The sequence below is a fragment of the Ictalurus furcatus genome, chromosome 2 (assembly GCF_023375685.1).
Source record: "Ictalurus furcatus strain D&B chromosome 2, Billie_1.0, whole genome shotgun sequence".
In the NCBI taxonomy this organism is placed as follows: Eukaryota; Metazoa; Chordata; class Actinopteri; order Siluriformes; family Ictaluridae; genus Ictalurus; species Ictalurus furcatus.
In genome coordinates this window covers 18,964,463-19,108,641 of record NC_071256.1, presented here as the reverse complement: position 1 = coordinate 19,108,641, position 144,179 = coordinate 18,964,463, and the positions used below count along the sequence as shown (strand labels likewise).

Sequence of the window (144,179 nt, the reverse complement as noted above, 5' to 3'; positions counted from 1 at the left end):
AGTATGAAGTAAATCAGCGAAATTTTGTAAACAGGGCTGGAATATTTTGTTCGGTTTGGTAAGTGCAGCATTTCTTACGACAGAATCGGTCCTTCTTGTTGGTATTTGTCATGAGACCAGGGTTCAGAGCCGCGTGTTTTGTTAAACGAATCGCTCATCTTACAGACAGAGACAGAAGGAAATGTTTGTGTGAAATTGCTTTGATCATATTCGAGCCTGCGCTGTGATATTAGAGATTTGATTTCGGATCTGGCTTTGAGTCAAGCTGCAGCGGTTCGGGATGTGCTTGGCATTCGTGAAAAAAGCGAGTAATATTTCTGAGCACGGGTGTTGTTAGGAGGATAAAAATGGATTATTAATGATAGTGTATTCCCGCCCAGAGCAGCTTGGTGCATTATTTTTTTGGCACAGGGTCTGGATTGTTTGGCATTGCTGTTGCTGTTGCCATTGCTACAGCTTTCTTTGTATCATCTCTCTTGTTGCTCAATTCTTTATTTAAAGCTGGGTATTTATTTAGTCCTATTTATGGATTTATGTGAAGATGTCTTGCTGCATGCATTGATTATTTTTAACAACGTTTCATGTCTTGTGGCAGGTTAACAATTACAGCTTATGCTACTACGCTTCATGCTTGTTTTATCCTGATTTTAGCTGAGCAGCTCTAGATTGGGCCGACGGTGACATCTCGACCGGACGAGCTTGCTTCGGTACACCCACTTTCAGATTAATTAACGTGACATTATGGATTTGGTGGATTTGGATTTCCTCTACTGGAATGTTTATTGGACCGCAGAAACACTGTAGGAACTTTAGTAATACTTTATTACAAGAACCTTGTCAAGAACCCTTTTTTTTTATCTATTTGGCACAGCTATGTTAGGAATCTTTTCAGGAACTCATCAGGAACTTTTCCAGATACCTTTAGGCACATTTCCACTGCAAGAATCTTTTCAGGAACCCCAAAGTCTTTTCAGGAACGTTTCTCAGACCCAGGAATGATTGAGGAATTATTCTGGCCTGTTCCCACAGCATAAACCTTCTCAACAAGCTTTTTTCAGTTACTTAGAGAACGTTACGTATGTTTCAACTACAGGAACCTTCGCAGGGTCCCAGACACTTTATCAGAAACTTTTTCAAGAGGCCTGTTTCCGGTGCACAGACCTTTTCAGGAACCTTATCAAGACCTCAAGGCCTGTTTTAACAGCACAATTGTTTAAGTATGTTTTTACAGTTACTGAGGAACATTAGGCATGTTTCCACCATAGGTACCTTCACAGGGTCCCAGGCACTTTTTCAGGAACTTAAGAACTAATTTCAGAAATGTGAGGCCTGTTTTCAATGCACAGACCTTTTCAGGAACCTTTTTAAGACCTTGAGGCCTGTTTCCACAGATTTGGAAAGGATGGACTGTTGACCAGGGAAGTATGCTTCGTTACACATGTCTTCAAAAGGATTAACGTGAAAATTTGGTTTTGAGTACGCAACGTACACGTGTGGATGGATTCCTGAGAGCTTGTAGTGATCCTGCACTCTATTAGATGCTAACATCCTCCCTGTCCTTGTCCTGATTTTTTAGCAAACCACATGACTGTGGAAGAAAATAACTCAGATCGAGACCATTTCTGTCAGACGCTCTCAGACCTGAGTGCGATTGCTGTGTTCTAACCTGCCTGAAGAACTGCACCAAGGTGCAGAACTCACCAGGGTTCCGTTCAAACACACTAAACGCTGTACGTATATGTGAAAGCACTTAGTGTAATATTAAAAAGAGACTGAATATCCTTCTCACAGAGCTTCGAAATACATCTGGACATGCATAAGGAAAATGGAGGCACATCTCATTAGCAGAAAGGAGTAAAAATAAACAGATATGACGGTCGGTTCAATCAGCCTTACACAGCAATGCAGTGGCATGGAAGAGAAGGACCCCAAAGGCCTGATGGAGGGCAAGGATGTTTACAAGTTTGGATGGATTTGCATCTAGAAAATAGTATGCTTATGAACAGAACAAGAACCCTTGGATTTCCAAGACAAATTGGAGATATGGAAAGCGAAGCGTGCCATACTTAGAATAAAAATATCCATATATTCTTGTCCTTGAAGGCTCAGCAGTCTGATAGCGAAAAAACTTCCCAAAATACTCACAGCCTGTTGGTCCACGGGGAGCTCTCAAGGAGATCTCTCTCGTTGTCAGTTCTCTCCTTTAGAGGACACGATTTCCTGAAACTTGCACACTTTATCACTTGAATTTCAGAGGGTCCGTCTGTCATCTGCCAGGCAAGATGATGTACCTGCAGCATGAGAGCTGGTAGAACAGCCTGGAAAGATTTTTAGAATATTTATGAGGGGAACAAAATCACTAATTGAAACATTGTCGTTCTGTTTTCGGTCCGGTTTGTCCTAAACATTTCCTAAACATTTTGTCTAAATACGCTTTGTGCTGAGAGTTATCTCTTAAACATACAAACAAATACCACTTTTTTCCATCAATATAAACAGCAGACAAGCCAATTGATGTATAGAATGATTGACAGTTGCATGCAAACTTTTTTTTAAACTCTAATACTAACTGACTCCCTGTAAGCCCCGCCCCCTTCCTTCTCTCACATTATGAATATCATGTCTGAATTTTTCTGCTTGAAAGATGTACTCATGTGGCTTGCGTCCTTGTTTTCAATGGTTTAAGCTCATTAATGTGAAATAATAAAGTTGATCAATGTTTGTGTTCAACTCACTTTAGCGAACATTAGATAAGTTCAGTTGTGCTAATAAATTTACATACACCTTGCAGTATCTGCAAAATGTTAATCATTGAAATAAGAGGGATCATAAAAATTGCATTTAGGTTTTTTATTTAGTTCTGCCCTGAATAAGCTATTTCACATAATAGATGTTTCCATATAGTCCACAAGACACAATAATAACTGAATTTACACAAATGAACCAGTTCAAAAGTTTACATACGCTTGATTCTTAATACTGTGTGTCGTTACTTGGATGATCAACGACTGTGTTTATGTTTTTTGAAAGTTGTTCATGAGTCCCTTGTTTGTCATGAGCAGTTAAACTGCCCACTGCTCTTCAGAAAAATCCTCCAGGTCCTGCACATTCTTTACTTTTCCAGCATCTTCTGCATATTTGACTCCTTTCCAGAAGTGACTATATGATGTTCAGATCAGTCTTTTCACACTGAGGACAACTGAGGGACTCGTACACAACTATTACAAAAGGTTCACACGTTCACTCATGCTCAAGAATGCACAAGGATGATCAGTGTAAATTGTTATTATTTTGTCTTCTGGGAAACATGTAAATATCTTATGTAGCTTCTGAAGGGCAGTACTAAATAAAATATATATGATCTTTAAACAAAATATCAATTTACACCAATCATCCTGTTCAAAAGTTTACACCCCCTGGCTCTTAATGTATCGTGTTACCTTCTTGAGCATCAGTGAATGTTGAAGAATAGCAGTTTCTTGTGTTTAAGTGCTCAGGACAAACAAGGGACTCATGAAGAACTATCACAAAACAGTTACTGACATCTAATTATTGACCTTATTCTGAATAAGACAATATCGTGATTAATGTATTTACATGAGTCGCTTTTGGACTATTCCTTTCATGTTTAGGTTTTGCATGTTATAGAACATAGATCGATTAACAGCACACGTCATTACGTCACCATGCCATGCCGCCCAACGTTCCCTCCAGAGTTTCACGTATCGACATACAGTTCGTCTTCGTTATGGTACCGTATACAGTTTTGGGTGTTTTTATTTTTAATTTTACAAAAGCTTCAAGTGCAGTTAATTATTTGTAATGCTATACATGCAAATAGACGACTGCTTGAAGCTGTGGGCTGGGTCCAAAATCACGTACTTACCTACTATATAGTAGCCGAAACACGTGTATTTCACCTACTATATACATGTATCTCGCCTACTATACAGTAGGTACATACGCGGTTTCGGCCTGCTCTCTTGTCGTGTTTGTATGGGTCCTGTCTCAAAATGCGGTGAAAACACTCACACAATGTTAATAGTGTGATTAAGGTGTGTACATGTCTGTAATACACGTCGATAATGCGATTAAAACACGAGTACTCCACATGTCTTAATTCGATTTGTGTTTACTTCGAGTATGACTTTGATTGGATCAAGGTAATCAATAATTGCTGTTTACATGGTAGTTTCTTAATCAGATTATCGTCTTAATCGGGTTAATATTGGATTATTGTTGTCCATGTAAACGTACTGATTGACTATGTTTACATGGACAGCAGTAATCTAATTATTGACTTTATTCTGTCATATTCTTCGAGTATGACTTTAGCTGGATTAAGGTAATCAATAATCGCTCTTTACATGGTAGTTTCTTGATCAGGTTAATATCGGATTATTGCTGTCCATGTAAACGTACTGAATGATCATCCACGTAACAACACACAGTATTAAGGATGAAGCATATGTAAACTTTTGAACTGGTTCATTTGTGTAAATTCAGTTATTATTGTGTCTTGTGGACTATATGTAAACATCTGTTATGTGAAACAATTTATTCAGGGCAGAACTACATAAAAAACGAAATGCAATTTTAACGATCAGTTAATTATATTTACTAAAGATGCCACTTAAAAGTGGCAGTTGTTTGAAAAGAGATACGCGATGCTGCTCATCTCCAGCCACTCGATCTGATCATACTAAAATCCACACGACAGGTGATATGAAAACGTTGTTGTGTAATGCAAATGAATTCAGAAGTCACAAGGAAGCTTAAAATGACTTTTGACTTCAAAGAATTGACCCTGCTGACTTGCTCACAGGTACCACGGCAGGTAAGAGAAAACGAGAACAAAAACACAGATACGACGTGAATCTCGGAAAACCGACAGCACGTTTGATTCCCGCTCGGTTACTGTACGCCAGTGAGACGGAGGAAGAGCTGTTTTTAGAAGCTCGCCCGCTCACGAGGGTTCACCCTCCCCCCAAATTGGTGATGCAATATTCAGAGGTAGGCGAGAGAAGATGAATGAGCCATGTCACGGGACAGATGTGCGCAGGCAGACGGGGAGAAAAGGGAGGGCTGGGGGGAAAAAAATAATTCATCTGAATCAACCGGCGAGAAGAAGCGCTGAAGTCCCGCGACGTAGCGTATACACAGCTGTCTGAGACAGCGGCGTGGCAGGAGTATCGTTCCCACTAATGAGAATCTGACGAGAGCAAATCTCATGCTTAGAAAAGGCTAGAGCTCAGCAAGAACGGCTTCCATTTACAGAATTGTGTTATTTTGTGTCGGTGTGGCAAGTTTTTAACCTCATTTTTTCCAAAGCAGTGAAAAAGACAACAATACATTTAGCTGCACAGTACACCTATAAATGGACAAAAAAAAAAAAAAAAACCCAACCCCAAAACAATAGCTAAGCTAGCCAGCTACCTATGATATCAAAATAGGTGAGTAGTTCGCTTTGCTAATGTTGCCTCTTAAGTAGTTGTTTAATAATAATAATAATAATAATAATAATAATAATAATCCATTAATTAAGTGATCAAAAGTAATCTAGTAGAGGTCACAGGATAAAATGTAAGATAAAAAAAAAAACAAGTACAAAAATAAGAGTAATGATACAAAAAGTGCACAAATATAGAACAAAATGAAATCTACACAGTATTATTTATATAAAAGTATTCAAAAGAAGTATATCAAATGTATGAAGAATTTTAAAATAATGAAAAAAAAATAATAAATTTATCTAAAATGAAATATAAATACCATAACAGAGGAAGTTCAACTTTCATTAAATGTCAAATTAAAAAGATGTGTGTGTTCCTGAACAGCTTTGGGAGTGTGTAATGCTAGCTAATAAAATGAAATCTATACTTGCGTATAATTAAGCGTAGAAATGAAACCTTTGTGAATTGCACGTGGATATAAAGGGGAAACGATAGAGGGCCTGAAACAGAATCCTGTCGAACACTGATTTTCAGTTTTTAGGTTTCAAAGTCGTAAAATTTGGCACTAATCCATGGAATTGTAGCAGAAAATCGGATGAAAATAAAGTTTCGCATTTGACTTAAATGAGTAAACGCTAATAATGAATTTATTGATATAGTTATGAAGCAAGTATATGAATATTTGGACGTTTATTTATGGAAAGGTTTTTGCTTGTTAGCTTGGAGCTACAGTGCAAAGATGTTTACAAGTCAAACATGTCTCATCTGATCCACTGCATTTGGGATATTTTTTTTTTAACTATTCACATATTGGGTTGCAACCTGAGACGTGCATGCGCGTGGATAGCTATGTGATATAGTGCAGTAATTACTGATTCATAACTCTACCCCCTCCCTCTCTCTCTCTCTCTCTCTCTCTCTCTCTCTCTCTCTCTCTCTCTCTGAAATCAAGCCTAGGTTTATTTTTAACGTCGTTCATTTTAGAAATCTGGATCTAAAACACAGCAAAGAGTCACAGCAATGAGGATTCTGGATTTTGATTGGTCGGAAGGTGTTGATTACAGTAATTTTAGATAACAGCAGCTCGGACAGAAGTGCAGCTGTTATATTAATAGAAAGTTTATATTAATGCGCTCGTTTGTTATTAATATGTTGTCGTTTCTGTAGTAACAGCTCATTCACAGGGACTTTGTTGTTTGATGTAATGAAATGTTTATTTTATAGTGCACCTATTAAGGTATTTACATATTTAGATATTACCTTTCATGTAGTGTGTTATAGAGCTGTTTATAAATGTAAAAACGTCTACAAAGTTTAAAAAAATCAAAAGTACACGAGTGCACTCCTAAAAGAAGGAAGCGATTCTGAACAGCTGAAGCGAGTCGTTAGTAATTCCAGACTTATTTCCTGTACAAACCTACGTAGGTTTATAACAAAAAGCCCCACCTCTGGTCTTCATCAGCTGCTCGTGAACAGACGGAGCTGAAACTGGTTATGGTAGTGTGTGTTTCCTTTTTGAAACACGCTGACAGTGATAGATCAATCACAACAGACTGGGACATCTGACAAATCAGAGCAGTGTATGCTCTCTGAAAGGCGGAGTTTAGAGTGAATCCTTTAGAGCGGATCATTTAACGAATCGTTTTTGACACTGGGGAGAAAAAAGGTAATGCTGTAATTTAAATTATGAGCACATTAAAGTGTTTTTTGATCTTGGATGCATGTAAGTCTATTGTATGAGACCTCTAAAACAAAATTAGGCACGTTTCAAAACCATAATAGGCGCATTTTTAACATGTAGGGAAGGAGTCTCCAGTGTCAGTGCTTTGTATCTTTAAGACAGAAGAGTTTATGCTTTGCATTTTCTCTGTAAGCTTTTCTATGACAAGCGGTGTTTTATTTGTCTTATCAAATTTTCTAACTTGGATGTTGAACAACATTAAATGTAACTATAAATGGATAAAAAGCAGGACGTGGATTAATTAATTAAAAAAAAAGTCATTGTTGGAAAATCGCTATGGTGTAAGAGGAATAAAACACCAATGTGCCAGTGATTACGAATATTCATTTACATACCGGTGCACCAAACTGTGACATGTGGGCGGTGCTAGAGACAGTGCAGACCTCTGATTGGTCAATCTGACCCATACAGGGCGTGTGCAGTGTCCAGGTAAGAAGCGAGATCTCCAGGCACTCGATCTGATCATGTGATGCACTGAGTTTGATGGAGGATGTAAAAGGATTAGAACGCTCGTACAAATCCGCTTCCTCTCATATCGATTTGTTTCCAGCATGTTTTTCTCGGCTCGGGAAGTGCTGACGTAGAGATGTGTTCCTTTTTTTTTCACGGATTCACTGGCTTTATTACCAACCTGCAAGCAGAGTCTGTAAATAAATCAGCTTATGTACGCCCACTCGCCATCAGTCAGGAGTTATCAGCATCGACGCACTGCAAAGGAAGGCTGTTCTCCGAAGAGCTGCGTCATACATGTCGGAATGATAGACTGGCTGAGGATAGGGATTATGTGTAGAAACACTGGGATCTACATCTCCTCATCTTAGTGTAATGTAAGGAATAAAACACTGCGTGTTGTGCTGTAACAGAAAATAATCAATGACAGGGTGGTGTGATGAAGCTGAGTTTCACCCTGAGGTTAATTGTTTTCCGATAACAGCAGTGTTTTATTCCTCTTATATCACAGCAGTTTCACAACATTTAGCATTTTTATTTATTAAAGAATGACATGTCTTACTTTTTTTCCATTGATAGTTACATTTGATGTTGTGGAACATTCTCTCATGACAAGATGAAACGGATACACACAGGACTGGGTTTTGCTGTCTCTTTCGCTTTCTCTCTCTCTCTCTCCACACCTGTCTCACTCTCTCCATCTCTCCCTCTCTCTTTCTACCTGTCATTCTCTCTCTCTCACTTCCTCTCTCTCTCTCTCCATCATGACCCCACACCTGTCTCTCTCCCTCTCTCTTTCTACCTGTCATTCTCTCTCTCTCACTTCCTCTCTCTCTATCTCTCTCTCTCGTGTGCACATGGAATGAGTGAGTGGGCGGAGTTGGAGCGGTAGTGAGTGAGTGTGTGCGGAGCGTGGCCGAGGCCGCTGCTCCAAAGTTCGCTTGTTCATTTTTCTATCTATCTTTTCTTCAGGTATACGATTTCCTTTTAGGTCTTTGGTCTTTGTTTTCTGAGGGAGTCTTAATTTACTGTTGTTTATTGTGTGTGTGTGTGTGTGTGTGTGTGTGTGTGTGCCCGCGTGGCCTGGGCGGCTGTTTCCGTGGTTGGGAGCATGGCTGCCTCAGGTACAGGGAAGTATGATTCCCTCACGCGGTGGCATGCTATTAAAGTAGCCACTACCGCCAGCGTTGAGGAGGTTAGTCTGGCCGTGGGGGAGAGTGCTGGATACGACAACATTCTGTCTGCGGCCCGTATGAATAGTACCGTCGTGTTGTTTCTGAAAACGGTGGAGTTGGCAAACGAAATGGTGGACAATGGAGTTGTGATTGATGGTGTGTTCCACTTAGTGCTTCCTTTATCAACCCCGTCTAAAAAAGTCATCCTGTCTAATGTTCCTCCTTTTATTAAGGATGAGGTACTGTCACAAACTTTATCCCGCTATGGAAAATTGGTCTCTCAGATCAAGAAGATAGCGATTACAAGTAAATCCCCTCGTGTAAAACATATCATGTCTTTCAGACGGTTTGTGTACATGATTCTGAAGGATAATAATGATCTGGATCTGACACTCAATGTAAAGGTGGAAGATTTTAATTATGTTATTTACGCTACTACTACTACAATGAAGTGTTTTGGGTGCGGTTTATCTGGTCATCTGGTGCGGGCCTGTCCGGAAAAACGTTTGGATCCCGAAAATGGTAATAATGCTAACGAGGCCGCTGGTAACGAGGTTACTGCTGGAGAGGGCGTTTGGGTGGATGGGGCCCACACACCGGGAGAGGGAGCAGCAGCACCTTCTCAGGTGGAGACACCTGAAGCTGACCCCTCTCACCAGGGTGTCGGTGCTAAACCAGGTGAAGAAGAGAAGGCTGAGAGTGAGCCTGATTTATGTGATAAGGATACACAAGACAGTACGGCGTCACTAGATAGTGTTGATCCGTCCATTGCTGATGAAGTTAGGGATGAAAGCTCTCATATGGATACGGAAGAGAATGTGTTCAAGGTGCCCCAGAGAAAGAGACGGAGAAACCGTCCTCATGCACAGGCTAAGAGGAAAGATGTTGCAGAGGAGTTGAATTCTGTGGACGTAGAGAGCGAGAGCGAAGCATCTGACATGTAGTGTAAATCTAAGTGGCTTTTCGAGCCATGAATATAGCGTGGACGACATCAAGGCTTTTCTGAAAAAGACTAAACATGCTAGGAATGTGAGGATAGACGAGTTTTTAACGGATGTGGAACAGTTCATTAAAAAAACAAGGGGGTTTATTTGAGAAGGGGGTTTCACTGACCAGGAGGGATACCGTCTAAAGAAAATCCTTACAAAAGTCAATGTAATGTTAGACTATAATGATAGTGATAGTCAATCCTAGACATTATGTACGTAAATCTATTCTTTTTCCTCATATTTATGAGTGAGTTTCGAATTGCTTCGTTGAATTTAAATGGGGCAAGGGAAAGAAATAAAAGATTTTTGTTATTTGAAACGGTAAGGCAAAAGAAAATTGATGTAATCTTTGCTCAGGAAACCCACACAGACGCCAGTAATGCTGCTGACTGGGCCAGGGAGTTTAAAGGGTTATCCTTTTTAAGTCATAAGACATCTACCAGTGGGGGAGTAGCTATTTTATTTTCCCATAATTTTATTCCCTGTTCTTATCAAGTTGATGAAATTATAAAGGGTCAACTGTTAAAGGTTAGAGCACAATATGAGAATAGGTGGGTTGTTTTTGTTTGTGTTTATGCCCCGACCGCAGCCATCGAAAGAATGTTATTTTTACGAACCTTAGATAATGTCCTGAAGAATTGTGACTCTGATGATTTTTTAATTCTAGGGGAGGATTTTAATTGTACAGAGCTGGGTATAGACAGGAATCATGTAGAGCCCCATATGCCATCACATAGAAGGCTAGTCGAGTTAATGAATTCCTGTGACCTTGTGGACATTTGGAGAAAATTTCACCACATGCAAAAGCAGTATACCTGGGTGCACTCCTATAATAATATGCTCTCTATGGCCAGACTGGATAAATTTTATGGTTTTAAACACCAGTTAAGTGCTTTTAGAAGTTGTGTAATTATACCAGTAGGATTTACGGACCATTGTATGGTTCTCTCTACTGTGTATTTAAGTAAACTCAAACGTAAGAGTGCGTATTGGCATTTTAACACCAGTTTATTGCAAGACGTTCATTTTAGGGATGTGTTTAAATATTTTTGGAGTGATTTTAGAACCACAAAGGTTTCTTTTAAATCGGTGCAACAGTGGTGGGATTTTGCCAAAACGCAAATTAAAAAACTGTGTCAACAGTATACCTCCAATGTCACGAGAGACACAACTCTACGCATGAAATCCTTGGAGGATGAAATAATGGCGCTTCAAGAGTTAATGAAAAACACAGGACGGCAGGTATGCATAGAAAATTTAAGAACAAAAAAGAATTTATTGACTAAATTGCTAGACGTTACTGCACAAGGAGCTCTGGTCAGGTCACAGTTTCACACTGTAGAGTGTATGGATGCACCGTCAAAATTCTTTTTTAATTTGGAAAAAAAGAATGGTCAAAATAAGATGATACGTGGCCTGTTTTCTGATGATGGGACACATTTATTGGACCATAGAGAAATTCGAAAGAGAGCAGTCGGTTTCTACAAGGAACTGTACAAGTGTGAAATCTCCAACGAACAGGCCCATGATAACGTCCTTTTGAAGGATCTCCCTCAGGTGTCAAAGGAAACACATGCAAACCTCGGAGGGGCATTGACCCTAGAGGAACTGCTACGAGCCCTCCAGGGTATGGAGAGTGGCAAGGCACCAGGAATCGATCGTCTACCGGCTGACTTTTATAAGTCTTTTTTGCCTGAATTGGGTGTTGACCTACTGGTCGTACTGGGTGACAGTTTAGTCACGGGGCGGCTGCCACTCAGTTGTCGCAGAGCAGTATTGACTCTGTTGCCCAAAAAAGGAGATCTACACAACATAAAATCATGGAGACCTGTCTCAGTTCTCTGTGTGGAATATCAACTGCTCTCTAAGGTATTGGCAAACCGACTTAGTATAGTCATGGAAGAGGTGATCCATCTGGACTAGACCTACTGTGTGCCGGGTAGATTTATTCATGATAACATTTCGTTCATTAGGGACGTCGTAGAAGTCGGAAGGATTTTTAATTTGGAATGTGGTTTGGTTTTAATTGACCAGGAAAAGGCTTTCGACAGGGTTGAGCATACCTACTTATGGAACGTTTTGACCTTTTTTTGGTTTTAATTCGGATTTTATCGATAAAATAAGAGTTCTGTACTGTGACAGTGAAAGCATACTGAAGATTAATGGTGACTTGTGTGCTCCTTTTAAAGTTCATAGGGGAATAAGACAAGGATGCCCACTATCAGGCATGTTGTATTCCCTTGCGATTGAACCTCTTTTAGCAAAACTGAGAACAGAACTGCAAGGTATAACAATTCCAAACTGTGAGGGTGTTTTTAAACTATTAGCATATGCTGATGATGTGGCGATACTTGTTGGCAGCCAGAGGGATGTTGATACGATGTTGAAGATCACTGACGATTTTAGAATTGTTTCTTCTGCCAAGGTAAACTGGGAGAAAAGTGTGGCGTTTTTAATCGGGAGATGGTTAGGCGGCGTCCCAAGCCTCCCAGACCGCTTATTATGGTGTAGAGATGGTTTTAAGTATTTGGGGGTGTTTTTAGGAGACGAAGGGTTTATGGGGAAAAACTTCGAAGGGACTGTTGAGAAGGTAAAGGGTCGTTTGGAGAAGTGGAATATTTTAGTTAAAAAAGTGTCCTTTAGGGGGCGTGTGCTTATAATTAACAACCTGGTAGCATCATCCCTCTGGCATAGGCTTGCGTGCATCGATCCCCCAATACATATTTTATCTAAAATCCAGTCAATTTTGGTAATTTTTTTTTGGGACAATCTACACTGGGTTCCACAGAGTGTTCTGTTTCTCCCCAAGGAGGAAGGGGGACATGGACTGGTACACCTGCAGAGCAGGAATGCAGCCTTTCGGTTACAGTTTGTGCAAAGGCTGCTACATGGAACTGTAAATGCAAACTGGAAGGCTGTAGCATGTGCCATTTTACGGACACTTGAAGGGCTGGATTTAAATAAACCTCTTTTCTGGATGGACCCGAAAAAGATGGACATCAGGAAACTTCCTGTTTTTTACCGTAATGTTTTTAAAGTGTGGGGACTTTTAACAGTGCAGAGAGTACAATGCTCAAGTTCTCTCTACTGGCTGCTGCAGGAGACAATCATAAATGGTTCCATTTTAGATGTATCTCAGAGAAAGCCGTTTCCTGCACTTATGGAGGGGTTCCGCAGGACTAGAGTCATCACTCTGGGTGACCTACTGACCTTAGCAGGTACGGAGTTTGGGAATGCGGTGGCAGTTGCTGGACACATAAAGATGAGGTCAGTCCGTGTAGTCACGCAGTTCCTTGTGGAATGGAGGTCTCTGTTGACTGAAGAGGTCTTGAAAATGCTGGAGGAATATTCCAGAGGGCTAAGTGGTCCCAATAACCAAGATCCTTTTCCGGATTTTAGAGTCTCGGCAAATGTACGAAAGTGCTCAGGTGTTTTTTTAAATCTGAAAAACTAAGTTTTGTGGGTCCCAAGTTACCATCTGGGAAAGAACTGTACAAAATTTGTGTACTATCTCTAAATAAAAAGTTTCTGGACAAAAGAGTCGACACACCTTGGCGTTCTGTTCTACAAATAAAGGAACATGTAAAGCCACAATGGAGAGCCTTGTACAAGTCACCATTAACAAAAAAGTGTGGGGATTTACAATGGAGGATTTTACACGGTGCAGTGGCTGTTAATTCTTTTATTTGTGTTTTAAACCCTGATGTGAGTTATGAATGTCCTTTCTGTGCCGTGAGAGAATCTGTTTTTCACATGTTTATGCACGGTCTAAGATTGAAGCCTCTTTTTACTGTTTTACAGAGACTGTTTGGCCATTTTAATGAGAGTTTTACAATCGAAACTTTTATTTTTGGTTTTAAATACTCTCAAAAAAAAAAAAAGGTTTAAGTGTCAGTTGATAAATTTTATCATAGGGCAGGCAAAGATGGCCATATATGTCAGCAGGAGAAACAAAATTGAATCAAATTCAGGGGACAGTATTTTATTGGTTTTTGTGATTCTGTTAAAATCTAGGATACTAATCGATTTTAAGTTTTACCAAGAGATGAAAGACCTTGTATCATTTTAAAATATATGGTGTCTGGAAGGGGCATTATGAGTGGCTGCAGAAGAAAAAGTGAGATTTCATCAATTTTTAGAAGACTGTGTACATACTGGTTGAAACTTGTTTGATCTTTACTCCCTGTGGGTTTTAAAGGCAACTGGAAGGAGAATTTTTTTAATTATCTATCTATCTATCTATCTATCTATCTCTATATATATATATATATATATATATATATATAAATTTATTTTCCTTTTTTTCTTTTAGGGTCATTTGCAATGACTCTGGGGGACCGAAATAGCTCGATGTAGTGTTTAAAAGCTTGTAAATAAAAGGCTTTTGAAATTCAATTCTCTCCATCACGCCCCCCACACCTGTCTCTCTCTCTCTCCATCTCTCCCTCTCTCTTTCTACCTGTCATTCTCGCTCTCTCACTTTCTTTCTCTCTCCCTTCATCACGCCCCCAAACCCGTTTCTCTCACTCTCTCCGTCTCTCCCTCTCTCTTTCTATCTATCATTATCTTTCTCACACTTTCTCTCTCTCTCTCTGATTCTGTCTCTCTCTATCTCTCCCTCTATCACGCCCCCTACACGCGTCTCTCTCTCTCTCTCTCTCTCTCTCTCTCTCTCTCTCGCGCGCGCTCACACACACACACACACACAGACACACACACACACACCTCTGTCAGGACTGTTGAAAGGCAACAAGTCTCCTGTGGGCGAGTCACACTGACTGAGAGAGAGAGAAGAGAGAGAGAGTCTCTGTGTGCGTGTGTGTGTGTGTGTGTGTGTGTCAGTGTGATGGTGTGTTAGGTGACGTCAGTGCTACACTCTACTTTTGCACAGTTTAGTGAAGTGTGTGTGTGATTGTGTGTTAGGTGACATGAGCGTTACACTCCACTCTACTTCTGCACAGTTTAGTGCCGTGTGTGTGTGTGTGTGTGTGTGTGTGTGTGTGTGTGCGTGGACTTATTACTCAGCGTGCTTTACTGCAGTTACAGAAACACAGAGGTGAATTAATAGTGACCTTTCACTGAGGTTTCAAATCCAGATTAGATAAAGATCCCTCATTTTCTGACGAGGTGCAGTGGAGTGTGTGTGTGTGTGTGTGTGTGTGTGTGTGTGTGTGTGTGTGTATAAGACAGATTGCTCCTGGCTGTGTGCAGGGCCGTCGCTAGAGGGGTGAAAGGTGGTGATAATTATAGGGGCCCCCACTGGCCAGGGTGCCCCACTAAATCCTAATTCCAGGACCCCTGTAAGTGGTGCCGCGCGCCTCTGCTGATACCGTCCCATCATTTCTCAGTACTGTCCCGGTGCGCACTGACCGAACGATCTCGCGCTCAAAGTCCCCGTCTTTTTGTTCTTTTATGTAAATAGAGTTGGTTTGTATAACACTCAGGAAAAATAGATTTACGTGTCACTAGGATTTGAGACCTGCAGCTGCTGATGTGATGTGTTTTAACATAACAATACTGTCAAGAAAACGCGGCTACAACTCACTTCTCTTGGATGGAGACATTTACTCGCTTTATTTAATAATTTATTATGCAGTAGCAGACAATAAGTCATTTGACTGCATTCTTTTCCATTTCTGAATGTTTACTTCAGCTGTTAGACACCAGACTGCCTGGAAATACTTTTTATATTGTTGTTACTTTTTTTAAAAAAATGTGTTTTATTTTTTTTTTTTGCTATTATTTTATGAATTTGTCCTGAATAATTGCTTAAGGAATTTAAAACGAAGAAGTTATTAATGGCTTAATGTCATATTTTTTGTGGTAATATTTAGATTTAAAACTTTGTTTTATTATTTTGGTAGTAATCTCTAAGGTTACATGAGATATATCAAATGATATTATACCATATATGATATGGGTGGAGGGAGGTGGGGCCCACATCACTATTTTTTCAGGGCCCAGAACTCCAGTGTGTTCTAGTATATATCAATGTGTATAGAGTAGATTCACCGTTTTCTCACAGTTGTGTGTGTGTGTGTGTGTGTGTGTGTGAAAGAGAGACAGAAAGAGAGAGAGACACACACACACACAACTGTGAGAAAACGGTGAATCTACTCTATACACATTGATATATACTAGAACACACTGGAGTTCTGGGCCCTGAAAAAATAGTGATGTGGGCCCCACACACAACAAACAAACATAGAAAGTAAAAGGGAGACACACAAAAAGAGAGACAGAAAGAAAGAGAAAGATACACGCAGAAAGAAAAATAGAGAGACAGAGAGGCAGAAAGTGAGAGACACACACAGACATAAAAAGAGACAAATATAGACAGAAAGAGAGATGGACACATAGAAAGAAAAATAGAGAGACACAGAGGCAGAAAGAGAGAGAGAGAGTTCACAGTGTAATACTGCAGGATAAATCTCAGGTTGTTTCGTCTAGAAATATTGGCCTCATTTTTCTTTGATTTGCAAAACAGGAGGTCTTTCAGTTGTTATTCTCTCTCTCTCTCTCTCTCTCTCTCTCTCTCTCTCTCTCTCTCTCTCTCTTTCTCTGTGCCTCTTTCTCTCTCTGTGTGTATGTGTCTGTGTGTGTGTCTGTCTCTCTCTCTCTGTGTCTCTTTCTCTCTGTGTGTGTTTGTGTGTGTGCATGCGTGTGTGTGTGTGTGTGTGTGTGTGTGTGTCTCTCTCTCTCTCTCTCTCTCTCTCTCTCTCTTCCAACACATCTCAGAGTCATATCTTATATGTGGAGGATAAAGCCAGAAGCAACAGAAAGAGAAAGACACACACACGCACACACACACACACACACACACACACGGGTTAACGCCAGGTTGAATTAGCGCACGGCCGACACACTCTGCGCTGGAGAGCAGCGCATCATTAATCCAACATGTCAGAGATCACAGTCAATGAGGCTTCCTGTACACACACACACACAAACACACACACACACACACACACACACACACACACATACACACATACACACACTTGTAAGCTATTTGAGTTCCTGCCCTCTATTAACTTGTTTTCACACTGGAGAGTGGGATCGTATTAAGTTCAGAAGATTTCAAATTAAAAGACTAAACAGTTAAAAATTAGTCCACATCTGCCAAGTTTTTCTTTAGTTTTGTTTTAAAGTTAATAATTCTATTTTATTCACTCTTAAATAATATCTAATCCAATTCCACAAACAAAGGGAAATATGTGTCAAATAAATTTGACATCAAAGTCACCAAACAGGATGTGAGGGCATATTTTGGTAACACTTTTAAACATCATCACCAAACTTGGTGCATATTTTTAGCAACATGACGTGATGTTAACAAATACGCTTCGAGGAAATTTGCATATGGCTTGACATATTGCCATCAAATTTACTATCTCTCATTGGGAACAAGTGCTGATTGTCTTCCGGTCTTACTCTGGTCATTAAGCGGTGGGGTCACAAAGTACTTGGCCCCATATACACGCTGAACTGGAAAAGTCTCGTACAATTATTTTATTTCCTGCTGTCATATTTCTGTATTTTATATTGCTCTCGAATGACATTTATTATCATTTCTTTTCATTAAGACATAAATGTCAGGGGTGAGATATTGTAGTTACAGCGTGCAGTCACACGGTAGAGCCGGGCTTCATAACATGAATCTCAGGAATGGATATCAAGCCTTAGTTGAAGGCGTAAATAGTGAGGAACTGCAGTCAAACACGCACGCACATCTGATTTAATCTTTAATGAAATGTTATTTGGTGTGCATAGCTTATGAAAGATAGTGACAGACTGTTTGTAGTGAACATGAGAATTTGTAATACTTTGGATCCGGACAGACTCTGACTCTCCAAGCTAACTTTACTCGCTTTCCGAAATGAAAGAAACCCTGAAAGTGGACGATAAGTAGGTCGCCAACTTCTGCGGCTCTTCCTGAGTTCTTTTCCTGCTAAAAGAGAGAGAGAGAGAGAGAGAGATTTATTAAATGGTAATAGAGCCATGATTTATTTATAACATGCTGATCATTTAGTTCCTTAAGCACTAAACTGAGTCTTTAACAGTTTTCATGAAGCCTGAAGCCCAACTGCCGTGTACGTGTGTGTGTGTGCGTGTGTGTATCCGTCTGTACTATATAAGGCTTAAAGCAGAAGCAGGACACGGAGATCTGACCCATTTCGTGTTTCTCCTCCTTCAGGTGTGAACGAGACAGATGGCACGCGCAGTAGCTCTTAACATGATTAAACCTGGTTATATATTTCATATATTTAAATAAATCAACAATTGTCAACATCTTACGTCTAACAGTGAATCAGTTTCTTTAAGTAATGTGTTGCTGGTTACATGGTTACATGACTAACTCGGAGTTATGGAGATGCTTTCGAGGGTTTTCTGTGCTGGTTGTCCAGAAAAGGAAAAAAAAGAACCCAAACATCTTTCGACCGTAATTCCTTCATTTCTGCATTCCTGCATTGAATTTCTCCATTGAATTCCTTCAAGTTATGGCCGTGTGCTAAACAACCCCACCATCTTGTCCGGAACCGCTCTGTAACCAAGAGTACATAAGTCGTAATATTACGAGAAAATATTATCATTTGATGGACACTCCCTCTCCCTTTGAATATCACACAGATGTAACCCTCGTTAGGCTTGACGATGAGCCTGCGATTTCTCCTGCAACAAAAGAAAAAAAGCTTCACCAAATCCTTCACCAGGTCCCTCATTTTAATACATGAACATTATATCTACAATTCTGTCATAGTATTATGACTTTATTCTCAATATATGACAAGCATATTCTTAAGATATTATGACTTTTTTTATATGATGACATTTGTTCTGAAAATATTGTCTTCTTCTCAAATATTGCAACTTTTTTCCCCTGAAATATTAAGGCTATATTTGGAAAATATTGCATCTTTCTTAATATTATGACTTTATTTCTTGATATATTCTGACTGTTTTGTTATAATATGACCCTTTAATTGAAATTATAACAATCTTTTTTCGTAATAGTGTGACCTTTTTGTCAAAATATTACGACTTTACAGTGGTGCTTGAAAGTTTGTGAATTTAAAATTTTCTATATTTCTGCATAAATATGACCTAAAACATCGTCAGATTTTCACACACGTCCTAAAAGTAAATAAAGAGAACCCAAATGAACAAATGAGACAAAAATATTATACTTAGTCTTTTATTTATTGAGGGAAATGATCCAATATTACATATCTGTGAGGGGCAAAAGTATGTGAACCTCTAGGATTATCAGTTAATTTGAAGGTGAAATTAGAGTCAGGTGTTTTCAATTAATGGGATGATAATCAGGTGTGAGTGAGCACCCTGTTTTATTTAAAGAACACTGATCTATCAAAGTCTGATCTTCACAACATGTTTGTGGAAGTGTGTCATGGCAAGGAGATTTCTGAGGACCTCAGAAAAAGAGTTGTTGATGCTCATCAGGCTGGAAAAGGTTACAAAACCATCTCTAAAGAGTTTGAACTTGACCAATCCACAGTCAGACAGATTGTGTACAAATGGAGGAAAGTTAAGACCATTGTTACCCTTCTCAGCAGTGATCAAAAAACAAAGATCACTCCAAGAGCAAGATGTGTAATAGTCCACGAGGTCACAAAGGAACCCAGGGTAACTTCTAAGCAACTAATGGGCTCTCTCACATTGGCTAAAGTTAATATTCATGAGTCCACCATCAGGAGAACACTGAACAACAATGGGGTGCATGGCAGGGCTGCAAGGAGTAAACCACTCCTCTCCAAAAAGAACATTGCTGGCCGTCTGCAGTTTGCTAAAATCATGTGGACAAGCCAGAAGAATATTGGAAAACTGTTTTGTGGACAGCTGAGTGATGTGTGTGTGTGTGTGTGTGTGTGTGTGTGTGTGTGTGTGTGTGTGTGTGTGTAACTGATGTTGTCAGGTTCGTTCCCTCAGATCCACTCCGTCTCTCACTCAGTGGACTCCCAGGAGCGCTGTTCGTCTGCTCGGCTATGACGAGCCAGAATTACTCTGCTGGCAGCCAATCAAATTTAAACCAAAGAGCTGATCAGGGATCGGGTCAGGCGCTAAGATCGTAACTCATCTCACTACTACGACTCGGTTTCTTCTCCGTTAAAGCGTCACTATGGCGCGGAGATGCTCTGTGTGTCAGGGGGATTTTTTTGTGTAGAAAAATAGTAATATAGCATAAATGATGTGTGACACATTGATTTTTCATCCTGTAACTGTTGCAGTATTAATTATGAGGTTTCTCGGAGAAGTGGAAGTGATTTGATTAAATTTCATGGTGTGGAGCTGCAGGGTAACACACACACACACACACACACACACGCTTCTTCTCTTCTTCTTTTCTACCTGGACTGCAGTTAAATGTAACATGTAAGAAATTAAATTTTATTTTTTTATTTTTTTCTGGATTAAATCATTGTAGAGAAAAAGGAGCTCTTGGATATTTTTTGTTTGTTTGTTTGTTTGTTTGTTTTGTCCACTCATCTCTTCAGCAATGACGGCTGAAGTCCGAACTGACAGCACTAACAGGGGTGTGACCGTACAGTTCAATGTGGAATGACAGCAGCGCTAATGAGATTAGCGATCTGATGATGTAAACACAAAGGAGTGGAGGTTAGAAGCATCCTCAGGCAGAGCTGGAACTTTAAAGAACATGCACGCATAGGAGATGAAAAGATAAAGAGACGGCGGGGAGAAGATAACAAGGATGGAGGGAGAGAGAGAGATAGAGAACAACAGATGGTGAGGGAGGTAAGGAGGGTGAGACAGGAAGAAGCTGGAGAAAGAGATGAAAGAGAAAGGGATGGAGAGAGAACTAGGGTTACAGAGAAGAAAGAGAGAGAAAATGAGAAAGAGATAGAAGGAAAAGGGTAAATGATTCAGGAGAAGAGAAGAGTGAGAAGACAATGGGGCAAGAGGAAATGGTGGTGAGAGGTGGAAAGATGGTATGGAGAGATGGAAAACGAGGGATGATTAGAGAATGATTCATAGATAAAGAAAGGGATCAACAGAAATAATTGAGAAAGCAACAGATAGAAAGAGAAGAGAGATGGAGAGAGACGATAGCGAGAACAAGGGATGGTGAGGTAGGGAGGGATGCATGGATGGGAGAGTGCAAGGAAGTGTGAGTAGAAGAAAAGAGAGAGCAAGGGATAGATAGAGAAAGGGATCATTAGAGAGAAGAAGTGATGAGAGGACTGTAGCTCAAGGGATGGTGAAACAGGAAGGGATAGAGGGCAAAGGATGGAGTGAGAGTGATGAGAGAGAGAGCAGGAGATGGCTAGAGAGAAGAAGGAATAGAAACAGAGCATTGGCCAGAAAGGGAAGAAAGTGAAAGAGGAAGAGGGTGTTGAGGGAGGGAGGAAGTGATGGAGAGAATAGTTAGATAATGAAAGTGATGGTTTGAAGAAGTGATGGAGAGAACAAATAAAGGAAAGAATAATTTAAGAAAGGAAGGAGCAGAGGAAATGGATGGTGGGAGAAAGAGAGGGATGAGAGAGAGGAAAAGGTGGAGACAAGGATGGAACAAAAGAACAAGGGATGGCCAGAGAGGGATAGAAAGAACAACTGATACTGAGAAAGAGATGAATAGACAAAGAAGAGAGAAACAGTTAGGGATGCTGAGAGAGAAAGGGAGGGAGAGAGTGAGCAGAAACTGGAATGGGGTTATAGGAAAGGATGAAAAGAGAGAGCAAGAGGAGAGAGATATTAGAGAGGGAGAGATAAATTGTGGGATGGTAAGTGGAGGAATAAAGGGGGGATAAATAAAGAAATGGGTGGTTATAGAGAAGAAGTGATGGAGAGGACAAAAGAATAAAGGGATGCGAGAGAGAGGAAAGGATGAATAGAGCAGGGGATGCTTACAGAGAGGGAGGGATGGAAAGAAAAGAGAGACAGAGAGGAAGTGAAATGATGTGATGGAAGGGATGGAGAAGAAACGTTACAATAAATGAGAGAACAATAGAGGGAAAGATGGAGAGTGAGAAAGGGAGGAATGTGAGAGAGGGACAGATAGAAATAAGAAGGGATGGTGACAGAAGGAGGGATAAAGAAGAAATTATGTTATAGATGGAGAGAGAGAGAGAGAGAGAGAGAGGAGCAAAATAGCGAGGGATAGAGAGAATGAGATGAATGGATGCTGACAGATCACCACATTTCATCAGTTTTTAATCTGAAATGATGGACACTAAACTGAAATGATTGGACGCTAAACTGAAATGGTTGGATGCTAAACTGAAATGGTTGGACGTTACACTGAAATGGTTGGACACTAAACTGAAATGATTGGACGTTACACTGAAATGATTGGACGCTAAACTGAAATGGTTGGACGCTAAACTGAAATGGTTGGACGTTACACTGAAATGGTTGGACGCTAGATTGAAATGGTTGGACACTAAATTGAAATGATTGGACGTTACACTGAAATGATTGGACGCTAAACTGAAATGGTTGGGCGCTAAACTGAAATGGTTGGGCGCTAAACTGAAATGATTGGACGTTACACTGAATTGATTAGACGCTAAACTGAAATGATTGGACGTTACACTGAAATGATTGGACGGTAAACTGAAGGAAGCAGGTGACCCTGGAGAAGGTATGGGGCTAGTACAGGTATCTTGTTTTGCTAATCCAGCTTTGGTTATCTTTAGAAGAATATATACAACAACAAAAAACAATGCTGGACAGGCCACGCCCCAAAGTGACAACAGTATCAGTCGCTACACGGCCACAAGATGAACTGCTTGCTAGTGTGAATGTCAGATTGGACACATTGGACTTCATTTACTCATTTATTAGAGTTGTCTCGGTTATTTGGTTCCTAAAACAACAGTAAAAGGTTTATCTCAGCTGATAAAAGTGGTGAAGGCTTCCGTCAGTCTTGCTCAGTGTGACAGATTACTGAGTCAATGCTTCGGTGTCTCTACTGAGAGAGTGTACAGTCAGGTTACTTCATTATGTCCCATTTCTGTATCCATCAGCTCATTAAATATTGACAGAAATCTGTCCTCGAGGGCTCATAAAGGTCGCTCGCATCCGTGTTGTGACATGCTGACTGACAGAACTATTTGTCACGGGTTTATCCGGCATGATCTCTGTCCTTGCTGAGGTTTCATGCTGGAGCAGAGTCTAATGGATTTGGTGGACACACACACACACACACACACACACACACACACGTTATGATAGGTCAGGGGTGGAGAACGTTAGTGCACCATCAGTAGGACTAATGATTGAGTAGATAGTTTAAGTGTTCTTGGGTTAATTGATTGACATCGAGCTTTAAGGTACTCGAGGATTTAACACAGAGGAGATATTTGATTAATGTGCCTAGCAAGGCCTGCAGTAAAATAAACTTTATTTGTTGAACGTACAGTGAGGGAAAAAAGTATTTGATCCCCTGCTGATTTTGTACGTTTGCCCACTGACAAAGAAATGATCATTCTATAATTTTAATGGTAGATTTATTTGAACAGTGAGAGACAGAATAACAACGAAAATATCCAGAAAAACGCATGTCAAAAATGTTATAAATTGATTTGCATTTTAATGAGGGAAATATGTATTTGACCCCTCTGCAAAACATGACTTAGTACTTGGTGGCAAAACCCTTGCTGGCAATCACAGAGGTCAGACGTTTCTTGTAGTTGGCCACCAGGTTTGCACACATCACAGGAGGGATTTTGTCCCACTCCTCTTTGCAGATCTTCTCCAAGTCATTAAGGTTTCGAGGCTGACGTTTGGCAACTCGAACCTTCAGCTCCCTCCACAGATTTTGTATGGGATTAAGGTCTGGAGACTGGCTAGGCCACTCCAGGACCTTAATGTGCTTCTTCTTGAGCCACTCCTTTGTTGCCCTGGCCGTGTGTTTTGGGTCATTGTCATGCTGGAATACCCATCCACGACCCATTTTCAATGCCCTGGCTGAGGGAAGGAGGTTCTCACCCGATTTGACGGTACATGGCCCCGTCCATCGTCCCTTTGATGCGATGAAGTTGTCCTGTCCCCTTAGCAGAAAAACACCCCCAAAGCATAATGTTTCCACCTCCATGTTTGACGGTGGGGATGGTGTTCTTGGGGTCATAGGCAGCATTCCTCCTCCTCCAAACACGGCGAGTTGAGTTGATGCCAAAGAGCTCCATTTTGGTCTCATCTGACCACAACACTTTCACCCAGTTGTCCTCTGAATCATTCAGATGTTCATTGGCAAACTTCAGACGGGCATGTATATGTCCTTTCTTGAGCAGGGGGACCCTGCGGGAGCTGCAGGATTTCAGTCCTTCACGGCGTAGTGTGTTACCAATTGTTTTCTTGATGACTATGGTCCCAGCTGCCTTGAGATCATTGACAAGATCCTCCCGTGTAGTTCTGGGCTGATTCCTCACTGTTCTCATGATCATTGCAACTCCACGAGGTGAGATCTTGCATGGAGCCCAAGGCCGAGGGAGATTGACAGTTCTTTTGTGTTTCTTCCATTTGCGAATAATCGCACCGACTGTTGTCACCTTCTCACCAAGCTGCTTGGCAATGGTCTTGTAGCCCATTCCAGACTTGTGTAGGTCTACAATCTTGTCCCTGACATCCTTGGAGAGCTCTTTGGTCTTGGCCATGGTGGAGAGTTTGGAATCTGATTGATTGCTTCTGTGGACAGGTGTCTTTTATACAGGTAACAAGCAGAGATTAGGAGCACTCCCTTTAAGCGTGTGCTTCTAATCTCAGCTCATTACCTGTATAAAAGACACCTGGGAGCCAGAAATCAATTTATAACATTTTTGACATGCGTTTTTCTGGATTTTCTTTTTGTTATTCTGTCTCTCACTGTTCAAATAAATCTACCATTAAAATTATAGACTGATCATTTCTTTGTCAGTGGGCAAACGTACAAAATCAGCAGGGGATCAAATACTTTTTTCCCTCACTGTAGTTATACAGCCAGAAGTCTTTCTCTCTTATAGAATATAGATAAAAGCTCACCAGGGATACATACATACATAAATACATATAATTCAAGATGCTACGGAAAGAAATCATTTTCTCCTGAATCCAGTCAATCATTCAGTACGTTTACATGGACAACAATAATCCGATATTAACCCGATTAAAATGATACTCTGATTAAGAAACTAGCATGTAAACAGTGATTATTGATGATCTTAATCCGACTAAAGTCATACTCGAAGTAAACACAAATCGAATTAAGACATGTGGAGTATTCCTGTTTTAGTCGCATTATCGAAGTGCATTATAGACATGTACACACCTTAATCACACTATTAACGTCGTGTGGGTGTTTTCACCACATTTTGCAACTGGATACGTACACACACGGCAGTGCTCAACAGTTTTACGGCAAGCAAGAGAGCACTGCTGCGTCCGAAACCGTGTACTTGCCTACTGTATAGTACGTTAAATACACGTATTTCTATGAACTACATAGTAGGTAAGTACGCGGTTTGGGACACAGCCCCCGGCTTCAAGCAGTCGTCTATTAGCACGTATAGCATGACAAATAATTAACTGCACTTGAAGCTTTCGTAAAATGAAAAATGAAACACCCAAAACTGTATACGGTACCATAACGAAGACGAACTGTATGTTGATACGTGAAATTCTGGAGGGACGTCGGACGGCGTGGCATGGTGACGTAATGACGTATGCTGTTAATCGATCTATGTTCTATAACGTAATACCTAAACATGAAAGGAATAGTCTAAAAGTGACTCATGTAAACACCTTAATCACAATATTGTCTTATTCAGAATAAGGTCAGTAATTATATTACTGCTGTCCATGTAAACGTAGTCATAGTTTCTCTCCTGACTAGCTGCAAGCTCCTGTCTGTCACCATGTATCAGACTTCTTTCATGCCTAAAGTTGGGAAGGGATGCTGTTTAACACACCTTGTGTTATGAAGTATTTTTGTGCCCTGGCTCAATCTTTTTCCAACACCTTAATCACAGTATTGTTTTATTCAGAATAAGGTTAATAATTAACTTGTTGCTGTCCATGTAAACGTAGTCACTGTCTCAAACACTTCCTTTGTTTTTAGTAACTAGCTAGGTAAAATGACCTAGCTACCTTTAATGCCTTGTAACAGTTCTGTAACAGGTTCTGTAACAGTTCATATCTATCTACTATGGCATCAATGTGGCATGATATAAAATTCCCCCAAGCCGTCTAACAAAGCAGAAAACGAGCTCTCAGTGTTTCATACATTTTTAAGTTTTCATCTTGCGGTAACGTACGTGAAAATGCGAAATGCAAGTAAACATAAAGTCTTTTGTGTTTTATTAGTAATCAATCATCCAAACCAGGAACAAGAAACAGGGAAAACTAAGGCTTGGATTTAAAGACATGAATCATGAGACAGACCAGGAAATAAAATTAACAAAGCAATGACTAGACAGAGACAGGAATAGAACAAAAACCATAACGTAAGCACATGTCACTTGTTGCTATAGGAACCGTGAAACATAGGGGGATTCTAAACTGCAGTCCAAAGTTTAACGAAAAAAAAACGCTAAATTGTAATACGTTTCATATTTTATACAAACAACGTTGTAACGCGAGATAACCTTATTTATATGTTAATGTTTTTAATAAACTGTCTGTATTTACTCATTGTTCAAAGTGGAACTTTTTCATTATTCACATCAGCTTTGGGAGGCGGGGCCTAAATGGGGTGGAATGGAAACAAACAAGATGGCCGCCTTCATAAAGTTCCGCTATGTGTCCTAGATTTTGGATACACTTTCTTCACTTTGTAGCGACCTTAGCATAGTACCTCCTGTGCAAAATGAAATGAGGTTCCGTGAGAGGATTTTAAAGTCATAAATATTCAATCGTCACTGAAAGTCAAATTCTTGTCAAGGTCAACTTCTTAAGCTAACACGAGCTAACATGACAAGATTTCTGAAAGATCTTTTATAATGTTATTCATTAATGTTCATTCTTGCTCTGAGAAGATTTTTAGAGCCATACTCCTATACATGTTAATTACTCTTCACTGTTAATGCTATCTAGTTAACTAACATTTCTGAGAGGATTTTTAGAAGAAGCAATCTTTAAGACACCAAATGTCCTATTTGCTACAAATCTTTACGATTTAGTAATATTTCTGCTCCTATCACTGCGATCATCGTTGAAAGCCAGCGTTAAACTTTTTGCTAAGTGCATGCTAACTGCACTTCTGCTGTTACAGTTGTTTTTCTGTTTTAAATAAGGCCAGCGTAATTGAATTTCAGTTTATTTAATCAATCCTGAACATGATGACAGAGATGGACTAGAGAGAAAGAAGAAAAGAGATGGAAAATGGAGAGGAAATGAGAAACTGATGAAAAGTCTAGAGCAGATACTGTAAGCTTGGGGTGTGTGTGTTTGTGTGTGTTAATGTGAGTGGAGAGGTATAATTAGTGGAGAGGGAGCAGGGTAGAGACCCTCCTGCTTTCCAGAGCAATCAGCAGGCCAATCACCAGCTAACCTCCCTCATTTAACAAGCCTACAACCTCACTACACACACACACACACACACACACACACACACGGTACAGATTTTTTTTCACTCCTGACAAAAATTGTCTTTTTTTGTAAAAAAAAAATTGCAATATTGATGTGCTATATCTTTTTTCCCTAAAAAGATTTATATTTTTATGATCTACAATGTTTTTGCTAACATGAAACTTGTAACACACACTTTATGAGTCATTTATTATATATATATATATATATATATATATATATATATATATATATATATATATACACATATACATATATACACACAGCATCTCACAAAATTGAGTACACCCCTCACATTTTTGTAAATATATTTTTTTGAACTCCATGCCCAAGAGGGTTAATGCAGTGCTGGAAAATAATGGTGGCCACACAAAATATTGACACTTTGGGCCCAGTCTGGACATTTTCACTTAGGGGTGTACTCACTTTTGTTGCCAGTGGTTTAGACATTAATGGCTGTGTGTTGAGTTATTTTGAGGGGACAGCAAATTTACACTGTTACACAAGTTGTACACTCACTACTTTACATTGTAGCAAAGTGTCATTTCTTCAGTGTTGTCACATGAAAAGATATATTGAAATATTTACAAAAATGTGACGGGTGTATTCACTTTTGTGAGATACTGTATATCTAATCTATCTATCTATCTATCTATCTATATATATATATATATATATGTGTGTGTGTGTGTGTGTGTGTGTGTGTTTATAATAATTTATTATACAGAAATGTCGACCTTCTGAAAAATATTAATTTTTGCACTCAATACTTGGTCGCGGCTCCTTTTGCACGAATTGCTGCATCAGTTCGGCGTGGCATGGAGGCAATCAACCTGTGGCACCGCTGAGGTGTGATGGAAGCCCAGGTTGCTTCGATAGCAGCCTTCAGCTTGTCTGTATTGTTGGGTCTGGTGTCTCTCATAGATTCTCCATGGGGTTCGGGTCAGGCGAGTCGGCTGGCAAACCAGTTACTAGTCATTTTGGCACTGTGGGCAGGTGCCAAGTCCTACTGGAAAAGGAAATCAGCATCTCCATAAAGCTTGTCAGCAGATGGAAGCATGAAGTGCTCTAAAATCTCCTGGTAGATGCTGCATTGACTCTCTACTTGAGAAAACACAGTGGACCAACACCAGCAGATGACATGGCACCCCAAATCATCACTGACTGTGGAAACTTCACACTGGACTTCAAGCAACTTGGATTGTGTGTCTCTCCACTCTTCCGCCAGACTCTGGGACCTTCTTTTCCAAATGAAATGCAAAATTTACTTTCATCTTCCCCATGATTGTGGTTGTGTGTACTGAACCCGACTAAGAGATTAAAGGCTTTGGAAACCTTTGCAGGTGTTTTGAGTTAATTAGCTGATTCGAACTCTTCTCAGGTCAACATTTCAGTATTATAAATTCTTTATTCTAATATTTTGAGATACTGGATTTTTGATTTCCTTGAGCTGTAAGCCATAATCATCAAGATTAAAACAACAAAAAAAAGGCTTGAAATATTTCACTTTATGTGTAATGAATCTAGAATATATGAAAGTTCAACTTCTTGAATTAAATTGTGGGAAAAATGAACTATTCCACGATTGTCATGTTTAAAGAGACGGATGCAAGTGCAGTAAGAGCTTTTATTTAAGAGACGGACAGACAAATCCAAATCAAAAGGCAATATACGTGGTCATTATCAGGCAAAGGTCACGCGATCGGCAAATAAAGGTAGACAGGGCAAAGGCAAAATATGAAAACTGGGAACACAGAACAAAGGCTTGGTAATGACAGAGATAGACCAGATGCACCTATAATTGCTAAATATATAAAGCCCTAACTTTATGTTCTTGGCACAATTTCTATAAAAAAAATTGAAATATTGTCTGATGTATTTACTTAATTACTTATTTCCTTCCTTCCTGCCTCTCTTCTTTCCTTCTTTGTTTCCTTCCTTACTCCTTTCCTTCCTTCCTGTCTCTCTTCCTTCCTGCCTCTCTTCCTTCCTTCTATCTTTGTTTCCTTTCTTCCTGCCTCTCTTCCTTCCTTCTTTCCTTCCTTCCTGCCTGCCTCTTTTCCTTCCTTTTTTCTTTCCTTCCTTCATGCCTCTCTTCCTTCCTTTTTTCTACTCCTTTCTACTCCTTTCCTTCCTTCCTTACTGCCTCTCTTCCTTCCTTCTTTTTTTTTCTTCCCTACTCCTTTCCAACCTTCCTTCGTTCCTTCCTTATTCCTTTCTTTCCTTCCTTCCTGCCTCTCTTACTTCCTTCTTTCTTTCGTTCCCTACACCTTTCCTTCCTTCCTTCCTTCCTTCCTTCCTTCCTGCCTCTCTTCCTTGCTTCCTAACAGAGATAGAGACGTGATCTATTGAGTATTTTAAAACATATTTAATCATTAAATTGCTATAAAATCAGAAGAGATATTCGAGTCAAAGGGACAGCCATCGTTAAGATTTAAACTGCAACATGTTTAAGTGGCTTTAGTGCAGGAAAATTCTCCATTGCTGCAGGGCATGACCTTACACACACACACACACACACACACACACACACACACACATCCCACACACAACACTTACTCGAGCTGTCTGAAAGGCTGCCAGCCGGCATTGATGGCCTTTCCTCAGAGTTCTGCAGCTTAATCATGCACGCATACACACACACACACACACACACACACACACACACACATTATTTTTTTAGATTAGATTTTAGATCTTTAGAAACAAATTGTTTTTTAATTATCATAAGTCATAATGAATAAAAGAATAAAATTATTAAAAATATTTAGATTAATTAGACTAATTAATTAGTTAGATGCAAGCTGTCCAGTCCCTGAGGCAGCGACACAACCCCAAACCATAACATTTCCTCCACCATGCTTCACAGTTGATATGAGATGTGCTTCCTGAAAAGCTGTCTTTGGTCTGGGCCAAACTTGTCTGCTGTTACTGTGGCCAAACAACTCTAACTTTGATTCATCTGTCCAGAGCACATTATTCCAAAAGGCCTGGTCTTTGCCTATATGCTCATTGGCAAACTGTAGTCTTGCAAAGGATTTTTCCTGGCTCGCCTCCAATGCAGGTCAAATTTGTGCAATCTCTTTCTGATTGTAGAAGCATGCATTTTGACACCAACAGTTGTAAGACTTACTAGCAGATCCTGTGATCAAATTTTGGGGTTCTTGGAAATTCCTGGGCTGAATTTGCTGGGATGGCCAGTTGGCAAATTTGCACAACTTGTAGATGATTTCCCTTACAGTGGAATGATGTACTTCAAATAATTCACATTGTATTTTAAAATTTAAGAATCAGACTAGCAACTATATATATGATCTGAAATGTTTCTTTACTGTAACATTAAAATTAAATTAAATTGTAAAAATTAAATTGCTTCTACTCTCTGCAATTTCAACCTTCTTTAAAATATTATTCCTGGCCACAGTGTACAAGATCCCACAAAAATCTATAACAGGCCGTGTGATAAGGTGCGCTCTCCATATCAGATTGTACAATACAACGATTCTTTAATGATAGGTCTGTGATTAAAGTAAAGTGCCTTGAAACGCAGTGTTGACATAATTGACACTGAAACAGGAAGTCAGGGTGGGACATATCGAGTGGCTCCTCCCTCTTTTTAAATAGCTAGTAGTGTTTAGCTTACCTCACATCCAAGCTGTACATGACAGTTATTACCATGGATTTTTATAATGTTAGGGGTGGGACACTTCATATTCTAGAGAGCATTTGATTGGACAGAAAATCTGATGAGAAGCTGAAGTGCAGAATGATGTCATCACAATTGTATTGGCAGTAGAGAGACTGTACATTTTGTCATTGTTTTGGAGCGCACTAGCTTAAGGCTAACATATTCATACTAAAAGCCACAAAACTTAAAAATTTTTGATTTCATAGGTATTTTAAAGAAAAGTACTGTGTATTTTACCTCATCAACCAGCGCAGACAGTGGAGTCACATAAACATGAACATTCTGCAAAGTCGGCTTGAAGTAGTAAGGATATTTTTTTCTGTCCATTAGCATGTTTCATTTATGTTTCTTGAGCGATTTTGTCTGTGACTCCCAAACTGAGCTAAAATTCAGTCTTTAGCTGGAGAACCGACAGCTAAACTGAACTAGCTAGCATAACTCTGATAATATAAATAATGAACAAATTCTTGGTTGCCGCAGTAGCGTTACTTTGCAACATGCTCAACTGCTGTTAAATAAATGTTTGAGGAAAATGATGATGACATCCCTGAAATCCCACTCAGATTGACTTGTGACGAATGCGAGGTAGTTCATTATCTCATAGCTGTCAGATTGACAGGAGGACATTTTATAGATTGTATAATATCTTTCATTTAATATATTTCAAAATTTCCTAATAAATGAAGTCTGAAGGTGATTTAATTTTGAGTAACTTTAGCATGTTTGGGTAAGTCCTTCCATTAAAATGCATCATTCATTTCTACACGGATGAAGTGAAAACAATTTAAAATGCACGCTGCACTCTCACTGCCAAATCACTAGCCGGCTAATCAATATCTCTGCTGGGGAACACTCAATCAGTGCCTCTATATTTTATTAAACATCCCACTCCAAAACATGAGATGAAATGCCAGAGGATGACTGAGGCAGCTTTTTATTCTGGTAACAAACGCACTGCAGCACGGCTGTCTGAAACTAAACAATTAAACAAACTCCTTCAGTTATTACGGTGATGTTAAATGTACGTGTGAACCAGATACTCACCATGGATGATTATGTGATTGTGTGTGTGTGTGTGTGTGTGTGTTTGCAGTTTTGCCGTACTGTTTCTGCTCTCATACTGTGGAAGGACATGACAGTATCTGGTATTAGAAAGCTAGTTAGCATCGCTGTAAGCATGATCAGCATTTATAAATCTATACATTTAAAAATTCTTTCAGAATGTTTGTAAAGTTAGCTAGCATTAGCAATAAAATCACAAAAATAAAAATCCTTTCAGAAATCTTTTCAAGTTCCCTTGTGTTAGATAACTGGCTAGCATTAGCAATAAAGTTTATAAAAATTCACAGACGTTAAAATTCTCTCTGAAATCCTGTCAGGTTAGCTCATGTCAGCTAGAAAGTTAGCGTTTGATGATATAATTATAAACATTTATGAATATATTTTAACTTTCCTCTCAGAAATCCTGTCAGATTAGTTCATGTCAGCTAGCTAGTTAGCTTTTGATGATAAAATTATGAACATTTCTGAATATATTTAAACTTTCCTCTCAGAAATCCTGTCAGGTTAGCTCATGCCAACTAAATAGTTAGCGTTTGATGATAAAATTATAAACATTTATGAATATTTTTTAACTTTCCTCTCAGAAATCCTCACAGGTTAGAACAAGCTTATGGTATTTATGTATGTCATTTATAAATGCAACTTAATCCTCTCAAAGCCTGTCAGGTTAGCTCAAGTCATTATAGCTAACTAGCTAGAGTTAGCATTAACGTTTGTAAAAGCTCATGCAGAACAGAACACATACAGAACTGTGTTCATACAGAACACAGAAAATCATGTCACATTAGCTAACTTATAAACTTTAAAATTCTCCCAGAAATCCTGACAGGTTACCTCAGGCCAGCTAGCTAGTTAGCAATATATAATAACATTATAATTATTTGTGCATATTATGAGAGTAAAACAGAAATCTTCTCAAGTTAGCATGTGTTTTCTAGCTAACTGTGAAACATCATGACATTTACTAATATAATTTGTGAAGAATAATGACGTTGGTGAATGTATCTTAAAAATCTTCTCCAGAAACTCTTTCAGTTTAGCTCATGTTTGCTAACTGGCTAGCATTTGCAGCGATTAGATTGTGAACAAGATTTTGAATTTTTATATGAATAAAAAAAATACTCTCAGAAATCCTATCGAGTTAGCTCATGTCAGCTAGCTGGCTATCAGACTCTGCAGGAAAAATAAGCTCAAATGTGAATAACTACTATTTCTTTTTACTTATATAGACATGGCTATATTAAAATCTATGGTCATAGCCATATTCCAGTCCAGATGCCCAAAGCTGGGTTTATTGCCATTGTATATATATATTTGGAATAACACCCAAATTCAAATTCAACTAGATTGAAAAGATTTCAATAATTTCCCCTTTTATCCCTCCATGACCCCAATCTTTTCATGGTTTCGTACCACTCACTATCCAAATCTTAAAGAAAATCTCTCCATTGTGGCTCAGAAAAACCTTCTAAAACTTCAGCAAGATTGAAGTTCAAAGAGTTTGACAATCCTCATCCAGACGGGATTATTATTATTATTAGACCAAGAACCCATCAACCTTGGGGCGCTGGAGATTTGACAAATCTCAAATGAGTGACAGAATTAGACAAAAGGAAGCTTTTCGTGCAGAGTGTCTTTCCATTTTTGTTCCGTGAACTTTAATTAAGAACGTCATTAACTTTTATCTCTGTGACATCAAGTCTATTCTGGGACGTTCTCAGGATTTGAGAGTGTTTATATTCATGGGTGTTTTATTCCTCCTGACACTCGTGATGAACGACATTATATCCATCAGCATAATGTTTCATTTATCATGCTAAGGTCTCTGGTCTTTTTTCTCTCCAAAAAACAGGATGTGAAGTCGACGTTCTTCCAGTTTGGAGCGTCCATCCAGCAAGAGGCACTGCTGATGCTGAACATCATGGAGGAATATGACTGGCACGTGTTCTCCATTGTGACGAGCAAGTTCCCTGGATACCAGGACTTCATTGCCGTCCTTAAGACCACGGTGGACAACAGCTTTGTGGGATGGGACCTGCAGCACACCATCACACTGGATGCGGTGGAAGGCGTGGATGGAGGACGGGCTCAGCTCCAGCTCAAGAAGTTACAGTCGCCCGTCGTCCTGCTCTACTGCTCCAAAGATGAAGCTGCGTACATCCTGGAAGAGGCGCGCTCGCTCGGACTCACTGGTTTCGGATACATCTGGATCGTACCCAGTTTGACCACGGGCAACCCAGACATAATGCCAGATGAGTTCCCATCAGGCATGATCTCCGTCTCCTACGACGATTGGGACTATCCTCTGGAAGCACGGGTGCGAGATGGGCTTGGGATCATCACCACAGCAGCGGCAGCCATGTTGAAGGAGTTTGGTGACATTCCTGAAGCCAAGACCAGCTGCTATGGGCAGATGGAGAAGGCCAAGCTGCCACCAAGTGCACTTCACAAGTAAGTGAAATAGGTTTGAGTGCTAAAATTTATTTTGTTTTCCTCTCATACATTTCATTAAATCAGACAATCAGTTAGGAACCAAAACTGTACTAAGGTTCTTAAGCCTTGGCTAAAACTGTGAAACATCCTGTTTTTATTTGTACACTAAATTAAGTAGTTTATAGCTATACAGTAAAATACTCATACTCCCCCCACTCATAATGGCAGAATTGCTTTGCATATTTTAAGCTACAGTGTGTAGGATTTATTTTTGATAAAAATTAAAATAACTAAAACATTATTATTGAGCCAGGGCACAAAAATACTTCATAACACAAGGTGTGTTAAACAGCATCCCTTCCCAACTTTAGGCATGAAAGAAGTCTGATACATGGTGACAGACAGGAGCTTGCAGCCAATCAGGAGAGTGACTATGACTACGTTTACATGGACAGCAGTAATCTAATTAATGACCTTATTCTGAATAAGACAATATTCAGATTAAGGTGTTTACATGAGCCGCTTTTAGACTATTCCTTTCATGTTTAGGTTTTACGTTATAGAACATAGATCGATTAACAGCATACGTCATTATGTCACCATGCCACGCCGTCCGACGTCCCTCCAGAATTTCACGTATCAACATACAGTTTGTCTTCGTTATGGTACCGTATACAGTTTTGGGTGTTTCATTTTTCATTTTACGAAAGCTTCAAGTGCAGTTAATTATTTGTCATGCTATACGTGCTAATAGACGACTGCTTGAAGCCGGGGGCTGCGTCCCAAACCGTGCTCTCTTGTTTGCCGTGAAACAGTTGAGTACTGCCGTGTGTGTATGTGTCCTGTCGCAGAATGCAGTGAAAACTCCCACACGACATTAACAGTGTGATTAAAGTGATTACATGTCTATAATGCATGTAATGTGACTAAAACAGGAATACTCCACATGTCTTAATTCGATTTGTGTTTACTTCAAGTATAACTTTAGTTGGATTAAGATAATCAATAATCGCTGTTTACATAGTAGTTTCTTAATCAGAGTATCATCTTAATCAGGTTAATATCGGATTAAGAATATGGGGTGAGGAAAAGGATGTAGGTGGTATTGATTTTTTTGGAAAGCTAGTGATTAATCAGTAATAGCTGATTTATCCCCATTGTGGAATTTGTATCTTTACCTAGTTGCGAAGTTGTTGATCTCAAGAACTTGGAGGCATTTCTCTGAGAGAGTTTGTGTATACTTACGTTGTGTGTACTGTATATTTATTGCTCTGTGTTTCAGCTAGCATGCTAACAGTATCTGGCTTGTATGTTGCATTTTTAAGCAAAAGACACAGAATTATTTGATCATAAAATACATGGATAAAAATACACACATCAAAAGTGATAGTTTTGTTCTCTGTGTTGTATTTTAGATAATTACAGAGAGTTTGTGGGTTAGACTCAGTTAGACCTCCAGTACCAGCAGGCGAGAAGTTTTGCTCTTTCACCTCGTACTCAGTAACTATGGCAGTTCAGAATATTTTTTACTTCTCGAAATGCCTCTGTAGTAAATATTGAAGAAGTGTAAGCAGATCGTTATATCCACAGGGTTGCCGATACTTGGGTCACATCCCAAACTGCACACTGCTGAACTAATAGTTGGTCATTGCTATTTAGGCATACAATTTAGTGCGCCTTATGAGGTTCAGGACACAGCCTTGAATTCTCTACGAACATGTATTGGCACTCAGATAATGGGGATATCAGCAGTCTAGGTCATAAATATATGTATATTGAATTCTCTTTCCCCATGTCCAGCTGTTTGTGTCCAGCTGTTTATATTGTCTATGCAGATGACACAACTTCAGTTGTGTCAGTACCAGGTGTGAACTTAATGACCAGGTCAGATGCTTATTTATCCAGATATCAATATCCTTACACTTGTGAAATGTTAATGGTGTAAAGGAGCTGCAATGTCTCAAAGACAGTTTTACTCAGTCCTTTCCAGCAACATTATCACCTCAGTGTGTGTATGAGTGTGAATGTGTGTGTTCGAGACTCCCAACTGTCTCGTTGCCGGTGTATTTGCCACTGGACATGATGAGTAACACAAAGTGTGAGAGGCGTTTGAGTGGAAATGTGATATTGAGACTGTGAAGAGGAAAAGACTTGAGATTAAAAAAGCCAACCAGGATATACAGAAAAGAGAAGATGGACGGGAGAGACAGGAGAGAGAGGTGCCTCACGCTAAATTTGTTGGAATTGTACCAAGTACATTTACGGCATTTTGGCAGACACCCTTATACAGAACGACTTACATTTATCCCATTAATAACTAGTAGCAGTTGAGGGTTATAAGGGCCTTGCTCAAGTGCCCAACAGTGGCAGTTTGGCAGTGCTGGGGTTTGAACTCATGACCAGTAGACCAATGTCTTAACCACTGAGCTACCACTGCACCAAGTAAGCGATATTTCATGTGGACAGAAATGCCAAAAGGAGCTATGTCTGCTGACCTCATGTTAATCTTAACCTTTTTGTACGCACTGGCTTGGATGATTTCTTTTACGTGCACTTGCTCTGTAATTATACTCTTCCATCATATTGAGAAACTTCAAGTACTCGCTCAATGCTGTGAAAAAATGTTGACTTCTGAAATGCATATCAGACAAGCATCTCGTTGGTATGAAATCTTCTCATAAACACGGTAAACAGTAAACAGACGGCCGTATTTGAATGCAGTACTGAATTCGATAGAGGCCTTCCAGGAGAATGAATAGATGAATGGAAGCATATTGAGTCTGTATGACTTCAAGAATAGGAAATTAATCTCTTTGCACTGTGTTACATGACACACATTTGCAGCCGAGAGCGGGACGGAGTATGAATGAGCAGCAGGGAGTCTTGGCTAATACATTAAAGCGCTCTCCAATTGTAAAGAGCTCTTGAAGAGCCCTGCTGTGATGTTCTGCTCATCCCTCTGCTCGTTTCTGCTCTCAGGTGGAACTGTTTTGCCCACGCCATGCCAGCCTTCGGTCCATATGTCCTGTCCGCTATGGGTGCCAGGACAGCCATGGTAAATGAGTGGAGAGGGGGCTGGGATGTAGCGAAATGCCCCATTTACAGTGGAGCGAAGCTGCGCGAGGTGCCCGCTAGCGCAGGTGCTCCATCTCACATTCATCCAGACGAGATTGGCACAGATGGCTGGAGAAAGGTTCGAGCCGAGCCAAATCTGACGAGGGATTCGTGTTTTGGAAGGCAGCTGATCATGCGTGGAAAGCGAAAATGCCTTCTATTATGGAATCAAATCATCCAGGAGTGTTTTTTTTTATTTTTATAATGCCAAAATGTATCTCTCGGGTAGTCTTTAGGCTTATAGACTTTGTGTGTGCTGTATGCTGGATGTAATATTTCTAGATATTTTAAAACAAATGAAAAAGCAGGGACAAGGTGGTATAGTATATTGGAGTAGTGTTGCCGCCTCACAGCTCCAGGGTCCTCTGGAAATGTCTTGAGTTTTAGATGTTCTCCATGTGAGCTTCCTCCATGTTCTTGAGGTTACCTATTAAAAACATGAATGTTCCAGGGATAGGCTCCAGGTTCCTGAAGATGAATTAATGGAAATGCCAACTGTTGTGTCAGAATATTGCAATTAATTCCTCTGTTATTCCTGCTGGTCGAGTTATCATCATTTCCTGGCTAACTATAGAGCTATAGAACTATAGAAGTGTATTTCTGTCGTCACTCCGCTTCTCATCGGTTTCCTTTGGTGTCACTGGTCATAAGCGGGTCAGCCAGTTGCTTTTGTAGTTGCTTTTCTCTACTGCAGTAGAAACAGGCTGGGAAAATCGCTTCTAGTTAAGATACCTCCCTGCACCCTTAAACATTACATTCACGAGAACTCATTTCTCCTGGTTTTGTTATCAGGATCGTTATTTTTGTCTACACACTAGCATGATGGCAATAAGAGTTACAGTTTCAGGTGATATTTTTTGGTCCCTCCAGGATTTCGTGATTTTGCGATCGTAGAAATGAACGTAAAATCAAGCAAACTCCACAGTATTCAGAGGAGCTTGCAGTTTTTCAAAATTACCGTAGTTCTTCCGCAGATTTGGGCCAAGGCGCGTCATGTGACATCATCACGACGCACATTCAGCCAAAGCCCTGTTCGTTTCACATGCGTCGAACGCGAGTGCAGCTAAAAGGTATCATTTACCAACAAACATCACTGCGAAAGAGCACGCAAAACTCTTTTGTGTGATTCAATTAGCATTCCTCAAAAAAAGCACAATTTTCACACATTTTGAAACAAGCCGCAGCAAAATCAAGCATTTTTGGCAGCAACAATTGCAAAAAAAACCTTAGCGAAATCCTGTACAGTCTGATTTTTATCACGATTTTTAATATAATTTTCCCTATCTACTATCAGCATTCTCACTTCTAGGGAATGGCTGTTATTTTGATTGCTAGTTAGCAAGCTAATTCTTTTGCTAACTCATAAGTAGAAGCATCAGAGCACAAAGTTATCTGCTCATATCGTCTTCTGTCTTTTCACCCATAATTTTTTTTACTCACTATAATACCAGTATAAAGTTTGCTAGCATTACTAGCAAACTGAAGAAAAGCAGATAATGACACAAGACCCAGTATAAAGAATGAGTTTACTCCTGTTGCGTTTTTAGAGAAAATAAATGGCCTGTCTATTGTGCTATTGCAACTTGTCAGACACAAATTGATTTCAAACAAATTGCTATCACAGAGCTAAAAAAAGTGATTGCCCTCTCAGTTTGAATCGGCACAACGCCCCTGAGAGCATCCACAGAAACGAGGGAATTGCATTAAGGAGCGATTGTTTTGGTTTTATGGATGGTACGTCCTCCACTGTTTTCCCGCTCCGGATGACAGTAATGCAGATTCACTGAGAAACCGTGCAGATGTTTGCCTTCAGATATGTCTTAACGTCTTAATTTTTTTCGTGGAAACAGAAGCACGGTACGGTAAATAAAAACAACAATGACGGGGGGGGGGGGGGGGGGGGGTTGGGGGATGACAATGAAGTCGCAGGCTGCATTTCATCTTCTTGTTAAAGTGGTGACGTGAGAAGTCGAGGTGAAATACTGTACACGCTCCCTCGGCTGAGTTTTCCTTTATGACAGATTTATGGCTTTCATCTCGACTTGGTGTGGAAAGCAGAAAATTCAGTCTTTATATATCACCGCTTGAATGACCTGTTAACGGTTTGGAGGCCGGAGGTCCCCTTTCTCTAGGCCTTGTCTCCCGTGGAACGGCTGTCATTCCTGTTTTCTGGACTCATAGATTTCCTTTATACGGGTCAGCGGGAGATCTGAGCGGAGCCGCTCCGTATCTAAAATGCGCTGGTGTCACTCGGGAGTCTTCGGCATCTGCGGCCGTTTCGGTGACCTTTTCTCAGAGAAGCAGCAGAGACCACTCGAGCGTACGAGCTGTCACGCTGATTGAGCTTTACACACCAGGTAATTTCATTATGCGTAGGTCAGGAATGACCTCATCACGGACAATGTGCATGATCTGGACACGCCTCGGTATCCGTGAAATTTTTACAACACAACAGTAAAATATTAAAATCTAAAAACTCAAGTGTAATTTTTCACTGAAATGAAATGAAATTACAGCGAAAACATCAGCAACCACACCTCTGTGTTCAAACCGTATATGACTCATAAGGGGAAAGGGGCAGGGCTTAGAATAACTGTTTCGATTACTAATCAGAGTTTATTTTTAAAAATGTGATTATTAGAGATTTTTGTTAAGACTTTAATTTAAGCTTATTTAAGGTAATAAACCGTTAATTAGCAAGTAGTACATGGGTTATTTAACAATAATGCGTGATTAGTTAATGATTAACTGTATAATGTTTAAAATGGGTTTTTATATTATATATTCCTAGTTTGGGTATCAGGATAAACACTAACGCTAAATTGCATTTAATTATTAAACAGTCCTACAAAAAAGGGGGGGGGGGGTGAGGTGATGGAGAAGGAAGTGAGCCGTAGAAAAGAAACGTCTGTGATCCAGAAGAGCGTTAGATTTAAAAAAGAAACTTGAAACTGGTTTGGCTTTAAGAACATATAACTTGGAGACCTTTAACTGACCTGGATCTGTCCTACAGGGAGAAGAGAGCACAGCTAATATAGCCTGCACAGACACACACACACACACACACACACACACACACACACACACACATGCATATTGCCTGTCCAGGAGTATCAGCGTAGCTCAGTTTGGCCCACTTTACATCAGATACACTTAGTATTCTTTTTTTTTGTTGCTTTGGCTCTGCTCTGCAGATGAAACACACACACACACACACACACACACACACACACACACACACACACTGCACACTGCACACACTATATAACACAAGGGAAGAGGTAAGCCTAGCGAGCTCATGAGCAAACACAGTTATAACAGCAAATCCATAACCATAATCCACACACAGGCAGAGAAAAAGGTCAAAGGCAGAAAATACTGAACCAGTAATAAACGAGCAAACGTGCGTCATTGACTCAGCCAACACACGCAAAGACAAAGCACAAATAAAGATGTGCCCTTCTGCTCAAATGTTCTCAATAATTTCAAACATATTTTGTTACGTGCCACATATACACTCCAGTGGCCTCCAGAAATATCGGAACTAAAAATGAATCGCAGCAGTGTTTTGACATTAAACATATGGGGGATATTGCCTAGTTGCCTGGTTTTAATTTACATGGTAATTATTTCAAACTTAAAAAGCCCCAGGACTGAAAAACATCGCCAAGGCACTCATGACATCCTTTTTTAAATCACACAACAAGTTTTCAACATTGTTCAGAAGGAACCCGAAGGACTGATTTTGTATCTTGGACCCATTTGAGCTGATTATCTTCTGGAAAGCTCCATCTTTGGTCAAGTCATAACCACATGGCAGAGCTAACCAGGATTTGGGATGAAATATCCCGATATGTAGCAGAAATCATGAGCCCATGGGACAAAAAAAAAAGTAGAGAAAAAATGTATTGGACATTTAGTACATTTCGCTTATCTGTTCGATTTAAGTATGTTTTTGGTTCAAATAAATAATAACTCACTTTATAATAAATTCTCTGAATTAAATAAATAAATAATAAAATTCTCTGAATTATAGCTAGTTCTAAATAATTCTGTCTGTGTTGCTTGAGGTTCCGACTGCGCATGCCCAGCTTTTGCTCTGGATCTGCTATTTTCCCATTTTCTCCTGCGGTGGGGGCGTGGCTTAAGAACTCGATTTGCATATGGGTCTGAGGAACTTTTAACTGACTTAATTTTGAGTCTTATGGAATGTCACAGCTCAGTCAGATCAGAACTCAATTTCCCAAGATGCAACACTCACTTCTCATGCACGCATGCGCTCACCATCCCTGGAGTTCTGATCAGACACACCTGGCACCAATCACACACACACACTCTCACCACTAGTACTTAGGGATGTCATTCACCTAGAGTCAATGTGAAGTATACGTTCAGTCAACTCGTTTCTCTGTGTTACCAAGCCATTCTAGTTTGTTTGTCTTCTCGTTATCCTCGACCCTTGTTTCAGGTTTCGACTACGCTCTCTGCCTGACCCCGTTTGTGTTGTTCGTCCGATCGCTTGACCTTTGCCCGTCTTACGACTACGTTTCTTGAACTTCCCGATACCACGCTCTACACCTGCCACCCGCTTCTGCTTCCGTGCCGATTCGAGGTTCGTGACAGAATACTTCGCCTTCCAATGGAAGCAGCGGGAGATCCCCATTGGCCGCAAGCCATCGAGGGACATGGCCAGATGATTAGTGACCATGATCACCGTCTCGCAAGCCTGACTGAGCAGGTAGCTCGGCTAAACCAAACCGCGCAGCTTTCTACGGCACCGACCACACGCTTACCTCCCACTCCAGTGCCAGAGAAGTACGACGGAGATCCAGCACGCTGCCGAGGTTTTTTACTCCAGTGCTCCCTGTTTTTTTCAACGTACCCAGACATGACGGAGAATCGGAAAATAATCCACTTCATGGAACTCTTAACCGGGAGAGCTCTCCTCTGGGCCACCGCGGAATGGGAACAGGAAGGGAACGTCATCAGCACATATGATCAGCTGACATCATGTGTCCGCACTGTATTCGATCATTCTCCAGACAACCAGGAGACTGGGGAAGAATTATTATCCTTGACGCAGGGATCACGTTGTGTGGCGGATTACGCTCTCGAATTTCGTACTGTGGCCGCGAGGAGTGGATGGAATCAACCCGCTCTAAAGACTATGTTTCGCCGGGGTTTAAATGCCGACATCGTAATGGAGCTGGCGTGTCGCGATGATCAGCTGACTCTCGACTCACTCATCAACTTAGCTATACGCCTAGATCGTCTACTACGGAGCTGCCGCTCCATACGCAGCGAGGTGGAAGTACCAGCATCTGAGAGCCCTGGTGAATCCATGCAGCTGGGACAGACTCGGGTGAGCATGCAGGAGAGAGAACGACGGCGCCGTGAACATTGTTGTTTCTACTGTGGCGAGAAGAGGCACTTCGTGCAACAATGCCCTCTCAAACAGTGCTCTACCCGAGGGGAAACCAAAACTCCCAAACAACCTCAGTCAGGGGTGAGTTTAGAACCCATTTCCCAGTACTCAGTTCAGTCTGCATTTGTATTACCAGTTATATTAGAATACTCAGGCGTTTCCTGTATTTTAGAGGCGCTGATCGACTCTGGAGCGGCGGGGAATTTCATCGACCAAGAGACCATACTCCAACACAACATCCCCGTTCGTCCTCTCAGCACCCCCCGCCGTGTCCAAGCCATTGATGGAGCCCCCATTGGAGATGGTTTAATCACCCACTGCACCGAACCTATTAACCTCCGCACCAGCGCTCTTCATCAGGAAAAAATTACTCTTCATCATTAAAAATTACAAAAAATTACGGTTCTCTGTCTTCCTTGGCTCGAACATCACAAGACACAAATTTCATGGAATCAAAGGGAGATCACTCGCTGGTCAGCTCACTGCATCAATCACTGTCTCCAAGTCCCTGTGATCACCTTAGCGTCCACATCCGTTGAGAGCCCTGACAAGGCGGACAATGTTCTGATCCCCAGTGTTTACCACGACCTCATTGAAGTATTCAGTAAAAAGAAGGCTAGTGGACTACCTCCTCATCGAGATTATGACTGTGCAATCGATTTGCTTCCAGGCACTACACCACCGTGAGGGAGAGTCTATCCGTTAACAGTAACTGAACAAAAAGCCATGAGGAGTACATTCAGGAAGCATTGCACCAAGGTTATATACTTCTCCAGCATCAGTGGGGTTTTTCTTCATAGAGAAGAAGGGAGGAGGTTTACGACCATGCATCGATTACCGAGGACTAAACCGGTGTTGCATCAAATACCGTTACCCACTACCTCTAGTACCAGCCGCTCTGGAACAACTACGCACTGCCACGATCTTCACGAAACTGGACTTACGCAGTGCATACAACTTGGTCCGGATTCGAGAAGGAGATGAATGGAAGACTGGGTTCAGCACAACTTCAGGTCACTATGAGTATCAGGTCATGCCGTATGGGCTTTCTAACGCTCCCTCGGTCTTCCAGTGTCTAATTAACGACGTGGTACGTGACATGCTGGGACGCCATGTGATCACCTACATAGATGACATTCTAATATATTCTAACTCCCGGGAGGAACATGTTCACCATGTCCGCCAAGTTCTACAATGACTGCTCCATCATCAGTTATATGTTAAAGCTGAGAAATGCGAATTTCATAGAACCACCATTGCGTTTCTGGGATACATCATCAGCCCCGAAGGGATCTCCATGGACCAAGAAAAGGTCCAGGCAGTAGTAAACTGGCCCACACCCACGATGATCAAGGAACTACAGAGGTTTCTGGGGTTTGCAAACTTCTACAGAAGGTTTATTAGAAATTTCAGTGCCATCGCCAACCCCCTCACGTCCCTGCTAAAGGGAAAACCCAAACGTCTGTCATGGAATCCAACCGCCCAAACCGCCTTCGACAAGCTCAAGAAAGCCTTCACTACTACACCCATCATCAAACATCCGGACCCATCCAGACCGTTTATAGTGGAGGTGGATGCGTCAGAGACCGGGGTAGGAGCCATTTTATCCCAGCGATTCGGAGAGAGGCCAAAGCTCTATCAGGTGGCATTGTTCTCGCGAAAGCTTTCCCCCGCTGAGAGAAACTACGATGTGGGAAATCGTGAACTCTTGGCGGTTAAGTTAGCGCTGGAGGAGTGGAGACACTGGTTAGAGGGGGCTTCACATCCCTTTGTCATCTTCACAGACCATAAGAACCTGGAGTACCTGCGCACTGCAAAGAGACTCACACCCCACCATGCCCGATGGGCCCTGTTCTTCACCAGGTTTCACTTCATGTTATCACACAGACCAGGGTCCAAGAACATAAAAGCTGATGCCCTGTCTCGTCTCGACCATACAGAACGTGTCAATGAGCACGAGGAGTATATCATCCATCCTTCATGTATCATCAATGCGCTAGAGTGGGATCTGGACCAGGAACTAGAGGAGATTCCCCAGTCGCAAGTACCCGTAAAATGTCCCCCGAACAAACTTTTTGTACCCGAAGAGTACCGTCAAGAACTCATCATCTGGGCGCACACGGTACCCGGTACAGGGCATCCAGGGGCACAGCGCACACACCATCTCCTAAAAGAGAAGTACTGGTGGTCCAATATGGAGGGAGATATACACAAGGTGGTGGCATCCTGTTCATCTTGCGCACAGAATAAGGTACCTCGGACCCTCCCAGCTGGGAGGCTCTAGCCCTTACCCATACCCGAACGCCCATGGTCACACATATCAGTTGACTTCGTAACGGATTTACCAAGATCCCAAGGAAATACCACAGTTCTAGTCACAGTGGACTGGTTTTCCAAATCCGTACGTTTTATTCCATTACCTGCTCTCCCCACCGCCTTCGTGACAGCCGATCTTCTATTCCAGCATGTTTTTAGATATTTCGGCATTCCGGAGGAGATTATCTGTGACAGGGGCCCGCAGTTTACTTCCAGAGTGTGGTCCAGCTTCATGACTAAGATGGGAGTAACAGTGAATCTCACCTCCGGATATCACCCACAAGCCAACGGACAAGTTGAACGAATCAATCAGGAATTAGGGCGATTCCTCCGTACTTTCTGTGCCAATAACCCCGAGGATTGGAGCAAGTTTCTGCCATGGGCCGAGTACGCCCAAAATTCACTACGTCATTCGGCTACCAATCTCACTCCTTTCCAGTGCGTACTAGGTTACCAACCTCCACTGTTCCCATGGAACGCGACTCCCACCGCAGCTCCTGCCGTTGACCAATGGTTTGAACGTAGCGAGTGTGTCTGGGCTGACACCCACCGACGCCTGAAAGAGACCACAGACACATACAAGCGCAAAGCAGATCGCCACCGCAACGAACACCCTAATTATCAACCAGGCGATAGGGTGTGGTTGTGCACCAAGGACTTAAGACAAGCTCATAGCTGTAAAAAACTAACGCCAAGATACACTGGACCATTCAAGATCCTCAAGAGAATCAATGAAGTCACTTACCGTCTGGAACTGCCACGACACAGCCGCATCTCCCCCTCATTCCACGTATCACGTCTCAAACCTGTTGTCAACGGTCCATTAGCTACAGAAGTACCATCTGAAACTCCTCTGACCCCTCTGGAAATTGATGGACAACCGGCTTACCGTGTCAAGAAAATCATCAAATCTAGACACAGGAGAGGCAAGCTGGAGTATTTGTTCGAGTGGGAGGGTTATGGACCTGAGGAACAATGCTGGGTTCCCAAGCAGGACATACTGGATCCACAGCTTACTAAAGACTTTCACGCAACTTATCCTGATCTCCCTGGTCCACGACCCCGGGGGAGGCCAAGAAAGAACTCGGCTCCCGGAGTGAGCCCTTTTGGGGGGGTTCTGTCACAGCTCAGTCAGATCAGAACTCAATTTCCCAAGATGCAACACTCACTTCTCATGCACGCATGCGCTCACCATCCCCGGAGTTCTGATCAGACACACCTGGCACCAATCACACACACACACTCTCACCGCTAGTACTTAGGGATGTCATTCACCTAGAGTCAATGCGAAGTATACATTCAGTCAACTCGTTTCTCTGCGTTACCAAGCCATTCTAGTTTGTTTGTCTTCTCATTATCCTCGACCCTTGTTTCAGGTTTCGACTACGCTCTCTGCCTGACCCCGTTTGTGTTGTTCGTCCGATCGCTTGACCTTTGCCCGTCTTACGACTACGTTTCTTGAACTTCCTGATACCACGCTCTACACCTGCCGCCCGCTTCTGCTTCCGTGCCGATTCGAGGTTCGTGACATGGAAGGGTTGTTTTCAACGTTTCTTGTTTTGTGTTGGTTTTAAGGCCCAATGATATTGTTTTATGAAATGTTTTGCAATACTAAGCATTTCAGAAAAGTTTCCTTCAGTAGTTCACCCTGTGATTTATTTCCCAGTTGAGTGGATTAAGGTGTTATTATCCCTTTATTAGCGGTAGTAATAATAAATGATTTGCAAAATCAGGCATTTTCAGTGGGGCATTTATGTTTTGTTTTTTGCATGAAATACTCTTTAAGTAAAATTTACCAAAAGTGATTTAATTGTTTTATTTGTACAGTATTTAAATAATTATATTAAGAAGATTTTACTTTAAATTACATGAAGTAAAAAAAAAGTAAACTGTCCTGAAATTAAAAAAATATATTTTTTAAATCATTATTTTTCTGTGTAAAGCATCTAGTTAATGGAACATGACTAGATATAGTTGGAACTACTTGATATACAGTAACCAAGCGATTATATACCTAAACGATAATAAATAAATGTTACTAAAAATAACATTTGGCCGTTTTGTGATGCGAGCATTGACGGAAAATCCAGAATTACAGAGTTCAGGGATTATTTGTTGTAGCAGGACGTAACAAGTTCCTGGTAAAGGATGCTGATTTTATTTTGCTTTAACATTAAATTGTTTTTTTTGCCTTTCAGGATGCTGGAGGAAAGATAGAAGCAGACAGAAGTAATAAAATATGTTATGAATATACTGAAGACAGGTTTATACCCACATTTCAATTTGAGTCAGTTGGTCGAGTCGGTATCTGGCTTCATGATGTTAGTAGATTTCATCAGCATGCTGGCGGGCAGGTCAACATGACGATGGTTCACTCACAGACAACGATGTCGCTTACCAAAGCGTTAATTTCATCTCTACGGATGTGTGATGTGATGTGAGATTCATATTCATGTAATGTATTTATTTATTTATTTGTTCTCTTGCTGAAGAGTGAATTCTGTAGAGACAGGAAATCAACAAAGTGGTGAGTTTAAATTAGAAGGGACCCAACGGTATGACCTGAGGAACGCCAAAGATCCAGAAATACAGAGGAGAGAAACCACAGCTACCTGTGGCCTCAAAATGGATGCACCAATCCTACTTTTGATACAATAACAATATCAGAGCTTCAGTTTTTGGGCAATACTTGATACTAACGGAATCTTCTCAGCAACCAAGTGAAATGTTAATTGTTATCAAGTTACGAAAACGTCAGCGGTGCGATGGTGGTGTTAATAAAATGTTTAGCCTTTGACGTTTTCGTAGCAGTGTCTCTGATTAAGACATGTCTCCTCTGAGGTCCTCCGTATGAAAAAAAAAAACATTTCAAGGATAATATGATTGATTAATGAATAGTGCCATATTTATGTACTTAATATTGGCCTTGAATGAAATTCCATCATTTTGTGTGTGTGTGTGTGTGTGTGTGTGTGTGTGTGTGTGTATGTACAACTTAATACTGCTTCTTGCTTAAGAATATCACCCAAGAAAAATATGCTTAAGTTCAAGACCGAACTGTGAGATGTTTTTGGGAAACTCCGCCCCCCTGTGTGTAACTTTCACATAACTTCTGAATAGCATTTAAATCAGCAGTTATGTCTGAGTACTGCATACCGATGTGCGCAACTGCTCGGAAAGTTGGGAAGACGCCCTCAAGTTTGGCATATGACATCATGTCAGCATGATAAATAAACACACTGTCAACAGTAAATAAAACATCACTTCACTACTTTAAACGAGCTTATAGCAGTAAACATAAAACAACATAGACATAAATGTACCATATTGACCATACAGGTCGCTGTTTTGAGAAAGTAAATACATCATAAACTCACTGATGTTAGCTGGCTAGCTTGTTGCTAACACAACACATGCTTTCATGGAGGTGTCCTTTGATTTTTCCACTTTGTACTCAAACCGTTCGAAAAGGACAAACTTCCAAATGCATCATAAGAGTCCTGGGATAAGCACAGGACAGTCTTTATGATTACCACAGCAGTTCTTACAGTGAGAATGTCCACTGAAGAAAAAGTGTGATTCAGGTGGATCCTGGATCCGTGGACCTGGTCACTCCCTTATTTATAGTCTTCTCTCTCTTATTTTGGTCTGTACGAACATCTCTAGGTGACAGGGCAGGAAGCCCCTGCTGCCGTCCTGAAGCTCAAATAAAGACATCATGTGGAAAGTTTCCGGGGGAGCAGTAATTGGCGGGAAGCGGGTGATCCAGGGCTCCAGCGAGAGCATGCAATAAGACACAGCCGGGTGTGAAAGCAGGTCTAAACTGAGTATCGGAAGACCTACTGAGAATGGAAGCACATCCCGTAAAGGGAGAGAGTGGGGATCATCGATTTTGCTCCCTCTCCTGTGGTTTGATGTAATTGGATTCAGCGATATATATCCAGCCTGATTGGAGCTTCACGGCAGACTCGCGCGTTCGCCTCTACCAAGCGTCCAATCAATTCAACAAGGCGACACCAGTTCAGCAGACCCGCAGCTGTAAATTGTGAGAAACGCACTGCCATCGGAACTGAGCTGCTCTGCCCTTATTCATTAAAACAAAAGACTCATAATTACAGAAAATCACTTTGCGCAGAGGGGTTTCTATCCATCTGCCATTTTTAAAGGAAACTCTTTCGTGCATAGTGTCCACACATACAGTAGGGACAGTAAATTTAAGGCTGTTTTTAGGAAAACATCAACTGTAAATCACCTCCAAATGACTTACTTCATAAAATCCCAAATGTAATAAAATACTTTTTTAACTATTTAAAAAAAAAACCCATTTAATAAGCTGAATCACATAATTTTTCAAGAATATTGCTATATTTTGATCCAAAGTGATATTTTCTATAATTTTGGTCATCAACAATAAATATTTTAGACCTCAATATTTTTTTAAATAAATACAGTAGAAAAATTATTTAAAGTATAATGTTTTACCTTTTTTTTTCTTTACTTTACTATTTATTTACTTTGAAACTGTTTTCAAATCTGGAAATGTTTTGAAATCATTTACGTATTAAATAATAAAATGAAATAAAATTATTTAACATTGAAAATAAAATGAGTTAACAATTTATTTAATAAAAAAATGCTGAAGAAAAGACTAAATATTGTCAAAAATAAATATGTGGCAGAAATCAATAAATACTACAGCGAGGGATTTTTGTAACAGACCGTGTGGTAATGTGTGTGCTGTATTCTCAGACTATTCGAAAACCAGCAGGTGATGAAAATTTCCATTCAGGCTTAAGTGTAAAGTGTAAAATTCATCCGCAGTGTAATGCTGCATTCGACTAAAGGTCGTAACTACTAATTTCTGATTTCCTACTAAGATAAATGCCCCCTCGACTCGAAATTCCTTCTCAGGAGTTCAAGGGGCATCAAAGCAACATGACTGCTCATAGTGATAAGTCCTGTCACATTTCTTGTTCACCATTAATGGCACCCCATTTCAATATAAACATGTGACTTCACCTAAACCCTATCTAATTACAGCGGAATGTTTTATTTTATCTGAAAGAACAAACAACTGTGAAAAATGAGTCAGCACGTTCTTAAGCACAGAATGTCATATAATTAACAGAATCAATTAAATATCTAGTAAAAATAATTAAATAGCATAAAATATATTGCCATCACAGAGACTAAGAGTTAGTTCATATAAACAGGCACGTATCTAGAAAAAGGACACGCCCAAAACACTATTTTCTGCCGCAGTGCCCCACCCCAATGTTTGATTCTGGGAATTTTCAGGAGGCTGATGTGTGATCAGAAGAAGATACGATACAGGTGACGCGCTTGATTAGCATTCGATCGTTTTGTTTTTTGTGCGTGTATGTGTTTTTACAGCTAAAAAATAAATGCTTAACAACTTAATACTGAGGACAATAGTGCACAAGAGAAATGCACTTAAATTCAAAATCAAAATATCTTGTAACTGCCTGACAAACTCCGCCCTGTGTGCGTAACACTCACGTACAGTAATATCTACATAGCGCTTAATTCAGTAGTTACGTCCAAGGTCTGACTACTGATGTTTTGGTATTAAATCGGCATTTCGCTCTGAATACGTCACACTACAATACTATTACACTAAAGCTCATGACTTCAACTTGAAATTCCTACTCGAAAAGTTGGGAAGCTGTTTGTAGCAGTATGTAGTGACCAAACCCGTTGCTGTTTCGAGGAAATTCACGTGAGGTGCTTTGCGGTAGCTGAGATTCTTAATGAGTGGTTTCTCAGTAAGAGGCTGTATTTTTGTCTGATTAACCATTTTTTAAACGCTCATATTATTTATTTTTGGATATGTCAGAAAGCAAAGACAGCAGTTTAGTTTCCAGGTTAGTATAATAAAAAATAAAAGTTAATCTCATCTTTGGCGGGCAAACGGCCAAACGCAGCAATAGAATCGATGGAAAAGAGAAACAGAATAACTGTTCTGGGTGAGTCAGAACGCTGGTCATTCATGCCAATGCAAATTTTTTAAGGATGGTACTTTCCAGGACGTGTCTTGCATAAGCCAGCCTTCAGCAGGCTCTGAGAATGCCGCATCAGCACAGAGAAAATTAGCTTTCAAAACACTGCTGATGTATAAAGAAGAGAAAAATCCCTTTTAAAATGCACAGCACTTTAATACAGAATCAACAAAGGTTCTACTGTATTTGTGTCTCAAATAATGCCCTTGTTTTTGTAATAATATTATAACGATGAAAGTATAAGCATTGCTGAGTTTTATTTATAGCCTACTGGTTGTATTTAACTTGATATTGCTTCTCAAGCATTTATTATTTAATACTTTTTCCTTTTGTACCCTCAAAAATGAAAGAAAAATCCTAGAACCCCCTCTGAATAGAAACGTTGTGTCCCTGGAAAACAGTCAATAGGAAAGTAAATATATTTGTTTTCTGGCAAATATATCGCTGAAATATTCACATTAAATCTCATCGTATTACAGAAACATGACTGTTCTGAACCACACACTCGGCTTTTAAAGAGAACGGTGAGAGCTGACTTCATTGGATATCACAGCAGCATGATTAACCATGCCTCTTGATTATATATTCAATTTAGTCCCGCCCCCTTTTACAATTTCACCATGTTATAGCTGCTGTGGTTTTATTTATTTATTTATTTATTTATTTATTTATTTATTTATTTTTAAAAATTGTTTGTTGTTTATTTATTCTTGTTTTCTGTTTTGCTTTTTTGCACTCGGGTCACAAAATAGGGCTTAAAAATTGGTGCATTTATATTTATTATACTTCATATTATATATATTTTTTTTTTCACAATTTGTTTTTTGTTTTGTATTTGGCACACAAAAATAAGGCTCAGTAATATTTATATTTATATTATTTACATTATACATTCCTTTGCTTAATTTTTCCCCCCCTTTTCATTTTGTGAAATGTTTGGATACAACACAGGTTACTTAACACAACAAGTATAATATGTACAGTTCTATTTAATATATTATTTATATTTATATTTAATTTATTCATATTATTTTTATTTGCTTTTGCTCATTATTTCATTTTAATTTTGTAAAATATCTTGATGCCATCGCCGGGAAAATACCGTATAACGCTGTGGTCTCATGCACAAAAATAGGGCCCAATAATATCTGTATTTAATCTATTATTCTATTTTATTTATTTTGTTTTATTTGTTTTTGTTGTTTTTTTTATATTCTAAAATATTTGGATGCTGATCAGGTTTTGAAGGTAGCATGTGATGTGATGGACGTGTGATAAATTGTCTCACACCTTCATTTATCTCCTTTTCCAAAAACCTTTACATGCCATCTCAAGCATCTCTTCTTTCTCTCTTTATCACATCTCTCTCTCTCTCCCTCTCTCTGTCGCTTTGTCTCTCTCTGTCTCTCTGTCTCTCATTCCCATCACAGACAAGGAGAAAAGACAAAGGAGTGTCAGTGACAAATGCAGATTTCATGTGATGCTAATAATATCCCAGGCAGATTTTTCATCTTTGCTTGACACGACATCTGATTTCGGTCAGTCGTTAGGTGTCCAATGGTTCATTAATTCCTCCTTTTTTTGGCTCTGCAAATGACCTTCATACATTACTTTCAACATTAATATCAGCAAGACTGAAAGAACAGATATTTCTTTATATCACTAACCTCATAACCTTGTGTGTGTGTGTGTGTGTGTGTGTGTGTGTGTGGTAGGTACATGATGAACGTGACGTGGGACGGCCGGGATTTGTCCTTCACCGAGGATGGCTATCAGGAGAATCCCAAACTGGTCGTCATCGTCCTGAACAAGGACCGTGAATGGGAGAAGGTAGGGTTTTATTTAATCAATAATTCCTTTTTATTAATTACAATTTTTCTATATGCTAAACTCCTGAGAGATTCTGTTTATTAAGAAAAAAACTAGTATATATACATTATTTGAAAAAAAGGGTTCTCCACTGGATAATCGCAGGTTCTTAGCGTCCAGAAAAATGACGCTTTCTGATCGGAAAACACCTAGAACCTTTAAGGAGTCCTCTAGAGGCCAAACAAAGAACTTCTAAGAAACCTACATTTATATAGTTCTTTATATAGAGCAAGTCCTTAATACCTTAAATCACATTCTCATACATACAAACCCTTGTGTGTGTGTGTGTATGTGAGTGTGTCATCTGGACGATTTGATTGTTCCTCATGCTTCTCAGTTCTATTTTTAGCTCTTTACAGAAAGCACAGCTTAGAAGAATAATTGGAATGTGGAGCAACAATAGGAGCGATTGATTTACACTGTCTGGACCGCAGTTCGGTCAATATCAGTAGGAGGCCTAATTGGAATGATCAGACCTTTACTGAGAAACCTGGGCTCTTATGATGACCATGGTTTCACACATCCGTTATCTGAGAGGTCTACCACTTCGTCACGGACCGATAAGATCGTAGCGACTGTAGGAGCCATTATACCACGGACATTCATTTTCACTGTCGCTGGGACCTCGCCACTTCTGGATCGTTAAAATTTGCAGTGGTCACACTAATTATTTGTCATTGGATTTGTTCTATAGAGGCATAAAGTGTGTAAATTAGACCCGGGAGCTTTAGGTCTTATTTGTATGAAAGCATTCCTTTTTTAAGACGCAAATGTTTGCTTGGACTTAGTTTGAGGTATGTAACGCTTTCTAAAGGCCAGCGGAAACTGCAGCTGCATTCCAGAGGTATTGATTAGCCGGATTATTTGAGGTTAGTTACCACTGCAGATAACTAGCATGGAGAAACAAGAGCAGGATGGTGACAATTAACCATCACAAGTTCACTACTTTAAACATCATCATCCATTTTATTTTACAGCAGCGAAATAGTAAAGTGAATTATTGAGCATGTGGAAGTGTAATGTAGTATTAAAAAGCCGATATGTTGCTAGAGTGAGATCAGGTTTTTTTACATTTTGTCTACGTTTATGTTTTGTCACCTTGGTCCTGAAATGCACCATTAAACCCATCTTAGCTTATAATAACTCCATTTTTTGTTGTGACGTTTTGTCACAACTGCTTTAACAGGTGTTCACTATATTTATCAATTGCTGTTATTTCAATCATTTACAGGTCATTTTAACGTAGACCGCCTGAGGATGTCTCGGGTAGGTTGGTTCCCACTGGGGTTCGCCCATTCTTGCGTTTTTAAAAATGTTCTTATGTGTTTTTTCCGTACAAGACAACTTGGCAAGAATGTTCTTTCCAGAAATGAAACCTTTTTGGTTCCAACAAACAACCATAAATACCCCAAAAACAGGAAACAGGAAGTAAAACTCAAGTGTCCCTGAGTTTGAGAAACCAGTAAAAGTTCTATATAAAATCCTACCACAGTATGTTTTCATATAATAAAGGATACCAAGGAGGTTAAGCATTCTTTGTTATCCAATGAACCCTCAAAATACCCTTGAACAACATTTTTCCCCCTAAGAGTGTACCAAGCAGATCACACACTTAAAGAAAGAAAAGAGTTTATCAAATTGTACTTTTAGGATTCAATGGAGAATTAAGGCATCTTTGCTTCCAACAAGTGTTTACTGATAGGAAAACACTGCTATAGTTTTACACATTTCAAAGTCAAAAAATATAAAACAGCACAATCTCATGACTTAGCCTGCATTTGTGTTATGATCATGAAAATATCATTTTAAATACAGGGGATCCCTCCTACTAGCAGTACAGATAAGTGGTATTTACAAAGATGTATGAAATATTTGAAGCCAAGACCATTATATTCAGCCCAAGCAGAACATAAGCGTTATGTTACATCTGTCTTTAGCCAGTCCGATCTCGCTGCATCTAGAGCGCTACAGATTCTCTATACATGACTGCATTGTTCCATCATTTTTTCATCCTCTCGCTTTTTACTACCACAATACTCATCGTCTTGCTCTTTGACTTTCCGCCTGTCTCCCAGCCTGTGGCTATCTCTTGAACTTTAAACCTCCTCTTGTTTAGTTGCTTCAGATGAGCTTATTAAAAGGACAGCTATAAAGATCAAGCTGTTTTTTGATACCAAATTAAATCTGCATGAAGGTAATTACATTCATTAAATCTTTGTCAAGTCACCACCTGTCGATGTTTATTGAAAGAACGGACGCTGGGTGAGGAGTAGCTTCATAGATTTCCTTCCAACACTCCAAAAACAAAGACTTTATCCTAAATGTAGTCGATTGCCCATGACGTGTTTGGAGCTTTGAGGCTAATGTCGTGAACCCAGTAGTGAAGTAATTTCTTTACAAAAACAATTCTTTCATCAACATGATGCACCATTTTCACCTTGGATAACACTTTTCTGCGTTACCCACAATGCTGTGTGATTACCTGTTTATAGCAGTGCAGTGGGATTTAGCCCTCGCTTCATCTCTACCTAAATAGAGCGATGCAGCGGCACTTTAATCCTTCAGTCTGTCCAGCTCTCTCACCTCCTCATCTGTACACTCTTCTCAAACAAATAAGCTTCCAAAGCTTCACCTTCCACTCAAATGCCATAACCATCAATGGTATCACACGTGCAACTCAGCATCCTATAGCTGCATTACATTCTGGGACTTTGAGTCCAGTGTTTGCACCAACATCTCCACTGCTTCTACACAGGAAGTTTCATTAATATCATATTGAATGTGGCTCTCGAAAATCAAAATTAGTGAGAAAAGAAACTCTTTTGTTTTCAGGAGCTAAGAGTGAAACCTGAACGTGGCAGTCCATCCTCAGCTCTGTAGGAGTCACGCTGCCTGAGGAGGATCAGCTCTGTGACAGATGCAGAGATTTTCTGAATGTAATAGGAGTGTAATGCGGCTTGGCACTGCGCTGTGTTGATATTAATCTGACAAAACCGATTCATCAGTGATGAAGCTCTGGGTGGAGGAAAAAAAAAATTACTCAACTCTCCATGAAGGGCATCGCTCTGTTAATGCTGAGCTAATGCTGCATACATCAACACACATCACCAGAGTGGGAAACTCATCGCATTTTTGGATTTCAAATTATATGGACCCCATCAGTACAGATTTATTTCACAAACACAATTATTTGAATTATTCACCTTGTTATTTAAATAATATTTCGCCTATTAATTACAGCCATAGAGCTTTTTTGAAATCGTCATTCGCCTTCTTGGTTATGAGAAACAAACTGGGATGTAGGAAACTAAAAGCAGGAAGTAAAACAGTGCACACTCAGGGTGTGTTTGAGTGGAACCCTGGTTTGCCTTGTAAACTCTACTGAGAAAGTTATTCGACTCTGAATCGACTCACCTGCAGGAAGTGAATCAGATATGTGATATGTTTTGGGTTGCCGCATTAATTAATTAATTAATTTATTTTTGCGAACTGCTAAAGTGAGCCATAAGACACAAACTGACGAAGCGTGTGAACCAACGAAACAAACAAGAAGAGTAACTAATTATTTTTAAAATCATCTAATCATTTATTGAGCTCTGGCTCCATGTTCTCCGTGCTTGGGTGATTTTTGTGATTTCTACGCAGACTTAGTAAAGGTTTGTTTAACTTTTTCAGTCACTGTATTTCTAAACAATAAATTTACAAGGAGGTTTTTAGCCCTAAGCGACCTTCAGACAATTGTTTTTCTTTGATTTTTTTTTTTTTTGGTTCACTGAATTATGTGCAGTGTGAAATTTATCTAAATCAAACAGCAAATCAACCAAAACAAACTTTTACTCTGATTCAGACTCAGCAAACAGACTAATACATGTGAAAGCTTCTCTGTAGAACTTGTGAACAGTTCACAGAGGAACCGTAGAACACAGCTGGGTTTATTAATCCATTAAATTTGTCATTAGATGCAATTTGACATTTTATCACATTTCATAACTTTCATAAAATAGCATTTTGGTCGGAAAAAGACGAAGTTACAATGTTTCCGTGGTTACAGGAATACCTCTGATTGGTGGGTTTTGCTTAAGGATCGTGTTTTTTTGTAGTATTTAATCAAGAATTTGGCAATTAAACAAAAAAAATACCACCATGACACCATGGGTGTTAAGTTCTTTGTTCGATACCAGTCACAGAACCAGAATTTGAAGTCTGCACTGGCTGATTTCCTTTTGTCCATGCTCGGGAAGAAGTCACACCGACACCATCGTTCAGTGAAAGCTTCTTAGTTTAATGATAAAGGAAGCATAGTATATATACACACAGAAATATTGATTAAAAATGATAAATGTCAATTGGAACAGGTCACAGATAACATCAAAACATCTATTACAGTACATATGTTCAAGTGATATAACAACTAAAGACCCCTAGTCTACCAGATAATAAGAGAAGAAGAAGAACTGAGAGAGAGAGAGAGAGAGAGAGAGAGAGAGAGAGAGAGAGAGAGAGAGAGGACAAAAGGCGGGATGATTAGGAATGCTCAAAACAACACATACCAAGAACACAAAACAATTTGGTTCTGGTACATCGTCACACAAACTAGAGCCCTTCAGAACTGAGACACAGAGATCATGCCTGAAACTCATCAATGGGTTAATATCAGATGATATTAGCAGCAGATTAGGAGCAGCGTTTTGCCAGAAGTTGTGAAAGACGTCATAAAAGTTTACGAGCATTTGAATTCAAAATGTTGTTTTCCTGCCCGTATAAAAGCTAAAAAAAAGTATGAAACAGTCCAATGTCTTTTAAAAATACCTCAGTCTCTTTTTTGTGCAGATAATGACAGCTTGCCGAAAAGCACATTTGCGTAAATGTTAGTCATTATTACAAAAGCGGGCGTTCGCGTTCCCCGCCGAACACGAGCTTCACATTTCATAAACATCTGTTGTGTCACGTTCATTAAAAACGACAAAGTAGATCTGATGCAAATGGTGAACACACAAAGAGAAGCGATTAGCTTAGCCCTTCTGCTGGATTCAGGCTCTCCGTTTTCATAAATGTCTGAGTGTCATGCGAACACAGCGGCCGGCTAATTGATTTATTTTTGCTTCCAGACACGGCTTTGGTGGAACGAGTGTGCTGTGTGTGGTGTAGTAGATTAATCGTAGAGGCTGGTGTGATGAAGTGGAGTTACTGTTACCACCATGAAGTGGATTATTTTCCTCTAACAGATCATCCTAAAGTGTTTTATTCCTCTTATAACACGGCAATTTGCCAGTGATTACAAGTTTGATTTATTAAAGAACAAGTCATACTTTTAATTCGTTTCTTGTTGTGGAACCTCTGTGAAACGAGTTCCTGTTAACGCTAAACAAAAAATGTAGTTTGTCGTTACTGAGAAAGCTCAAAGCACTGAAGAGTGTCAGAAAACCGAAAGCCAATTAAACACCGTTCAAAAATGTGTTTATTTGAAGCATAACTTTGCATAACATTTAACAGTTAGTTACTTCTGGGGTTCGAATACCGCTGTGCGCAATACGACCATAAACCTCTACGACTTTCCAGGACTGATACTGTACTCTAAAACACTTATAATGCTGCATACATGCCTTAAACATGCAATCACATGTTATTAATTTACAATCACACACTTGGCAGCACCTTAATTACACATCAACCTCATGCCATATAATCCATTATGACTTAAAGTGCTCTGCAGGCCAATACTGCACTCTTGACTTCGCTCGACGGCTTCTTTTAACCTGCACCCGGAGCCCCTGATCTGAAAATAGCAGTTAATCATAGCGCTCGAGACGGCAGATATGATTGCAGTCTGTGAACTCCAAACGCTGCCTTGAACCTGGACTTAATCAAAAATGGAGTTTGCTCTTGGAATTTCATTATTGACAAAACTGCAGGACAGAGACACGCTGACCTGGACCCCGTAGGCTCCGGCACCGAAATAAATATTTATCTGTGAATCCTCGGGCTGATTGAGGACTCGGCTCGGGATGACGAGGAGATCCAGAGAGGTGTGACAGCTGAGCAAATAGACACAGACGTGTGGTTTTTTTTATCCATCTCTCTTGTTTTTTCTCACAGCGACACATATAAACTTCGACAGACACACACACAGACACACATAGACAATCTGCACTAAAGATGGTGGAATGCCCTAAGGACTGGCTTGGAGTGGCCAATCAGTTGTTGTCGGTGTGAAATGGATCGGTCTGGCATCTCGCTGGGTTGATGGCAGCCGCTACAAACCATGTGTCTCTGCCACCTGGACAAGTACTGCATCTCTGACATCCAACTGCTTTCCTACAGGCGAGAGAGAGACAGACAGACAGACAGACAAAAATGCTTTTAAAGTGCCCTCGTCAACTTGCCCTAGTTTTATCTAATGCCATTTACAAACAAACAGCAAAAAACATGGTTTAAACCACAGTACTCTTGAATTCTGGATTCTGATTGGCTGTTAAATTTTCTACTAAAACAACAACTCTTGACAATAATGGCTGCAATATCGCAGCAGCTCATTTACAAGAACTTGTACGGCAGATGCTTCACGTAAATGTGTAAAAAATAAACGTGTGCAATCGTTGATATGGTGAAGTTTTCTATTAAAGTTAACATTTATGTCTCCAATGCCAGAAAAGCTGTACATTATCTGACATCTTCAGTATGGAGGCATATTCAATAAACCGCTTTGCGGTTTCTTAGTAACTTGAAGTGACAAGCTGCGGAACAATCGTTTATAACCTGCCACAAATGTAAAAACATGAGAACAGAAACTATATTGTGTCTATCATGGACATTCCACATTGGCAATCATCATTGGCAAATGATGTAAAAGAGGAATAACAGGGCATGCTGTTATAGGAAAATAATCAACTTTTCACCTTGGAACAATTTACTCCGCGTTCCTTTTGCACTAAATCAATAAAATGAACGGACACAGAGATCAGTTCCAGATAATTCCTAGCATCTAGCTGTAATCACTACATGCGTCTCTGTGCGATGGAATATAAATATCTTGGCAAAAGGCCAGCTGTATAACATACGAAGCTAAACGCAGCAGTGGAGCCAAGTCCCGTTTCAGAGGACTGGAGGAGGCAGCGAGAAGAAAGGATGAGAGCTGATCATACTGTATTTATTACAGAATGTTCTATTTTCATATAAGGCTCTCTGGAAGTGCAAAGCCCTACAGGAACACAAAAGCGAGATGTAAATAAACGGACACGCTTATTATGGATTGGCTGAGTTTAGCGGGTCGTGTGAGTTTCCAGTAAAACTTCTGCTCAAACTTTTGTTTAGCAGTAAACATTCTTTCAAGATAGAATGCAGAGAATCACAGTTTATATGACAAACAAATATGTCTTAAATATATGTTGCCTCATGATAGCAAATATATGTTGCCTCCAGTTAGCTCATGATAGCCAGATGGCTAGCATTAGCAATGAAGATTATGAACATTTAAGAACATTTAAGGCTTTAAATCTTTCTCAGAAAGATTAGCTGGTTAGCATTAGTGAATATTATGAACATTTAATGACATGGCTTTAAAATTATTCTTAGAAATCCTGTCAAGTTTTCTCATTGTAGCTAGCTGTAGTTAGCATTAGCAGTAAAGATTGCAAACATTTAAAAGTATAGCTTTCAGTTTTTCTCAGAAACGCTGGCAGGTTAACTAATTTTAGCTAGCTAGTTAGCATAAGCAATGAGGACTATGAACATTTAAGGACATGGTTTTAAAATTTTCTCAGAAAAATCTGTCACGTTAGCTCATTTTAGGTAGCTAGCCATCATTAGCAATTACGATTATGGACATTTAAGAATATAGTTTTGAATGTTTCTCAGAAATACAGTCAGGTTAGCTTATTTAGTTAGATTGCTAGCTTTACCAGATTATTAACATACGGCCTAAATTCTTCTCAGAAATCCTGTCAGATTGATTCAATTCAGTGTTAGCACTACAAGATTAAACATTTTATGATACAAGACTAAATTTCTCTCGGATATCCTGTCAGGTTAGCTCATGATAGCTAGCTGGTTAGCATTTGCAGTGAACATTATAAGAAATCCTGTAAGGATATCTCATGCTCGCTAGCTTTCTAGCATAGGGGAATATAACCCTACAATCTCAGAATTGTCTCAGGTTAGTTTATTACATTTCATGTAAGCAGTGAAAATGAAATATTCATGATATGTGATTAAACGTATCAGAAATTCTGTCAGATTATCTCATTTTAGCTAGCTGGCTAGTGTTAACAGTGAAGATTAGGTATATTTAAGAATATGGCTTTAAAACCTTAGAAATTTTGTCAAGTTAGTTAATTGTTAGTGTTAGCAATGAATATTAAAAGTTTCAAGATACAAGGTCAGAAATCATGTCAGATTAGCTCATGGAAGCCACATGGCTAGCATTAGCAATGAAGATTAGCCTATATACTACATTAAGAATATAGCTTTAAAACTTACTTAGTTACCTTATGTTAGCTATATGGCTACCATTAGCAGCGAAGAATCTAAACACTTAAAACTATAGCCTTAAAATCTCAGAAATCCTGTCAGGTTGGCTTTTTATTTTTTTAAAGCTAACTTTAAAAAAAAAAAAAAAAAACAAGCTAATTTGAGAAATTTCTCTAATAAATCCTGTCAGGTAAACTTGTGATCGCTAGCATTAGCACCTCTAGAAATATATCCTCACAATCTCATAAATCCTGTCGGGTTTGTTTATTTTAGTTAGTGTCAATAGTGAAGATTATGATGATATTATAAAACAGGTCTACAAATTATTTTAGAAATCCTGTCAGGTTAGCTCATGGTAGTTAGCTGGCTAGCAGTAGCAAGTGATTGCAGTGAACATTTTAAATATTTAAAATAGAGATAATAATAATTAATTTAAAAGAATTCTGAAAGAAAAGCAAATAAAAACCTTATTCTCTCCATTTCAACAAGTTGTTTCACAGTAACTGGTCTCATGAACAGAAAAGACATTACTCTAATTAACATTAACACATGAACTAAATTCTGAAGATTAAAGTAAGATTTCTTAACTTATTGAATGTTATTAATTAATATTAACATTGACTGAATTCTAAAAAACCTCCTGTTAGTCTCACATTCACTCACCACAAACAAAAGCATTTCTATTTCATCACTGACATCAAACTGGTAATATATAATATAAACTTTTTTATATATTAACATTAACTGGATATACTACTCTACAAATATATTTTCTGTACAATATATACTTTTTTTGTCAACTCAGCTTCACTTAAATCTTTCATCAGTGTACTGGCCCTTTAATTCAGCTCAAGCTGCGCAGCAAAAAAATTATTTAGACTTGACGCCGAAACTCCCGCTTCACTGCTGCAGCCTCCGGTGTAAAATTTTTGCAGTGCAGAGATTACAGAGCTTACAAATTGCAGCTTTGTCATCATTCCACACAAGAGACATCATCTTCACACACAGCACCAAATCGATGTGTTTTCCCGCCCTCTTTTGATTGTCAGGATATAATCGACCCTGATCATCGGATGTTTTTAAACTATTATTTTAAACCGATTATTGGCCGATATATCGGTGCATCTCTAATTTAAAAATATAGCTTTAAAATCCTGTTTGCTCATGTTAGCTGACTAGTTAGCATTAGCATAAACAGATTAGCTCATGTTAGCTGACTGGTTAGCGTTAGCATGAAAATTCCATGATACATGACTAAAATTTCTCTCAGAAATCCTGTTATATTAGCTTATTTTAAAAGAGTATTGACATAGAAATTATGTCCGCATTTCTAAAAATTAGCGTAAGTTAGCTAGTCTAGCAAATTCTCTTCAGTGTTATAAATTGAAGAGCTTCATATAAACTCAATTTCTCACCCACGTTTCCATAAAAAAAATTATATTTCATTAAAATGTGGTATCACGGAAGAACGATGATGATCTCGGACAGTGTACTAAATTATTTGATTTAAAGCTGCCTATGCGTGAAGATGATTCTCTCAGGATGGTTAAGGCGTGACGCCCGAGTGACGCTCCCTGTGGTGTAATTATCGGTGTCAGCGTGAGGCATCCACCTCAGCAAACAAGGCGAGAAAAGGGCTAAGCTGCCTACTGCAGGTGTGACGCAAAAAAAAAAATTCTCAGCATGGGTGAGCCACCAAATAGGAGGATTAGTCACTAAAACAAGATATTTCCATCTGAGGAGGAGTGTAGAGAGGCAGCTGTGTCTGACAGAGCCATTTCTCTGAGTTGGAGAAACAAAATAATTACCAATAAAAATACATTATGTATCTCCAATGGGATCTTGGCATGTTTAGCATTGTTTAGTATACCGTATACCGTATATTGTTTAGTATACCGTATTATTAGTATACCACTAGGGCTTGATTGAGGAGGGTTATGAGGGCATGCTATACCCCTGGTTAAGAAATAAATTAAATTAGGTTTTTTTTTTAAATGTTTGACAACCTAATTTTGTATTAAAGAATTATTAATACCAAATGTCTGTGATAAATTATCTTCAGAAATAGCAACATGCTAAATTCAAACTTATAATGTCTGTAATCCCATTAGTAATTGTATCGTTAGCAGTTATGCTAGTAGGTTAGATTGCTAGGTACATCATTTTTTTAGTTCAGGAAAGTTTGTTTTCACGTGAAGGGTTTTTACAGTATGCTACACGTTGTAAGATAAATTCCCCTTTAAGGAAATCTGTTCAATCTGTGAGGCGTCCATTAAGAAATGTAAAAAGTGACATGTAATGAATTTGTGCAAGGCCATGTCTTCCCCCTGTTCAATTCTATTACCCCTCTTTTACACAATCTGTTTCCCTAGCCTGCGTGGTTGCATGGCTGCAAATCTCTTGTCTTTTGCAATTCAGTTCCCCTCCAGGAATCTTCAGTTAGGGTCATCAACGTCCATCTTGCCTCAGCTCTGAGGGGCCACTTGATATTCGGCCGTAAATCTGAGTATCGTTGATAGATTTTGATACAATTGTCAGACGCAGTAATGGAATGTCGGCCCTCTCGATCTAATCCCTCTATCTCGGTGACCTTGCTGAGACCTGCACTAAATTGGTCTGACTGCTAAGTCGTAGACTATGCTAGCAGGAAATAAGCTGCTTCGCCACTTGCAATATTCCCCCTTTACCAACAAGCAGGGAACAGAGAAGGCAGAGTGAACTGCTGTCACCTTGGAAAACTGCTCTCATTTTTCACTCCTGTATTCTTCTTCAATTTGGCCCCAGTACAAAAGTGGCCCGAGTTCTCTGACGCTTCTTTGTTCCGCTGCTCCCTTCAGTAATCATTTAAAATGTCAATCTGCTCGGTAGAACCTTGTTGATGCCATGGTGGGCGTCTAAGCTCTTTTAGAAAGCTTGTTCCTCTTTAATTTGGCCCAGCCTGAAATTGGCCCAAGGTTCTTTCTTTTGTTGCTCTCTTCATATCTCTCAGTCAGGGTTCATTAAACTGTTATAGCATCACTCGAGCTGCTCGGTAAAACCTTGTCCATGCCATGGTGGGCATTTAGATTAATTTAGAAGGCGTGTCTTTGATTTTCTGCTGTGTTCCTATTTAATTTGGCTCGGCCTGAAATTGGCCCGAGCTCCTTCATTTTGCTGCACTCTTTATATCGCTCAGTCAGGGTTCATTACGATGTCGTGGCATCACTCAAGCTGCTCTGTGGCACCTTGTCAGTGGCATTGTGCATATTGAAATCAGTGAATATACGTTGTTTGGGCTGATTATACTCCTGAAATTTGGCCCGAAATTGATTTCAGTTCCTGTCTTTCAATCAGAGATCATTAAAATGTTAGAGAATCTCTCAAGCTGCTCAGTAGCACCTTGCTGATTTCATGGTGAGTGTTTAGAGTCGTTTAGAAGGCTTGTCTTGTTTGGGCCGTTTGTACCTCATGATTTGATTTTCTGCTAATTTACCCCAGCCCAAAATTGGCCCAGTTCCTTCATTTTGCTGCATGCTTCATATCTCTCAGTCAGGGTTCTTTTAGATGTCATTGCATCATTAATGATGCTCCATGGCAGCTTGTCAATGTCACTGTGGGCATATAAATCAATTAGAGTGCATCTTTTTTGAGCTAATTATACTCTGCTATCAATGGCATGGTTGGTGCTTAAATTCTTCAGAAGGCTCATCTTGTTTGGGCCGATTATTGATTTCCTGCTATGTTGGCCTGGCCCAAATTGAGCCAAGCTACTTCATTTTGCTGAGCTTTTCAGGGTTCGTTAAGATGTGGTGGCATCACTCAAGGTGCTCTGTGGCACCTTGTCAATGGCATTGTGGGTATTCATATCAGTTAGACCATGCGTCTTGTTTGGACAGGAAGTAGTAGATTTAGTGCCGTTGGTGATTTTCAACCTCCTGTATTCCTCTTTAATTTAGTCTGGGCCTAAATTTTTTTTCCCTACCCCCTTATAACTCTCAATCAGAGCTCATTAAAATGATGTAGCATCCCTGGAGCTGCACTGAGGCACCTTGTGGATGTGTGAATCCATTAGAAGGCTTGTCTTGTTTGGGTCGAATAGATGCTGTGATGCTTTGGTCGGCACTTCTTTCTTTTGCTTCTCCCCTCATATTGTTCATTTCAGAGATGTTTTGGCACCAGTCATGCTGTTCCATGTCACCTTGCCGTAACATGGTGGGCGTTTAAAATGGAAAGAAAGCTTGTCTTGATTGGGCCAATTATGCTTCAGGAAGCAGTAGAGGTGTCGCTTTAATTATGTACTCCTGTATTCTTGGTCAATTTGGCCCAGACTGAAATTATTTTCACTATTTCTGTCAGATCTCTCAGTCAGAGATCATTAAATTGTTGTGGAATTGCTTGAGCTGTTCAGTAGAAACTTGTAGATGGCTCTGTGGGAATTTAAATCCTATGGAAGCTTTGTGGAGTTTGGCCTGATAACATCTGAGGAAGTAGCAGAATTGATGCTTTGATTTTCCACTCCAGTGTTCCACTTCAACTTGAAAAGCAGTCTCTGAGTTCTCCTCTTCCTTCGTATCTCTCAGTTGGGGATCATTAGAATGTCATGGCATCACTCCAACTGCTTGGTGACACCTTGTCTATGGCATGGTGGGCGTTATAAACCTGAGAGAAAACTTGTCTTGTTTGGCTCGATTATATTTGAGGAAGCAGCAGAAGTGATGCTGTGATTTTCCGCTTGTGTATTCTGCTTCAATTTGTCAGAACCCCAAAACAATCCGATCTACACTGTACTTCTTTCTTTAAGTACTGCCTTTATATGTTTTCTTTTAAGGTTCAGTTATTGTTGTGCCATCATTCAAGCTCCTCTATGGACTTTGTCGACGGCATGGTGGATGTTTAAATCAGAGAGAAAGCTTGTCGGTTTGGCCCAATTATACTTGAGGAAGCAGCAGAACTGTGGCTTTCATTTTCCACTCAACCCAAAAGTCAGTCTGATCTCTCCTATGGTGCTTTCTTTCACTGTTTCCTTCACATCTCAGAGTCAGGGACCACTGGAATTTCATGGCCTCATTCGAGCTGCTCTGCGACACCCTCATTGATGGCATGGTTGGTGAGAAAGCTTGTCTTGTTTGGCTTGATTATCCTTGAGGAATCAGCAGCAGCAGCTGATCCAGTGATTTTGCTCCTCTGGCCCAAAAATGACCTGGAAAACCCTGTAATTCTTTCCTTCTGTACTCCCTGAAGGATTGTTAAAATGTTTTGCCAACACTTGAGCAGCTCTGCACCACTTTCTCAGTGATTTTGTTCCCTGAGAAGACAACCTGAGTTGTTTTGATGTTTTAATGTCTCACTCTTGTATTCCTTGACAATTTGGCCACTAAGTGACCCAAGGTCCCCTATGTTTCTTTCATACTGTTAAGTAATTTTCACACTTTCACACTTCGAGCCCGGGAGTGGTCCAGAGAACCGACCCCTGGTTGAAAACACTGGTCTGGGGCTTACATAATTGCGATGTGTGTGGAAGCTATCTGAGTAATATCATGTTACTTCCTGTTTCAAGTTTTAATATATTAATCCAGACTTTTCCATAGACTGGAGTGCTATAATTACCTTACCTTTGTGGGGCGAGTCCTTGCACTGAGAGTCTCATGAAAAAATTCAGGTCTGGTGCCAGCCTGCAGGTTTCCTTAAATAATGTCATGCCATGCATAAAAAAGCCCCAAAATCAGCAAAACCTAGTGCCTACCCTTTTACAAATGTGGCATATGGAATTACATGATAGATCCAGTAAGAATGTAAGTATGAACGCAAACCTGTGATTATAAGCCCCACCCCCAAACAAGCCCAGAATCATTCCAGCTGCTCCTTGACAGCTTGCTTGTCAATGATATGGTGGACATGATCTTCTCCCAAAAAGCTGTACCATTGATGCTTTGGTTTTCCCACTCCTGTGTTTCCTCATCAGCCCAAAAGCATCGTATCCAAATCTCTCCTTTTATTACTTTCTTTATATAGTTTAGTTCAGGTTCATTAAAATGTTATACCATCATTTGAGCTGCTTCCTGGCACTTTGTCGATAATACAGCTTACACTTATATCCATGTGAAGTCTCTTCTTCTTTGGGCCAGTTATGCTTATTGAGAAAGTGGCAGAGATGAAGATATGATTTGATAGACGGCAGGAATGGTGTCATGAGATGAGACCACAAAACGGTATCAATTATCTGCGTGGATGTTTGCGCAGCAGCGAGGTTCAATTGGATTAGAGGGAGGGTTGCTGTAAATTGAGAGCAGGGCAGTAATGAATATAGTGTCAACACTCGCCATGTAGATGGGATTGTTTTCTCCCATTCTTTCTCTCAATTATGTAACTGGAAATCTGTATTGCAGACATGGTTTCAAATGTAAATATTCTTTGCAATACAAAAGATACGTAAAATTATAATATGCATTTTTACAGAGCTTGGAAGCCTGACTCTAGAATTGAAACTTGGAAAATGAAGCAAAAGGTAATACCGATTACTTACCAGGTATTCCATGAGCACAGCAATAAGGAATACTAATTTGGTGCCATACACAGGATACAGAACACACAATACAGGACCAGAAGCACTAATAGAGCCAGTCGATATTTGTATAATAGCTTCTCCCACAGTGCGCTGCGAGATGGTTCAGTTTCGACTAATATGGCTCTCGATTTAATAAGGAAAAAGCCATATAATAGATGCAGTCTTCTGGGAACAGATCGATATGGACTGCATATGAATTTATGAGTGCTCACGCTCCACATGCTGTCCAGAGGTGTAGGTGTAGAGTAAAGAAAAAAAAATAATGATTTCCTGTTGTACAGACTGTTACATATCTTCAGACCTCGTGCACATGCTGAAATGTGCAGCAATACAAGCAATTAGGTGACATGTACAGGAGCATCTCATGCTGTTACAGGAAAATAATCAACGATAGGATGATGTGATAAAGCGGGAGTTACTATAAGTCATAAAACAGCATGACACGGAGTGTTTCATTCCTCTTACAGCACAGCAAGTTGCCAATGATTACAATTTTGGATTTATTAAAGAATAATGCTTATTTTTGGCCATTTATTTTATAGTGATGGTTAATGTTATGGACATCCACGAAACAAGTTTTCACTTACGTTAAAGCAGCTACAAACACTGATTCCCTCACCAGTATCTGTGTTTTTTCTCTCTCTTCAACTTTATAAGGCAAAAAAAGCAGATCATCATGTTACCAAGAAACAGCAAAAGTGTGAGTGTCCTCTGTCCTGAACTTGTCGGAAAAATTTAAGTTACATTTGACACGGGAGACTCCTTCCTTGAATTAAAAAAATAAGCTTGCAGCAAACTTATGAACCATATGAATGATTACACACATTTCTGTGTAACGTTGTGAAATGTTACTATAATGTATAACATTAATATAAACAAAAAATAAATTTGGCTCAACTATTTTTTATCTACAACAATATACAGTGTATTTTCAATACACTACTTTTACCTACAGTATTGGCTTTCAGATACAGTAGCGCATGTATGTTTTATCATTTAATCTTTGATTATGCAGTTTGTGTGCGCTGATCTTAAGACACCCCCCCCCCCCCGCCCGATCTCTTAACTGCCTTCCATTATTTAATTAATTAATTAACGTTTTTTTTTTTTTAACACTTTTTTATTTTTACTATCTTTTCACTTCATTAACTAACGTATCAAATGTTAATGGAATCGACCTCCATCGGCTGTTTATTCGATTCACGACTCAAAATCACACAAATTGGTGTAAATCTGTAAATATTTCAGCTTCTCAGTTCTGAACATGTTCATTAAGGTGTAGTTTAATTTTATTCATTGATGGTGCTGATTATTTGACTTATTTGTTGTTGGTTTTTTTGGGATTTTTTAAAATCCAAGTTCATGGTTAGTTCAGGTTAACATATTAAGTTAATTGTCAGATGATCCCTAAAGTATCTCTATACAATGTAATGGATAAATGATCCAGTACATCTATTAGCCTCATCTAACTGGAGTCAGTACTCTAGAGAATGAGAGAATGTAGCTGTTTCTGTAGAATGTGTATCTGTGCTCTCAACAACCTGCAGACTCGACATTTCACGAGCTCGGAGCACACCCCGGCCTCCTCCGTCTTACACAGTCATTAATTATCCGTCCTGAACAAAGCTGGACGTGGGCCGTTTATCTTATCTGCAAACAGACCTCCTAGACGAGCTTTCTGCTGTTCTTATTGAGCAAAGACGCTGATTTCTAATCTGTTCCTCTTTATCTATAGAGGCACAGAGCTGCTAAAGATAAAACCTGGTATCTCCGGGGCCCTGAAGGTGGTGATGATAATGACCCACGGGCCTGTCACTCATCTGTGATTCATCTGGCGTCTGGAAACGGAGCCAGATCGAGATCAGCGCATGAAATTAGAATTAGCGTGGGATCGTTATAACGCTTGGGGAGTTAACAATTAAAATCCTGAATCTGTGTCTCAGTGGTGATACCGCAGAGACTCAACAAACACGTGTTTCATTTTTATCCTTATTTAGACACAAATAAAAAAAAAACCCTCCATGCATTCCAAAACTTTTGACTAGCAATGTACTATACAGGCCTAATGTCACAAATAATAGTGTAGTCTGCGTAAGGAATAAAACACTTCATGGTATGATGAAGTGGAGTTACAGTTACCACCCTAAATCTGACTATTTTTCTATAACAACATGTCCCATATAGTGTTTTATTCCTCTTATACAACAGCATTTTACCACCAGTTACATTTTTGTCATGCATTAAATCACATGCAGTACTTTTTATCTTTGTATAGCTACATTCAATGTTATGGGCAGTGGTGGCTTGGTGGTTAAGGCTCTGGGTTACTGATCGGAAGGTAGAGGTTCAAGCCCCTGCAAAGCTGCCACTGTTGGGCCCTTGAGCAAGGCCCTTAACCCAAACCCCCTCTAGGGGTGCTGTATCATGGCTGACCCTGTGCTCTGACCACTACCTCCTAACATGCTGGAGTATGCAAAGAAAAGAATTTCACTGTGCATATGTATATGTGATTAATAAAGACTCATTATCATTATCCAAGAAACAAGTTCTCACTTACTCTATAGCAGCTATAAACAGTCGTTCCCTCACTAGCCTCTGTTTATTCTTTCTCTTGAAGTTAATACCACCAAAAAAAAAAACACAACTTGTCATTCTTTGTTATAGAGAAACTGCAAAAAAAGCATAAACTCCTCTGTCATGAAGATGCCGGAGAACTTTACAACTTTTTACTGACAGTCTGTCTGTTAAATAAATGTTAAATAAACGCCACATTGCCGAAAATGTACAAGTCCCAGTGAATGAACTGTAACTATAGAAACAATAACGTATTAGAACGAGCGCAGAAATGAAGTTCAAAGCCTTCTGACCAATCAGAATCGAGAATTCAGTCACGCTGAACAATGCAAAAAAATTTGTTTTTGGCTCACCTTCTATTACATTAATACATATTTGTGTATATTAACTTAAAACAATTCATAATCTGTGGTAGCAAGGCGTCATATTCAGCCAAATTATGCGCAAAATGGTTAATAGATATACATATATTACTGAAAAATATATCTTCTAAAAACAATAGCCTGAAATGCCTAAAACATGACGCAATATAATTCTCAGTCTTCCCACATGACCGTTATGAGAAAGTGAAGATCTTGATGACTTTTAACTCAAACTCCTTCTCTTTCCGCGCTCAGTCGAGTGAAGCAACTAAAATAACGAGTGAGTGTCCTTTCTCGTAAACTCGGCATTACCGTGTGGATGAAATTAAGGATGTTAATGCGGATTCTCTGCACGGCTGCGTCGTCAAGCCTCTGTTTAATTATATTTACCTAATGAGCAAGTTTGATTCAGAGTGGCTCGAGCGGCGTTATTACTCAGTGTTTGGAAGACTGGCTTCTGTCTTTATCGCTCTGTTTCTCTTTTCCCTTTTCGCTTCGCTGCTTATCTCCTGGTGTAGAAGTCTACTTAGCACTCTGACTTTTTTTTTTTTTTTTGAAGTGGAAAGGAGGTAGGTGCTTGTCTGTTATGCACAGTTATAAAAGTCAGCGTGACAATCCTTATTTCGGTGTGTGTTGTCTCGTGTTTGTTTCTTTTTGTTTCTTTTATAGATAGAGAATTTTATGATCCGGAACACGCTGAAAGGGTCTCGGAGGAATAGATTGGAAACAAAACATTCTCTGGAATTAAGGCTAATTCAGGAGAAAATGTGCTATTAGGAGGAAACAGGAGAGCTAAGAGCCACCGGCGCTGATCCCTGAAACATGTTCATGTTACTGCTGTGTGAACTGAAAAATGAAAAGCTTTTTAATCCGAACAGTTTCTTAATAGCTCAAGACATTAAAGGTAGTGAGTGTGTGTGTGTGTGTGTGCGCGTGTGCGTGTGTGAACGTGTTCTACGCAGTGTCCGTGAAGTTTTCAAGGGCAGCCGAGCCTCAAAGAGACACTTTCTTAAATGTAAAGTCAGCTTGAAAGCACGAATGCACTCGAGTAGGAAAGAACAAGAGCAGATCAAACGCCTGAAGAAAACAAGAGGGGGAAAAAAAAGCCGGAGAAGCAGAATGGAGAGAGAACACGAGCGTGGTTTGGCACTTTGAGTCCTTTTACATTAAGAATTGATGCTCATGCACTCAGCTCAGCTTTGTTGTGCTCCAAATATTCTGGAATGTTCTGTTTGGGGTGTAACATCACGTGAGAATCAGGGTTATTATTTAAATAGAGTTTGACTCAAATAGAACCATTTAAAAAAAAAAAAAAAAAAAAAGCAAAGCACCCTTAATTATCCAGTGAACTCTTAAGTATGGAATAAAACTCTCTGTGTCATGCTGTTATAGGAAAATAATCACCAATGAAGCAGAATCACTGTTACCACACTGAAGTTCCTATAACAACACATCCCGAAGTGTTTTAATTCCTCTTCCTCTATAGCAACTTGCCACAGATTACTTTTTTGTTTTTATTCATTAAAGAACAATTGAAACTTTTTATCCATATCTAGTTACATTTTATGTTGTGGAATTATGGTTATAGCAGCTGTAAACAGTCCTTCCCTCAACAGCCTCTTCTCTCTCTCTCTCTCTCTCTCTCTCTCTCTCTCTCTCTCTCTCTCTCTCTTTCTCTCTCTGTCTCTCTCTCTTTCTCTCATGAATTTAATAAGATCTCGTCTGTCCTGAAGATATCAGAAAAGTTACAGTTTTACTTCTGACTGCTACAAAGCACTGACACTCGAGACTCCTTCCATAAATGCCCCTGTGAATGAGCTGTTGCTATAGAAACGATCAAGAGCGTGTTACTACAAACCATCTGATTAATAGAAATTTAATTAACACCTTATGACCATCTTTATTTCCAGATAAACTTTGTTGTTGTTGTTGCTATTATTATTATTATTATTATTATTATTTTTATTATTGTTGTTGTTATTATTATTATTATTATTATTGTTGTTGTTGTTTTGATATGATGATGATGATGATTATTATTTTATTACAGATGGGTAAATGGGAGAACCGCAGTTTGACGCTGAAGTACCCGGTGTGGCCGCGCTTCAACTCCTTTGGCGACGCGGAGACGGATGATAATCACCTGAGCATCGTGACTTTAGAGGAGAAGCCCTTCGTCATCGTGGAGAACGTGGAACGTCTGACGGGAACCTGCATGCGGAACTCAGTGCCTTGCCGCAAGCACATCAAAGAGTGAGTCCCGGCCCAATCTCTAACTCATCTGTCTCGTGTCTTTTCTTTATTTATTTTTCTTTGTTTATTTATTCCGGCTTTTAGCTAAGTGTTTTCTCTGTCTTATCAATATGCGCTTTTGAAATTGATTTACAAACGGAAACTCGGCCCAAAAAGCCCCGGAGTCATTTTTTATCCCTTCAGGAAGGCTTGTTAAAAGGGTTTATAGGCATGTCATGGTGGTGGCGCTGCCTTTCCGTTACAGGACTGCTGTGTTCAGCAACTTCCTCGCTGGGTAAGCATACTTCAGCTTTTTGAGAAAATTACAGGTCAGATGATCGAAGCACAGCGTTCTAATTGGCTGCTGGTGAACTGTAAATATGGTCTGACAGCGTCTAACAACTGACATCCACACTGCCATGCAACAGCTTCAGATTTGTTGTTTTTGTTGTTGTTGTTGTTGTTGTTAAATGTCAATTAGAGATGGATCGAGAACGTTTTCTTTTCCGATACTGACATTGAAACCTTAAGTATCAGCCAATACCAAGACTCGCCTGATATTGTTTTCTTTTTTCTTTTAAATGCTAAGCTTTAATTTAAATAAAAAACTGAACTCTTTCATGCAAAAATCACTTACATAATATTATATAATCAATATAATAATCTACAGTATAAAGTGTAAATATAATCAAATCAATCCGAACAAAAGAGGAATAAGGGATCTGTTTTTGTCTCTCTTTATATGTAAACATTTACCGTTCCCAAAATATATTTTTTTTCCAAATCCATTTCCAATCGTTACTATTTGTCACAGTATCCAATACATCCAATATGTTTTCTCTGAAATCCGATCCACCATTTTAAGCGGGTATGTGTTATAATTTCATAGTGAAAAATATTAGGATGATATGTAAGATAATTTATACAGTAAAAATATAAAATATTGTGACTATACATGAGTAAATATAATAGTTCTCATTGTGCGATTATGAGACAATCATGGAAACTATTGCTATTAATATATCACTGTGAGTTTCTGTTATTTTATCCACTTCAGCCTCAGCAAAATGTTAACATTTGACAATTTCAAGCTTAGGTTTAATAATGTTACGTTTGTTTTATTGTAATTGAATAATGAGAGATTTGACAAATTTGATTTGATAAAACATTTTACATTATATTTATATTTATATTTAGTATATTTTTCACTTAATATCATTTTTATGAAACAGAGTTACTGTTACAAGTACTACCCCAAGGTTGATTATTTTCCAATAAAAGGATTTTATTTCTCTTTACCAACAACTGATTTTTTTTTTATTTATTAAAGAATGACACGTCATACTTCCCTCTATAGTTATATTTAACGTCCGTGAAACGACATATTTTACTATAGGTTAGCTATAAAAAGTCACTCCTTCACCAGTAAAGCATAAACTCCTCTGAAACTTACAGCTTTACCTCTGACACCGGAGACTCCTTCCTTAAATGTTAAATAAACATCTTTTAATGAACAATTATATGGTTTTTAAAAAAAAAAAAAATCTGTTCATTATTATGCATAAAGCTGCTTCTATAGAAACGATAACAAACCTGCACTATTTTGAAGAGCTCTGTTATTGAAAATGTATCCGCAAGTTGTAAACCAATAAGATGGCAGAATTGTGATGATGCAATGTAAATGTGTATATACAGTATGTTACATAACGTGTCTCTGGCTCTGGTTGCTAAGGGCGATTGTTTTTTTGTTTTTTTTGCGCAATGCTAATTATGGGGATCTCGCAGGATCACTGACACGATTCGGAGCTCTTGGTTTACTGCACACGTCTGCATGTAAACTCTGTATTGCTTTCCTCCTACGGCACAATTCGAACTCGAGCATCCAGGAAGAAGAAGAAGAAGAAGAGGAGGAGGAGGAAGAGGAAGAGCTCAGTGATGCATGCTGCCACACAAACTCACTCTCTTCTTCTATCTCCTCTCCAGCGCTATCTAATAGCTCTTCTCTCGCCACCTTATCACAGAAATTACGTAACTGTCGAGTTCTGCAGGACAAACCCAGCAAGATACGTGACACCAGAGACCACTTCTTCTCCCGTTTGTTCTAGAAAGGCTAGTGAAGGATGTTGGGGTTTTTTTTGTTTTTTTTTGTTTTTTTTGGGAGTCTATGAGCATGAACACGAACTATGGCTGCATTTAAACAAAAATATCACTCATCACTTATAGCTGAAAACTCTCACACTCCTACAAGTGACCTGTGACACAGTGGTATAAAGTGCCTCTGCCCAGTGATGTGTGTTTTCATAAGTTTTAATTGGTTTGACACAGGGGAGACGACACACTGTAGGAGAAAGCGTAGACTCTCTCGTTCTTTTTTTTGTGTGTGTTTGTCTTTGTAAAATAATGAAACCTTCCATAAAAGAGATTGAATAAAATAGTTGAGGGAGGAAAAGAGCCGGGGGAATATGCCGAATGTGCTTCATAGAATGCAGCCCGGGGGAGAGATCGATGTTAAACTGGATTTCTGTGTGTGTGTGTGTGTGTGTGTGTGTGTATGTGGTTCGTAGTGGAGACGGAAGGAAGCTTGTTGTGAGCAATATGAAGGCGTGTGGCTGGATGTTTTCAGCGCGATAACCTTTTCATTCTCTGTGAGCGGAGTGAGCCGTTTTCTTCATCATAACTTCATGTGTTTAATGTTTAGCGTTCGTTTGCTCTGTCGATGAATATCAGCCACTTGCATAGCGTTGCGCTTCACAGCTCCATGGTTTGAGCCTGAGCTTGCGTTACTTCTGTGGAGATTCTCATGCTCTCCAAATGTCTATGTGGTTTTCCTCCAAGTTCTCCAGTTCACCTCGCAGAAGCATCCCAGTAGGGGTGTTGTTTAATCTAAATTGCCTCTGCTGTGCTGCTTGAAAGTTTGTGAACCCTTTAGAATTTTCTATATACTGGCATATAAGTCATGAGGACTTGCATCCCATCCAGGGTGAATTCTTTCTTCACACCCAGTTTTCCCAGGATAGGCTCCAGATCCATCATGAACCTGACCAGAATACTGGCAGTGAGAGAGTGAATAATGTTCAGAATGTTTCTAGGCCCATAACATTGTTTAGAAATTTACAATATTGTCATATGCAGTGGACCTGGGTACTTTCTTTGCTTCAGGATGTAAGAATCGTTGACATTGGACCCTTTTCACAATTCTACATTTAGATTCCGGAAGTACTCAAAAGCAGGGTGAACAGCACAGAAGTAAAACTCAGCGAGTGATGTGTATCAGTGTGTAAAACCTCTGAGTAATATGCAAAAAATGAGTATGTGCAAAAAAAAAGAAGAGTGCATTGTATATTTTAACCATATAATTAATAAATATGTACATAGATCATGACTCAGATCCGCCTCCTTTAATAAGCTACGTATTCTATATCACATTGAAAACCACATTCAGAGTTGGGGGAAAAAATACAGTACACTTTGTTGTTTTGTGCTAGTAGGCTAATCCCGAACCGAGGATTAGCACACTAAAAGTTTTATTTTTACTTCATCAGTCCGCAGCACTTGTTTCCAAAATGTTATCTAAATGTTTTTTTTGGGGGGGGGGGGGTTTGCATTTTCTTTTCCTTCTGATGACTCTTCCATGCAGATCAAGTTTGTGCAAGCAATGCTGCACAGTTGAGTAGTGTGTGCACTACTCTTTTACCACCACCCTTTATGTCTTTGTTGGTGGCATTATTTATATATGTATTTCAACAAATAACATGATGAAATAGCTTTTTGTGTTTTGAGTGCCATGGCAGAGTTGCACGATCACGATCTTTTGATGAAATAAGCAATTTTATTATTTCCCTTTTTTTTTTTTTTTTAGAAATGCTGGAAAATCAATAAGAATTGTTATAATAATCCGATGTGAATCTAAAATTTTGATGAATCTGTGGCACTATAAATTGAAAAAAAGAAATTCCTGTGTCATGAATAAAAATTGAGAGATAATAACGAGTGTAAGGTGGACATTTTGAACAAATTTATGTATATTCAAACCTTGATTGCTTGCTGATGCTTTATCACAGAATGAAGCCTTCATGATGACTTGAAAGTGTAAGTTCTTGTCTTTCTAATGATATACATCATATTTCAGGGTTTTGTTTTTTTTTACAAAAATAGCACCAGAAATCTCTAAACACACCAAATTTCTCCCCTGGGCTCTTTCTCCTGATGGCCTCCTGAAAGCAGCTCCAGAGGAAACCCTTCTGTTCATAATAATTAAGAGATTTCTTGAGTGCCAGCAAGTCTTCGTCAAGCTTTTATGCTTCATACCTCCTGTAGGCTAATCCCATCTCCCGGCGGCTTCCCGACACAATTCAGTCCTTCAGTCATTCACATTTCAAATGTGTCTGTGTGCTGTAATCTTTATTACCCTGAACAAATGATGTGGAGGTGTTCATGCAACACGTCATAATCCTCCAATCGCATCTGAAGAGCGATTTAAATTAGCAACAGGAAGTGCTTTATATTCATGTTAAAGGCTGAAAACGATTATCACGTCTCGTATCTTGACGGGTCTGAAAGGCTTCGGCTCGTAAACTCTGTGAGGCGGAAGAGAAGTGTCTCTTGTGCTCTCTCTGGATATATATTTCTGTAATTTATCTCCTCTCCAACAGTAATTCCACCGAAGGAGGAGGAACTTACATCAAAAAGTGCTGCAAGGGCTTCTGCATCGACATCCTCAAGAAGATCGCCAGGAACGTCAAGTTCACCTACGACCTTTACCTGGTGACCAACGGGAAGCATGGGAAGAAGATCAACAATGTGTGGAACGGCATGGTGGGAGAGGTGAGGGACTTCATCCAAAAATGGGGCATAAAAATATTTTAATTATGTTTGCACTCAAGTTAAAACTGAACTCCAAATGGAATAAAACATTTTTTTTATTCAATGCACCATATAAATCGGAGCTAATTGAAGAGTGAAATTAACATTTTAGAGAAAATATTTTGATGAAAAATAAATTAAAAGTCAAATTAGGATTCACTGCCTCATGCATATTCATTATTATTTTTCAAAATTGAAAAATACAGAAATGTAGAAGTCTAATCACCTTTCCTGATTTTTTAAAAGTTAAAAATAAAAATTTGTAAGCAAACTCCCCACTTAAAAATAAAAAAGAGAGAAAAAAATGTAAAAAAATGAATGCCCCTACAAACAAACAAATTGATTGTTTACACTGATTAAAAAATGTGTTAAAAGTAAGAATTAAATTTGTTCAAAGTAAGTAGGAAAATACAGAATTTCAATTTTAAATATAATTTTGAATACTTAAAAATGAATCATAAAATATTCTTTTCACTTCACTTTATCTAAAGCAATATTTTGTTTAAATTAAAATGATTTTACCTTAATTAGACTAAAAAGTCACTGTTAATAACACTGAAAAGTTAACCCTTTACTTCACACTAGCAGTGTGTCTTAGGAGGGGGAAAAGACAAAATTATTAACAGTATTTTATCTCCTAATTACTAAGAGAGCAGTACGTGCTAATAAGAGTAGCAGAAACAATTTTTGGCATAACTCGTTGCCATGAATTATTTTATCCATGCTAGCAATGAAAGAAAGCTAATTTGAGGCAGTTAGCATAACACTAATGCGTGCATGCTAACTAGCACACAGCAGTTTTTCTTCACTGCAGTGTGTGTAGAAGTTTAAAAGTATACTAGTGATAAATAATATATAAAAACACAGGCAGAGTAAAGATCTGATCAAATAAGTCGTGTTAGAAAAATGCGACGAGTCGACAGCAGCTTTGAAATGAGAAACTGTTTATCTCTGCCTCTTGGAAGTAATTTAGAGACAGACGGAGCCCGATAGCGAGCGGTCGCGAAAGCGGCGACATGATTTACTGTTTTATTGAGAGACCAAAGTGATCAGATCCCGACTGCAGCTGGGCGCAAAATGAAGCTAAATGAGATATAAGAGTGGCTCAGAGTGTGTGTGTATGTGTGTGTGTGTGTGTGTGTGTGTGTGTGTAAAGTTTGGAGCCTTCAGTTGTCTTTGTTTTCCGCTGCAGGTGGTGTATAAGAAAGCCGTCATGGCCGTGGGCTCGCTGACGATCAATGAGGAGCGCTCAGAGGTCATCGATTTCTCTGTTCCTTTTGTGGAGACCGGGATTAGCGTGATGGTGTCCCGCAGCAATGGCACCGTCTCTCCCTCTGCCTTTCTGGGTCAATTTTAACACTAACACCTTCAAAAAGTCTTCCTCAACTTTATATACAGTCATGTGAAAAAATAAGTACACTCCATGGAAATTGTTGGCTTTTTTGACATATTTGGACGAGCAAACATTTGATCCTCTTTGAAACTGTGTCTGTTGTTAAGGTTGATATACTTGAACAAAACCACAAGGAAAATTTGCTTTCAATCATTTATTCAACAGAAATATCAATAGATGTGATATTATTCTGTGGAAAAAGTAAGTACACCCTTTATCTCAGAAGCTAGTATTGCCCTCTTTTAGCAGAAATAATTTCTTGTAGGCAGTTTGCATAATTGTCCACCAGGCTTGCTGGAATTTTTGACACTCTTCCATGCAATTTTCTTTCAGTTGTAAGATGTTTGAGGGTTTTCTTTCATGTACTGCCTGTTTCAAATCCCCACACAACATTTCAGTGGGATTCAAACCCGGGCTTGACCTTTGACTCGGCCATTCCATAACCCTCCATTTCTTCTTTTTGAGCCATTCCTTGGTGGATTTGCTAGTGCGCTTAGGATCATTGTCCAGTTGAAACGTCCACTTTCAGTTCAACTTTTGGACAGACACAGTGGCCTCACATTATCCTCAGGCACTCTTTGATATGATGCAGAATTCATAGTTGAATTAATGAATACAAGCTGTCCAGTCCCTGAGGCAGTGAAGCAATCCCAAATCATAACATTTCCACCAGTTGGTATGAGGTGCTTCTCCTTAAGAGCTTCCTGTGTCTCAATCAGCTCCCTAGTTCAGTAGTTAGGGCACTGATCACGGAGTAGGTTATTTTATGGGCTCTTTCAATTGCGAAATCCTTCTAGTGCACTGGAACGGTCGCTCCCTAAAAATCCCACAATGCACTGCAAAAACCAGGGAGCATCGATGCTCACTATGTTCACTTACTGGAAGTGACGTCATGTTTTTTGAAGCCTCTCAGCTACAAAAAAATGGGGGGTTAAACTCTCAGCCAACTTCCGGCTACAAATGTAAATAGCTTGTTATTATTGTTGTAGCTCTCAAATGAGTAATTACATTAGCGATTTTTAAGTTTATTTGACTTTCTATACACAGTTTGTTTTAGTCTAACGATTTTTAAGTGTGTAATGATTTTTAAAAAATCACTGGCTTGACAATGATCCTGCTTGACATATTATGACAGAAATACGTGTGATTAAGCTAACAAATTTATATGACATATAAAACTTAAATATTTTTACATTTTTGGTGACGTTTTACAATGCAAGTACATAGTCATGTCACCGGAAATTCAGTTCTCAGTGTCCCAATGTGACTCGAGTACACGATATACTGATTCGCTACCTACTGAACTAGAGAACTGGTTGAGACAAACTTTGGTCTGTGCCAAACTTGTCTGCTGTTACTGTGGTCAAACAACTCCATCTTTGATTCATGTGTCCAGAGCACATTATTCCAAAAGGCCAGGCCTATATGCTCATTGGCAAACTGTAGTCTTGCAAAGGCTTTTTCCTGGCTCACCTCACATGCAGGTCAAATTTGTGCAATCTCCTTCTGATTGTAGAAGCATGCATTTTGACACCGAAAGATTTACTAGCAGATCCTGTGATCAAATTTTGGGGTTCTTGGAGACTTCTCTGTGCATCAGACGGTCTGCTCTTGGGCTGAATTTGCTGGGATGGCCAGTCCTGGACAAATTGGCAGTCGTTTGAAATCTGTGGCACTTGTAGATGATTTTCCTTACAGTGGAATGAAGTATTTTAAATAATTTGAAGATCTTTTTAAATCCCTTGACAGACTCATAGGCATCCACAACCTTTTTCTGAAGGCCTTATAGAGCTCTTTAGATCTTGACATGATGACACCACACACCTCAATAACAAAGGGAACACCAGACACTAGATATGAGAGGGGTATAAATAAGACAGGTCCCACCTGCAGTCCTAAGCAGGTGCTAATCACTGGCACCAAATCTTCAACACTTGATTTGAATTTTATGGATTTGAAGGTGTGATAAATGTAGGGGGGTACTTACTTTTTCTATGTGGCTGATATTTTTCTTGTTAATTTAAATTGTGAAAATTACTACAAAATGTCGATTTTATGTGTCATTTGATATGTTGAGTGTATCAACAGACATTTGATAGAGCGTTTCAAAGATGATCAAATGTTTGCTTGTCCAAAAAAAAAACCCTATTAAATAATTTTTAATTTGGCAGGAAAATACAGAATCCAAATTTTTAGGAATTAATAGTATTATTATAAGTTTTATAATTTTTAATCCTGTTAAATCCTAAAAATTGGGATTCTGTATTTTTCTGCCAAGCTAAAAAAACATTTAATTTTTTTTTTTATTTAAACCAATGAAGTTTAAATGAGGGGATTGGTTTTTTTATGTTTTGTTTTTAGAGGATCATTTGCTCTTGCTTTTGCTTTTTTTTTTTTTGGTTCCAATTGATTTACTTATTTATTTATTTTTTAAATTGACTTAAAAGGAAAAACTTTCCAAGGAGAAAAATAGATATTCAGGAATGATAATGAACATCATTTCTGATTAAAGTATATACAGGTTATATAGGTTGAGTTAGACTACTGACATACATATTAATTTACATATATGTGTTTTTTAATAGAAAAGAAGTTTAAATGAGAAACATAATTCAAATTTTACTTAACATTTTTCCAAAGAAAATATATTTGGAAAAGAAGGGAAATTTTTGTGAATTTTAGTACCTCTTTGTATATATAAAACTAACTGAGATATTCTCAGTACTGATTCAGGGGCGGCGCTACGTATGAGCTCTGCTTGTGTCATCGCAGCATCACGCCTGATATGCAAATTGACTGTGGATCACGATATGGTACATGGAAACATTTAGCCACAAAACCTTCTAACCGGCTAGCTAACTTAGCAAATGTTAATAATGAACAAAGTTGCGGTTGTCATGGTATCATTGAATATATTTTTAAAGAATATATATTTGATTGCTGAAGTAAAGAAAATGAGGATGTAAATCACAGTTTCAATACTAAAATCTCAGTGTGTTGACTTGTCACAAATGCTATCTGGTTTACTAGCAGCTAACTAGACAACTTCCTAAGCTAGCTAAAGTTAGTGATATAAGGGATGGACAGAGTATATGAGGAGTGGTTCCATATTAACATATTTGCATATTCATCAATATGCAAATGTGCTGATAAGGGCAATGTACACAAACCATTTAAGTCATATAATAGACATAAAAATGAAACAATAAAATATTATTTAATTATGTATTTAATGTTAGTGATACGAGGAGGATTTGACTATGCAAATATAAAATAGTTACTTTGCATCTTTATGTATATTCATAGATCTGGATATTTTAATGAGGAGGAACATGTAGAAATGATAAATGAAATGAAAATGATTTTTTTTTAGTAGACAAAGAAAAAGAAAAAACAATTTTATTCAAACATTTCTGCTTGTACATATATTATTTTGAATAGTTTCAAGATTGCTGATTTTTTTGATAATAAGAAATTATTTACTGAAGGATGTTAATTAAGTTTTAGCCAGAATATTATAGACATTTTCCATTCTTTTTTTCTGGCTTGTCCTCACATATTGCTCTAGAGAGAGTGGATGGAAAACGGAAGTCGATGATTATAAATAAATGCTGTTTCTTCATCTCCCTCAGAGCCCTTCAGTGCATCCGTGTGGGTGATGATGTTCGTCATGCTGCTCCTGGTCACCGCCATGGCTGTGTTCATGTTCGAGTACATCAGCCCTCTGGGTTTTAACAGGAACCTGGCCCAGGGCAAAGGTAAGCTAATGACCACTTCCTGTGGCTGAACTTTACTCTCTTTAAGTCCTGAAGGTCACAGAAACCTGCTCAATTATACACTCCTTCATGTTCCTCGAGTAAAGGAAAGCCTCTGGCCAAACACCTAATATTAGTATCTACCACAAGTGACTAAGTAAGAGATAATGCTCGCTGATGTGTGATGTGATATCCAGAAAATAACAGATGAGGCGGAAAACAGTCACAGTGCGAACAAGACTCCGATAGCAGGGAGTTATTATGCATATACTATGGCCACTTACCAAGATAAACATACCTGTCAGCCAATCAGAAACACACATTTTAATGGTTCTCCTATGAAGGTACAGAAAAATCTGTTTTCTGATCAAGGAGGAGGAAATTGTAAGTAAAAACTAGTAATCTGCAGTTTAATACATGATACTGTGAGTTTGTAGACTCCATCTCTATACTGTACATTCACTTTTCTGGCAGAAAGCTTCAGAATCTCCACCAGCATCATTAAACCAGTCAATACAGGAAATGAAATTCAGCCCTAGAGTATTCTGGTGGGTGTTACAAAGGTACAGAACTCATTCCTGAGAGTGATATATACCCTCGGGTATGAGGTTAAATCTACACTCTTAGAAATAAAAGTGCCATTTTCCATAACAAAGATTGTTCCACTCATTTTTTTTTTTCTAATTTATAAAGATCCATCAATCAAAAAGGAAACGAAAAACTGTTTCTTGCATGACATTAAAGTTTCTCCTACTTTTATTTCGAACAGAGTATCACCTAACAAGAAGAACCCACCTTTGAGGGAAGTTTGGATGCACAACCCTATGACACAGGATTTCCTTTTCTAGAAATGGATCCAAGTAGAGCTCTTTTAGCCTAAAAAAGCTGACCTCAGGTCCTGTAGTTTAATACAAAGTGCGTATTATATATCGCAGTCCGTGTTTTTGATGTATTTTGTGCCAAGGTTAGCTATTGATCGAATTTGATTCCTTTACAGATAATACATTTCAGTTGAATTTGTCCTCTACCCATCCGCCTATACTTACACTGTTGATGATGAGCCAAGAAAACTCAAACCCTTACCGCCCTCCCTCCCTCCCTCATTCATTCACCTTCTGTCCGATACAAAAAAATTTTTTTTTACCTGAAATAAAACCAAGGACTTGGGCTACAACACACTTTCGTTTAAATTAGACATTCAAAATGGCTTCGGCTTATAGTTCAGAGCATAATAAATATGTTCAAATAAATATGAATTATAATTTGTACCACAGTGCTGTTGAGTTCTGGATTCTGATTGGTCAGATTAATGTTGCATAACAGCAGCTTTGAAAGTTAGTCACTCATTCTAATATGTTATCGTTTCTATAGTAACAAAACGAGATTCAGTAATGTGTAATTGCTGAAATGGTGACTTTTGTGTAAGGAGATATTTATTTAATATTTATTGAAGGAGTCTCCAGTATCAGTTACTGTAAATAAAATAAAAATTTAAATGTAAAAAACTTTATGTAACTTTATGATTTGAGACAGTTTTCAGGACAGGAAGCTAAGCGCTAAAAACGAGACCAGAAACATACTTGTTTCACGAAGATTAAATGTATCTATAAAAGGATAAAAAGTTTTTGAAAATTGTTAGATTTGGCAAACTGTGGTATAAGAGGAATAAAGCAATCTGAGATGTACTTCTGTAGTTGCAACTCATTCATGCTTCATTACACCACATCTGAACTGATTATTTTCCTGTAACAGCATGACAGAGTGTATTATTCCTTACTCATTTATAACAACACTCAGCAGTGTTTTATTTATTTATTTTTTCCGCAGCAAATAACCCTGAGCATAAACAGCAATTAAAATGATCCCCGAGGTTAAATTACATCCATATGCTATGCCTGCGTTTCATCCATGTGAAACCGAATGCTAACTCAGCGTTTTTACTACATATTACCCCCGGCACCCGGGTGACATTATTACAGAGCAACTTCCTGTGACCGAGCAAACAGATAAAAACATCAATTTGATTTAGAAGTGTACCTTACAGAATTGTAATTACAGAAACTTGAGTTGATCTTGGGAGTGTTGTTCTTTCAGACCCACACGGACCCTCGTTCACCATGGGCAAGGCGGTGTGGCTGCTCTGGGGTCTGGTCTTCAACAACTCCGTCCCTGTGCAGAACCCCAAAGGCACCACTAGCAAGTTCATCGTGTCCGTGTGGGCCTTCTTCGCTGTCATCTTCCTCGCCAGCTACACTGCCAACCTGGCCGCTTTCATGATCCAGGAGGAGTTTGTGGACCAGGTGACAGGACTGAGTGACAACAAGGTGAGTCTTTTTTCCTGGAAGGAGTTTTCAGTTACAGATCATCCCATCTGAGTTGACTGAATTCCTCAAGTAACAGTAAATAAGTCGTCTAGTAAGTCTAGAAATGATTTGAGTAACGGCTTTACGAATTACTTTTTTTTTTAAACGTCTACAAATCTGAACATGTTCTATATCTGAGCAGTTTGCTAGGCTCGTTAGCAATAGGCAGTCACTACTGAACATGGAAGTGAAATGTCAAATTTAGCTTTCATGGTTTAAAAAATTTAAAAGATCTGGCTAGCTAATATAGCTCCCTCGGCTAGTTTATGCCTTTCCTGTATGTGTTTACTCCACGGGTTTCAGCTAGCATAATATAATTTGCAGATCATTTTCATGTTGTTCCTTTTGAAGGATTTCAAACTGAAAACTGGGTCAGGGACGATCAAGCGTCTTCGCTGTCTCAGACGTTGCTTCAAAAAATTTGGCGCCCATCATTTTCAGCAGGCGCTATTTAGATTTAAAATTGTCTTTTAATTGGCTTACAGTCTTCCTGAGTTAAATGCATTATTATTGGTTTTCTTTATCAAAGTGATTAGAAATAAATGTTACAAAGTTGAATATATAATATTTTTACATAAAAGTCCTATGCTATAATTATTCTCGTTACAGTGTATTATTACAATGAGCTAAAGTGCTCAAGTACTACAAGGAGACATATAAGGTACATGTTCCTTCCAACTCCTGCTAAGAACTACTAAGCGTGGTGTTGATTCATTTCCTATAACAGCAGCTCTGAGAGTAGTGTGCTGTACACAGAGCAAATCCACATAAGAAAGCAATAGCTACGGTCTCTACAGCATTAATGTAGCGGAGTGTTTACTTTCTCATTTTTATTCCTGCTGTAATTTATTCACGGAGCAGATGGCGCCTAGAATAAACACAACTACGACTTTATTTCATACTCCAAATTAAATATCTATTTTCTCTACCTTCATGTGTGTATAAGAAGAGCATTAATAAAGGAATAAAAGAAAACAAAGCTATTTTTAAAGAAGCCACTACTCATACTGTAATTCAGCTTACACCACAGCACTGTTGAATTCTAGATTCTGATTGGTCAGGCGGTGTTAATTAATTTCCCATAACAGATTTCCTATACTATTTTTTAGAGATGCACCAATACTAATACCGATACCAATAGCCGATTATTCAGAGTGATATCGGCCGATACCGATAGTTCTGCCTTTTATGCCTTATAAATTAATAATAATTGATTCCACAATTCTGAAAGAAATGCAAATAAAAACTTTATTCTCTCCATTTCAACAAGTTGTTTCACTAAATTCTGAAGATTAAATGAAGATTTCTTAACTTCTTGAATGTTATTAATTCATATTAACATTGACTGAATTCTAAAAAACCTCCTGTTAGTCTCACATTCACTCACCACAAACAAAAGCATTTCTACTTCATCCCTGAACATCAAACTGGTAATATATAATATAAACTTTTTTATATATTAACATTAACTGGATATGAAATACACTACTGTACAAATATATTTTTCTGTGCAATATATACTTTTTTGTCAACTCATCTTCATTTAAATCTTTCAACGGTGTACTGGCCCTTCAATTCAGCTCGAGCAGCGCAGCAAAAAAACATTAGACTCGATGCCAAAACTCCCGCTTCACTGCTGCAGCGCCCGGTGTAAAATTTTAGCAGTGCAGAGCTTACAGAGCTTACAAACTGCAGTTTTGTCGTCATTCCACACAAGAGACATCTTCTTTACACACAGCACCAAAACAATGTGTTTTCCTGCTCTCTTTTGATTGACAGGATATAATCGGCCCTGATCATCGGATGTTTTTAAACTATATGGGCCGATAGCCCATAGCTTGAAAGATTGCCTTTATCGGCCGATACATCGGTGCATACATCGGTGCATCTCTACTATTTTTTAAAATACATTTTCTGCTATATACTGTAGTAATGCGTTCGTTCTGATCCATTATTGTTTCTATAGCAACAACTAATTTACACAGACTCCTAAACACATAAACAGACTAAAAAGTCGTCGATACGGTGAAGTTTTCTGTAATTAACCTTTAAGGAAGCTGTCTCCAGAATCAGCACTTTCTAATAGTTAGACGTAAAAGTTTTCCGACATCTTCAGTACTGTGAACTAATCTTATTTGATTATCTGAACTAAACTTATTTCTTCACTTTATAACCGAACACCAAATGCAGAAAGGACATTGCAATACTATTGCAGGCGCAATCGCAGTGTTCTGACATTTTCTCCTATTTAACCATATACACTATTTTCACAATGTTAATCAAGTTTCTAATAATGATTAACTGATAAAATGTGGCTAATATGAAATTATAATAAGTCTCTCTCGAGATCATTAAACAGCCCCGGGCTGAAAGAAACAGTGTAAAATTAAAAGTAATGGTGACTTTTAGTCTGAGATTTGACTTAAATGGTGTCTGTTGAACCAGAACATGATGCTAATTGTGTGCAATATTATACACATTAGCGGGGAATGAAAAGAAAAAAAATCTGAGTCATGAGTAACAATTTCCTCAGGATGAGAGGAAATTGCACTATATATTATAATAATAATCATTATAAAAATAATACATATTTTATAGATTAAACTTAATATAATAGGCATTGTTACAGATTAGATTATACTGGTTAAGATCTTTGTCTTTCATCTTTTTTTTGCCACGTTGCAAAATCACACTAGCAGTTATAAATGGTTGTTTGGAAATACGACTAATTAAAGACGTAGCATTTTTCTCGCGTCAGTGCTTTTCATCTCTGTGCTTTTTATCCCTTTACAGATTTTGCTGAAGCAGCAAAAAAATGTTAAATTTTTTTTTTTAAATTCACTATGGTGCAGAGATTTGTTTAAAGAGCTAAACGTAAATGCTGGAAAAGTTTTCATTTTGCATGATTTTGCGGACACCCCATCTCTACCACAATCATCTGCTTTGTTTATTTGTTTAAAGTGCATCACATTGTTAATCAAATTGGATTTCAATTTAAAAGCACAACATTGATTTTTCCTTGGTCTGTTAAAAATCCGTATTCAAAACTTTCACTTGTTCCAACATTTTTACAGTCAGTTATCATCAGGAATAATGAAATGCATGTTATATGAGGATGAAAACACTTTTCCTGAAGCTGTAATGGCAGGATAATCAACGATGAAGTAGTGGTGTGATGAAGCGGTGTCACTGTTATTACCCCAATGTCGATCATTTTCTGATAACAGAACATCCTGAAGTGTTTTATTGTATCACACCTCTTGTATCACAGAAATTTACCAACAGTTACATTTTTTTATTCATTAAAGAACAACACCATTTGTAGCATTTTATTCCTTACTTACAGGATGCGTATTATCTTTTACGCATGTAGACTTCCTATAGGTTACAAACTGAGATGGTTTAACCTATAATACAGCTAGTGAGCCGTCAGGATCGTCTTCATTGTTATTCCGTCCACACAAACCGCTAACAGACTCAACAAGAGTGGAGCACCCGATCTCATCCCCACACACACACACACACACACACAAACACACACACAGAGCTATGAAGATGTGTATTTATCGATGTAACTAAATCACAGTAATTATACATCGAGTCCAGGCCTATGGCGATTATACAATTAACCAGTGGTGTGTGAAATTGGGCTAAAAACACTAGTTCTGGAGAGCGAAGGTTCTCCTGCATGTAGTGGAGCAGATGTTTCAAATGGATATGACCAGAGTAGTGTAGTTCGGTTCGAGATGGACAGGAAGGCTAAGTTGATCAGTTCTGGGAGTCTGGGACACGCCGCGTGTTCGTTCAGCGCTGATTACGCAAAAGTAACAATAATATTTGTATGCATTTAAATGCTATAGCTTTTAAGCATCTACTGTAAAATAAGTAACTAGCTACTAGAATAGACGCTTTTCTACTTTCACTCAACTAGTTATTATTCGCTACAGATGTTATGTGATCACCTCTGAATGTAGGACGGACCCATAATTTAGGACGGACACTAATACCAAGTCCAAATGGGCTCCAAATGTGGAGTTGAAGTTATGTAATTATCTCTCCGGAGAATTTTTGGCCTGTCTGAATCAGTCATGTCAGTAATTTTTTTTCTTATAGACAGAGTGTTTACACGTCTGAAAAGATCTTTGCCATATTTTACCTTCAAGAAAAAGGACCAGGAGAACTTTCTTCAGCATAAAGACACTCCAGGAAGCGCTTGTTCTTTTTGATCATCTCCCTTTAAAACCAAACTGAAACCGAGTCTGAGTACATAATGCAGTAGTAGAACAATTTAGACTACGTTTAAAAGGCATTAGAGAAGTGTTAGAGAAGTGACAGCTCTAGTGGTTTTACATGAGTTCTTAGTTTGGCTTCCAGACATACAGTTATGGTCATGTGACCCACAACCCCAATTCTGAAAAAGTTGGGACAGTATGGAAAATGAATGCAAAAAAAAAATGGAAAAAAAAACAAAACAAAAAGAGTCATTTGAAAATTCAATTCACCCTGTACTATATTAAAAACACATTACTAACACATTATTTGATGTTTTACTTTGTATATTTGAATATTTGAAAATATACACTAATTTCAAATCTGATGAATGCAACACACTTTTTTTTTCTTTTAATAACACTTATTAATTGTTTGGACGCTGAAGACACCAGTTGGTTAAGTTTAGCAAGCAGAATTCACCCCCAATCGTCCATTATGCATTTTTTCAGCTGCGCAACTGTACGGGGCCTTCATTGCCTTATTTTATGCTTCATAACGCGCCACACATTCTCAATCGGAGACAGGTCAGGACTGCAGGCAGGCCATGCTAGCACCTGCAGTGTGTGCTTATCCAGGCAGAATATGGTTTGGCGTTGTCCTGCTCTGGATGGCAGCATATGTTGCTCCAATACGTGTACATATCTTTCTGCATTAATGCTGCCCTCACAGATGTGCAAATTACCCATGCCATGGACACTGACACTCTGACACACCCCCATACCATTACAGAAGCTGGCTTTTGGACCTGACGCTGATAACAGCTTTGATGGTCCTTTTCCTCTTTGGCCTGGAGAACACGACGGCTGTTTTGTCCAAAAACTATTTGAAATGTTACTCGTTGGACCACAAAACAGGATTCCACTGTGCTACTGTCCATCTCAGACGAGACCGAGCTCAGAGAAGTTAGCGGTGCTTCTGGACAGTGCTGATGTATGGCTTCTGCTTTGTATAGCAAAGCTTTAACTTGCATGGATGCAGTGGCGAATGGTGTTGACAGACAAAGATTTACCAAAGTATTCCCGAGCCCAAGTCAGGATATCCATTACAGACTCTTGACGGTTTTTAAGGCAGTGATGTCTGAGGGATCGGAGATCACACGCATTCAGAAGTGGTTTTCTGCCTTGCCCTTTACGCACCGAGATTTGACCGGATTCCTTGAATCTTTTAATTATATTGTCCACTGTAGAAGGTGAAATGCGGAAAATCCTACTGATTTGTCTTTGGGTAATGTTGTTCTCAAAGTGCTGGATTATTCGCTGAAGCATCTGTTGGCAGATTGGCGAGCCTCGACCCATCCTTGCTCTTGAAGGACTAGGCCTTTTTTGGAGGCTCCTTAAATACTATGATTAGACGATTGCCTCACTTGTTTCACATCACCTTCTTATTTCAACTTGTCACATCACCATTAGTCCTAAATTGCCCCGTCCCAACTTTTTTGGAACGTCTTGCATGCATCAATTTCAAAATAAACATTTATCTTCAAAAAACTATGCAGTTGATTAGATAAAACATCAAATACCTTGTCTTTATACGTTTTTTGTTTAAATACAAGTCAAAGTACATTTACAAATCACTCCTCTTTGTTTTTATTAGCATTTCCCATACTGTCCCAACTTTTTCGGAATTGGGGTTGTACTACTTGTGCACTCCAATTAGTTATTCTATGAAAGCTCAAAGCAGTCAGGTTGAATTAAAGATATGAGGTGTAGGTGGTACAAATGAACCTTTGGTGTGATGTCTTCAAGATCGTCACGCCAAAAGTTAGTGTGTACATCGTGAAGAAAGAGATTGCGTGTCCTGTGCGAATCGATCATAGTTATTACAGACATCCTCCAGCAGCATACTGTCAGGAAAACTAATCCCGTCCCAGTAGATCTTCAGAGTCTTGGGAATCCTGTTTATCACGCAGCTTTGCCCTGGTGTCTGTTAATGCGGAAAACAAATAAATAGCACTGTATGACGATGGAGATTTACTGAGAGCTGTACGGAAATTAATTAATTAATTAATTAGTTGTCCTTTGTAATATTTTTACTTTACACATGTCCACATTAAACTATATAAAATGAAAACACTGTTGTAGTAAATGTCATAGCTTAAACAAGAGGACGCTAATCATCTTTTCATTTACAATCTTTTCATAAATAGTCATACTCAGAGTGTGCATGTGTGTGTGTGTGTGTGAGTGTAAGTGTGTGCGCCAGAGTGTTTCTTCTTCCAGACACTGTAATAGATTTCTTTAATGCCTGATTTGTATCATTTTACAAAGCTCATCAGTAGGTTTTTTTTTCCTGTTGGCAGTTCCAGAGCCCGTACTCCTATTCTCCACCTTTCCGATTCGGGACGGTCCCTAACGGCAGCACGGAGCGGAACATCCGTAAGAATTATCCGGACATGCACCAGTACATGATCAAGTACCATCAGACAGGAGTGACGGATGCACTGGTTAGCCTGAAGACTGGGTGAGGAGAATATCTCAGTTTTTTATACACACAGACACACACACACACACACACACACACATACACTTCAAAACAGGAAGTGACTGCTTAATGAGACATGATGTATCAAACAGCTTTCTCGATTAAAAAAAAAAACCTGGGAATTAAGGGTTCCTTCATAAGGGTGGAAATGAGGACACAGAAGTGGAGATTAAAATGAATTAAATAGGAATTAGAGTTCTTACAACTTGGTTAAGTTTAGGATTCGGTTTCCCATCATGTAATAGTGTCCATGAAAGTAGGAGGAGTTTATTTGGAGGTTGTAGGGTTGAGACTCGTGATTGGCCCAATTAGCAAAATACCACACAGACACACACACACACACACACACACACATACACACACACCAAAAAACCCACATGTAGCTTATTTTCCATTTTGCTTGTCTTCTTCCCAAGGGGGCTGTTACGTCACTATTTGTCAAGAAACCCCCCCATGATTTGAAGAATATTCAGACTCATGTACTACGCTTACACCTTACTTTAAGTGTTGTTTATTAAAGAAATTCCTTCCCAGAGATAAGCAATGTCCCTGCGGTTTGAAAACTAAAGTGTGCTTTTTTTCGTATTAAATCCTCACAACGAGCACGTAACCCATCTCTGAGTACACTCCTTAATACAACATACTAACATCTATGAACGGTATACTATGCATTCACACTAGCTTGGTGTATGTATCATATATCGTCCTTCCACAGATTCATGCAGGGCAGCAACATCATAACAGACTTATCGAAGTAAACATTGGACACGGGTCTGAACCTTGGAGTTGTATTTGACATTCCCAAAATGTCAGAATGTCGATGTAATGAAGGTGTTTATACAAAGCGAGGCAGGAGAGAACAACGCTCTAGCATCCACTCCAAATGTCACACATTAGGGAGACTTGGCGACGTGGTACGCTCTCACCTCAGTGTGTGTGGGCCTGTTAGCAGTTCTGTCTTGTATACGGGTTTGAGGCGTTCGGCTCAATCAGATTGTGACAGCAGGATTAGTTTGATTCCTTCAGAGGCTGGTCAGTGCTCCGAGGCTCTCACAGTAGCCCTTTTCAAGTGCTACTCTACCTCATCAAGAGGTCAAACAGTCCTTCTTCTCTCCTCTGGAAGGTGTTGTACAGATGAACAAGCACACACACATTCATGTCTTTCTACAAATGCTTGGAGAAAGTATTTGCGCTATGAAAAAGAGCCCCATCACCCCTCATGAGCGCAAGCCCATTAGTGTCTTCAACATACGCAGTGTTTAGTGTGTTTGAAAGGAACCCTGGTGTGTTCTCCGTCACGGTGCGGTTCTTTAAGAAGGTGAGAACACAGCAATCACACTCGGGTGTGAGAGCCTCTGAGCAAGGTGGTCTCGGTCCACTTCCAAGTGATTCGACTCTGAGTCTACTCTTCTACTGAAGTGAATCAAACATGCTGTGTGTTTTGGGTTGTGACATTATTTTGTATTATTTTAAAAAAAGACACAAACACAAAATGTTTTAAGTTGACTAGTTATTTACCAAATCGTTTATTTGGTGCCATGTTCTCCGTGCTTGGGTGATTTTTATGATTTCTAAGGACAGTTGGTAAAGGGTTTGCTTATCTTTTCTCCTTTATCATATTTCTGATGAAAGTTTAACGAGGGTGTTTTCAGCCCTAAATGTTCCTCAGATAGCATTTTTGTTGCTCTTTGGAGACATAAATAGATAGATAGATAGATAGATAGATAGATAGATAAATTCCTAATTAGTACAATATATTTTCTGTTCATCTTAAAGACGGCAGCATTTTCAGCATGTTAGATGATTCGATGATTGTTAAGCCTCTTAGCCATTTGTATTGTCTGTGAATAATTAGGTAATGACTTGTCAGAAACACATCCCTGCAGTATAAAGAGCTTCATTTTTTCAGGTGAAGACATCTAGACGTAAATCTTAGAATGCCACCACCAAAAAATATATGCACCCTTTTGTCATAATTGTATTATATTCCCTATCTTTTTTATTTGACATACAGTCAGACCTATAAGTATTTGGACAGTGACATAATTTTCGTAATGTTGCCTCTGTACACCACCACAATGGATTGGAAATGAAGCAATTGTCACTGTCCAAATACTTATGGACCTGATTGTATGTATACAGTAGAAATTATTTTATTCTTATTTAATATATGCAATATAGCTGGATGGGGAAGTACATACTTATACTTGTGCTATTATTGTAGAATGACTATCATTTGTAAAATGAATCACAATAAAAAACAAAAGTAGCATTGTAGTGAAATATTCTTCCCATGTATTAGCTGTGTATGCATAAACATGATTGAAATGCTCAGAGCCTGAGCCCAGAACTTTCATTGTGACCACTCATGGGTTGCAGGAAAGAAAACTGCTACTGTAGGAGTTTTACATAATCCCTGTTCGGTTTTAATGTTGGCATTCGTTTGTTTTTCTCAGCAAACTGGATGCGTTTATTTACGACGCAGCCGTACTGAACTACATGGCTGGTCGGGATGAAGGCTGCAAGCTCGTGACCATTGGAAGTGGCTACATCTTTGCTACTACAGGTTACGGAATTGCGTTACAGAAAGGCTCCCCCTGGAAACGCCAAGTGGACCTGGCCATTTTGGCCATCATTGGTGACGGTGAGTGCCTTTTCTCTAAATCCTACATGCTTGAATAAATGGCATAAACCCTCGTAACCTAAACCTACTTACAGTATATAAAGGCTTAGTGTAACAGACATGGGCTGTCATGAAGACTGTTTTCATAAAAGTCAAAAATATCCATTATGCTGTCATGACATTGTCTTAAGTATTCATAAGCAGGAAAATCATGTTAATTGAGCGCCATGATGATAACTGATAACTGGTCAATGTGCCAAGTGTAGGAGCTTCTTCTAAAGAGTTCTTTATTAAGTACCCAGTTTTCCATTGAACCTTATTTGGCAAGTTATAACACCATTATGTGACTCTGACACCAAAGGTTCTAACTTGCGTCAAGCTTGTGTCAAAAAAATCCTCGGGTGTTACATCAAACTTGATATAAAACTTGATGAAAGCTTCCTTAGTGACACTTATTGGAATGTCTTTTAAAATTTTTGTGTAGTCCTATGAAATTATATAGATAGATAGATAGACAGATAGACAGACAGACACCACTGACCATGGACTTCTCAAGCACAGGATTTCAAGTTCATAAATATGTTTTTGATGTTATTATGGATTTTTTATTACTGCATGGAAGTAAACAGAATGCCTATTTGAATGGTTATATATTCTAATGTATTCCCTTTCTCTTATCTGTGTCAACAAGCAACTGAGTCACAGTGGCTTTAGCTCATATTATTAATGTAATTCCTTTGAACTATTTTTATTTCAAAGCCATAGCACTAGCGCATAGTTTTAAATAAATTCTGCAAAATTATTATTTTTTAAACGTTATATAGCTAATTATCTAATGAACAAAAGAAGGTGACTGAAGACCAGTGCTGTCATTCAGGTTCTTTTGCACAAATGTCTCTGGAAAGTTCTCATATTTTTATCATATGACGTAGCTCTTCTTTAAATCAGCATTTTATATCAAGCTCTTTAAAATGAAATGCATTCAAGAGGGAATCGGCAATCAACTTTGCTGCATCGCCATACACCACCTGCCTAACATAAGCCTTGATAAATGATGGAATAATCATTTTGGCAGACTTGTATGGAGCCAGCATATGGCTGATGCCAGAGTGTGTATTTTACTTATTCTCTGCACTGGAATGTTTCACGACAGGATGATGTTTCTCCAATGTAGAAATAGCGGTGTTTTCTGAAGTGTGTAGGAGATAGCAGCAGCAGGATGACTGATAGCCTTCTGTGTGTGTGTGTGTGTGTGTGTGTGTGTGTGTGTGTCCAGGTGAAATGGAGGAACTGGAGGCCCAGTGGCTGACCGGGATCTGCCACAATGAAAAGAATGAGGTCATGAGCAGTCAGCTAGATGTAGACAACATGGCCGGGGTATTTTACATGCTGGCTACGGCTATGGGTCTCAGCCTAATCACCTTTGTGTGGGAGCATCTGTTCTACTGGAGGCTTCGCTACTGCTTCACAGGAGTGTGTTCAGGAAAGCCTGGCCTGCTCTTCAGCATCAGCAGGGTAAATGCTAAAGGCTGAACCTTCCTGTCCTTTGCGCTATTAGCAAAGTATATCACACTTAGCAGTTGTACAGTTCATGAATATTCCATAATACTTTTTTTTTTTTATTTGCATCACAATGCTCAGTTGGTTGCTAGAAGGTTTTCCTATACTGAGTGCACTGCTGGTTGCCTTGGTTTTCCTGATAATGCCTCGTGTCTATATAAATTGCTTATAAATTATCTACATAAATTATATTAGTGCAAAAAGACAAAATGAGTGGAAAACAATGTTTGTGGTGAAAACACTGTCACTGTTAGTGGTGGTAGAGGAATCAATTTTCCAAAACTCTAAATTAGTTTTCCACTTTGATGTTTGCAGCTAAAATGGGGCAATCAATATGGCTGCATATGACAGTAGGTAAACAAGCTGAAGCTTAAGGATGCACAACGCACCATTCATCAGACCCAACTCAGACACACCTTTCTTCCCTGATGTGGTCTCAGTTTGAATGAAAAATTAACCTAATAGAAACTTGTTCCTGCTTGATATTCAGTTTAATGTTTGGAATTATTCATCATTCCTAGCTGGAGACTAGCTGGCCCTTTCAGTAAGTGCCATAGTCAGCTCTATGTTTTAGTAGAAATTCCTGGTGTAGATTGGTATTGGGTGGAGGTCTTGTCTTACTGACATTGTTGAGGTAATGAAATGCAAAAATTTGAGAAAAGACATGCAAGAAACATTTACACATTTGTCGGCTAAAGAGGTGTGTAAAAGTGAGAAAACCTGTCATGTGCAGTAGTAATGTGATAAAGAGGGAAATTAACAACTTATAAGGTGAACGTGACATTAATATTCTCAGGATTTTCTCTTTACGTCTGTGATGCATCTCCTCTATATGTTTAAGAGGCATTTGGATGACTTATTGTGTTTCTTAAAATCTAGAGAGCAGCATTTGTTCATTTTTTGTCTTGTATATTGTGTTGATGTTCCCTCTTACTTTTCTTAGGGTATTTGGAGTTGCATTCATGGAGTCCATATTGATATGAAGAAAAAGTCCCCAGACTTGGATTTCAGTCCTCAGGCCAACATGCTGAAGCTTATCAAGTCAGCCAAGCAGATGACGAATATGACCAACTTAAGTGGTTCAAGGGTAAATTCACCCAAACGCAGCGGTGAGTTCGTGCACTCAGCCGGGCCCATGATCATGGATCTGATGTCGGAGAAAGGAAACTTTGTCTACACTGACAGCCGAAGCTATGCCCAAAAAGACGTCTATGCTGACTCTAGTGACATCCAGAGCTACCTGGCTAACCGGCACAAAGACCACCTGAACAACTACATCTTCCAGGGCCAACACCCACTTACACTAAACGAGTCCAACCCCAACACCGTAGAGGTGGCTATGAGTGCAGATGCAGCTCAGACTGCTGCAAAACCCAGGGCTCTTTGGAAAAAGTCTGTGGATACATTACGACAAAGCCAGACACCTGACATGCTGGTTCCAGACCCCCGTCTGTCCATGAAGAGTCAGCGCTACCTGCCAGAGGAGGCAGCCCACTCCGACATCTCTGACTGCTCAAGCAGAGCTGCCTCGTACAAGGATCCCGAGAACAACAAGCACCTGAAACCAAAGGACAGCTTAAAAAAAAGATCGATGACGTCAAAATACCCTAGGGATTGCAGCGAAGTGGAGCTGTCCTACTTAAAAAATAAGCAGGGCGGAACAGGACGAGAAAAAATCTACACCATAGACTCTGACCGGGAGCTGAGTCTGCATTCGGAACCCGTACATTTTAGAGAAAACAGAGGCCTTGCGGCTGATGATTTGGATTTCCCTGAAATGTACTCTGACCATAATGACAACTACAGGAAGTGCGACCAACCCATCATCCATTTGAACAGCAGTCCCCTCCATCACACTGATGTGGACCTCCTGCCAGACAACGTGTTCAACAAGCATTACAGCTTAAAGGACAAGAACCTCAGTCCACATGAAGGCAACGACCGCTACAAACAAACCCACTGCCGGAGTTGCCTGTCAAAGGTACCCAACTATGCGACAGGACCCTATGGCCCCATGCGCTCACCTTACAACCGATGCGAGGCCTGCGTCCACATGTGCAACCTGTATGACATTAGTGAAGATCAGATGTTGCAGGAGGCCATGATCAATCCCAGCATACAGCAAGATGACTTGTTCAGCCATTACTGGCCCCAGACAGATGGGCCTCATGTGCAGAAGAGGAACAAGCTACGGCTTAGTCGTCAGCACTCCGTTGACAACATCATGCTGGAGAAACCCAAAGAGGTCGACCTCAACAGGCCGGCACGCAGCGTCAGCCTCAAAGAGAAGGACCGCTTCCTGGAGGACGGCTCGTACGGAAACCTGTTCAGCAAGTCGGACAAACTGTTTGGCAGCAGGTCCATGCTCTTCAACCACAACTTGGAGGAGAGCAAACGCAGCAAGTCGCTTTACCCTGATCATACAACGGACAACCCATTCATGCAGGCAATACAGGATGACACACGCCTAGTCCATGGCAGGAGCTCGTCTGACATTTACAAACAATTTGCTCCTATCAAAACGAGGAACGAAAACAATCTGAGATCCTCTGTGAAGTCCACTGCTTCATACTGTTCCAGGGATGGTCGAATACCCAATGACTTGTATATTTCAGAGCATGCGTTGCCTTATGTAGCCAACAAGACGAGTGCATACTCAGCTCCTCGGGTCCTCAGTTCTTCTCAGTTCAGCAATAGACGAGTGTATAAGAAAATACCTAGCCTTGAATCAGACGTTTAATGCTCTGTCGTTGTATAATTAAAAATAAATATTCACTTAGGGCACCATAGTCGGCCACATGATAAAAGGAAAAACTGCTAAGTACTCGAGTACTATATTTTGCAGCTATCACTTTTTTTTCATATATCAGTAGTCATCCTCCTGAATAGCGCTTGCCAAAGGTTTTCAGCATTTGTTATTTACCCTGTAGGAAAGCAAATATTTCCTGGGCACGCCATGAAAGCCCGGTTAGTCAGGTTTTATGCTGGGGAAACTGGGTCCAGGGCTGGCTGACCCTACAGTCACCTCAGAGGTGTGTGTATTATTGAAAAGGCAATTACTGAGACAGATGGACCACTTTGAAGTGGGCCAGATTGTAGCCTAGCCATGGCGCTTTTGGAGTTGTTTACTGAATAAACCTTAGGCAAGCAAGGAGTGTTTCAACAAAAGGAAGCATAACATTGCGTTGCTTTTATTATCTACTACTATAGAGTTGGGATTTTTGGCATTCTAATCCCTATTTAGACCTTTAGAATTTTAGCTTATGTGGTAGCACAATAATCATTAGTTACCCTCATGTCCCTGCTTTTTAAACTTCTCAATTACTGGCAGGAAGATTCTTTTGCACGTATTTACTTATTTATTTACCTATTTATTTATTTTATTAGAAATACAACTCATTTACATTTACACGAAACAATGTTTATGACAGATTAAAGCTGGTTGTGCCGGCGCAATGAAAGCTTGACCTGTACCAAGTAAGTCTGTTTGGCCGATTAATGTCTGGGAATGTTTTATTGATCCCCCATCCGAAACTCCGAAACAGGGTACTGACAATTTTTTTGGTTGTCTGTTGACTTTACATTTGAACTTAACTTGTAATCCATTACATTGACTACTTGCGTGCACTGTGTAATCAGAGCATTACTGAATGACTGTTGTTTACTTTTTGCCGGGTGGCTGCAATGCCTACAGTATGGTTGCTGCGCTCTTGCCATTAGGTCATTTCCAAACAGCTTAGATAAGTTCAAATATAAATGTTGGGTTTCACCAAGTTACCTGTTCATCAGTTATTAGATCAAAATGCCTAATACCTTGGCAATGTTAAGGGTTCTGTAAGGGTTCTTAGCTTCCTAAAAGGGTTCTGCTTGGAATGGAAAATCCTAAATTGTAGGGTTCAATATGAATAAAGATTCCTCAAGAGGAACAAACTGAAGCACCATTTAGGATTCTAGATAAGTACTCTTTAGGGTTCTGAACAACAAATAAATTGGTAGCTTGGTATGCTTTTGGGCTCTCAAGAATGGCCAACTCAACGGCCAAAGGTAATGAAAGTGCTTTATTGTAGGATTCTACATTAGATTGCAGGATTCCCTCAAAATAACAAACAGATGTACCCTTTAGGTCCTTGTTTTACTCTTATTTCCTAAGCATATAAGGTATTCTGCTTCAATAACTAATAAATTGGGAACTTGCATAATTTCACTCTCTCAACAGATTCATAGCTGTACTCTTGGGAAAAGGATCCCCCAAAGGTTTGTTGTGTAGGTAAGGGTTCTTAGCTTTATAAACAGGCTCTACTTGGAACTCTGTTAAGGAAAACGGACTATTGTAGGATTCTACTTTATATTGAAGGATTTCTCCCTGAAGGACAAGCCGTCATTCAAGTACCCTTCTGCACTTAGGTATCCTGATTGAATAAACTGGCAAGTTGGTGTACTTTTTCCTCTCAGAAGGATCACCAACTCAATGGACAAAACCTCTGAAAATTGTCTTCTGCAGACATGATGCAGTACTGTCTATGGGGAAAAAGGGTTCCTCAAGGGTTCTTTGGATAGGTAAGAATCTTAACTTTTTTACTTAGAGGTAAGAGGTAAGTTTACTTAGAACCCTCTTAGAAAGGGAAACCCTCTTTTGTAGAATCCAACATAACACCTTTAAAGATTCTCCCAGAAAGTCAAACTGAAGCACCATTTATGGTTCTAGATTTTAAAAATTTTCCATAAAAGTATAAGGAATTCTGATTGAACAACTAATAAATAGGAAGCATGGTGCAGTTTTGCTCTCTCAAAGATTTTAGTAACTCTTTCACGGAGGACTACCAAGCCAAATTCTCTTAACATCTTGTTCTACAAAGCTGCACTTATGGAAAAGAAGGGATCCTCAAGGGTTCCATGGATAAGTAAGGCGTCTTGGTTTCTAAAGGGGTTCAACTTGAAACCCTCTCTGAAAGGAAAACCCTCAATTCTAGGGTCCAAGTGTATTCAGAACCTTTAAGGATTTCCCCTCGAGTGGTAAACTAAAGTACCCCTCTAGAGTTCTAGATTTATGTATTCTGGTTGAATAACTAATAAACTGGAAACTTGGTGTACTTTCACTCTCTTAAAGATGGCCAACACAATGGCCAAAACCTTATAAAATCTTCTGCTGCAAACCTGATACAGAGCTGCACTCTTAGGAAAAAAGCTTTCCTCAAGGGTTCTTTGAATAGGTAAGGGTTCTTAGCTTTCTAAAGGAGTTCACTCTTGTGAACTCACAAGAGAAAACACTTTATGGTAGAACCATATAGAAGGTTCTACATAGAACCTGTAGAAAATGGAGAAAATTATAGATTTTTAAAGAACCCTTCAGGATTCTATGGTTTCTAAGTGTGCTTATGGTAAATTTTGTACTGAATTAGACCTTATATCCAAATCCAATACCCCAGGATCATTCTCTGTTGTAGACGGTCATCGGTTCTAGTTCAATCAAGAACAGTTTGCTGATTTCTCTTCTCTAACTCACGTAAGAAAGCCTCATTAATGCTTCCTCCTGACTAGGATTCTGAAGACCAGAATCACTCAAGGCTTTCCGAGGTTCATTTCAGGCAACTATCTGAAGCTCTTAAGGAATAAAACATAATGTGGTATGCACTGGAAAGTAATAAATGATTTAGTAGTGTGATGTTCCAGATTCGAAACAAGTTATTATTATCACTCCAAAATTGTTTATTTTAAAATAGCAACACATCCCAAAGTGTTTTATAACTCTTATACCATAGCAATTTGCCAATGATTAAAAATTTTATGCATTAAAGAATGGCACGCTGTACTTTTTTATCCGTTTATAGTTACATTTAATGTTGTGGAACATCTGCAAAAGAAGTTCTCACTTACGTTATAGCATCTATAAACAGTCGTTCCCTTACCAGCCTCTTTATTCTCTCTTCAAGTTGATAAAGCAAGAAACAAGCTGCACAAGTCCCCGTGAATAAGCTGTTACTAAAGAAATGATAATGATGATGAGCTACCGTTGTAAAACTAATATCTTCTGACCAATCAAAATTACGAATTTAACATCATTGTGGTATAAGGAAGCATAAATGAGACATTACTCTGGTTATTTGAAATCAGGAAATTTCACTGGATTGAAATTAATGACCACTGTGTTGGCCTTCACTTCAAAGCTCAAAAGCACACATATGTGTTGTGTTCAGCAAGTCATTCTTTATTCTTTCATATTTATTTGATTATTTACTCGTCGAAGGTCTTTCAGTGGAGTCACTTTAATAAGAAACACAGACACGAGCGAGCCAAGAGGCGTTTTTGCTCACCCAGCCATGTTTGAATCGAGAATGCTGCTCACGACTCCAGGTCTTATATTTTAAAAAATAAAAATAATAATAATGCAAGCTTTTTCTTTGGTTTTAATGTATTCAGAGGATGATGTTATATTACAAGACTAGCATTTAAGGACAGATGTTTAACGCTGCACTGGGCCAGTTTTCATATCACCATCTCCCAAAGGAATTCTTGCTCTTTCCTGTGAGATTAATCCAGTGGTCAGAGAACCTCTGAGATTTAGAACCTTTAGTATGTATCATGAACATGTTTATCTGATTAAGTGCTGCTTGACGAAGCTAATGTGTAAGTAATATGCACATGTAAAATATCAAAGTCTTGTAACCATGTATGACATTTAATTTGAGGTTCTTTTTAATGTCACACTCTTAATAACTCTTAATAATAATCCCGCTCCTTAAGTTGAGCAGTAATGTATTTTGATTATCTGAAAAATATTAGAGGCATGCAACCCAACTGTAATGCTTTATACGCTTTTGTTATGATCTTACGGTCCACTTATTTGTAACAGGGTGAAAATATTACCTGCTGTACAGAAACAGCACGATCATTTTCACGACGATGCTGCTGTCGCTGTTGGAGGAAGGGGGAAAAATCCAGGTGTTTTGTTATTCTGCGAACCACAGCTGTGTTTTTCTCCCGTGTCCCTGCTGTAAGGTGAATAACCTCGCTTTATTCCTCAGCATCACCAGCTATTTCACTCCACACTCCAGCTGTAAAGACGGGGGGAAATATCGTTTTCCGAGGTGACTGTACTCCCTCCCCCAAAGATACAACCCCCTTTATTTTTTCATCTTTTAATTGTTTTCTTTTTTAATTGTATTGTTTGCTGTAACAATAGAGCTTTTAAAAACAAATCCCTCAAGGACAGAAGGAACTATTTTAAATATAAGGCACATGTAAAATCATTTGTAAATTCATATTCAAATACATCATTATGGAAAATAAGGGGTTTTTTTGTGTGATTTTTTTTCAGACCTGCTGCTGATGCTAAATGCTATAGTAGCATTTATTTGTTTGTTTGTTCTTTCTATTTTCTATCATTTTTTTCTACATTCTTTCTTTCTGAGAGTGTTTGTTTATTTATTTATAAATACTTTTTTTTAATGCATTATTTTTCTACCATCTCTTTCTTTCTGAGAAAATGTTTATTTATTTGTTTGTTTGTAAATTAATTTATTTATGTATTTTTGCATTTATTCTTTTTCTACTATTTTTTTCTTTATTTATTTTTCTTTATGTTTTTTCTTTTTTTCTTTCTGAGAGTAAATGTTTATTTATTTATTTATTTATTTAGTTTATAAATTCATTTATTTATTTTTAAATGCATTCTCTTTCTTTCTTTCTTTCTTTCCTTCTTTCATTCTTTCTTTCAGTGTCTGCAAACATACACATGAATCAAATGGGGATTGTAGCCATGTACATTTTTTTGAGAATTTAAAAAAAAGAGGAATTTATTAATTTATTACTTATTTCTTCTCAGTTGGCTTGCAGGTGATTTTGGATGATGCATGTCTCATAGATAAAACATTACATAAAGAGTATGAAGTCTGAGACTCTTCCACAAACTACTCAAAACTAAAAAAAATTTATTTTCTTCTTCTTTTTTGTCCAGTTACTATGTGTGTACTTAAGGATGATTTCTGGTAAGTGTTTTCAGTTGGTCATATCTGATATGCGGGAACGTGCAGGTCAGGGATCATTTGCAACTGCAGGCAAAAGGGAATGATTTAATTGTGATTTCAGGTTTAGGACGAATTGCCATCCATAGTTTATAAAAAATCTTAAGTACAGCATTTTTTGATTTACGTTTCATAGTGCAGATGTGAATTTAAAGTAGCTCAGATGATTATTTCAATAAGGAAGTGCTAAAGAACTAGATTAGGCAAAGTAGTTGAGTCGATAAGAGACAAAATTAGTACTTTCTCAATTTTAAATTGAATGCAAATTAAGGAGTAATTGTGTTGTCTGTCGGTGAGTGTTTATTCTCAGAATTATTTTCCTGCAAAGATTCAGGTTTAGGATGTTTATTTCCTCTGTGGTCATGTTTGTGTTTGAGAGTCGCCTTTTCAGCATCTCATCGCCCACTAATAGAGCCATTTTCCCTCCAAACAAATCCATAAAATCTTCTTTGAATCGTATAAACAGATAAAACGATGAGTCTCCGTTTGAAGCTGATGGAGTCGATCCATCAAGGTGAGTTTTATGTCTCGGAAAAAAACATCAAGATTATATGACGGTAATAATCTCAAAAAATAAAAATAAAAAAAGGAAAACATGTCACTCTCCAGCCTTTGTATTGAATAAAATAGTGTAACACTTTAAGTTTGCATAAGGATTGTGTTCACAGGGCTTCGTGACACTCGCATGTGCCCTTTATGGGATTTGATATAAACATACACTACCATTTATAAAGTCTTATTCCAATAGGGGTTCAATAAGACTTGTGTTGCTCTTGTCAGTTCTGAAGACAAGTTGGTATAACATCTGAGCTGGTGACATAAGGTTGTTACGACACTTCTTGTTGTTGTTGTTACACTTGTAACATAATAGTGATGACATTACAGTATTACAGTATTACAGTGGCACAGAATTGGCATAAGTGTTCATAAAGATACATAACTCTTGTCATTACAGTACCATGTTATTGGCATAAATATTCATAAAGATGCATAACTCACACTGTCACGGAACTGGCGTAAATATTCATAAAGATGCATAACTCGTCATTGCAGTGCCATGTAATTGTCAATAGTATTCATAAAAGTACATAACTCTTGTCATTACAGTGTGTCATTACAGTAGCTGAGGCCTGTTGGCATAAGCCTTTATAAATGTTTATGTAGGTTTATGTCAGTTATCTTGAAGGGCTTATGTAGGTGATATGTAGCCAATTAAAATAAGCCTTTATAAATGTTTAGGTAAGTTTTTATCAATTGTCTTGAATGGCATATATAAGTGTTATGTAGCCCTATGTAGCTGACACCTATTAGAATAAACCTTATAAATATTTATGTAGGTTTATGTTGGATGTCGTGAAGGGTTTATGTAGGTGTTTTGAAGCCCTATGAACACTATCCTCAAAGTAAAGCTTTTTTAAGCTTACTTTTTGAAATAAAATGTCAAAATCAGACTTTGTTTTAAAATCCAGAACAATCTGATCTGTTCACGGCGAGCTAATTTCAGAGACAAGACTACGAGGTGTTCAGAGTAAAGACAGGAACAGAATCCTTCATGCGCTACTGCGTTCACTTACCCGTAATTAAGCCTTACATTCTAGTGATACAATACAGATGGAAATGTAATTTAAATGTAAATGAAGACGCCTGATGATCAGCAGAAGGTTATCGTCTCGGATTTCGCTTTCAGCTCGAGTTCCCCTCGTTGTGCGTTGAAGTATCCGTCGAGTTTCGTGTTCATTTCATGTGAGACTGTGGATGATTGTTGAGTGGGATTTTGAGCAAAAGTGAGTTAGGAAATGTTGCAAGCAATGATTTAGTTTTAACGATTTGTGTTGCATGACTGTGCACAATGGACGAGTAAAAAGTACATAAGTGAGATTGCATTCGGGTTAGAGAGAGAGAGAGAGTTCTGCTTCCTGCTTCCTTGTTAAAATTCATTTTTAATTTTACATGCACTTAAATCATTGGATTTGTCTCTGTTTGTTGTTATTTTTTTTGTACTTTTTAAAAAATAATTAACCGTTATTACATTGTGCACACACTTAAAAAATGTCTTATGACAGACTTTCAGCTTTCGGGCAAACTGCATGAGAAAGTACTAATTCAGTGGGATGGTTGAAACATATCCTGCTTTCGCTGAACTACATTGCTTCCTATCGTTTGTAATATACAAAGTAGTCTAGACAGCTGTATTGTTTTATGTTCGATGATTCATTTTGTGTGTGTAAGATCTTGTTAAGGGGGCGTGTCTTCAGATGTTATGTGTAAATACGTTGCTGATGGCAGAAAAATGAAGCGGGGTTCTACAAGATGTAAAAAAAAAAATATATATGTACATAAGTTTCATTTTCTAATAAAGGCGCTTTCTGCCACTTTATACGAACACTCACTGTGTGACTGGATGATTTTGAAAGCCAGATGCAGGGCAACACAACCCGGCTGTGGATGGTGGGGGCAGATGTGGCGGAGACTAGGGGCAGACGTTGATTGATGGTTGATGATTGACAGCTCTGGTGAGTTTAACAGCTCTGGTGATTGACCTGTTGAGCTGGTGAAGTCGTAAAAGCAGTAATGAGGGCAGAGAAACAGGGTGTGTGAGTGGGCGCATGGGTGTGTGCATGATGTAGAGTATCTCTAAACCACAAATAAGGGTGAGATTATTAAATATGACCACTAATTCAGATTTAGGTTTAATCTATGCTTGTGTTTTTGTCTTAATGAATATGCAATTCTGGGGGCAGAGTCAATGCAAGTAGATCTGTAGCTTGAAAGTCACATTTATAAAACAAAAAGTATTGAAAATAATTCAGTTGGTGAAATATTTGTTTTGTATGTAAAATAATACAACTGCAGGTAAAGAACAGAAAGTATTTAATAGTAATCATCATCATTATTATTTCCAAATTTATTTTGGGATCAATAAATTTTTTATCTTATGTTCTCAAAATGTCATCTCATTACCTCAAAATAATTAATTTCCTTTAATGTTTTGTAATAAACCAAATATAAACAAGTAGTATGTAGTTTACTAATGATAGATGATTAATTAATTAAATGTATAAAGTTTCAATTATATTGTATATGATGTTTTCATTTTTAGGTACAAGGTTTAAAACTTTATAGTAAAGGTTTCATTTAATTAATTAATACTTTAAATAAATAAATAAATAAATAAATAAATAAATACAATAGAAAACGTTCATCTTTGGGAATCCCTACCATCAGGATTCTTTTATTTTGTTTAATGTATTTGCTAATTCTTATTTATAAATAAAGAGAGAAGCAACATTAGAAGCAATTACTGAACTACTTAACCTTTTTTAAAAAATGAATTCCTCACTCTACTTTAATGTGAAGTCATTTATGTGATTATGTTTTTTGTTAATCACTTCGCAAATATTCAGAGATGACAAAAAAATTTAACTTTGTCATGTTTATACACATGTAAGTTATTATTAATTATGATTTCGGTTTTATCTTAAATTTGTTTTCCTCGCATTTAGGAAATTATCCCCTCAGATCATGATGGGTGGATCATCTCTGCTTTTCTTTTTCATTTCTCTTTTTTTAGGCAGCATCAAAGCAATCATTTATTCTCCTAATGTTCCTGTCTGTGGATCTTTGAGACAGCGTTGGCAATTTAAGGGAAATCAGTAGTGATTTAATGCTCTCTGTCTGCATCACTCAAGGTTATTTTCCACTAAAGAAGTTGCTCAGTTTGTTAGAAAAATAGTGGCAGCATAATGGTGATTTTCGGTAAATCACTCTCGATCTGGACGTTTATTTCACTGAATTACTCTACAGTTCATTCATGGCTACTTCAGCTGCACAGTTAGACACTACAGATCTGCAGAACGAATTCTCATCATCATCATCATCATCATCTCAAAATATCATCAATAGTGAGAACAATCACTATTTTGAAAACGTTTCACATTATCCTGTGTTGTTCACATGTGATTGCATGAGTGAGCTGTACACTTTGAGATGTTGTGGCCTGAAATGACTCATGACATCATGTAAATAATGTGGGATCACATGCAACTAAAATGTGAAAAATGATTCAATGATTCATGATTCAGTGACTGCATTTGCAGAAGCTTGTTTTCACCATGTAAAGACGTATTTTATTGAAGAGTCTTGACATTAAGTCTTAGTATCTTAGTATGAATGAGTGTTAACACTTACAGGCAAGTTATAAGCAGCTCATAAGTAGTAATAAGCACTTTATTAGTACTTTATTCACAGAGCATTTCTCAGAGCACTATGAAAAACGAAAGAGTGCACAAGGAGAAAATAAAAGATGATGTGAAATGAGTAGCACAAATATACAAATAAGGAGATTAAAAAAATTAAATGATAAAAGAAAAAAGATCAACTGTAATCTAATCGGATGCAATAGAAGATAAAGAGAAAATAATACAAAAATAATAGTAACTATAAAAATGTTCATAGAATAAAATGAAATAGAAAACTAAATAAAATAAAATAATATACAGAAATAAGAATAAAATAATTCTGACAAATAAAGGTAATTATATATTTTTCATTCATTACATATAGTGTCCTTGGTAAATATGAGAAAAGAAGGCTGTGAAAATTTGTTTTGATCTTTTATTAAAAAAAATTCAGAAAAATACTCTGCTCTCATGGCTATCAAACAATTGCAAACAATTACAAATTGGCCCCCTTTTAGTCAATACTTTGTGCTACCTCCCTTTGTCAAGATAACAGCTCTGAGTCTTCTCCTATAATGCCTGATGAGGTCGGAGAATACATGGCAAGGGATCTGAGACCATTCCTCCATATAGAATCTCTCCAGATCCTTCAAATTTCGAGGTCCATGCTGGTGGACTCTCTTCTTCAGTTCACCACACAGGTTTTCTATGGGTTTCAAGTCAGGGGTCTGGGATGGCCATGGCAGGACCTTGATTTTGTGGTCAGTAAACCATTTTTGTGTTGATTTTGATCTATGTTTTGGATTATTGTCCTGCTGGAAGATCCAGCCACGGCCCATTTTAAGCTTTCTGGCAGAAGCAGATAGGGTTTCATTTAATATCTGTTGATATTCGATAGAGTCCATGATGCCATGTGTCCTAACAAAATGTTCAGGTCCTCTGGCAGAAAAACAGCCCCAAAATATTAAAGAGCCACCACCATATTGAACCGTGGGCATGAGGTACTTTTCCATATGGCTATGTCTCTGTGTGTACCAAAGCCACCTCTGGTGTTTATTCCCAAAAAGCTCTATTTTGGTTTCATCTGACCATAGAACCCGATCCCATTTGAAGTTCCAGTAGTGTCTGGCAAACTGAAGATGTTGGAGTTCGTTTTTGGATGAGAGTAGAGGCTTTTTCCATGAAACCCTTCCAAATAATTTGTGGTGATGTAGGTGACTTCGGATCGTAGTTTTGGAAACTTTCAGACCCCAAGACACAACTAACTTCTGCAATTCCCCAGCTGTGATCCTTGGAGATTTTTTGGTCACTCGAACCGTCTTCTTCACAGTGCGCTGTGACAATATAGACACATGTCCAATTCCAGGTTGATTCATAACATTCCCAGTTGACTGGAACTTCTTAAATATCACCCTGATGGTGGAAATGGGCATTTACAATGCTTGTGCTATTTTGTTATAGCTACTTCCCATTTTGTGAAGCTCAACCCTAACCCATATGAACAACACATTTTTTTAAAAATCACTCATAAAAATATATGAATCATGTACTTGAAAAATGTTGTTTTGTTTTTTTAAAAAAACATGGAATATGAAAACATGTAAAATTAACATCTATTATAATAAATAATGTGTGAAAAAAATCTCAGGTGAAAATACACTTTAAAAAATTTTATGTGAAAATAAATGAAAAATGTGTTTAAAAAAAACCTTTTTAAATCGTGAAAATAAATTTAAAAATGTTTTTAAAAATCATGTGAATAAATAAATTAAATACATTAAATAAATTAATAAATTAATCAAGTGTAAATAAATCAATAAAAATGATTTTAAAAATTGTATGTAAAATATAATATCTATAAATAAATAAATAAATAAATAAATAGTGTAAAAATAATTAAAGGTGAAGAATAAACACATGCACGTGTGACAAAATAACGTGTAAATACATTAAATAAATTAATAAATTAATCAAGTGTAAATAAATCAATAAAAATGATTTTAAAAATTGTATGTGAAATATAATATCTATAAATAAATAAATAAATAAATAGTGTAAAAATAATTAAAGGTGAAGAATAAACACATGCACGTGTGACAAAATAACGTGAAAATGAAAAATGTGAAAAGTAAATCATGAAAAAGTGTTCTTCCACACACGTCATGGGACATTTTTTTGGGTCAGGATTATGGATCATCTCAGCTGCTGGAAATGATTCACTGCAATAGAACTTTTTTGGGGTTTCTAGGGCAGAGGCTGAAATCCACACACTCTACACACAAGTAAGGAATAAGACACTGTGTATGTGTGTGTTGTGTTGTTATAGTAAAATAATCATCGACATGGTGGTGTGTGACCATATTGAAGTTGATTATTTTCCTATAACAGCATGTCCTGAAGTGTTTTTTCCACTTATACTTCTTGTTAGTTATCACTGTAACCACACCAGCCTCTCTATTTTCTTTTAAAGTTAATAAGACCAAGAAAAAAAAGCAGCTTGTCATGTTCCCAAGAAACCGGAAAAACAAAGATGTCAGAGAACTGTTACTGACCGTTAAAAGCGTTGACACTGGATACTCCTTCCTTTCATAAATGTTAAACAGACTTACAGTTTCCTTACAGAAACGTTCACAGTCTCAAAAAAAAAAAAAAATTATGGCTTTTTAGATCTGTTCAGCTTACGAATGAGCTGTTACTATGGAAACGATAACGTATTAGACCGAGCGCATTGATATAAACCTGTGATTGGATTTGCAGCTGCACTACTGTCAGAGCTTCTGACCAATCAGATGGTGTCATGAAGTCATTATTACTCAGATATGCACCTCCAACTCTTTTCTTACAATCATATCATATTTTGAACATCTTTAATCACTGTTACGTGCAGTTTCAGTTCCAGTTTCTCTCTTCCAGAACTCACCATTGGAAAAAAAAAATCACACACACAAACCTTTTTGCACGTGATGTCATCTGCACAATTTATGAGATTATTCCTCATTATTTGGGATGTGAATAAATCAGGTTTTGTATTCATTTTCATCATTTTGCCCTAAAGAGATACAAATTTTTGCACCTAATGGTGCATCAGTGGACTCAAAAAAGCGCATGGAGCAGAATTCGACAGCAATGTGTCCTCATTAGTGGGAAAAAAGCCGAATTAAAGATGTTTACTGACAGCTTGACATTTAAGCAGCACCCATTTGAAAGGACCTCCATCTTAACTCTCGCCTGTCTTTCACACTACACCAGCCTTTCACTCCAATTTCAAGCTCATTTAGCCTGAGGCGTGTCTTTTCTCTCTCTCTTTCTCTCTGAAGACTTGCACTCTTTTTCTGGACATCATCAGTGATGAAACTTTTAGAGAGAGAGAGAAAAAAATATCAATTAGAAATGCTCTCTCATTATAGATATCATTTCTATCCTCATATCTATAGGATAATTAGACAACCTTCTGATTGGTCAGAGGAATGTAGAATAGTTTATTATGACAGTAATGCAGCAGCACATCGTAGGTTTATTAATTATCATTATCTTTATAATAATAACAATAATAAACCATCATCATCATCATTATTGCAGAGAACAGGCTCAGGAAAACAAACACAAGGAATAAACACACTAGGTACTAGGGAAACTTGGTAAAACTAGGAAAGAACGCATAAGAAAACACTAAATAAAAACAAACAGTGCATCCACAAGCACAAGCACAAGCACAAGCACAAGCACAAGCACAAGCACAAGCACAAGCACAAGCACCATAAGCTGACTTGACACAATGCTCCAGCAAGTGAGAAGAAAACCATGGAACTTAAATAGAGCACTAACCAAGGGAAAATAACAAACACCTGGGTATGGTTAGACAGGCAGTAAGGGAGACAACAGAAGAAGTTCTGCACTGGCAGTCAGGGTGCCCTCTAGTGGCCAAAGATGGAGGTGTCCCTGGGGCCATGACAGCTCTTTCTAATGCTTTACTGTTTCCATGGTAACAGCTCATTCACAAGTACGAAGGATTTTCTACGTAAAACTGTTTTGGAAATCGTTAATGTAGTGAAGTTTTCTGTAAGGACGTGTCTATTTAAAAGTTTTCCCTGCTGGAAAAAAAAACAAAACAAAACAAAACAAAAAAAACAATAGAAACCCTCATAGAATTTGTAATAGTTTTAATTCTTATAATGGGGATTGCATCGCTTTTAATGGAAACTGTAATGGTCCCTGTGGGTCTCTACTGGTAATGTGTTACCTTCTATTGGTATCATGTTAGTTCTAGTGGATACTATTAATGGTAATGGTTTTAATGGTTAGCTGATGGTTTGTAATGGTATTTGTCATGGAAACCATTAGAATTTCTGTTTTTTCAGCATTATACTTTGTTTTTTAGCAGGTATGGAAGGAGTCTTCAGTGTCAGCGCTTTGTTACAGTCAGATGACTATTTATAGCTGCTGTAACATAAGTGAGAACAGGAATTAACTTGTTTCTCGAACATCAAATGTAACTATAAACAGATCAAATTCTTTAATAAATAAAATTGCTGCCATATAAGAGGAATAAGACACTTCGAGACATGCAGTTGTAGGAAAATAACTAACTTCAACATGTTAACACTGACATGCTGTTGATTATTTACCTAAAACAGCAAGACGCTGAATGTTTTAATTCTTTACATATTGTCAGGATTTGTTTGTTATTATTATTTTTACCTGTTTTAATCTGCACAGTTAGCACACTCATTTGAGAAAGCCTCGATGCATGAAATTAACTGAACACTCTGATCACATGTTGCAATATTCCCGGCATCTGCTAACTTTCTTTTTTTTTCTGGTCTCTGTGCTGCAACATTAATTAGTCCCAAAACTGCTACCTTGGCAGTAAAGTCACTGATCAATTCATTCCCTCGCTCCTCCTGAATCTCAGTCTATCCCTCAGGAAGCTCTCTGAATGCTAATGCTAGCTGACTGCAATGCACTTCTGATACACAACAAACTTTACTCCACTCCACTCTTTATACAGCACAGGTTTCTCCAATCTTTTCTAACCTTTAGCTGTAAAAGAAATCCCATGTACCTTCTCAAGGCCAGATTTATTCCATGGACATTATATCCTTGTGAATATTTCAATAATATTTTGTTTACTTATCATTCTTTAGACAAAAGTCTAAGTTTACTGGTGACATGTTAGGGCTGTAGATGCTTGAGAAGTTTTCTGTATTGGATTTTGTCTCGATCAGTAAATCTCAATGTATTTTCCAGGGTGATTGCACCATTTTAGGCAACTCTCAAGAGAAGTTTCTAATTTAGTCTGGCGTATATATGAAACTGACGGAGAATCTTGAGTCTTGAAAAGGATTTGATGGATTTAAGTCTCGATCTCGACTTGGTCTTGCTTTCAATTGGACATTAATATTAAAGCTTAATACTCGGCCTTGACTTGATCTCGATCTCGGCTAGTCCTGGTCTTGGACTTGATAATGGTGTTCTTGACTACAGTCCTGTGGTTTGTTTTTGAGTTACTGAAGTTTGGATTAAACTTATTATATTCAAGTGACCAGTCAAATTGTCTAACAACAACAAAAACTCTATATCAGTAAAACTACAGGGTGTCCCAAAAGTCTATGTACACAGCACCACATTGGTTGTGCCTTCGTCAGTGGATGTTCGTGGGCATTTCAGAAAACTACTTGAATACTCCTTTCTTAAAATGCAATTGCACAAAATTGTTTTGCACGGTCTTTCGCGGTGATGTTTGTTGGTAAATGAGACCTGTTAGCTGTACTCATGTTTGACACATGTGAATCGAAGAGGGCTTTGGCTGAATGCCCGTTGTGACGACGTCACACGATGCGTCTTGGCCCAAATCTGCAGAGAATTTGTGGTAATTTTGAAAAATAGAGTTTGCTTAATGTTGAGTTAATTTCTGCAATCACAAAATCACAAAAATCAGGAGGGACTGAATATTATTGTTGCTACACTCATGCACATTTTCAGAAAATTGATTCAGGACTTTGCGGATCTCTTCATATCAATTTCATATCATCAGCAATGATCGTGTTGTTGATAACCTAGATTCATTTTCTTATTTTTCCTCATTAATTATTTCAATTATTTCACTTTGTAAACCTGTGCACCTTCAGACTTTCCACTCTGACATACTGTATTCAGACAATACATTCGTTTATTCTTCTGCGGATTTTGGAATTAAATACCTGAATAACACACACAGTACTGTTCATCAACGTTTGTGCAGCTGAGACCATGTCTTCATTTGTTCTTTGGCAGGAGCTTCACTGTTTCAGTGCTTCAGTGATTTCCAGCAAAAAAAAAAAAGGGTTTTAAAATGGTGCATTTTAACTCAAAATAAAGAGGATAATCTGCTTAGAGTAAAACTCAATTAGCGCTTCTTCAGATGATTCTTCTTTGAACTCGTCTTTTCTCTTTTCCTTCTTTATCTCCCTACTTGAAGCTCCTTCTCTCCATTTTTTATTTTTATATTTCGATGCATTTTTTATCAGTTACAAACAAGTGGGATTAAATGAACCAGAGTTTAGAGCTAAACTGGGATTTGTTGATCTGAAATTTTATTGAATATGAAACTGAACAAAGCAACAATTGAAATTTTGGCCTGAGATTAATTCTGATTTTCCACCATGATGGTGTTCAGTAAAAAAACAATGATAATAATAATTCTTTGGATCTGCTATTTTTACATAGTTGCATATTAATTGTGTTGGGTTTATTTTCAGATTAACACAAAACGCATGTGCGAAAATCAGGAGAATGTGTTTACTTAACACAATATGGAAGGAGTCTCCAGTGTCAGTGAAAAAAAGAAAGATTAGTAAGGGACCGACTGTTTATAGCTGCTATAACGTAAGTGAGAATAGGAACTTATTTCAAGAACATTAAGTGTACCTATAAATGGATAAAAATGTACATACTGTTGTTTAATGAATTAAAAAATATATAATTGTTGGCAACTCGCTGTGCTAACAGTAACTCGGAGGACGAAACCTTGGCTGTGAGAAAAAACTACGACTGCACTGAGCTCCTCGATTTCTCCATCACTCATCAGTGCGCTTGAGTGTATTGAAAATAGAACACACGTGAAATATCAAGTGTGAAATCAGTCACACAGGAAACGAATCCTGTAATGGTGCCGTGGCATAACTGTGGTGTGGCTTAAGTAAAAACACTGCTCTATAAATGTGTAGCACTGACGCCGCTTCCAACCATGACAGGTGCTCTTTAAAGCGTGCTTCCTGTAAAATTCATACAGCTACACAAAATAAAATTGAAGAAGAAAAATCACTTAATTGAGGCATTATGTCAATTTAATTGTTACGAAACAGGAGTAGAAGCAGAAGCAAGCGCAGATCAACGTGTTTATTTTCGAACAGAAGTCTACAAACATGAAGACAGGAATAGATAATCAAGGTTTAAACATGAAACTGGATGTGAGGCATGGAACAGAAAACGGACACGGAAACAAGACCGCTTAGCATACTTAATGCATTCACCACTACATTCACTTATTCAATGAATACTGTGCAAAGTGCACAGCAACACGAGGGCTTTAAATAACAAACATAATCACGCTTGAACATAGACAGCTGGGACCACTAATGACACACCCTCGAACATCAGCCAATGCTTAAACAGGAAGAGAACAAAACCAAAACAAAGGCATGTGTCCATAGGAAACAGTTAATTCCGTAATCTCGTACACGCGCACGCTCTGCAGCCGCCCGTGCACGTCGACACCGCAGCGCCATCTGCCGGCGAGATCGTGACATTAATGTCTAAATCAATGAAGAAAAGTTACTTCATTTGGGCACTGTGTCGACTTGATATCAAAGTCGAAGACGAAAAGCAAGGAAGAAATTCGGCTCTTATATACTTGAAGAAATGCGGCTTAATTCAGGCGTTACGTGGGCTTGACATCAAAACAAAAGACGTAATGTTGCTTAGTTTGGGGATTATGGCAATTTGATGACAATTTTTAAAAAATATGTTTAATTCCGGCTTTATGTCAACTTGAGATTAAAATTAAAAAGAGAAAAGTCGCTTAATTCAGGTGTTATGTCAACTTGAAATCAAAATTGAAGAAAAAAAAGTCACTTAATTGAAGTCTTGTCTCAGGTGTTATATCAACATGATGTCAAAATTAGGTTATGACAGTTTACAGCTATTGAAATAATAATTTTTTAAATATTTATGCAATTTAAAAATGCACCTATTATGGTTTTGAAATGTGCCTAATTTTGTTTTAGAGGTCTCATACAATAGATTTACATGCATCCACGGTCAAAAAACGCTTTAATGTGCTCATAATTTAAACTGCAGCATTTGCTTTTTCCCCCCAGTGTCACAAACGACTCGTTAAATGATCCGTTCTAAAGGATTCATTCTAAACTCCTCCTTTCAGAGAGCATACTCTGCTCTGATTGGTCAGATGTCCCAGTTTGTTGTGATTGGGCTACCGCTGTCAGCGTGTTTCAAAAAGGAAAGACCCACTACCATAACCATTTTCAGCTCTGTCTCTTCACGAGCAGCCAGTGAAGACCTTTATGTTATAAACCTATGTAGGTTAATCCAGGAAGTAAAGTCTGGAATTACTGAAGACTCGTTTCAGCTGCTCAGAATCGGTTCCTTCTTCTGGGAATCAATAACCCCATTTGTCATGTGCTTTGATTTTTGAAACTTTGCAGACGTTTTTACATTCACAAACAGCTCTATAACACACTACATGAAAGGTAATATGTGAAAAACCAAAATATGTACACCGTAAAATAATTTGCCATTTAGGGCTTGTTTACAGGGGTTCTTGTACGGAATTTATTAACATTAATTAGAGGTGGGTAGAGTAGCCAAAAATTTTACTCAAGTACAAGTAAAACTGCTTATAAAAATAATTATTCAAGTAAAAGTAATAATGTTAATAATGACTTGAGTAAGAGTAATAACAGTATCCGATGAGAAGACTACTCAAGTAGCAAATTACTACTTACTAGGGATCTGATTCAAATGAAGGGAAAATCCTGAATCTCAGACTACAAGGAGAACTTTAAGTCACACCTCTCCTTGAAAGTCTGTCTGTTCTGTTTATATGATATATAACCTGGGTTCAAGATGATGCAGCATATCCCAGTCCTGTGATACAATAACACACCACCTGTCATTTTCACACAAAATCACACACACACACACACACACACACTGCAAAAAAACAAAATTTTCCCAACAGCTGCCTGTTTTTAATTGTCACAACATGTTAATAACAAATGTGTCAGCATCTGCATTTAAACAAGAAAACAGAGAACAAAAGAACAGTCTATGGAACAGAACAGAAAAGAAAGTGTGTAGAGAGAGAGAGAGAGAGAGAGAGAGAGAGAGTGTGCGTGTTAGTATGTTTGTGTGCATGTGTGCTGCCTCCGTCTACACGCTCGCTTCCTCCCCCTCAGCAGGACTGAGGCTCTAAAAAAGTGAGCGGTTGTTGCATCCACTTTCAGACCACTGTAGCATATCACAAGACTCGCGACTTCATTATACACGATATAAACTCATTTTTAAAACATTAGCATTTAACAGTAACAGAAGAACGCCAGTTCTTCCTGAGTAAAAGTATGGCCAATTAAACCTACTCTTAAAAGTACTTTTTTTTTTTCAAAAAGTTAGGGTACTCAAGTGAATGTAACGAAGTAAATGTTACTACCCATCTCTGACATTAATGGATTTTACATTACATAGAGTTCTTTTCATTTTAGCCTGAGGGCATTTCAGGTTTTCAGGCAGTGTAGCAGCTACAAACCAAGACAGTGAGACATTATGATTTCCATTACACCAGAGAGTCCCCAGGAACATCTGGGCTCGTGGCATTATGCAGGTACCAAGCAGCAGCATCTGTTCCTGCATACGTTAATTATCATACAGTTTGCTCTGCACTTCAATCACAGTGTAATTTAGCCGACGCAGCTTTTATTCATCAAAAATGTAAAAAAAAAAAAAAAAAAAAGTATAAAATTTTATTTTAAAAAACAACCCCAATCAAGCCCATCACTTTCCTACTGAAGTGCCATCTAAAACAGAGAACAAGTGACGCCTGATGAAATCTGTCGCTTCTAATTTTTTAATTTACTATTCAGAACAACATTCGCAACCTTATCTCAAGCCTAATTCCTTGAAAATCAAAAGTGTTTGTTACAGTTTAACTGTTTGTTATGTTTGTATTATGAGGACAGTATGTTATGTGTGTGTTATGAGTACTGTGTGTTATTATGAGTATAGTGTTGTGTGTGTATTATGAGTACAGTGTGCTATGTGTGTATTATGATTATAGAGTATATTATATGTACTGCATGTGATTAGTGTTTGCATGTTATGGACAAACATAAAGAGTATAAACATATAAACAGAACACAAACACACACACACACACACACACACACACACACACACACACACACACACAGACACACACACACACACATGCTGTACACAGTGCTAATAAGCATGAGAAGGCAATAACTACAGTTTGATTGCATTAATGTGGTAGAATAATTACATTTTTATTTCTGCAGTAATTTATACTCAGAGCACATGGCACCTGGAAATAAACAGAATTATGTTTTTTTTTTCATATTCCAAAATAAATAGGAACATATTTTTCTATATTTAAAAAAAAAAACCCTCATTTAAAAGAATAAAACAATCCAGTTTACATCAAAGGCGTTATTTAATTGTATTTTTATAAAAGCAACATCTTACACCATGTCCTTGCTGAATGCTGTATTCTGATTGGTCAGAGGCTGTTGATTCCTTTTCTGTAACAAGTTTATATTATATATAAAGTTATATAAAGTGACAAAATTGAAGCAGTTTTTTTTTATATTTATAATACCAATAAATGATCCTCTCCACATCCTCCAGTGACTGTCGCTCACACACTCCTGCCGTCTGTCTCGATGTCACGGGCAGCTGAAATAGTCTGATACGTGTATTAGTGTATTAGCCTGCAGTCACTTTAGATTTGGCGTGACCGTGTTCTCTGTGCCTGGCTCTTCCTCCTAATGAATAACGGCTTTAATTTGATAAAGCGCACGTTAAAGCGTGGTTTATGACTGATGTTGTTCTGCAGGTTTTGCCAAGTGGAATTAATTTTCCCTATAAATGTATTTCTCGTGCCATAAAGAAAAAAGCAGAGAAATCCTGAGGGTTTAAAAACACTACACCTTTCTTCCTCATGTTTGTTTGTTTGCTTGTTCTTTCACTACATTCTTTCTTTTTCATTTCCACTATACATTTGCAAACTCTATCTATCTATCTATCTATCATTTGTGAGAGGGTTGTGCGACCGTTACGGAAGCATTATATGAATGTTGTAAGAGTGTTATGAGAGTTTGTGAGAGCAGTGTGTGAGTGTTGTGAGAGTTTGTGAGAGTGTTATTAGATTGTTTGTTATGAGTTTGTGATAGCAGTGTGTGTTCTGAGAGTTTGAGAGTGTTATGAGAGTTTGTGAGAGCAGTGTGAGTATGAGAGTTTGTGAGAGTGTTATAAGAGTGTTGTGAGAGCATTATGAGAGTTTGTGAGAGCAGTGAGAGTGTTATGACAGTTTGTGAGAGCAGTGTGTGAGTGTTATGAGAGTTTGTGAGAGTGTTATAAGAGTGTTGTGAGAGCATTATGAGAGTTTTTGAGTGTTATGAGAGTTTGTGAGAGCAGTGTGTGAGTGTTTTGAGAGTTTGTGAGAGTGTTATCAGAGTTTGTGACAGCAGTGTGAATATGAGAGTTTGTGAGAGCAGTGTGTGAGTGTTATGAGAGTTTGTGAAAGTATAATTAGAGTGTTGTGAGAATGTTATGAGAGTTTGTGAGAGCAGTCTGTGAGTGTTTTTAGAGTTTGTGAGAGCAGTGCGAGAGTGTTATGAGAGTTTGTGAGGGTGTTATGAGAGTTTGTGAGAGCAGTGTGTGAGTGTTTTGAGAGTTTGTGAGGGTGTTATGAGAGTTTGTGAAAGCAGTGTGAGTATGAGAGTTTGTGAGAGTGTTATGAGAGTTTTGTGAGAGCATTGTGTGTGTGTGTGTATGAGAGTTTGTGAGGGTGTTATGAGAGTTTGTGAGAGCAGTGTGAGAGTGTTATGAGAATTTGTGAAAGCAGTGTACGAGTTTTTTGAGAGTTTGTGAGAGCAGTGTGAGTATGAGAGTTTGTGAGAGTGTTATTAAAGTGTTGTGAGAGCAGTGTGAGAGTGTTATGAGAATTTGTGAAAGCAGTGTATGAGTTTTTTGAGAGTTTGTGAGAGCAGTGTGAGTATGAGAGTTTGTGAGAGTGTTATTAAAGTGTTGTGAGAGCATTATGAGAGTTTCTGAGAGCAGTGAGAGTGTTTTGAAAGTTTGTGAGTGTTATGAGAGTTTGTGAGAGTTATGAGAGTTTGTGAGAGCAGTGTGTGAGTGTTTTGAGAGTTTTTGAGAGTGTTATCAGAGTTTGTGAGAGCAGTGTGAGTATGAGAGTTTGTGAGAGTGTTATGAGCGTTTGTGAGAGCAGTGTGTGAGTGTTTTGAGAGTTTGTGAGAGTGTTATGAGAGTTTGTGAGAGCAGTGTGTGAGTGCTTTGAGAGTTTGTGAGGGTGTTATGAGAGTTTGTGAGAGCAGTGTGAGAGTGTTATGAGAGTTTGTGAGAGCAGTGTGAGTATGAGAGTTTGTGAGAGTGTTATCAGAGTTTGTGAGAGCAGTGTGTGAGTGTTTTGAGAGTTTGTGAGAGCAGTGTGTGAGTGTTTTGAGAGTTTGTGAGAGTGTTATGAGAGTTTGTGAGAGCAGTGTGTGAGTGTTTTGAGAGTTTGTGAGAGCAGTGTGTGAGTGTTTTGAGAGTTTGTGAGGGTGTTATGAGAGTTTGTGAAAGCAGTTTGAGTATGAGAGCTTGTGAGAGTGTTATGAGAGTTTTGTGAGAGCATTGTGTGCGTATGAGAGTTTATGAGTGTGTTATGAGAGTTTGTGAGAGCTGTGTCAGTATGAGAGTTTGTGAGAGTGTTATAAGAGTGTTGTGAGAGCATTATGAGAGTTTGTGAGAGCAGTGAGAGTGTTATGACAGTTTGTGAGAGCAGTGTGTGAGTGTTATGAGAGTCTGTGAGAGTGTTATAAGAGTGTTGTGAGAGCATTATGAGAGTTTTTGAGTGTTATGAGAGTTTGTGAGAGCAGTGTGTGAGTGTTTTGAGAGTTTGTGAGAGTGTTATCAGAGTTTGTGACAGCAGTGTGAGTATGAGAGTTTGTGAGAGCAGTGTGTGAGTGTTATGAGAGTTTGTGAAAGTATAATGAGTGTTGTGAGAATGTTATGAGAGTTTGTGAGAGTAGTCTGTGAGTGTTTTTAGAGTTTGTGAGAGCAGTGCGAGAGTGTTATGAGAGTTTGTGAGGGTGTTATGAGAGTTTGTGAGAGCAGTGTGTGAGTGTTTTGAGAGTTTGTGAGGGTGTTATGAGAGTTTGTGAAAGCAGTGTGAGTATGAGAGCTTGTGAGAGTGTTATGAGAGTTTTGTGAGAGCATTGTGTGCGTATGAGAGTTGATGAGTGTGTTATGAGAGTTTGTCAGAGCTGTGTGAGAGTGTTATGAGAGTTTTGTGAGAGCATTGTGTGTATATGAGAGTTTATGAGTGTGTTATGAGAGTTTGTGAGAGCTGTGTGAGAGTGTTACGAGAGTTTGTGAGAGCAGTGTGAGTATGAGAGTTTGTGAGAGTGTTAGGAGGGTTTGTGAAAGCAGTGTATAAGTTTTTTGAGAGTTTCTGAGAGCAGTGAGAGTGTTTTGAAAGTTTGTGAGTGTTTTGAGAGATTGTGAGAGTGTTATCAGAGTTTGTGAGAGCAGTGTGTTTTGAGAGTTTGTGAGCATGTTTTTATAGTGTTGTGAGAGCATTATAAGAGTTTGTGAGCATGATATCAGAGTTTGTAAGAGCAGTGTGAGTATAAAAGTTTGTGAGGGTGTTATGAGAGTTTGTGAGAGCAGTGTGTGAGTGTTTTGAGAGTTTCTGAGAGTGTTATGAAAGTTTGTGAGAGCAGTGTGTGAGTATGAGAGTTTGGGAGAGTGTTATGAGAGTTTGTGACATCGGGTTGTGGTACTGTTCTGAAACTTCCCGGGCCATGCCCCATTTCTTGCTCTCTCATTGGCTGCAGGTCAAGGCTGCAGTTATATTTAGACAAAACACGTTTCACATTACGCTATTTGGAATCACAGACAGGTCCAGATATTTATCATGCTAGATATTTCGCTGACATCGGGGACGCGTCGGCACTTCTCTCAGATCACGTCTTTGATAATTCATACATTGCGAACTCTGATTTGCCTTTGATTTTGGGCTTTTGTTGGTGATCTCCACAAAACTGTCGGCAAGTGAAAATTGGGCCTAAAATCGTGTACTGTAAACTCGGCATTACTTACCCACTGCACAAACCAGACAGTGATGTCACACCTCAGGTCAAAGCCTGAACATGGCCTGGTGAAAGCAGTGCTGTAGGGTGTGTTGCTCTGTCACTATTCATGATAAATTGTTGAAAAAACAAACAAACACTTGTGAGCTCTCACCGCTCATCTCTGAGGTCACTGGATCATAGCTGACCGGCTCCATTTCCCTCCTTCTTTGTTGACTGACTGCTGACCTTCATGGTTAATGATACAAATGTAGAAAGACCAATTTAAAAGCCAGTGGCTCAACAGGTTAGTGGTGTGATTACTTTGTGGTGCTGTGGTTCGGAGCCAGCATGTGATGGGTAATGTCTGCTGTCCGCCCCAGCGGCTGTGAGTGGTATTGCTGCTCAAGGTTAAAATCCCCTTTGGGGCGGAAGTGTGTTGATTTGAGCCTTTGGTAGGAAAGAGTGAGGGCTTATGCTAATCTGGATTCAAATATAGGCTACTTTTTATTGTAGTTTAGTAAAATGTAGCTAAATATAGTAAAGCATTGTATAATATAGTATAGTACGATATTATATATATATATATATATATATATATATATACAACAAAATAATTAGTAGAATGTAGTGATATATATCGTTTTAAAAAGGGCATAATAATGTAGAGTAGAATGTGTGTATATGTAATAGCATAATAAAGTGAGATATATATATAGCAATATAAAATAAATATATGTAAAAGAAAAATGTAGTGAGATATATATATATATATATATATATATATATATATATATATATATATATATATATATAATTAAATAGCATGGTGTGATATATAATATAATAAAGCTCAGTGTAGAATAACCCCTGCTTTCACCTCTACTGGGACCCCAGGTGGGACAGATTTAACTTTCTCTCTGCAGGAATTTACATTCAAGCACATACTGCCCAGCAGGGGTCTTGAACCAAGGTTCATACCCAAGACATGTACAGGCATTTAATCAACCACACCAACTGAGCCAAGAGGTCTTTTGTTTTTTTTTAGGGGGTTTATCTTTTGTTTTACACCTCCACGTGCAGCGAGAGAAATTACTGACAACAAAAAGACACTTACTTCACCTGAACTCGAACCATATTAGCACTCTGAGAGAGACACTGGATTTAACCCACTGAGCCATCAGATACGACAAGCTGCTTGGTTTTTTCAAGGGGTTTATCTTTCACGTTACACCACCTGCTGCTGGATTTAACATAAAGTGAGCACAAGACTTGAACCTGAACACAGGAAACACTCACACTCAGCCCACTGAACCACCAGAGCTTTCAGAATACTGCTGTTTTTTAAGGGTTTTAACCTACGCTTACTTAGAGCTCAAGCTCATGTAAAGGACAAAATACCTGAGTGTGGGTTCAAACCACAGAACCATATACACAGCTCCATGTACATGCAAACATTACTCAATGAGCTACCTGTGACTTATGACTAATTAGCTTTTTTTAGTGATTTATCTTTTATTGTACATCCCCAACACAGATGGGTACTAACAAAATAAAATCTTTTAACAGGTCTAACTCTAACATTAGGAAAGGCTCTATCATCAAAAATAGTGAAAAATATAACAACCTTACAGCGGAACAGTGGAGTAGCGGTTAGGATCAGAGTCTCACAGCTTTAAAGTCCTCAGTCTGGCCCTGTACCTCAGGATCCTGGAATAATCTCAGATTCTGCTGCTTTCCTGACCAAGATAGAGTGCTTACTGAGGATGGCATAAAAAATTCATCATGTCTGTGTCTGACAAAAAAAAACAGCTTATTTACAAATGTATCTCAAAAAATCACAAAAAATGTTAGACTTAAATCACAACGCAGTGACATCACCATGAACTCAGACGGTGGCTTAATCGATTAACAAGCGGAGAAAATTTGACTGGAAAAAGATTAAACAGTAAAAAAAAGAAAATCTGTTTATCTATCTATCTATCTATCTATCTGTCTGTCTATCTTACTATATGTCTGTCCGTCTGTCTCTACATCTGCTTGTCTGTCTGTCTGTCTGTCTATCTGTATGTCTGTCTGTCTGTCTCTATAATCTACTTTGTCTGTCTGTCTATCTATCTATCTGTCTGTTTGTCTGTCTCTATATCTACTTGTCTGTCTGTCTTATCTATGTATATATCTATATATATAATGATTTCAACTTCTAAACAAATGTTTAATAGATGTAATGAATATAAATGCTTAATAAACATGTAGTCAAGAAACACTTGACTGCTTCATACCCGGTGGTTTTACTATTAAACTGGATTTACTTTCCCAGTAAACACTTAATAAATGAGTACCAATTACACCCCATTACTGTTTAAAGAGTAAATAATGAATCAAAATGTAACAAGTCCAATGTATTAATAAACAAGCAATAATAAGAAATTAATAAATGCAGAAGTCATTGCAGGTTGGACTGACACATCTAATTGTTACATTTTTAATAAATATACAATTCCATCCATGCTTAATAAATGTGTAATAATTGATTGTAATAAATGGTTAATAAACATGAAGTCATAAAACTTCATTTTTAATTTCTTGAGCAATATTTATATATTTAAACATACAGTTCCAGGAACACTAGTTATTAAGGAGAAGTAGTAATGTTTACACCTGTATATAATATATAGTAAGAGCTTTTCTATTTTACACACCTTTAAAAAAGAAGTATATACACATTTAGAGTAACAAACTAATTAAATATTCTCATTAGCAGTTTTTTCATAAGGAGCAGAAATAAGATACTCTTTACTGTTCTATAGCGCAGCTTTATCTTATTTCCCTCATGTGAACCATGTGTAAAGGGGCACCTGTATAATTAGAAATGTGTGGGTAAGTGTGTCGAATTTTCTGCTTAAACTGCCGTGAAAGCTGTTTGAAAGGACGAGCCTGCGATCTGATATGAAGAGTGAGTGTGTGTGTGTGTGTGTGTGTGTGTGTGTGTGTGTGTGTGTGTGTGTGCGCTGTAATGAGTGAGGGATTAAACTACATTTAAATGAAGTCATAAAGGGAGCTGAATTGAATTTGAGCGAATTCCCAGAAAAACTGAGCTGGTTTAAAAGGATTTTTTTTCTTAAAAAAGAAGGCAAATTTCAGTTCTATCTGATGATGTAGATAATACACACTCCAGGAATTTCATAATGAAACTACATGTTCACAAAAACTTGTGGTGTTACCTGTATTATCCAGTCACGTTTTTCTCACAAAAGCCAATGTAAAACGAATTTCTCTTTATATATATATATATATGTGTGGGGTGCACGGTGGCTTAGTGGTTAGCACATTCGCCTCACACCTCCGGGGTTCGATTCCCGCTGGGGCCCTGTGTGTGCGGAGTTTGCATGTTCTCCCGTGCTGCGGGGGGTTCCTCTGGGTACTCCGGTTTCCTCCCCCAGTCCAAAGACATGTATGGTAGGCTGATTGGCATGTCTAAAGTGCTCGTAGTGTATGAATGGGTGTATGAATGGGTGTGTGAGTGTGTATGTGCTTGTGCCCTGCGATGGACTGGCACCCTGTCCAGGGTGTACCCCGCCTTGTGTCCGATGCTTCCTGGGATAGGCTCCAGGTTCCCCGCGACCCTGAAGAAGGAGTAAGCGGTAGAAGATGGATGGATGGATATATATATATATATATATGTGTGTGTGTGTGTCTGTGTGTGTTTTGTTTTTTTTTTACAGGTAGTGCTTGACATCACTACTGTCAGACCTACTGTTCTAGAAAATGAATCTTTTGTCCAGTCAGAATCCAGAATTCTGACACATTATTACTCCTGACAGTATTATTTCTCCCGGCACATTATTAATCCCAATAGTATTATTACTCCCTGTACATTATTACTCACGGCACATTATAAAGCCCGACACGTTATAAATCCCGACAGCATTATTAATCCCGGTACATTATTAATCCCGACAGTATTAGTAATCCTGGTACATTATTAATCCCAACAGCATTATTAATTCCTAACTGTCTGATGTACAGCACAGAGTCAGAAGTAATAATGTGTCGGAAGTAATAATGTGTCGGGTGTAATAATGTGCCGGGAGTAATAATACTGTTGGGATTAATAATGTGTCGGAAGTAATAATATGCCGGGTGTAATAATGTGCCGGGAGTAATAATACTGTTGGGATTAATAATGTGCCAGGAGTAATAATACTGTTGGGATTAATAATGTTTCAGGAGTAATAATATGCCGGGAGTAATAATGTATCGGGAGTAATAATACTGTTGGGATTAATAATGTGTCGGGAGTAATAATATGCCGGGAGTAATAATATTGTTGGGATTAATAATGTGTCGGAAGTAATAATGTGGAGGGAGTAATAATACTGTTGGGATTAATAATGTTTCGGGAGTAATAATATGCCGGGTGTAATAATGTACCGGGAGTAATAATTCTGTTGGGATTAATAATGTGTCGGAAGTAATAATGTGCCGGTAGTAATAATGTGCCGGTAGTAATAATACTTTTGGGATTAATAATGTACCGGGAGTAATAATGCTATCAGAAGTAATAATGTGTCGGAAGTTACAATGTGCCTGGAGTAGTAATTTGTTGGGATTAATAATGTGCCGGGAGTAATGATACTGTCGGGATTAATAACGTGTCTGTCACGTAATGGAGGCTGAGACGGATGCAAGTGCAGAATTTTCCAGTTTGATAAAGAACAAAACAAAATACAAACGACACTATGACCTTGAGGCGTAAACACATCAACAACACCAAAGAAAGACAAACGTGAGACAAAGAGTGCAGGGCAAACTGTGGCTATATACAGGAGTGGTCAATTAACAGGAACGTGATTCAGGTGCAGGTGGTCATGTGACTGTGATGCAGTGGTTGCTGGGAACTGTAGTTCAGAGTTGCTTCTCTGATTACATGACAGAGAATACCCCCCCCCCCCGTGCTTCTCCCAGAGAGCCAAAATACACTGGCCCTCTGGGCAAAATGTCCTCACAACTTCTTAGGTCCTGAGGCAGGCATTGTTCCACAGAGAGCAGGCTCCTCAAGGAGCCGAGGGGCAGGCATGAGGTTGGGGCAGGCTTGCCAGGGTCACTAGACAGCACCCGCCCAGGGAAAGCTGGGTCATCAGCTTCAGCAGGGTGAGAAGGCATATCAGCTGGACAGGAAAGCAGAGCGACGTCCTGAGCAGGACAGGAAAGCAGAGCGATGTCCTCAGCTGGGCAGGAAGGCAGAACTTGGTCGGCTGTATCAGCAGACTCTGGTGTGAGCAGAACTTGGTTGTCCGTGTTGGCAGACTCGGGCCTGAGCATAACTTGATTGTCTGTGTCAGCAGACTCGGGTGTGAGCATAACTTGGTTGTCCGTGTCAACAGACTCGGGCATGATCAGAACTTGGTTGGTTGTGACGTCGGTTTCAGGCATGAACTGGCCGTGCTCTCTGAGGTTCAGGTGTGGAGCGTTCTCTTCTGCACCGATGACATGATATCACCGGCCTGGTTTGAATGTGGAGCTATGGCTACTACACAGCCAGCAGGAGTAACAAAGCTCAAGGCAGAGCCTGAGGGGAAAGCGACATTCCCCATGATGCTAGAGGGGGGAGTGCCACTCTCCGCGAGGTCCACGGGGGGAGCGAAGTTCTCCGCGAGGACAGAGGGAAGATCAAAGATTTCCATGAGGCCAGAGAGGGGAGCGAGGTTTTCCGTGAGGCCAGAGGGAAGATCAAAGATTTCCGTGAGGCCAGAGAGGGGAGCGAGGTTTTCCGCGAGGCCAGTGGGACGAACGATGCTTTCCGCAAAGCACGAAAGGGGAACGATGCCGTCCGTGGAGTAGGAAGGAGGAATGACATACGGCGTGAAGCAAAGAAAAGGAGCGACGTCTTCAGCGGAACATGGAGGCAGAGCAACGTCCTCAGCTGAGCAGGAACAAAGAGCGACGTCCTCAGCGGAGCAGGTAAGTGGAGCGACATCCTCAGCGGAGCAGGGAAGCGGAGCGATGTCCTCAGTGGAGCAGGGAAGCAGAGCGACGTCCTCAGCGGAGCAGGAAAGCGGAGCGACATCCTCAGCGGAGCAGGAAAACAGAGCGGAGCACTTGGCCATGCCGGGACGCGGAGCAACATCTTCAGCTGAATAGGGTGACTGAGCGGCGTCCTCAGCTGAACAGGAATGCTGAGCGACGTCCTCAGAAGAGCAAGGAGGCTGAATGACTTTCTCCTTCGACTCGGCATGCTGGACGAGATCCACAGTGGGGGAGAGAGGGTGGGAGATGGTTCCAGCCTGGTTGGAAGGCTCCCCTTTTGCATACCCCATGACAGAATACATCGCATCGAGCCATTCTTGATTGGCTTCTATGAGGGAGAATTTTCCCTGTTTCTCCCACTTCGGCTTCTCCCTCTCGTACAGGGCCTCTTGGACCCTGAAAAATTCTGCTGCATCCAAGTTCATGGTCTCACGTTCTGTCCCGTATTGGAGGCTGAGACGGATGCAAGTGCAGAATTTTCCAGTTTAATAAAGAACAAAACAAAGTACAAACGACACTATGACCTTGAGGCAAAACACTATGGCAAAACTAAACATAAACCAGAGACGTAAACACAGCAACAAGAACTACGCCAAAGAAAGACAAACGTGAGACAAAGAGTGCAGTGCAAACTGTGGCTATATACACAAGTGCTCGATTAACAGTAACGTGATTCAGGTGTAGGTGGTCATGTGACTGTGATGCAGTGGCTGCTGGGAACTGTAGTTCAGAGTTCCTTCTCTGATTACATGACAGTGTCTGGAAAAATAATGCTGTCGGGATTAATAATGTGCCGAGAGTAATAATACTGTTCGGATTAATAATGTGTTGGGATTAATAATACTGTTCGGATTAATAATGTGTTGGGATTAATAATGTACCAGGAGTAATGATGCTGTCAGGATTAATAACGTGTTGGGAAAAATAATGCTGTCGGGATTAATAATGTTTCAGGATTAATAATGCAGTCTGGATTAATAATGTGTTGGGAGTAATAATACTGTTGATATTAATAATGTGTTGGGAGTAATAATTTGCCAGGTATAATAATACTGTTGATATTAATAATGTGTTGGGATTAATAATGTTTTCAGGATTAATAACGTGTCAGGATTAATAATGCTGTCAGGATTAATAATGTGTTGGGATTAATAATGCTGGTGAAATTAATAAGGTGTCAATATTAAAGTGCTGCTTTGAGGCCAGGTACTAGAGAGGGATGAAATGAGCTGCACATCTCATTATCAAACGGTGAATATGACTTGTATAATTCCTGACAGAAATGTTTAAATGTGACGTGGGTCGCTGGGTACAGTACCATCTTTGGTCTTAGTCAGTTTAATTATTGCCTCAGATTCATTTTCTTTATGGTCTCAGAGCAGTAACTTACTCCTACTGTTCCCTCAGAGAGGTTGTGAGTTTGTGAGGATGTGTCTGGGTTAATGATTGGATAACATGGCTTCAGTAATAGACTGAGAATGAAATTCAACTTATGTTGCAGTAGAGCAGAGCAGGGGGTTTGGGATTAGTGTGAGACAAAATGGCTGTGTTAGGGGAGTGTGATGAGGGGAGTGTGATGAGTTTGTGTAGGATTGTTCTGGATGCTTGCCAATGAACACAATGTGAAGCTAGCTGTACTGTGTAGGAGTTCCTGCAACAGGAAACTGTGACTGAAAAATCATACTTAAGTAAAAATAACGTTACTTACCAAAAAATGTACTGGGATCAGTAGTGTTGGGTCCGAGTCCATCTTTGTCGAGTTCGAGTCGAGACCAAGTCCTTAACCAATCGAGTCTGAGTCCAAGTCCGAGTCGAGTCCAGAAAGTAATTAAATTGAAAAAAGATTTAAAATTGCAATTGTAAACTAAACCCTGAGCTGATAAATTAATATTTTAACCTTCACAAACCAATGGCAACATAAATGTAGCAAAAAATTCCACTATTACATCTTGCCATTGCCATTTAATATTTATATGTCATGTCATCAGCACCTCAACTAGTTTCCTATCAAAAAATGGTTTCAGTGAAAAAAGGGATATAGAGGTATATGTAGACCTTTTATTATATTACAAGTGTAGGAAAATACAAATGAACCTGTTTTGTTATTTTATCACACTATATTGTGTCCTCCAGTTCAAGTTGACATTTCAATGATAGGATGCGTCTCCCCCACAGTTATATAGGCTGAGAGAGAGACAGAGGGAGAGAGAGAGAGAGAGAGAGAGAGAGAGAGAAGAGAGAGAGAGAGTACAGTGTAGAGTTAGCTACATGTCTAGCAGCATGTCATAAGCTTCATGCTTTATTACTGCTTTTAATCTGTCTATGAATAACAACAAACTCATTTCTGAACACATCTCTGTTCTTGTAACTTTTTTCATTCGAATTCCTAAAATAAAAAAATACCTATCAGCAGAGTTTATGATATTTACTACATTAAGAAGGACATTTTATATTTTATGTGAAATTCAAGACTGGAATCAGCAAATGCTAATGTTTAGGGGTGGGCGATATGACTACAATCTTATTTCACGATAACAATACGTTTTCTCAGGTCGGTCTATCAGTAGTATTACAGAAATTGAATAAAGCAATAAAATGTAAAATAAAATAGACTTCACTGTATAACATATACAGTGATTCTTATTAAATTTACTGAAGTTATTCAGTCAAATGAGTGAGTGAGTGATTTTCTCTATGTATTTTGTTCTTGGATTAACATTAATGACACAGACAGCAGCAGGTTTATTAGACTGCTGTCACTAAGTGGCAAGTGGCAAGTTAGTGCCTTGCATGGCAGCTCTGCTACCACTGGTGTGTGAGTGTATGCGTGAATGGGTCAATGAGACACAGTGTAAAGTGCTTTGGATAAAAGCGCTATATAATGCGCCATTTACACAGACACACATTTAACATTTATCTTAACCTGCTTTCAGGATTATTTCAAGTAATTTTTCAAGTAAGCTAATAAAACTCGAATGTTTCATGTTTCATTTATTTGACAAGTAATTTTGTATTGTAGTGTGATACTGATCAATAATGATAACACATTTTTAGCATCTAAGCTCATCTTGGCACTTTGCATCGGTAAACTATATATAACACATATAGGTATATAACACAAACCAAACATATCCACAAATCAACTTAGGCAGTCGTCTGAAAATGTGTTTAGGATAGTCTGTAACATTATCATGTTCATAAAAGCTGTATTCTGTAGCATATTCTCTCTCCTGTCTTGACTGACCATAATCTTTATTTTTCTTACTAAAGAAGGACATTATGTCCTTTTGGGTTTTTTTCTCTTCATTCTAACTACAAAGGGGAAAAGGATGAAAATGTAAATGATAATGAAAGTCTACATGAAAAGAGAAGCTCACTCAAAAATCCCAATCATTATTTACAAACCATTTCAAACCCATTTGACTTTCTGTAGATATAATGAAAGGAAACTCAAAGGAAATAGTTATTCTGACTATGATGGACTGTCAGGCTCAAAAAGGAGGCAACAAAAAACCCAACAAATAATCAATATACAATATAGAATAAGTCATACAGATTACTTTTACTGTTATTTTATGATATTTTGTCCTTTTTGTGAGCATGACAACACAGAAGACAGGAAATCATGAGCTGACACGACATTAGAGTAAGAAAATAATGAGTGAATTTTTAGTTTTGCTCAGGTTATTCCTTTAAATCTAAATTCTGGACTTAACATCTCATTCATTGAGTGGTTAACAAATCCTTCATAATTAATAAAAGACTCACCAGATTTTGTCTTTCCACAGTCGCACCTGCTTCATATCACCTACTAAAAAGGCAAACAATTAATGTAGGCAAAACCAGACAATATAAGTGAAATATGACCTTGTTGTATAAGCGTGACTGAAATTGAAATGTCTTTAACGTGTTACATCTGCTGCTACGTCTAATATAACGTCTAATATATGCAACAGTGGACGCTTGGGTAGTTTATTATTTCTGACTATGTGAACATGACTGAAATTAAATATTTTCGTTATCTGTATCTTTTTTTGTAGTAACTCTGAAGAACTTGTGAAGCTCCTTCTCTCTGAAGTGTGCGGTCTCACTTTGAGTAATTTCCTCTTGACATAAAAATTATGGCACAATAAACTACTTTTTCCATTACTGCCACCCACAGGACAAACTGCGCATTGCACCCAAAATTGCTTGGTGTGATACGATTTCAAATTTCTTGGGGGGCAGGGGGGCAAGCTCTTTGACAAGGGGCACTGTCCCCCCCCGACACCCCCCCCCCTCCCCAAGAACCGCCCCTGCATAGGACATCAATAGAGTAGCCCCTTAGAAGCTATAGTCAACTACTTTAAATAACATTAGCTATGCTAATGAACAAATGGCACCTGTTAAGCACTGTTGAGTGCTTTTTGTATTTTCTTTTTTTTTTTTTTTTGGACATTCTGCCATGATGCTGAACTGATGGATGAACTGGAGAGAGAGAGAGAGAGAGAGAGAGAGAGAGAGAGAGAGAGAGAGAGAGACGTCGACTTTAAAGCCTACACACAGAGAAAACTGATAGGTCTAGCTAGCAGAAAGAGAGACCAATCAGGATATGCTCTCTGTCACACTCTCTTCTGGAAGAAGTGGGATGTCTGTTTATGTTGTTATTTATTTTTTAGCTTTCTTTTCATGTTACACATTACCAGACTTGACTGTACTTGGAAAAATCACCTAGTCCAAAAGGTCCGAGTCCGTGTCAAGTTCGAGTACAAATTTACCCGAGTGAGTGACAAGTCTGAGTTCGTTCATAATTGGATCGAGTACCCCAACTCTAGAGATTAGTAGGGCTGGAAAATACGTAATTGTACTTCATTAATAAATCTTGGCTGGCAGGAGTAGAAGCCGATGTGGTTTTCTGCTCTTCTAGTCCATCTGGCTCAATGTTGTGCATTCTGGAATGCTTTTCTGCGCACCATGGTTGTACAGAGTGGTTATTTGAGTAACCTGTCAGCTTGAATTAGTCTGGCCATTCTTCTCCCACTGAACTGATGCTCGCTGGATGTTCGTGACTGTTGTGTGAAAATCCCAGAAGATCAGCAGTTTCTGAAATACTCATATTCACACCAGCAACCATGCCACGCTCAAAGATGACATTGCTCACAAGCTCTTGACCTCTACCTGCATGATTTGATGCACTGCGCTGCTGCAATGTGATTGGCTGAATGTATAATTGCAGGTGTCTTGGCAAAGAATATCAATGTGAATTTTGTCTAGCTGTTACTTTGTGTTTGGAACTGATGTAGACAGAATAATGGGATTTTAATGAGGGTAATTAATATATTTTTTTAATATTTGATATATCAAATATATGTGTCATGAACTCAACAGGATGTAGGATGAGTAAAATCTTTAATAACAATCCAAAGCTTCAGGTGTAAACTGGCAACGCTTAAGAGAGGAAAATAAGTTAAAACAGGGAAAATGCTCAGAATTGTTATGTGCTTAATTAATTATCTGATTACAATTATGTGCTGTGGCGAAAGGCCCGCGGCCAACGCACAAGAAACAAAGATCGCTCCTCCCGTGACTACCGCTGTGGTGCTGAAGCGACAGCTCCGCTTCAGCACAACCAATGTTTTGGACAGCCGGAGAACGCGTGGCGGTGGGACGGGGCCGCCAGCACATAATTCCACCATCCAGCAGGCTACGGGAGAGTATAAAAGGGGCGATACTCCTGATACTCCACTTACAAGAGAGAGGAGGCTCCCAGTGTACGTGTGCTAACCGTTGCTGTATGTTTTGCAGACAATCCTGACACGAGCGAAGACTCCGCCCCCTGGCTTCACCCACGGCTTTTCCTGACAGCAAAACAGGATCCCCATTACTCGGGAAACCCCAGCACGCCCTAGACAACCCCGCGGTGACGAAACACTTCAGCTCACACCCCCATTGCGACACATACGCACACATGCACACCCATACCCTCTCACAACCCGTTGGTGAATAAAGATTTTTTCAGAGACACTCAAACGGCCTCCTGTGCATCTGTGCTCTGTCCCGCCTGGCTAAGTTCCCTACACTGGTGGAGCATGCAGGCATGAGCACAGACCCGCCTCTATAAAAAAATAATAATAATAATAATAATAATACCAATAGATGGATTCCCTGCTGTCACAACTAATCGAGGCCAGCCTCCAGCAGCAGACGATAACACAGCAGCTCGCCCAGAGCCTACAGATCGCAACCCAGAAGCTGCTGACCCTGAAAGCCACGACCTCTGTGGCCACCCCTCCTCACCCTGATCCCAGCCGAGAAGCCCAGGACCTGCTTCCCCATTTGTCCCCAGAGGACGATATCGAGACCTACCTGGAAGCCTTCGAATGGGTCGCTCACCAGGAGAACTGGGGTATCGAAGAGTGGCCGCGCATCCTCGGCCTCCTGCTTTCCGGAGAGGCGCGCACAGCTTACTATGCCCTCTCTACGGAGGACGCAGGGGACTACGGAGAGGTAAAGAGAGAGATCCTGGCATGGTGTGGGTGGAACCCCCTCCAGGCAGCGGCGGAGTTCCACCGGTGGAGGTACAGGCCGGGAGCCAAGCCACATGGACAGATGGACACCCTCCTGCGCCTCACCAAGAGGTGGCTCCAGCCAGACCTGCACTCTGCCACCGAGGTTGTAGAGAGGGTGGCCGTGGACCAATTCCTGAGGACGCTGCCACCCACAGAATGCCAGGCCATGGGTATACAAGCCCCCGGGACACCCAGGGAACTACTAACTGCCCTGGAACGCACCCTGACCACCCTGGTGCTCGGCGAAGAGGGACAGTACCACCAAGGCCACCCGGACTATGGGACATCCGAGGACGAGCCCAGACCGACCGAGCCAGACCAGGGGACACCGAAGAAGACCCAGAAAACTTGGCCAGCAGGGCGTGTCCTCCCCATGCTGGACCTGCCGAAACCACCCCAGTGAGCAAAGGAAGCACGAGCATGGCAGGCCTACATGGCCCGAGGCGAGGAGGACGCCGGGACAGAAGGTAAGCTGCACACACACTCTAACCTGCTCACGTCTGTGTTCCAGCAAGTAAACTGGCAGGGGAACTTCGGCCAAGAGCAGAAGGAGGACAGCCGCCTGAAGTATTGTTGGGCCCAGGTGCGCCAGATCAAGGGGATCGACCAGAGCCCGAACCAGAGACTCCCCTCCTCCTACTTTCTGGTCAAAGGAGGCTTACTGTACCACCGGACCAACCGCAGAGGGGAAAGCATGGACCTCTTGGTCCTCCCCAAAGCCAGAACGCAGGCACTGATGCACTTGCCCCATGCCCATCTGCTCGGGGGCCACCTGGGCGCAAGAACACCCTGGAGAAGCTGAAGGACCGCTTTGTCTGGCCAGGCATGGATCCAGAGGTCCAGGGCTTCTGCCAACAATGTGCCAACGCACGGCCCCAAGGAAGCCTCCACCAGCGCCCCTCATCCTGCTTCCCATCATAGGCGTCCCCTTCAAGAGGATCGGCATGGACCTCGTCGGGCCGCTCCCAAAATCTGCCTGAGGTCACGAGAATATATTGGTAATCGTGGACTAGGCCACCAGGTACCCTGAGGCGGTTCCACTGCATAAAGCCACCTCCCGGAACATCACTAAAGAACTGGTGCTCCTGTTCAGCCATGTGGGGATCCCAAAAGACATCCAAACTGACCAAGGTACCCCATTTGTGTCAAAGCTTATGTCTGATCTGTGTTGGCTGTTGAAGGCGAAACACCTAAAGGCATCTGTCTAACACCCACAAACAGATGGGCTGGTCGAACAGTTCAACCAGACCTTAAAGCAGATGTTGCGCTGGGTGGTAGATGAGGAAGGGAGGAACTGGGACCTCCTCCTGCCGTACGTCCTCTTTGCCATCCGAGAGTGCCCCCAGGCATCCACGGGATTCACACCCTTCGAGCTCCTCTTCAGACGGCGACCTCATGGACTGCTGGATGTGGCACGGGAAGCATGGGAAGAACAGCCTTCCCCGTTCCTGTCGGTCATCGAGTATGTACAGTAGATGCAGGAGAAGATCGACCGAGTGGCCCCGATCGTCCAGGAACATATGAGAGCCGCCCAGGAGGAACAGAAACGAGTGTACAACCGTCCAGCACAACCCCGCGAGTTCCAGCCTGGCGATCAGGTACTCCTGCTAGTACCCAGCAGCTCCTGCAAATTCCTAGCTCGGTGGCAGGGCCCATATACAGTCCTTGAGAGGAGAGGTGCCGTGAACTATCACCTGCAGCAGCCCGGTAAGTGAGCAGACACGAAAACATACCACATAAACCTGCTGAAGAGGTGGATAGAGCCAGAACCTGTACTGTCTGTGTTTGCGGCCCTAGACACAGATCACGACCAGGGCACCTTAGTCCAACTGGGTGAAGAGCTCACCCCCACACAAAAGCAGGAGCTGACAGAGTTGGTGGGTCAATTTTCCGATGTTTTTTCTACCTCCCCAGGTATGACGCAGCTGGTACAACATGAAATCAAGACTCACCCAGGAGTGGTGGTGTGACAGCGGCCCTATCGGGTCCCGGAGGCCCGCCGTAGGGCTATCGAGGAGGAGGTCAGCCGGATGATACAGGACAACATCATAGAGGAGTCCAACAGCCCCTGGTGCAGCCCTATCGTAGTCGGTCCAAAGCCCGACGAAAGTATGCACCTCTGCAATGACTTACTGAAGCTAAACCAGGTCTCAGAGTTTGATAGTTATCCCCTCCCCAGGGTGGACGACCTAGTGGAGCGATTGGGGAGGGCTCAGTTCATCACCACCCTGGACCTAACAAAGGGGTACAGGCAAGTGGCTCTGGCCCCAGAGGCGAGACCGAAGATGGTCTTCAGCACGGTGAACGACCACTGGAAGTACCGGGTTCTCCCTTTCGGGCTACATGGTTCCAGCGGCTGATGGACATTGTCCTGCGACCCCATCGTGCCTTCGCAGCCGCCTACCTGGACGATGTGGTCATGCACTCCTCCACTTGGTCGGACCACCTCTTCCACCTGGGGGAGATCCTGAAGGAGCTCCGGAAGGCCGGGCTGACAGCAAACCCCAAAAAGTGCCACCTAGGGCTGACCGAGGCACAGTACCTCGATACCGTATTGGCCAGGGCTTACTCGAGCCCCAGACGAAGAAAATTGAGGCAGTGAAGGGTTATCCCCGACCTACGTCAAAAAAACAGGTACATGCCTTCTTGGGGTTGGCGGGGTACTACCGTAGGTTTGTGCCTAACTTCTCATCTGTAGCCTCCCTCCTCTTAGATCTCACAAAGAAGGGCAAGCTGGACCGGGTGAAATGGTCTACAGATGCGGAGCAGGCATTCCAAGCCTTGAAGGAAGCCCTCACCAGCGCCCCTTTGCTACGTAACCCGGACTTCACCCTCCCATTCACCGTGCACACAGATGCATCCGAGACCGGGCTGGGCGCGGTCCTCTCACAGACCTTCGACGGGGAGGAGCACCCAGTCCTCTACATTAGCCGAAAGTTGTCCCCAGCTGAGAGGAGGTATGCAGCCGTGGAGAGAGGCCCTAACAATGAAGTGGGCCATCGAGGAGCTACGGCACTACCTGGCCAGGCGCCACTTCGTCCTGGTGACAGACCACGCACCACCCCAGTGGATGGCCAAGGCCAAGGACACTAACGCCCAGGTAACTCGATGGTTCCTCTCCCTACAGGATTTCTCTTTCCAGGTCCAGCACCGGGCAGGGACCCAACATGGAAATGCAGATGGCCTCTCACGACGGGATGCCCTGTGGGCCCAACATACGACGGCAGTAGGCTCGGAGCTGGGGGGGGTACTGTGGCGACATGCCCACGGCTGATGCACAAGAAACAAAGATTGCTCCTCCCGTGACTGCCGCTGTGGTGCTGAAGTGACAGCTCCGCTTCAGCACAACCAATGTTTTGGACAGCTGGAGAACGCGTGGTGGTGGGGCGGGGCCGCCGACACATACACGGCTGCTGAATGGCGGGCGGCACGGGAAAATTCCACCATCCATCAGTGACGGGAGAGTATAAAAGGGGCAATACTCCACTCGCAAGAGAGAGGAGGCTTCCAGTGTACGTGTGCTGACTGTTGATGTGTGTTTTGCGGACAATCACAACGCGAGCGAAGACTCCGCCCCCTGGCTGCACCCGCGGTTTCTCCTGACGGCAAAACGGGATCCCCGTTACTCGGGAAACCCCCAGTATGCCCTAGGCAACCCCGCGGTGAGGAAACACTTCATCTCACACCCCCATTTCGACACATACGTACACATGCACATCTACACCCTCTCACAACCCGTTGGTGAATAAAGATTTCTCCGAGAGAAACACTGAAACGGCCTCCTGTGTGTCTGTGCTCTGTCCTGCCTGGCTAAGTTCCCTACAGTACATAAATCTTACATATGTACAGTTTTTACAAGTCACCTGCCGGCATTAGACTTGCACACTTTACCTGATATATTTACTCAGAAATAATGAGTCATTAATCAAGTAATTAAAGTCAACCTGAAAATTAAACTGACTTTGTTAGCCTGAAGTCGACTGACACTGGAGACTCCTTCCATAAATATTGCATTCAATGTCCTTACAGTAAACTTCACCACATCAGTGAATACATACTTTTTATTATTATTATTATTTTTTATTTTTTTTTAAAGAAATCTGTTTATTTGGAGCATCTGCTGTACAAATCCAGGCATTTTTTTGCATACTGCTGAGTGCAAAAGTTTGCATTCCCCATGGTTTCTGTGTTAGAAAAGTAAAATATACTTTTATCTTACAATATATCTATAAAAAAAATTATAAAACCGCTAACGTCTGGGCTTCACTTCCTCCTCTAGAGTAGATTAATTGTCCTGTTGAGGAAAAGGTTCAATTCGCACCTTAAAACGAATCAATATATTTTTTAGTCCAAGCGTCATCTGTCACAGAAAAGAGTAATGAAATATATTTCCAGATCCATATCATTCATTCTCTGCCATTCTGAGCGTCTCATCAGCAAACAGATTCATCACGGCCGGTGTGATGGAGGAGTGGAGGTCATCACGCCGCTGTCTACACGCAGTGATATGCTTCTCTCACACTCTGCTTATTTCACAGCAGAGTAATCACAGGTAATTATTCTGCCAAAGAACCTATTGATCTGTGCGATAATTGGATTGTGGGAAATGGCACAGATTCCATGAAATGCATCAAATAATTAGGAAAATATCTCATACTCTTATATATGAGGTGGCCTGAGAAAACCTGTTGGATGTCTCTGTGGATGAAATTAAAAAAAAACATGATTCAAAAATAGGGCTTTGGCCAAAGTTTAACATATCAACTTTACAAAATTGTAACATATAGTGGTAAAGTAGAAAAAAAAATAACTTCTAGTGGTATCAGGTATCAGTCTGGTACCGTGCTTATTTACTCGCACTCATAAAAATACCAACATCTGATACCAGGTGATGGTATGTGGCATAAACCTAATGTACGTTGTTGAACTGATGACACGAAATGACAGACGTATTTCACGATGACAATCAAAGAAAAGGAGACTGCAAACTGTGCTCTGTGAAAATATCAAAAGGAGAAACTATGGCATCTTCCTCCAGGTAAAACATCTTAAACAGAAAACTCATCATGAGATGTTCATCGCAACACTGGCAATAAATATACAGAAATATTATTAAACACAGCTGAACTTGCTGTCACAGCTGATCAGAAGGAGTCGAGGAGTCTGTTTTGACTCGGGAATGAGCGAGCGATCTGAGAGATTGCAGTCGTCTCTGTTAACGCAGGCATGTCATTAACATAACCACATTACAGATGCTGCTTCATCCCCAAAGTAGCTTTTGAAGTTCGGGTTGGTTGGTGCAGGATGGTGCAATCTTAAAGCCTCGAGTCCCCTATCTGCTGTCCGCTTCTCTTCTGAAAATGATTAAGAACGCAGCGTATCGTTCTGGTTTAAATAATAATAATAAAAAAAAACAGTAGAGATTGTTTTAACCTGACCAGGAAGACACATTAGCGTTTCTGCCCATCTCTTATCAGAGCCCAGCAGCTGCAGGAAGAGAAAAATTCATTTCCAGCACACCAAATGAGTAAAGACACATACATCCAAGCTTCTTTATTTAAAAAAAAAAGTAGGTCCTGTTTTGCACTTTTGCTCTCTTTTTTTTAATGCAAACACAAACCTAATAACTTCAGAGCAGCACTGCGTTTAAAGTCAGAACTTTTAAAGTTTAAAGTCATTTCCTGTTTCCATTTTCCTCATCCCACCGTTCAGGATACGAGCTCGTTTCCTGACACCGGCTCAGGTCCACTATCGGGTCTCGGCGCATGATTTATGGAGGGAGTGTTTAAAATGTACATTGTGTTATTGTTGCGGTGGAGCGCATTGACACTACCTTTAATTAGCTTTCTCTTGAAACTGGAGATGCTACTTACAGAGAGGAAGAAAACGAAATAACGAGAGTCATGGCAGTGACTGGAAGCAGGACAGTTCATATCATAAGGCCATGAAATCTAAAAGATAGACTGGAATTCAGATATCATACCAAAATGCTTCATTGCATAATTCAACCATGCTGTTGTAGGAAAATAATCAACGACAGGGTGGTGTGATGAAGCGGAGTTCCGTTTATAACATCTACAGCTCTACTCTGCGCACTTTGCTTTTCTAGAACTCAATTTAAAAAAATCTTGTATAGTAGCACTACTTGTATTGTTCTCCGACTGATATATCGCTTTGCTTGTATTTCCTCATTTGTAAGTTGCTTTGGATAAAAGCGTCTGCTAAATGAATAAATGTAAATAACCCTAATGTCGATTATTTTCCTGTAACACCATGTCCTGAAGTGTTTTATTCCTCTTACACCACTTGCAATTAAAAGTTTTCCTATTTGGTACATTATCTTTTCCATAGTAACAGCTCATTCACAGTACGACGGACACTGCATGAAACAAACACGTGTGTAAGTGTTGATTTGTTATTGAAAGAGTCTCTAGTATCAGCACTTTTTAACAGTCAGATGTAAAGCTGTAACTTTCCCAAGGAGTTTACATTTTTCTTGCATGAGGGAACGACTCTTTATACAGTAGCTTCAATAAAGAAAGTGAGTGGAAGTTCCGCAACATTAAAAGTAACTATAAATGGATAAATAGTAGAAAGTTGTTTTTTATTAAATAAAATAATCGTTGACAGATTGCTGTGGTATAAGAGGAATAAAACACTACATTGTGGTGACAATGACTCTGCTTGATCACTGCCCAGTTGTTGATTATTTTGCAATAACAGCGTGACAGTTTTATTTCATACTATGAATAAATACAATCCCCTCCAAAAGTATTGGAAGAGCAAGGCCAATTCTTTGTTGTGCTGTACACTGAAGATATTTGGGTTTGAAATTAAAAGATGAACATGAGACAAGGGATATGCGACCAAATTTGAATATACTTTAATGCTGTCTGTTCCGATACTTTTGCTCACCTAAAAATTAGGTGGTCTGATATAAAAGCTGCCATGTTCTAAGTTGTTTAACCCACCTACATGTACAAATTAAATATGAAATTCTGATCTATCGTCTCATATTCATTTTTTGATCTCAAGCCCAAATGTCTTCATTGTATAGCAAAAAAAAAAAGTTAGCCTTGCTGTTCCAATACTTTTGGAAGGGACAGTATTTATCCATGTGTTATGTTAAATTTGGAAAAATATCAAGAAAGTATCTAATACACACCTTAATGCTGAGATGATGTTAACAGAGTAACAAGACAAGGGGAAATAAAAGTTTTCTTTTTATACTCCTGTAAATATGGCTAATAATTTATTTTAGCCATTCATAATAAATCACACATCCGTTCCGGAAAGTACAGGAAACACGAAAGTTAGAGAAACATGTCTTGTGAGATGGAAGGCTGTAAATCTTTTATTTAACAGCGGCGTCTGTGTATCATGTTAATATTGATGTCTGAATCTTAATGAGTACAAAGACACGGTTCTGCTTTTAGGAGCATTTTATTCTACCTGCTGTTTTTTCCTCAGATATATATATATATATATATATATATATATATATATATATATATATATATATATATATATATATAATTTATTTAATTTTTTTTTCCAGGTCATTGCTTCGACACAAAAGAGGTAGGAAGCAGAAAACTATGGCTTGCGCTAAGGCTTAATGCTCGTAATATAATATAACACACTCGCCAAATTACAAAACCTTTCTGAGAGGCTTTTATGGCAAGTTCACTACCCTGAAGAAGAAGCGAATATTCCGAGTGGGAATAAAACTCAGCATCTGACTGACAGCGAGGAGATAACCAATTTCTCTTTCACATGATGAGTTCTCGGCGCTGATGAGTTTCCACCTCCCACTGTTTACTGTAGAAGCAAGTCCCAAATTGCCGAGTTTGCAGTCCATCTTCCTCCAATATTTCTGAAAAGCTCTGGACTTTAGCCTCCTGCGCCTGGTGGGGACCGTTAATGCTTTTATATTACGGTTTATTTTCAGGTTTGTGGGCTGTAATTCAGCTCAGTGGACTAGAAGTATAAAAAAAACAAATAAAAAAACACAGACACACCAATCTCCCACTGTTACTTTTTTATATAGATATATATATTTTTTATAATGTATTACGCAGTGTTTTGAACGGTATTGCAGGATGTTGTTCAATATATACAGTACATACTGATGGCCAAAGGTTTGACTGGAAATATAACACAGGTTTATATTCATGCACTCATTCTCAGTTCTAATATGTTATCGTTTGCATAGTAACAGCTCCAAGTTATTATCATAATGCTGAGCTAAATTAATCATCATTAATCTTTT

General features: G+C 39.2%; 1 protein-coding gene across 1 annotated transcript; it reads left to right on the top strand.

Moving 5' to 3' along the window:
- The first annotated feature begins 33,912 nt into the window (after positions 1–33,912).
- On the top strand, positions 33,913–100,422 carry grin2aa (glutamate receptor, ionotropic, N-methyl D-aspartate 2A, a). The gene is made up of 11 exons (XM_053640556.1): positions 33,913–34,550; positions 53,123–53,237; positions 73,273–73,475; positions 78,107–78,278; positions 79,510–79,663; positions 83,343–83,468; positions 85,560–85,789; positions 92,400–92,560; positions 95,038–95,225; positions 96,481–96,719; positions 97,708–100,422. Exons 1-11 carry the CDS (start codon positions 33,913–33,915, stop codon positions 99,502–99,504), a joined length of 4,023 nt encoding a protein of 1,340 aa, XP_053496531.1. The 3' UTR covers positions 99,505–100,422.
- Positions 100,423–144,179: the final 43,757 nt, after the last annotated feature.

What these genes read in the sequence shown, in the direction of transcription:
- grin2aa (XM_053640556.1), top strand. Translation starts at nt 33,913, where the DNA reads ATGCTAAGGTCTCTGGTCTTTTTTCTCTCCAAAAAACAGGATGTGAAG. An exon ending in GAACCTGGCCCAGGGCAAAG is followed by an intron (nt 83,469 to 85,559) that starts GTAAGCTAATGA and finishes TTGTTCTTTCAG; the next exon opens with ACCCACACGGACCCTCGTTC. An exon ending in CAGGACTGAGTGACAACAAG is followed by an intron (nt 85,790 to 92,399) that starts GTGAGTCTTTTT and finishes TCCTGTTGGCAG; the next exon opens with TTCCAGAGCCCGTACTCCTA.